Source organism: Salvelinus fontinalis, chromosome 6 (assembly GCF_029448725.1).
Source record: "Salvelinus fontinalis isolate EN_2023a chromosome 6, ASM2944872v1, whole genome shotgun sequence".
Classification (NCBI taxonomy): Eukaryota; Metazoa; Chordata; class Actinopteri; order Salmoniformes; family Salmonidae; genus Salvelinus; species Salvelinus fontinalis.
Genome location: NC_074670.1, coordinates 28822627 through 28964939, shown reverse-complemented (window position 1 = coordinate 28964939; position 142313 = coordinate 28822627). Strand labels below are relative to the sequence as shown.

The 142313-nt window shown below is 46.3% G+C and overlaps 8 protein-coding genes and 1 pseudogene across 14 annotated transcripts in view; 3 read left to right on the top strand and 6 right to left on the bottom strand.

The window, feature by feature from the left end:
* The window catches only part of LOC129857576 (nectin-2-like), a 76712-nt gene extending 42971 nt beyond the window's left edge, over nucleotides 1–33741 (bottom strand). The window contains exon 1 of one of the 2 annotated variants that reach the window (XM_055925982.1): nucleotides 33326–33741. In XM_055925982.1, the coding sequence (XP_055781957.1) occupies nucleotides 33326–33410 (85 nt within the window). In that variant the 5' untranslated portion in view covers nucleotides 33411–33741. The remainder of the gene's footprint in view (nucleotides 1–33325) is intronic. The other variant, XM_055925983.1, reaches the window with a different exon arrangement.
* A 4217-nt stretch (nucleotides 33742–37958) lies between these two features.
* LOC129857575 (uncharacterized) lies at nucleotides 37959–49632 on the top strand (annotated as a pseudogene).
* Nucleotides 49633–55633: 6001 nt separating this feature from the next.
* LOC129857574 (phosphatidylserine lipase ABHD16A-like) lies at nucleotides 55634–73096 on the top strand. The gene is made up of 19 exons (XM_055925981.1): nucleotides 55634–55786; nucleotides 56199–56261; nucleotides 56514–56580; nucleotides 56836–56922; nucleotides 57262–57347; nucleotides 57559–57632; nucleotides 57843–57953; nucleotides 60337–60451; nucleotides 64981–65082; nucleotides 65238–65301; nucleotides 65481–65530; nucleotides 65898–66021; nucleotides 66279–66383; nucleotides 66625–66688; nucleotides 69795–69851; nucleotides 69948–70010; nucleotides 70195–70370; nucleotides 71189–71235; nucleotides 71774–73096. Exons 1-19 carry the CDS (start codon nucleotides 55685–55687, stop codon nucleotides 71855–71857), a joined length of 1641 nt encoding a protein of 546 aa, XP_055781956.1. The 5' UTR covers nucleotides 55634–55684; the 3' UTR covers nucleotides 71858–73096.
* A 157-nt stretch (nucleotides 73097–73253) lies between these two features.
* LOC129857573 (valine--tRNA ligase-like) lies at nucleotides 73254–86739 on the bottom strand. 2 transcript variants are annotated; one of them, XM_055925979.1, is made up of 30 exons: nucleotides 86638–86739; nucleotides 85323–85672; nucleotides 84945–85097; nucleotides 84038–84236; nucleotides 83081–83208; nucleotides 82807–82882; nucleotides 82562–82662; nucleotides 82325–82452; nucleotides 81843–82007; nucleotides 81638–81719; nucleotides 81339–81458; nucleotides 81136–81244; nucleotides 80874–80962; nucleotides 80615–80705; nucleotides 80344–80468; nucleotides 80029–80132; nucleotides 79699–79857; nucleotides 79261–79351; nucleotides 79039–79144; nucleotides 78877–78947; nucleotides 77990–78115; nucleotides 77792–77896; nucleotides 75903–76050; nucleotides 75665–75792; nucleotides 75326–75481; nucleotides 74962–75186; nucleotides 74740–74851; nucleotides 74406–74581; nucleotides 74097–74246; nucleotides 73254–73966 (listed from the first exon to the last, which is right to left on the bottom strand). In XM_055925979.1, the coding sequence occupies exons 2-30, from the start codon at nucleotides 85668–85670 to the stop codon at nucleotides 73898–73900; spliced, it is 3840 nt and encodes a 1279-aa protein (XP_055781954.1). In that variant the 5' UTR covers nucleotides 85671–85672; nucleotides 86638–86739; the 3' UTR covers nucleotides 73254–73897. The 2 variants fall into 2 exon arrangements, with proteins under 2 accessions (XP_055781954.1, XP_055781955.1); XM_055925980.1 differs by having other exon boundaries at nucleotides 84945–85088.
* A 217-nt stretch (nucleotides 86740–86956) lies between these two features.
* On the bottom strand, nucleotides 86957–91927 carry LOC129857571 (endonuclease domain-containing 1 protein-like). Its single transcript, XM_055925974.1, has 3 exons — nucleotides 91304–91927; nucleotides 89924–90697; nucleotides 86957–88207 (listed from the first exon to the last, which is right to left on the bottom strand). Exons 1-3 carry the CDS (start codon nucleotides 91622–91624, stop codon nucleotides 87656–87658), a joined length of 1647 nt encoding a protein of 548 aa, XP_055781949.1. The 5' UTR covers nucleotides 91625–91927; the 3' UTR covers nucleotides 86957–87655.
* A 901-nt stretch (nucleotides 91928–92828) lies between these two features.
* ino80e (INO80 complex subunit E) lies at nucleotides 92829–95667 on the bottom strand. 3 transcript variants are annotated; one of them, XM_055925975.1, is made up of 8 exons: nucleotides 95558–95667; nucleotides 95212–95326; nucleotides 95023–95093; nucleotides 94782–94834; nucleotides 94543–94612; nucleotides 94318–94429; nucleotides 93866–93964; nucleotides 92829–93431 (listed from the first exon to the last, which is right to left on the bottom strand). In XM_055925975.1, the coding sequence occupies exons 2-8, from the start codon at nucleotides 95290–95292 to the stop codon at nucleotides 93225–93227; spliced, it is 693 nt and encodes a 230-aa protein (XP_055781950.1). In that variant the 5' UTR covers nucleotides 95293–95326; nucleotides 95558–95667; the 3' UTR covers nucleotides 92829–93224. The 3 variants fall into 3 exon arrangements, with proteins under 3 accessions (XP_055781950.1, XP_055781951.1, XP_055781953.1); XM_055925976.1 differs by having other exon boundaries at nucleotides 95212–95323; nucleotides 95558–95664; XM_055925978.1 differs by lacking the exon at nucleotides 93866–93964.
* A 7511-nt stretch (nucleotides 95668–103178) lies between these two features.
* LOC129857569 (zinc-binding protein A33-like) lies at nucleotides 103179–109246 on the top strand. Of its 2 annotated transcripts, XM_055925973.1 has the most exons (7): nucleotides 103179–103771; nucleotides 104104–104210; nucleotides 104569–104664; nucleotides 105030–105263; nucleotides 107564–107586; nucleotides 107991–108106; nucleotides 108340–109246. In XM_055925973.1, the coding sequence occupies exons 1-7, from the start codon at nucleotides 103714–103716 to the stop codon at nucleotides 108906–108908; spliced, it is 1203 nt and encodes a 400-aa protein (XP_055781948.1). In that variant the 5' UTR covers nucleotides 103179–103713; the 3' UTR covers nucleotides 108909–109246. The 2 variants fall into 2 exon arrangements, with proteins under 2 accessions (XP_055781948.1, XP_055781947.1); XM_055925972.1 differs by lacking the exon at nucleotides 103179–103771 and having other exon boundaries at nucleotides 103785–104210.
* A 964-nt stretch (nucleotides 109247–110210) lies between these two features.
* On the bottom strand, nucleotides 110211–130497 carry LOC129857568 (uncharacterized). The gene is made up of 11 exons (XM_055925971.1): nucleotides 130310–130497; nucleotides 123509–123577; nucleotides 122515–122535; nucleotides 122126–122404; nucleotides 119887–120007; nucleotides 119423–119598; nucleotides 118632–118771; nucleotides 118216–118363; nucleotides 117591–117772; nucleotides 117398–117487; nucleotides 110211–117253 (listed from the first exon to the last, which is right to left on the bottom strand). Exons 2-11 carry the CDS (start codon nucleotides 123561–123563, stop codon nucleotides 116291–116293), a joined length of 2175 nt encoding a protein of 724 aa, XP_055781946.1. The 5' UTR covers nucleotides 123564–123577; nucleotides 130310–130497; the 3' UTR covers nucleotides 110211–116290.
* Nucleotides 130498–130938: 441 nt separating this feature from the next.
* On the bottom strand, nucleotides 130939–141979 carry LOC129857566 (mediator of DNA damage checkpoint protein 1-like). Of its 2 annotated transcripts, XM_055925968.1 has the most exons (10): nucleotides 141903–141979; nucleotides 141155–141293; nucleotides 140031–140672; nucleotides 139780–139858; nucleotides 138201–139612; nucleotides 134499–137836; nucleotides 133892–134053; nucleotides 133537–133719; nucleotides 133154–133279; nucleotides 130939–132293 (listed from the first exon to the last, which is right to left on the bottom strand). In XM_055925968.1, exons 2-10 carry the CDS (start codon nucleotides 141279–141281, stop codon nucleotides 131970–131972), a joined length of 6393 nt encoding a protein of 2130 aa, XP_055781943.1. In that variant the 5' UTR covers nucleotides 141282–141293; nucleotides 141903–141979; the 3' UTR covers nucleotides 130939–131969. The 2 variants fall into 2 exon arrangements, with proteins under 2 accessions (XP_055781943.1, XP_055781944.1); XM_055925969.1 differs by lacking the exon at nucleotides 141903–141979 and having other exon boundaries at nucleotides 140926–141247.
* Nucleotides 141980–142313: the final 334 nt, after the last annotated feature.

The window sequence follows — 142313 nt, the reverse complement described above, 5'->3', positions numbered from 1 at the left end:
CACCTCAGTTCACACCTCGTCGACAACACAAACAGCGGTGTTGCCGCACTCCCTTGTTGCCATCGGTTACGTTCAACTTTAATTCACCTTGGGACGTTTCCCAGCTGCTCTTTCTGCTTTTGTTAGAGCTGTCACTCAAACCTAATTACACACGCCCATTGGTCGCCGTCGTGGCTTGAAAGGCTCCGTCCCCCAATCAAAGACACGGGAGACCAATCCAATTACTGATACTTTTAGAGGATTCAAAGAGTGTACATCAGGAGGTAGACAACCCTGGTCCTGGAAGACAACCCTGGTCCTGGAAGACAACCCTGGTCCTGGAAGACAACCCTGGTCCTGGAAGACAACCCTGGTCTGGAAGACATAGGCACTTCATGTTTTTTAACTGACCTGGAAGACCAGGTGTCTTGAATTTAGGCAATCACTGAACAGATCAATTAGCTAAGTTGGTCAGGGCTGTGTTCAGTATAGAAAAACATAATAGAACGTTCTATTGAAGTGAAACAGTGCAGGACTGAACAACCAGTTAAACAGGGAGGAGTTGGGAGTTCAAAATGCACCGCTGCCCTTTAAATACGTCAGTCATTACTTCAAGACCCGACACACCTACCGAACGGAGAAAACCTCTGAGTCCATTCAAGAACATTTTGGGAAAACGTGTCGTTCAGTAGAAACCGTTCCACAACATAGCACATATTCTAGCTAACTACACGCACCCCTGGTGTAGTGCCTAGTTGGAACAAAATCCTGGAGTACCTGCAGAACACAAGGAACAGGGTTACCTACCCCTGGTGTATGTGATATGTATAGTGCATTAAACCACAATCTGTCTGATTGGATCAGGACTCATGCATCAAACCAATGCCTGACCATATGGCTGGCTAACAAAACGCTGACTGAGGGACAGGGTAGTGAACACTTGGTCAGATATTATCAGCTGATCGACTACATCAGAACAGCTGAGGACGACTCGGGCCTAAATTAGAAAGCTAGCCTGTTGGAATGAATCACTGCTGACAAGCAAGGGAGGCGGAAGAAGAGAAGGAGAGAGAGAGAGAGAGAGAGAGAGAGAGACAGACAATGTGAGACACACCAAGAGGCCAAGAGAGAGAGAGACGCACAAAGGGGTAGAAAGATTCTTTGTGAAGGAAGTAACAGAACAGTTCCATTGTCCTGCTGTTTCTCTCAGGTATGTTAGGACCAGCAGACAGATGGGTTCCCTCCTGCCATTGTTCCATTCTGAATAGGTGGCAGGTCACATGAAACCCAGCTAAAGTGAGAAGAAGAGAGGGATGGAGTAAGAGAGAACACAGCCTCTCTTCCTGTATGATCATAAACTGGGTTTAAATAGGAGCTTTAGTTTACATTGTAAGAGAGAATGGTGTGAACCAACCAACAGTCATGTCCTATAGCGCTTTCAAATCTAACACCTCTACAGCACAAATAGGGAGTTGGTATATTACCTACGTCACCATGGTGACTGGCGCTGTGAACACTGTGTCCATCGTGAGCTAGCGAGTTTAAACAGTGTTGTTACTAAAGTGCTCCAAACGTTACTACATCACTGAGGGTTTATTAAAGCAACAATCATTGAGTGGACATTTACCTGCCTCTCTTTGGGCTTTGCACACTGATCTAAGGCAATGGCAGCTCTCTGAAGATCACACAGGAACAATAGTGCACACGATTACACACAGTCACACACCATCAGGCAGGAACAGTCACCCATCTACCAGTCATTACAGTTGGGAGGGGCTGCCTTTGTTGACTTGTCTATTCTGTTAAGATTAGAGGGATGGATAGAGATGGGAGAGGAGAGATAGGATGGGGAAATAGGACACGGTCCCTAAATAGACCCTCTCTCATGGCCCTCCCAGTCCCAGTCATGCTCTGATGCCCTACTACCACAGGACCCATAGTCATCAGACTGTAATCAGTAACACACAGACAGAGGGACAGACAATTGAGGCTCTATTGTGTTGTAGCCTAATCCACCTTTCACTGTGTCATTTCTGTTCAAAAAATGCAAAGATGCTCCACCCCCAAACCAAGACCTGAAACTATTCATTCCGTTATCACAACGTGTTCTAATTTTGTTCACTAAAGGATGGGAACTCTTTTTAATTCTGACATTGGTATCAACGTTGAGTTCTGATTTGGGCCAGAGGACATCTTTATGAAAAGGAATGCGAGGGGATTTTTTATTTTTTTTTAATCATCACACAAACACACATTGTCATCTCAAGCTATAACATACAGAGTCCAGTAGAATGGGTGGGTTAGTTCCCATCTAGTGGACAACATTCCTTACTAAGCAACACACTGGTCTTTTAGGACAATTTCCTGTTTCAGTGTTAAGTTCAAATTTTAACAGACAAAGTGCAACTGCAGAAATTTAACACTGCCCCCAAACCATCAAACCAAAACTGTCGGTTGTGAAAGTGAAAGTTTGTGTCTTACTCAGTCAACAACGATCTCCTTATTTGTGTGGGTAAAAATTAACCACTGGTCTTTTAGGGGAAGTCCTGTTTCAGTGTTAAGTTCAAATTTTAACAGACAGACAAAGTGTAACTGCAGAAACTTAACCCTGCCCCCAAACCAAAACTGTCGGTCGTGAAAGTTTGTATTACTCAGTAAACATTGTACTCTATTTGTGTGGGTAAAAATGAACCACAGTAACAGTCAACATGGAAACTAACGATGTCTTCTAGTGTGGGAACTCTTATGACTGACAGGTTAATAGATCTTCCTCCCGTCTTCCTCCCCTCTCCAGGTGTGGGATGTTGGGAATGAAAGGACACCTGGGCTGCTACCTACCTGAGGACAGAGGGCAGTGCTGCTGTGCGCTAACACACACCAAGTGCCACTTCAAACGCTAGCTGGCTAATCACACACACTAGCTAATGAGTCAGATCCTCAAAGGAGAGCCAGGAATTGACTGATCCTTCCTTTGAATCTCCATCAGCCCAGGCAGGAATATTCAGATGAACAGCAGCTCTACAGAGAGAGGGAGAGGTTGAAGGTCATAGGAAACCTGGAACCAGCTTGTCTGGTGAAATTTGATCTAATAGTACGAAGGCAAAGTGGCGTTCCATATAACTGTGCTCCACATCAGCAAAGTAGCATACACACACACTCACAGACCCGCACACATGCAGGCGCACACACACACTCACAGACCCGCACACATGCAGGCGCACACACACACAGGAAGGGTATAAGCTTTATCTCTGTATCCTTTAAAATTAGACTGCTTGTTGCGTTTCCCATTAAGGGATTTGAGCGATGGTTAAATTCCAGCTCCGGTGATATTCCGGAGCAGTCATTACCACCTGGCGTTCCAGGGAGCAGCGTTGATTAGGAGCGGATCTGCCACACTGATCCCAGATTTCCACCCCAGATCAGAGCCCCATCCATCAGCATAGATGGAGGAGGTCAGAAGAACTAATTACACACGTTGCAGCTAGTCTCTCTCACACACACACAAGCCCGGGCAATGCCCCCAGTGCTCCAGACATCAGAATGACACGACCCCCCTCCTTTTCAGAGAGCAAGAGAAATACACATAACCTTCAATGAGTTTCTCAGGTACTGTAAGGAACCCAATACACATAACCTTCAATGAGTTTCTCAGGTACTGTAAGGAACCCAATAAACATAACCTTCAATGAGTTTCTCAGGTACTGTAAGGAACCCAATACACATAACCTTTAATGAGTTTCTCAGGTACTGTAAGGAACCCAATAAACATAACCTTCAATGAGTTTCTCAGGTACTGTAAGGAACCCAATACACATAACCTTTAATGAGTTTCTCAGGTACTGTAAGGAACCCAATACACACTCTACACACTTCCAGCTGACTACACTTGACGTGATGACATGTCTATCCGTGTCTAGTTCAGGCCAATACAAGCCCCTCAATACAGTATAGTCAACAGCAGTCAATACTACAGTATAGTCAACAGCAGTCATTCCTCCAACACCCTGCTCCATTCAGTCAGACTGGACATAGACTGGCCCCTTGTTCAGATCCCAACCCAGTTGTGCTTTCAACCTAGCCAACAGAATTAGAGGGGAATATATGAGTGAGTGAGTGAGTGAGTGAGTGAGTGAGTGAGTGAGTGAGTGAGTGAGTGAGTGAGTGAGTGAGTGAGTGAGTGAGTGAGTGAGTGAGTGAGTGAGTGAGTGAGTGAGTGAGTGAGTGAGTGAGTGAGTGAGTGAGTGAGTGAGTGAGTGAGAGAGTGAGAGAGTGAGAGAGAGTGAGAGAGTGAGAGAGTGAGAGAGAGAGAGAGAGAGAGAGAGAGAGAGAGAGAGAGAGAGAGAGAGAGAGAGAGAGAGAGAGAGAAAGGAGGGAAATAACATAGATGGAGATAAAGCCACAGCAACAACCAGCTACTCTGAAATGGTACAGGAACCTAGAAGCACATGTTCTCTTCCTGCCTCTGCCTTCCTCAGCCCTTCACATCCCCCTCTCCCTTCCTTCCTCCATCGCTCGCTTCGTCATGTGAGACTGACAGAACAACAGAGGCCTGTGAGTGTGGAGATGAAAGGCTGGGGGTGGGGCGTGTGTGTTCTCATGAATGAATGACCCCTCTTGTCGTTCCCCCCTCACACACTGCCCTATCCTCGAAACAATGGCTAAAAACATATACACCATGGGGCAGGAGGTCACACTGTGTTAGACAAGGGGGGAAATCTACAGAGTTACATATCAGGATATTATTTTTGACGTTATATCGTATTGACTGCAGTTGGCTGCACCAAGACTCCAGTATTTGTATAGCTTGTTCGCCATCTTGTTAAATAGGACGCCAAATTGTTTTCAGCATTTTTCATTTCCATGACTGATCCAAACTAATTTTCTCATGGCTCTCTCCAGCAGACATATGGTGAGAAATATGTTTGGAACATTGAATCAGCACCAAAGTATCGTGATCATATCTTATCGTGAGGTCCCTGCCAATTCCCAGCCCTACTGTGTGTGTCCTTACTGTCCCCCATCTCATGGGTGGTATTACCAAGTGAACCCCACGTGTCTTATCTCATCTTAGTGCAGGTGAAACTCATGGCCTCATCCCAGCTCCAGCAACAATACTGGGTGTACTGAGCTAGTGGCCATTACACCGTGAGGAACAGAACACAGTACTAGGAGAGGAACTCACTGTCCAGTCTTGACCGCATGCCAAATGGCACCCTATTCCTTTTATAGTGCACTTCTTTTGACCAGGGCCCCCCGTGTCTATGGCCACAGACTGACAGAGGGCAGCTCTGTAGCAGGGTGCTCTACATCACTTCATTTGGCAGCAAATGAAGGGAGAGAACAGAGTAGTTTATATTGATATCTCTCCATGGTCCCTGAGCAGAGCAGAGTAGTTTATATTGATATCTCTCCATGGTCCCTGAGCAGAGCAGAGTAGTTTATATTGATATCTCTCCATGGTCCCTGAGCAGAGCAGAGTAGTTTATATTGATATCTCTCCATGGTCCCTGAGCAGAGCAGAGTAGTTTATATTGATATCTCTCCATGGTCCCTGAGCAGAGCAGAGTAGTTTATGTTGATATCTCTCCATGGTCCCTGAGCAGAGCAGAGTAGTTTATGTTGATATCTCTCCATGGTCCCTGAGCAGAGCAGAGTAGTTTATATTGATATCTCTCCATGGTCCCTGAGCAGAGCAGAGTAGTTTATATTGATATCTCTCCATGGTCCCTGAGCAAAGCAGACTTTACGTTCTATAGTGGGGTAAACAATTGCACTCCTTTGAGCTCTCCTCCTCCCCTCTTCTCTCTCTCCCTCGTCTCCTCCGCCTCCTCGTTTCTCATCCGCCGCCACAAATAACAATCTACCCAACACAGCAGGCACCTCCAAAATATTTACTCAGTTCTGTTCTGAATACAAATGCCATTCTCCCACTGCCTCTGATGTCCCTCACACACACTCTTGCATTTGCTCTCCACTAGTGATGATGGGGGGGAATCGATGCGGTTATCTATCGAGATATAATTTGACGATATATCGTACTTTGTCGTATTGACAATATTACAATATTATTTTTGTGCTAGTTGTCTGTACCTGCACCAAATCTCCAGTATTTTTCCTCCATAGCTTGTTCTCCATCTTCTTTTTAAATTGGAAGCCAATTTGTTTTCAGCACCTTTATCTCCATGACTGATCAAAACTTGTTTTCTCATGGCTCTCTCTTGTCCCTCTGCAGCAGACATATGGTGAGCAATATATTTGGAACATCGAATTGCAATACATAAAGAATCTTGAGAATCGCAATACACATTGTATCGACACCTAAGTATCGTGATAATATTTTACCTTGAGGTCTCTGGCAATTCCCAGCCCTACGCTCCACACACACACACACGTTAGAATTCCTGCGTCTCTAGGCTCTCTCCTGCTGATCACCTCCGACTGTTCTACCACTCTGTTACTGCTCTCTAACGAGGACTGCAGGTACAGTACAGTAGGCCCCCTTGGCTTGTCGTGTGTGTTGCTCACACTCGCTATCCCACACGGACACTTCAAATTTCTCAGTGTTCACACCTCATTTGTACTCCATCTCTTCCTGTGCAGCTTGTGCCCTCCCTTTGTCTGTCTCTCATCATCCATCTTCACCTCCTCTCCATCTTTCTTTGCCCCTCTTCACTCACCTCCCTTCTCTTTTCCCTTCCTCTCTCACTCCCTCCCTCTCTTCCCTTCCTCCCCCGCTCCCCTTTCTCCCCCTCTGACAGTCTCGGTGGTTTCACAGGCAGCACCTGTGTCTCATTACCACCGCTGATGGTGTTGAAACGAGCTTCCCTTTCTCCTCTCTTCCCTATCCCTCTCTCCTCTCGTCTCCCCCTTTAGCTACTGCTAAGGCACATTTATCTCTGTGTGCTGAACAATTATCTACTTCTCGCTTTCCCATCCCTCTCTTTCTCTCCATCTCCTGTCCGTTCAGCCATGGTAGACTGAGTTCAGATGGTTTCCTAGGTGCTCTGATGGTTGGGTTACCTAGGTGCTCTGATGGTTGGGTTAGCTAGGTGCTCTGATGGTTGGGTTAGCTAGGTGCTCTGATGGTTGGGTTAGCTAGGTGCTCTGATGGTTGGGTTAGCTAGGTGCTCTGATGGTTGGGTTAGCTAGGTGCTCTGATGGTTGGGTTAGCTAGGTGCTCTGATGGTTGGGTTAGCTAGGTGCTCTGATGGTTGGGTTAGCTAGGTGCTCTGATGGTTGGGTTAGCTAGGTGCTCTGATGGTTGGGTTAGCTAGGTGCTCTGATGGTTGGGTTAGCTAGGTGCTCTGATGGTTGGGTTAGCTAGGTGCTCTGATGGTTGGGTTAGCTAGGTGCTCTGATGGTTGGGTTAGCTAGGTGCTCTGATGGTTGGGTTAGCTAGGTGCTCTGATGGTTGGGTTAGCTAGGTGCTCTGATGGTTGGGTTAGCTAGGTGCTCTGATGGTTGGGTTAGCTAGGTGCTCTGATGGTTGGGTTAGCTAGGTGCTCTGATGGTTGGGTTAGCTAGGTGCTCTGATGGTTGGGTTAGCTAGGTGCTCTGATGGTTGGGTTAGCTAGGTGCTCTGATGGTTGGGTTAGCTAGGTGCTCTGATGGTTGGGTTAGCTAGGTGCTCTGATGGTTGGGTTAGCTAGGTGCTCTGATGGTTGGGTTAGCTAGGTGCTCTGATGGTTGGGTTAGCTAGGTGCTCTGATGGTTGGGTGCCTGAAGGAGGATGGAGCTCAAGCATCTCCATCGTTCAACACATCTCCTGGTCTGGTGGTGCATTCAGCTTCAATTATACAACAGGCCTTGTTGCTCCTCTCCCACAGACTGATTCAGATGGGATGGTACGGACAACAGAGAATGTGCAGTACATACTGAAATCTAGAGAATGGTAGATGTATCATTGTATGGTTTTTTTTTAAACTCCAGCTACATCTGCATGGTAGGACAATGCCACCCCCTTCCTCTAAACCACAACTCACACCATATACATCACATTAAGAACTCCTGCTTTCTCCATGACAGACTGACCAGGTGAAAGATTTAATGTCACTTGTTAAATCCACTTCAAATCAGTGTAGATGAAGGGGAGGAGACAGGTTAAAGAAGGATTTTAACCCTTGAGACAACTGAGACATGGATTGTGTATGTGTGCCATTCAGAGGGAGAGATGAGGACAAAATATTGAAGTGCCTTTGAACGGAGTATGCTAGTAGGTTGCAGGCGCACCGGTTTGAGTGTAAAGAACTGCAACGTTGCTGGATTTCACTCAACAGTGTGTATCAAGAATGGCCCACCACCCAAATGACATCTAGCCAACTTGGCACAACTGTGGGAAGCATTGGAGTCAACATGGGCCAGCATCTCTGTGGAACGCTTTCGACACCTTGTAGAGTCCATGCCCCGACGAATTGAGGCCGTGGGGGGTGCAACTCAATATGAATGTTTTGTAGTGTTAGTTCACCTTCCCACGCTGTGAATATTAATTTGTTCTCATTATGTCGCTAAGCTGCAGTTGTCACATTGGACACCGCATAATTATGTCATCAACAAGGGGACGAGACATGTACAGAAAGAGGGGAGAGGAGAGGTGGATGGGAATGCACGTTCTACAATAGAAGTGTGAATCTAAGTCTCATTATTATGCTTCAGTCTCTAGAATGAGCTCCAACTCTAGATCTCTGCCTTATAAAGGCCAGTTCATACTCTAGTTACATTTGGCACTAGTATGAAATCAGATTTAGTCCTAAGAGAGGACTTGAGAAAGTGTCAATCTTAGAATACTGAAATGGAACTGAACTAACTAACTGATGACATTGACAGAACACTAAAATGACTCAACAAACGCAGGAAGCCATTTGCCAAGTCATTAGCCATGTTTAGCTTGACAGAACTGTTCAGCGTCTGTTCACATCCTGCCAGCCACCAAACCCACTCCATCCATGCATCCCTCCATATAAACCTTCTTCCATCCATCACTCCCTGTGCATGTAAATAAATATAGGCAGAGTAGGGAACACACAGAGCGAGAGCTAGAAAGTAGGCCAGAAATGGAGAGAAATAAGAGAAGAAGAGGGGAAGACAGATAGCGAGAGGAAAGAAGAGTTGAGCTGGGAACAGGAAGGAAGATGACAGTAGTTGAGGGGAGAGATGGAGTCAGCTGGAAGGAATGAGGGGGGAGAGAGAGAGAGGAAGAGAGGTAGCGAGGGAGGGAGCGTGGAAGGGACCTGACTGGTGCAGGGAAGAAAGCCAAAGGATTGAGGAAAAGGGAGAATGGCAGATAGGAGGGTTATAGCTAGGGAGGACATCAATAATCTATGGCGGATAAAGCTATTCCGTGTTGGGAGGAGAGAAAGAACGAGAAAATGAGAGCAATACAAAAGTTGGTAGGTGGGGCCTTGGGGACATCTATTTAAAAGAAGAGAAATTAAAAGACGCTTGTGTTCGTTTAGAGAGCAGCCCCCCCCCCCCAACATTCCCTAGGCAATGTCTATTTAAATGTGGGTTTAAAAATCAGAGTGTTACAGCTCTAATCACGGCTGGCGTCACAGCACATTCCCTCTCTCTTTCTCCATCTCTCGCTCTACCGTTCTCCCACGCCCAAAGCCCTCACCCGTCGCAAACATGAACACACACACCAAGCACGACAGAGCTGAATTCATGAAATCACTGATGGACGGAATCAACTGAGAGTGAGTGAACGTAGGGAGGAGAGGAGGAGTAGTGAGAAAGGAGAGGGAGGATTGTTTCCTATAAAAAGACACTGAAAGTTAAGGAGAAATCAGGAAATTGCCCCTAGCTGCCTACAAGGCCAGAACACCCAGGAGGGTTCCCAGTGACATGCCTGGCTCTGTACCCCCCCGTGTGTACTGAAGAGCCCATAAGTAGCTAAGAAAGCCAGTCGACTAGCACGAAGGAGATACACAACACCAACAGGAACTAAACATACACCACACACACAAACCAAAGTAGTTCTACCACCAACTAGCCACTTTCTACACATGTTCCTCCATCTTCCGCTCTCATCCAGAAGGCGAGGTCTTATGATTTATGTGTATTAGGTATTTGTTGTGAAATTGTTAGATATTACTTGTTAGATATTGCTGCACTGTCAGAACTAGAAGCACAAGCATTTCACTACACCCGCAATAACATCTGCTAAACACGTTTATGTGGCCAATAAAATTTGATTTGAGAGAGAGGTTGACTATTGTTTGGAGCTCTGCCTTTGGAGCTGGGTAGTCAGACAGCTCTGTCCATTCACACAGACACACAGGTGAGCTGGAAGGAAGGAAGGGGAGGAGGGGAGGAGCTGGCCCGGCAGAGGAGGAGGGGAGGAGCTGGCCCGGTAGAGGAGATGGGGAGGAGCTGGCCCGGTAGAGGAGGAGGGGAGGAGCTGGCCCGGTAGAGGAGGAGGGGAGGAGCTGGCCCGGTAGAGGAGGAGGGGAGGAGCTGGCCCGGTAGAGGAGGAGGGGAGGAGCTGGCCCGGTAGAGGAGGAGGGGAGGAGCTGGCCCGGTAGAGGAGGGGAGGAGCTTGCCCGGCAAGGGGGGGGGGGACTGGCAAGGTAGCGAAGGAGGGGAGGGAGGAGGTTCTAAGGTACAGGCTGCTCTGTGACCCTCTAGTGGCCCTGGGGGAGAGAGGGAGAAGGGGAAACCAGGGAAATTAAGGAAAGAGGAACTGGGAACTTCACTAGGAACACAATGGCAGGCCTGTTTCAATAACAACAGTGTATAATTTACCCACCAATGGCTGGCTGGCCCACAGTACAACAGTAACTTGATATGAATGGAAGTATCTCACATCAAGGCAAGACATGATGCTGTTCTTCAATTCCCCAAATCCAACTTGCTGTAGAACCCAAGCATGGTACATTAGGGGAAATGACCTGGCTATACTTCACATCTGTGTAATGTGCTCTATAGTCCTTGTAACAGCAAAGCAGTGTCCCGAGAGTGTAATAGGAGTTCTCAGAGGATTGAGTGTGGCCACAGCATCTCTGTGGGACAGGTTAGTCCTGATAAAACCATACATCTGTTTCCCTTTCCTCTCCCTCACACAACCTCCCTCCTTCTCTAGTCAATCTGTGATTCAGCCCACCATTGAGCTTGAGGTTCTGTGAATACTTTTTTTTTTTAAGTGTGTGTGTGTGTTGGAGGGACAGCTGAGTGCCATTCTGCAGCCAGGGTGAGGGAGGGAGGAGGAGGGAGAGGGCTTGAGAAGATTGTTGGGAAACGTTGCACTGTCGCAGCAACTTAACCTTCAAAAACTGCCTTCTGGGACAAGAGCCGGGGAGGGAGGGAGGGAGAAAAGGGAACATTGTTAGGAGGCAGAGAGAGACTGCAATAGAGGCAGCAATACACCATGTTGATAGGAAAGGCACCATTACAAAACAGTGAGGGAAAATAAGCAACAAGGAGAGTAGTTTGTACTGGCAGACTTAAAGAGAAACTTCAAGGTTGATGTAGGTGAAAGAGAGGGAATAGGACAGAGGGGGGAGAGAGAGAGACGGAGAGAGAAAGAGAGGGAATAGGACAGAGGGGGGAGAGAGAGAGACGGAGAGAGAGAGAGAGCAGAGAAAGAAGGGAACCAAAGACATTCAAATTACAACAGGAGAAACGAGGCAGTGATGACTCAAGAAAGAGAAGGAGAAAAGAGGGATGAGGGGAAGGAGGGACGGAAGGAGAGGGGGACACGGACTGTAAGACAGGAGCTTACTGAACAGACGGATCAATTACGAGGACCAAATTACAGAGATGAGGAAGTTAAAAAGCTACTCAGAGGAAATCAACAGACAGAGATGGAGGGAGGGGGAGAGATGGGGGAGACAGAGAGAAAGAGAGAGAAGGGAAGATAGTGAGACAGAGTAGGAGGAAGGAAGATAAGTAGAAGGCATGGAGGGAGAGTGAGACATGGAGTAGGAGGAAGGAAGATAAGTAGGAGGCATGGAGGGAGAGTGAGACATGAAGTAGGAGGAAGGAAGATAAGTAGGAGGCATGGAGGGAGAGTGAGACATGGAGTAGGAGGAAGGAAGATAAGTAGGAGGCATGGAGGGAGAGTGAGACATGGAGTAGGAGGAAGGAAGATAAGTAGGAGGCATGGAGGGAGAGTGAGACATGAAGTAGGAGGAAGGAAGATAAGTAGAAGGCATGGAGGGAGAGTGAGACATGGAGTAGGAGGAAGGAAGATAAGTAGGAGGCATGGAGGGAGAGTGAGACATGAAGAAAAGCAGAAAGAAAGAAAGAGGGAGGGATAGAGCTACAGGAGGTAGATTGGATTCATTAGTTAGAGGGCTGGCAGAGGGCAGAAGAATAGAGCAATAGGAGTCAGAGACCCCACTGTGGCTGTGTGAGAAGGATGGGATCAGCTATAGTGTGTGTGTGTGTGTGTGGGGGGGGGGGGGGGGCTCATTCAACACAAAATTCTATTTAGATGAAGTGCCAAGACTATCTGTAGTAAACAAACAATTTGGCATGCCCTGTTGACAAAACCCAGTGAGAGGAAAAGGCCAACCTGTCACTCCAGTCTCCTTTCTACCAGTCCTGGTGGCTACAATGAATCTCAATGGGGATCATTCAGATAGGCTAGTCTTCTGTAGAAATTCAGGTTGAAAATGGTCATCATGAGGTTTGCTTTGAGTGGCAGTTGCATAACTACACTATAATTGACAGAGGTAACATCTGAAATGGCACCTTATTCCCTATATTGTGCACACTTGACTAGGACCCATAAGGCTCTGGTTAAAATGAGTGCACTATATATGGAGCCTTTTGGGATGCACCCAGAACAAGCCAAACAGAGCTGGTAAGGTTAATAGCTGTGGGCATCAGTGTGTTGTGACTAATCAGAAATGCAGTCTGCCAACAGCCATCTTCACTTTAATGTTTCTGAGATTCAAAAGAACATCAGGAAATAGAAGACTGAGCACACTAATATTTCTGTTTTATCTTGAACAATTTAAACATAACTGAATGTTCTGTTCCAGCTCCACTCTTATCTCTGATAAAATGTCCCACACTAAATAAACTCCCACTTCACTGCCTAAATGTCTTCCCTGGCTGTAGCCCAGTAATACGGCACGTCCTCTCTCCTGCTCTAAAGAACTACTTCCCACAAATCTAAAAGCGTTGGATTGGTGGAAGCATGGACTAATGGGAGTTTACACCATATTTCTTATACCAGTCATTTCCAATCAGGGAAGGGAACAAGTGCACACTTGGGGAAGAAGGAGCGATAACAGGGACATTCAATTCTTCACCATCAACAGCCCAGAGTAGAATGTGATAATGTGGTTGGGTCTTGGGAGTGTCACTGTAAACAAGGTCCTGTCACAACTAAGTAAATATCCTCCCTCAGCCCTGTCTCTGTCTGTCCAGACAGGCTGGTAAGTGTGATCTTGACATGACCTTCAAAGTGAGCTGAACTGAGATGCAGAGAATAAGGCAACTGGGTGTGTAGAAGTGGAAGAGACAGGTTGTGACATCACGGATAACATACAACACACTATGAAAAAACAAAGATGTGAAAAAAAGTGAGAGAGAATGGGTGAGCAAAAGTGGTGGTAACTGTCAAACTGACTTGGACACACACACACAGACCGAGAGAGAGCGAGAAAGCGAGAGAGGGGTTTGACGGAGCCGTCAGCGCGAGACCTAAATGTTTTCAATAAAACATATGGATACTGCATCATTCCCTGATCGATACAGGATCAATAACACAAACCACACTCTCCATCTGGACACATTAAGGTGACTGCTAATGACAACGGAAATGCGTGTCCGTCAAAGTGTGTAGCTAGGACAATGTCAAGACCTCTGTGTTTAGTGCCATACAGATCTGCTGAGTGCACCACAGAGGATTTTACAAATCGAGAGGGAGGAAGGTGAGAGGGAAAGACGAGAAAAGTGTGAGATTTGTTAAAAAGAGAGAAAGGTTAGAGATAATTGGCCCAACTCCATCAGTGATAGCTGGATGTCACTGTTAAATGGTCAGAGAGAGGATGATGCTAAATTACAAATGAGCAGATCCTGCCTCCCTATCCCTCTCCTCCAAATCCCCTTATATCCCTGTGCCAAGTTGCCACTGTGAGGAATTTAAAAGTATGATGTCATCCCCCACTAAACCTGCCCCCTTCATTCCAACTGTACCCACCCCTCTAGGCCCTACTACCCCCCACCCCCTCTCAGACCCCTTAACCAGCAGCATAGTCCTAGTGCTTTGGTTGGTGGATGGGGTCCAGTGGTGTAAAGTACTTAAGTAGTACTTTAAAGTAGTTTTTCTTAAGTAGTTTTTTGGGATATCTGTACTTTATATTTTTGACTACTTTTACTTCCCTACATTCCTTATGAAAATATTGTGCTTTTTACTCCATACTTTTGGGTGTCAGGGAAAATGTATGTTACATTTTGAATGTTTAGCAGAACAGGAAAATGGTATAATTCACACACTTATCAAGACAACATCCCCGGTCATCCCTACTGTCTCTGATCTGGCATAAATAAGGAATTTGAAATTATTTTAACTTTAGATAATTAAAACCAAATACTTTTAGACTTACTCAAGTAGGATTTTACTGTGTGACTTTCACTTTTGTCATTTTCTATTAAGGTATCTTTACTTTTACTCAAATATGACAGTTGGGTACTTTTCCACCACTGTTTGGGTCACAGTTTCATTGGCCACAGCAGGAGTCTTGGTAACTGGTACTGTGAAACCGTTGCTGCAGTGTCATGCCATGTCTTATTCAAGGGGCTGTTACCAGACTCAGTCTCTCTCGATGGGGGTTTGACCAGTGTAGCTGGGTAATCATCTGGGACTGTGTCAAAGAGAATCTCCTACACCAAACATGGACAGCTAAACACTGCTTCTCTAAGATACTGTGTTGAGTGTACAGAGGCAGGCAGGGCGACAGAAACTGGTGTGTGTGCAAATGTGTTGCTGTGACTAAGACATTTTTGATAGAGGGATGGATGATAAGGAGCACTATCAGCATTTCAGCTGATTGATACCACATCCAGCCTTGATAACATCTACAGACGGGTGTGTGTGTGTGTGTGTGTGTGTGTGTGTGTGTGTGTGTGTTGCTCTAGTTGCAATCCAACCTGATCCCCAATGACCTCAGCAGAGCTATGTTTTTGTAAACCCTTCCACTCCCATTCATCGTAACGGCATTTGGCATTCCTTAAAAAGGGTGGGATTTCTAATTCTTCTCCCTTTGATTGGATGGGATGGCCTCCAATCTGGCAACCCTGCCAGGCAAACTCAAACACTCCCAGTGGGGATCTCTGTAAGACCTCATCGTGGGCCACAATGTTTGCTCCTAGCATGCAGCTACTCTCCCCATCCAACCTGATAGAGCTTGAGAGGATCTGCAGTAATGGGAAAAACTCCCCAAATATAGGTGTGCCAAGCTTGTAGTGTCATACCCAAGAAGACTCAAGGCTGTAATCACTGCCAAAGGTGCTTCAACAAAGTACTGAGTAAAGAGTCTGAATACTTATGTAAATGTGATATTTCAGTTTATTTTTTATACATTTGCAAAAATGTATAAAACCTGCTTTTGCTTTGTCATTATTGGGTATTGTGTGTAAACGATTTAATACATTTTAGAATAAGGCTATAACGTAACAAAATGTGGAAAAAGTCAATGGGTCTGAATACTTTCTGAATGCACTGTATATGTAGGCTACTGAGCTGATGCTTTAAGCACTACATTTAAAAATGAAGACACATTACTGCCTACTGCTCTTCGCAGATTCTACCATTAGGCTCCTAAAGTTCCCGGTAATAGGCGACACCAGTGGTCGGCATCCTTTTCCATTTGTAGTGCCAAGTTATCGTACCATTTCTATTGATCTGCGTGCCAGTTATGAATTCCATATAAACATTTTCATGGAACAGTTTCATGTCATTTATAATAAAGTCTACATATCTCAAAATCAATGTCAGGTAGAAAATATCCAGAAAAACTAATACCTTAAAAATTACTTTGAGAAGCTACACAGTGATGGTGAGTTAAGACAACAAGAAATAGTAGCCTATCAGATCCCCAAATGGTGACCTTTATAAGCCTATATTTGCATGCAGGCCAGGTAGCCTAGGCCTACTTCTATGCACAATCAGGTGGGTGTCCTTACTCAAGACTGACAGGGAAACTCCAAACAAAAGACACTGAATAAATTGATTACTCGTAACTGGAATTAAATAAACCAAAACTCTCAAGTGTAGCCTAGGTTGTACACAATGACAAGACTGTAGTAGTAATAATAATAATAAATTAACAGTAATTACCCTAACCAAACAAACATTGTAGATCAGAAATGATGGGAATTAACAGTAAATGTACTACTGGATGGCACACCAGTGTCACCCCGCAGCCTCCGCAATGGATTAGTCCACTGAGACAGCCGTGAATCAGACAGGTGTCTCGTGTGCCATACATTCTTTAACATATTTGCCACTGCTTGTCTGAAAAACCAAACCATCGTCCAGTCGACTAAATGGGGTCAGCCCTACACAGCATAGCCTCAGGTTACACGCCCTCATTTATCACTAGCTAGCGGTGTGTCAACTATTATCGCTCCTGCATCCCAATCCAATAGCAAAATGTACAATTCAATGACAAGAACTGTTGCTGATCTTTCTCTCACACACACTCGCAATCGCACACTTACTCACTCACTCTCGCACTCGCACTCGCAATCGCAATCGCAATCGCACTCACTCACTCACTCACTCTCGCAATCTCACTCACTCTCGCAATCGCAATCTCACTCACTCTCGCAATCGCAATCGCACTCACTCTCGCAATCGCACTCACTCTCGCACTCGCACTCACTCTCGCACTCGCACTCACTCTCGCACTCGCACTCACTCTCGCACTCGCACTCACTCTCGCACTCACTCTCGCACTCGCACTCACTCTCGCAATCGCACTCACTCTCGCAATCGCACTCACTCTCGCAATCGCACTCACTCTCGCAATCGCACTCACTCTCGCAATCGCACTCACTCACTTGCACTCACTCTCGCAATCGCACTCACTCTCGCACTCACTCTCGCAATCGCACTCACTCTCGCAATCGCACTCACTCTCGCAATCGCACTCACTCTCGCAATCGCACTCACTCTCGCAATCGCACTCACTCTCGCAATCGCACTCAATTGCACTCACTCTCGCAATCGCACTCACTCTCGCAATCGCACTCACTCTCGCAATCGCACTCACTCTCGCAATCGCACTCACTCTCGCAATCGCACTCACTCTCGCAATCGCACTCACTCTCGCAATCGCACTCACTCTCGCAATCGCACTCACTCTCGCAATCGCACTCACTCTCGCAATCGCACTCACTCTCGCAATCGCACTCACTCTCGCAATCGCACTCACTCTCGCAATCGCACTCACTCTCGCAATCGCACTCACTCGCACTCACTCTCGCAATCGCACTCACTCACGCACTCTCGCACTCACGCACTCTCTCACTCACTCACTCTCTCACTCACTCGCACTCACTCTCGCACTCACTCTCGCACTCACTCTCGCACTCACTCTCGCACTCACTCACTCTCGCAATCGCACTCACTCACTCTCGCAATCGCACTCACTCACTCTCGCAATCGCACTCACTCACTCTCGCAATCGCACTCACTCACTCTCGCAATCGCACTCACTCACTCACTCTCGCAATCGCACTCACTCACTCACTCTCGCAATCGCACGCACTCACACGCACTCACTTGCACTCACTCACTCTCGCAATCGCACTCACTCACTCACTCTCGCAATCGCACTCACTCACTCACTCTCGCAATCGCACTCACTCACGCAATCGCACTCACTCACTCTCGCAATCGCACTCACTCACTCTCGCAATCGCACTCACTCACTCACTCACGCAATCGCACTCACTCTCGCAATCGCACGCACTCACACGCATTCACTTGCACTCACTCACTCTCGCAATCGCACTCACTCTCGCAATCGCACTCACTCTCGCAATCGCACTCACTCTCGCAATCGCACTCACTCTCGCAATCGCACTCACTCTCGCAATCGCACTCGCAATCGCAATCGCACTCGCAATCGCACTCACTCTCGCAATCGCACTCACTCTCGCAATCGCACTCACTCTCGCAATCGCACTCACTCTCGCAATCGCACTCACTCTCGCAATCGCACTCACTCTCGCAATCGCACTCACTCTCGCAATCGCACTCACTCTCGCAATCGCACTCACTCTCGCAATCGCACTCACTCTCGCAATCGCACTCACTCTCGCAATCGCACTCACTCACACGCACTCACTTGCACTCACTCTCGCAATCGCACTCACTCTCGCAATCGCACTCACTCTCGCAATCGCACTCACTCTCGCAATCGCACTCACTCTCGCAATCGCACTCACTCTCGCAATCGCACTCACTCTCGCAATCGCACTCACTCTCGCAATCGCACTCACTCTCGCAATCGCACTCACTCTCGCAATCGCACTCACTCTCGCAATCGCACTCACTCACACGCACTCACTTGCACTCACTCTCGCAATCGCACTCACTCTCGCAATCGCACTCACTCTCGCAATCGCACTCACTCTCGCAATCGCACTCACTCTCGCAATCGCACTCACTCTCGCAATCGCACTCACTCTCGCAATCGCACTCACTCACACGCACTCACTCGCACTCACTCTCGCAATCGCACTCACTCTCGCAATCGCACTCACTCTCGCACTCACTCTCGCACTCACTCTCGCACTCACTCTCGCACTCACTCTCGCACTCACTCTCGCACTCACTCTCGCACTCACTCTCGCAATCGCACTCACTCACTCTCGCAATCGCACTCACTCACTCTCGCAATCGCACTCACTCACTCTCGCAATCGCACTCACTCACTCACTCTCGCAATCGCACTCACTCACTCACTCTCGCAATCGCACTCACTCACTCACTCTCGCAATCGCACTCACGCACTCACTCTCGCAATCGCACGCACTCACACGCACTCACTTGCACTCACTCACTCTCGCAATCGCACTCACTCACTCACTCACTCTCGCAATCGCACTCACTCACTCACTCTCGCAATCGCACTCACTCACTCTCGCAATCGCACTCACTTACTCACTCACGCAATCGCACTCACTCACTCACTCACGCAATCGCACTCACTCTCGCAATCGCACGCACTCACACGCATTCACTTGCACTCACTCACTCTCGCAATCGCACGCACTCACACGCATTCACTTGCACTCACTCACTCTCGCAATCGCACTCACTCACTCACTCTCGCAATCGCACTCACTCACTCACTCGCAATCGCACTCACTCACTCACTCTCGCAATCGCACTCACTCACTCACTCTCGCAATCGCACTCACTCACTCACTCACTCTCGCAATCGCACTCACTCACTCACTCACTCTCGCAATCGCACTCACTCACTCACTCACTCTCGCAATCGCACTCACTCACTCACTCTCGCAATCGCACTCACTCACTCTCGCAATCGCACTCACTCACTCTCGCAATCGCACTCACTCGCAATCGCACTCGCTCACTCTCGCACTCGCTCACTCACTCGCTCACTCTCGCACTCGCTCACTCTCGCAATCGCACTAGCTCACTCTCGCAATCGCACTAGCTCACTCTCGCAATCGCACTAGCTCACTCTCGCAATCGCACTAGCTCACTCTCGCAATCGCACTAGCTCACTCTCGCAATCGCACTAGCTCACTCTCGCAATCGCACTAGCTCACTCTCGCAATCGCACTAGCTCACTCTCGCAATCGCACTAGCTCACTCTCTCTCACTCACTCACTCGCACTCACTCTCGCACTCACTCTCGCACTCACTCACCCACTCACTCACCCACTCACTCACCCACTCACTCACCCACTCACTCACCCACTCACTCACCCACTCACTCACGCACTCACTCTCGCACTCACTCTCGCACTCACTCTCGCACTCACTCACCCACTCACTCACCCACTCTCGCACTCACTCACTCACCCACTCACTCTCGCACTCACTCACCCACTCTCGCACTCACTCACTCTCGCACTCAATCACTCTCGCACTCGCAATCGCACTCAATCACTCTCGCACTCACTCACTCACCCACTCACTCTCGCACTCACTCACCCACTCTCGCACTCACTCACTCTCGCACTCAATCACTCTCGCACTCGCAATCGCACTCAATCACTCTCGCACTCGCAATCGCACTCACTCTCGCAATCGCACTCACTCTCGCAATCGCACTCACTCTCGCAATCGCACTCACTCTCGCAATCGCACTCACTCACTCACACTCACTCACTCTCGCAATCGCACTCACTCACTCTCGCAATCGCACTCACTCACTCACTCTCGCACTCACTCACTCTCGCAATCGCACGCACTCACTCTCGCAATCGCACGCACTCACTCACTCACTCTCGCAATCGCACTCACTCACTCTCGCAATCGCACTCACTCACTCTCGCAATCGCACTCACTCACTCTCGCAATCGCACTCACTCACTCTCGCAATCGCACTCACTCACTCACTCTCGCACTCGCACTCACTCACTCACTCTCGCACTCACTCACTCACTCTCGCACTCACTCACTCACTCTCGCACTCACTCACGCAATCGCACTCACTCACTCACTCACTCAATCGCACTCACTCACGCAATCGCACTCACTCACCCACGCAATCGCACCCACGCAATCGCACTCACCCTCGCAATCGCACTCACTCACTCACTCACTCAATCGCACTCACTCACGCAATCGCACTCACTCACCCTCGCAATCGCACTCACTCACTCACTCTCGCACTCACTCACTCTCGCACTCACTCACTCTCGCACTCACTCACTCTCGCACTCACTCACTCTCGCACTCACTCACTCTCGCACTCACTCACTCTCTCACTCACTCACTCTCGCACTCACTCACTCTCGCACTCACTCACTCTCGCACTCACTCACTCACTCACTCTCGCACTCACTCACTCTCGCACTCGCTCTCGCAATCGCACTCGCACTCACTCTCGCACTCACTCTCGCACTCACTCTCGCACTCACTCTCGCACTCACTCTCGCACTCACTCTCGCAATCGCACGCACTCACACGCACTCACACGCACTCACTTGCACTCACTCTCGCAATCGCACTCACTCACTCACTCACTCTCGCAATCGCACTCACTCACTCACTCTCGCAATCGCACTCACTCACTCACTCTCGCAATCGCACTCACTCACTCACTCACGCAATCGCACTCACTCTCGCAATCGCACGCACTCACACGCATTCACTTGCACTCACTCACTCACTCGCAATCGCACTCACTCACTCTCGCAATCGCACTCACTCACTCTCGCAATCGCACTCACTCACTCTCGCAATCGCACTCACTCACTCACTCGCACTCACTCACGCACTCACTCACTCTCGCAATCGCACTCACTCACTCACTCTCGCAATCGCACTCACTCACTCGCACTCACTCTCGCACTCACTCGCACTCACTCTCGCAATCGCACTCACTCTCGCAATCGCACTCACTCTCGCAATCGCACTCACTCTCGCAATCGCACTCACACTCGCTCACTCTCGCAATCGCACTAGCTCACTCTCGCAATCGCACTAGCTCACTCTCGCAATCGCACTAGCTCACTCTCGCAATCGCACTCACTCACTCTCGCAATCGCACTCACTCACTCTCTCTCACTCACTCACTCACTCACTCTCGCACTCACTCACTCACTCACTCACTCACTCACTCACTCACTCACTCACTCACCCACTCACTCACCCACTCACTCACCCACTCACTCACCCACTCACTCACCCACTCACTCACCCACTCACTCACCCACTCTCGCACTCACTCACCCACTCTCGCACTCACTCACCCACTCTCGCACTCACTCACCCACTCTCGCACTCACTCACCCACTCTCGCACTCACTCACCCACTCTCGCACTCACTCACCCACTCTCGCACTCACTCACCCACTCTCGCACTCACTCACCCACTCTCGCACTCACTCACCCACTCTCGCACTCACTCTCGCACTCGCAATCGCACTCACTCTCGCAATCGCACTCACTCTCGCAATCGCACTCACTCTCGCAATCGCACTCACTCTCGCAATCGCACTCACTCTCGCAATCGCACTCACTCTCGCAATCGCACTCACTCTCGCAATCGCACTCACTCTCGCAATCGCACTCACTCACTCACACTCACTCACTCTCGCAATCGCACTCACTCACTCTCGCAATCGCACTCACTCACTCTCTCTCACTCACTCACTCACTCTCACTCTCGCACTCACTCTCGCACTCACTCTCGCACTCTCGCACTCACTCTCGCACTCTCGCACTCACTCACCCACTCACTCACCCACTCACTCACCCACTCACTCACCCACTCACTCACCCACTCACTCACCCACTCACGCACTCACTCACCCACTCACTCACCCACTCTCGCACTCACTCACCCACTCTCGCACTCACTCACCCACTCTCGCACTCACTCACCCACTCTCGCACTCACTCACCCACTCTCGCACTCACTCACCCACTCTCGCACTCACTCACCCACTCTCGCACTCACTCTCGCACTCAATCACTCTCGCACTCGCAATCACTCTCGCAATCGCACTCACTCTCGCAATCGCACTCACTCACTCACACTCACTCACTCTCGCAATCGCACTCACTCACTCTCGCAATCGCACTCACTCACTCACTCTCGCAATCGCACTCACTCACTCACTCTCGCAATCGCACGCACTCACTCACTCTCGCAATCGCACGCACTCACTCTCGCAATCGCACGCACTCACTCACTCTCGCAATCGCACTCACTCACTCTCGCAATCGCACTCACTCACTCTCGCAATCGCACTCACTCACTCTCGCAATCGCACTCACTCACTCTCGCACTCACTCACGCAATCACTCACTCACTCACTCACTCAATCGCACTCACTCAATCAATCGCACTCACTCACTCGCAATCGCAATCGCACTCACCCTCGCAATCGCACTCACTCACCCTCGCAATCGCACTCACTCACCCTCGCAATCGCACTCGCTCACCCTCGCAATCGCAATCGCACTCGCTCACCCTCGCAATCGCACTCGCTCACCCTCGCAATCGCACTCGCTCACCCTCGCAATCGCAATCGCAATCGCAATCGCAATCGCAATCGCAATCGCAATCGCAATCGCACTCGCAATCGCACTCGCAATCGCACTCGCACTCAATCGCAATCGCAATCGCACGCACTCGCAATCGCAATCGCACTCGCAATCGCACTTGCACTCGCAATCGCAATCGCAATCGCACTCGCAATCGCACTCGCTCTCGCACTCGCTCTCGCACTCGCTCACTCTCGCAATCGCACTAGCTCACTCTCGCAATCGCACTAGCTCACTCTCGCAATCGCACTAGCTCACTCTCGCAATCGCACTAGCTCACTCTCGCAATCGCACTCGCTCACTCTCGCAATCGCACTCGCTCACTCTCGCAATCGCACTCACTCACACTCACTCACTCACTCACTCACTCACTCACTCACTCACTCACTCTCGCACTCACTCTCGCACTCACTCTCGCACTCTCGCACTCACTCACCCACTCACTCACCCACTCACTCACCCACTCACTCACCCACTCTCGCACTCACTCACCCACTCTCGCACTCACTCACCCACTCTCGCACTCACTCTCGCACTCAATCACTCTCGCACTCGCAATCGCACTCACTCTCGCAATCGCACTCACTCTCGCAATCGCACTCACTCTCGCAATCGCACTCACTCTCGCAATCGCACTCACTCACTCACACTCACTCACTCTCGCAATCGCACTCACTCACTCTCGCAATCGCACTCACTCACTCACTCTCGCAATCGCACTCACTCACTCACTCTCGCAATCGCACGCACTCACTCACTCACTCTCGCAATCGCACGCACTCACTCACTCTCGCAATCGCACGCACTCACTCACTCTCGCAATCGCACTCACTCACTCTCGCAATCGCACTCACTCACTCTCGCAATCGCACTCACTCACTCTCGCAATCGCACTCACTCACTCTCGCACTCACTCACGCAATCACTCACTCACTCACTCACTCAATCGCACTCACTCAATCAATCGCACTCACTCACTCGCAATCGCACCCACGCAATCGCACTCACCCTCGCAATCGCACTCACTCACCCTCGCAATCGCAATCGCACTCACTCACCCTCGCAATCGCAATCGCAATCGCAATCGCAATCGCACTCGCAATCGCAATCGCAATCGCACTCGCAATCGCAATCGCAATCGCAATCGCAATCGCAATCGCAATCGCACTCGCAATCGCAATCGCACTCGCAATCGCAATCGCACTCGCAATCGCAATCGCACTCGCAATCGCACTCGCACTCGCAATCGCAATCGCAATCGCAATCGCACTCGCAATCGCAATCGCAATCGCACTCGCAATCGCAATCGCACTCAATCGCAATCGCACTCGCAATCGCAATCGCACTCAATCGCAATCGCACTCGCAATCGCAATCGCACGCACTCGCAATCGCACTCGCACTCGCAATCGCACTCGCACTCGCAATCGCAATCGCACTCGCAATCGCACTCGCACTCGCAATCGCACTCGCACTCGCAATCGCACCTTAGCACTCACTCGCACCTTAGCACTCACTCGCACCTTAGCACTCACTCGCACCTTAGCACTCACTCGCACCTTAGCACTCACTCGCACCTTAGCACTCACTCGCACCTTAGCACTCACTCGCACCTTAGCACTCACTCGCACCTTAGCACTCACTCGCACCTTAGCACTCACTCGCACCTTAGCACTCACTCGCACCTTAGCACTCACTCGCACCTTAGCACTCACTCGCACCTTAGCACTCACTCGCACCTTAGCACTCACTCGCACCTTAGCACTCACTCGCACCTTAGCACTCACTCGCACCTTAGCACTCACTCGCACCTTAGCACTCACTCGCACCTTAGCACTCACTCGCACCTTAGCACTCACTCGCACCTTAGCACTCACTCGCACCTTAGCACTCACTCGCACCTTAGCACTCACTCGCACCTTAGCACTCACTCGCACCTTAGCACTCACTCGCACCTTAGCACTCACTCGCACCTTAGCACTCACTCGCACCTTAGCACTCACTCGCACCTTAGCACTCACTCGCACCTTAGCACTCACTCGCACCTTAGCACTCACTCGCACCTTAGCACTCACTCGCACCTTAGCACTCACTCGCACCTTAGCACTCACTCGCACCTTAGCACTCACTCGCACCTTAGCACTCACTCGCACCTTAGCACTCACTCGCACCTTAGCACTCACTCGCACCTTAGCACTCACTCGCACCTTAGCACTCACTCGCACCTTAGCACTCACTCGCACCTTAGCACTCACTCGCACCTTAGCACTCACTCGCACCTTAGCACTCACTCGCACCTTAGCACTCACTCGCACCTTAGCACTCACTCGCACCTTAGCACTCACTCGCACCTTAGCACTCACTCGCACCTTAGCACTCACTCGCACCTTAGCACTCACTCGCACCTTAGCACTCACTCGCACCTTAGCACTCACTCGCACCTTAGCACTCACTCGCACCTTAGCACTCACTCGCACCTTAGCACTCACTCGCACCTTAGCACTCACTCGCACCTTAGCACTCACTCGCACCTTAGCACTCACTCGCACCTTAGCACTCACTCGCACCTTAGCACTCACTCGCACCTTAGCACTCACTCGCACCTTAGCACTCACTCGCACCTTAGCACTCACTCGCACCTTAGCACTCACTCGCACCTTAGCACTCACTCGCACCTTAGCACTCACTCGCACCTTAGCACTCACTCGCACCTTAGCACTCACTCGCACCTTAGCACTCACTCGCACCTTAGCACTCACTCGCACCTTAGCACTCACTCGCACCTTAGCACTCACTCGCACCTTAGCACTCACTCGCACCTTAGCACTCACTCGCACCTTAGCACTCACTCGCACCTTAGCACTCACTCGCACCTTAGCACTCACTCGCACCTTAGCACTCACTCGCACCTTAGCACTCACTCGCACCTTAGCACTCACTCGCACCTTAGCACTCACTCGCACCTTAGCACTCACTCGCACCTTAGCACTCACTCGCACCTTAGCACTCACTCGCACCTTAGCACTCACTCGCACCTTAGCACTCACTCGCACCTTAGCACTCACTCGCACCTTAGCACTCACTCGCACCTTAGCACTCACTCGCACCTTAGCACTCACTCGCACCTTAGCACTCACTCGCACCTTAGCACTCACTCGCACCTTAGCACTCACTCGCACCTTAGCACTCACTCGCACCTTAGCACTCACTCGCACCTTAGCACTCACTCGCACCTTAGCACTCACTCGCACCTTAGCACTCACTCGCACCTTAGCACTCACTCGCACCTTAGCACTCACTCGCACCTTAGCACTCACTCGCACCTTAGCACTCACTCGCACCTTAGCACTCACTCGCACCTTAGCACTCACTCGCACCTTAGCACTCACTCGCACCTTAGCACTCACTCGCACCTTAGCACTCACTCGCACCTTAGCACTCACTCGCACCTTAGCACTCACTCGCACCTTAGCACTCACTCGCACCTTAGCACTCACTCGCACCTTAGCACTCACTCGCACCTTAGCACTCACTCGCACCTTAGCACTCACTCGCACCTTAGCACTCACTCGCACCTTAGCACTCACTCGCACCTTAGCACTCACTCGCACCTTAGCACTCACTCGCACCTTAGCACTCACTCGCACCTTAGCACTCACTCGCACCTTAGCACTCACTCGCACCTTAGCACTCACTCGCACCTTAGCACTCACTCGCACCTTAGCACTCACTCGCACCTTAGCACTCACTCGCACCTTAGCACTCACTCGCACCTTAGCACTCACTCGCACCTTAGCACTCACTCGCACCTTAGCACTCACTCGCACCTTAGCACTCACTCGCACCTTAGCACTCACTCGCACCTTAGCACTCACTCGCACCTTAGCACTCACTCGCACCTTAGCACTCACTCGCACCTTAGCACTCACTCGCACCTTAGCACTCACTCGCACCTTAGCACTCACTCGCACCTTAGCACTCACTCGCACCTTAGCACTCACTCGCACCTTAGCACTCACTCGCACCTTAGCACTCACTCGCACCTTAGCACTCACTCGCACCTTAGCACTCACTCGCACCTTAGCACTCACTCGCACCTTAGCACTCACTCGCACCTTAGCACTCACTCGCACCTTAGCACTCACTCGCACCTTAGCACTCACTCGCACCTTAGCACTCACTCGCACCTTAGCACTCACTCGCACCTTAGCACTCACTCGCACCTTAGCACTCACTCGCACCTTAGCACTCACTCGCACCTTAGCACTCACTCGCACCTTAGCACTCACTCGCACCTTAGCACTCACTCGCACCTTAGCACTCACTCGCACCTTAGCACTCACTCGCACCTTAGCACTCACTCGCACCTTAGCACTCACTCGCACCTTAGCACTCACTCGCACCTTAGCACTCACTCGCACCTTAGCACTCACTCGCACCTTAGCACTCACTCGCACCTTAGCACTCACTCGCACCTTAGCACTCACTCGCACCTTAGCACTCACTCGCACCTTAGCACTCACTCGCACCTTAGCACTCACTCGCACCTTAGCACTCACTCGCACCTTAGCACTCACTCGCACCTTAGCACTCACTCGCACCTTAGCACTCACTCGCACCTTAGCACTCACTCGCACCTTAGCACTCACTCGCACCTTAGCACTCACTCGCACCTTAGCACTCACTCGCACCTTAGCACTCACTCGCACCTTAGCACTCACTCGCACCTTAGCACTCACTCGCACCTTAGCACTCACTCGCACCTTAGCACTCACTCGCACCTTAGCACTCACTCGCACCTTAGCACTCACTCGCACCTTAGCACTCACTCGCACCTTAGCACTCACTCGCACCTTAGCACTCACTCGCACCTTAGCACTCACTCGCACCTTAGCACTCACTCGCACCTTAGCACTCACTCGCACCTTAGCACTCACTCGCACCTTAGCACTCACTCGCACCTTAGCACTCACTCGCACCTTAGCACTCACTCGCACCTTAGCACTCACTCGCACCTTAGCACTCACTCGCACCTTAGCACTCACTCGCACCTTAGCACTCACTCGCACCTTAGCACTCACTCGCACCTTAGCACTCACTCGCACCTTAGCACTCACTCGCACCTTAGCACTCACTCGCACCTTAGCACTCACTCGCACCTTAGCACTCACTCGCACCTTAGCACTCACTCGCACCTTAGCACTCACTCGCACCTTAGCACTCACTCGCACCTTAGCACTCACTCGCACTTTAGCACTCACTCGCACACTCTGGAACTATCCATCTTGTCTAATGATGTTTGTTAAATCAACAACAACCTAGACTGGTCTTTGATTTAAAGAAAATATGTTCACAGAGAAAATAACTTTGTCTCTCCACATGCATGGATTATAGACACACACACAATCAATAAGCTCTATGACTTGACTTACTGCAGTAGGTCTTTTCATTCTATGTGGAATGTAGTTCATTGACGGACTGTTATAGACTGCCATAAAATGAGGATTGAATTAGAATTCCATGGAGGCAGCAGAGTCAGGGCCACAGGTGTTGGGCATCATCCACGCACACACACTTAAGTGCTGACCAGACCGGACACGTCGCAAAATAAATTTAGAAACCCATGTTATTCAATTATTGCACCCACACTGCTTGCACGCGCCAACGAGCGTCTGCGACACCAAGGGCTAAAATAGATGTCGTTCCTATTTCTGACGCAGATCGCGCTGTAAGTCCTGCCTCTCCCATCTCCTCATTGGTTTATAGAAGCAGGTATACACGTGCCATCTCCTCATTGGTTTATAGAAGCAGGTACCCACGTGCCATATCCTCATTGGTTATACCCATGTGGGTGACAGAAAGATGAAAACTGTTTTGCCGGTAGTCGTGGTAATACAATGAAAGTTTAGATGCGATCACCATATAATTTAAACGATGAAAAAGCCTGGAAGGAGGAGAGATGACTAGAAACGATTCGGTTGGCCGTTTTATATGTGGATTAATTGTCGGAGTAGAGATCCTTGTCCATTTCAGGTAAAATAACAACTCAATGTTTATATCCCAGGACAAATTTGCTAGCAACAGCAAGCTAGCTAAATAGGACAAATGAACGTTAGCTAGCAAGTGCAAGCTAACTAGCTAAAATACCATACATGTTTAATGCTTTTCGACCTGTCCCCAAATTAATGTCATTGGTTCAGAGTTTGTTTTGATATTTTAACCTGCGTGTTGTGATCGCGTTTGGTGTGTGTGTGGGGGGGGGGGGGGGGGGGGGGGGGGGGGGGTAGCGCACGCGCGCTAGCGCACGCGCGCAGCTGGTTTGGGCAAGGTGTTAGTATTACTTTCACGACTCCATTTGGCTGTAAATTAAAAACACACATTTATGTCTGAATCAACTGAGGTTTACTGGTGATGAGGGCAACTATTAATCTACACTAAACAGGCCCTGCAGTGAGTGAGAGTGAGAGAGACAGGGCCAGTGATGAATCCATACTAAAAGCAGACAAAGCAAGGCTAACGAACACACACCTGACCTTTTCCCAATCCCCATGGCATTTGCAGCTCTATAGCGGAGGGGCAAGGACACCTCATTAACATAACACCTGGAACATAACAGACATTCATTGACAAGTTCACACACTCAAAAAAAGGTTGCTTTTCCAATTTGAAATAAGACTAGTCTATTTCTGCAGCGTTGTTTTGCTGTGTTTGTCTGGGAAGAAACATTGATTTAGATAGGAATGTTTCAATTATATTCTCCCATCTCATTATTTTATCCGTGGAATATCACATCTTTCTCTCTTCCTCCCCCAGCGTGGCCTTGAGGACAGAGCGAGGGGGAGAGGACAGAGCAAGGGGGAGAGGGAGTGTGTTTGAATAAACCAATAACTAACGTCGCTCAAACAAAAACGCTGGACAGGAACATGAATGACAAGAGAACAAGGCCCCCTGTATGTACTGGGTCTGGCAGGCGGGGGAGGGAGCTCAAGTGGTGGTGGGGACGGGGGGACAATCAGTTGTTCATTCAGTCCTATAAACCAACTGATCTACCAACCAATGGACTGACTCTGAAACACAATCCTCAGCCTGCACTGTCTCTGCATCATTCTAAAGAATCCACCTGTTCCCAAATGGCTGAAGAGACCCATCAGGAGGATCTCAAGTGTCTTCACTGCTGGTCACTGCACAAAGTCAATTTGGCCTAATGTCACATTTCTCTCTTCTTCCAACAGCGTGTGACTGTAGGCTGCTCTCTTCCCTGACCCTGCCAGCCCACCAGTCGCTCTCACACGCACACCAACGCGGTTTACTCAGCTGTAAAGACGACTTAACCGCTCACAGCTGACCCCATAGCCCTATTTCAATATAAAACATCACTATGGCAATGGGGTTCAAGCCCTCCTGACCCACATAGGATCTGCACCTCGGTAGGGGGTATTACAGTGTCGTTTTTGGGCTCAAAGTGGAATCCCATTCATTCTCTCTTCATTTTCTACTACATGTCTTTTATTGATTGTTTTCATACTATAGAAACCTACCTTAATTAAAAACAAATTTAACTCACTGTTATTACACTGTAAGCTGGGTTATGAGACTATATTAAATTGAAATTGATGAGAACTGAACTAAGCCTACCGTCCTCTACTAAGCTACTGAAACTCTGTCTGGTCATATCCTTAAAAACAAGATTTTCTTGGCTTAGCAGAGAACAGAAAACATTTTCCAAACAACCATTCTCCCGCAAAAAAAACACACAAACAAGTCCCGAACATTGTCGTGTAAGAGGCTCTTTCAGTAAAATCAGTGAAGTGAAGAGGGAGCTGTTTACACTTGAACTGGTTAAACAAGCATTTTCCCTGATAAATATGCAGAAACCTTTTGTTTTGTTTGCAACAATTTTCCTTCCCCTTAATTGCACTAGATCTTCTGTAAAATGGATTTGGGCTGATAAAGGTCCACACCATAAATAAATCAGAAAATACAATTTCTGGTCCGGATGATATTATTATTATTATTATGTTATGAACAACAATGCTCCTGAGTGACGCAGCGGTCTAAGGAACCGCATCACTACAGACCCTGGGTTGATCCCGGGCTGTATCACAACCAGCCGTTATTGGGAGTCCCATAGTGCGGCGCACAGATGGACCAGCGTCGTACGGGTTAGGGTTTGGCTGGGGTAGGCCGCCATTGTAAAATAAGAATTTGTTCTTAACTGACTTGCATAGTTATATAAAGGTTATATAAAAAATATTAAGAATGAAACCAACTACAGCAGGCCTCGGCTAGGTCACTACCCTCTCTTTCTGTGGCACTAAAGTTTGCATAGACAGTGTTTACTTTTTTGTCCATGGGAAAGGAAAAAATATAGAGGTCTGAGTTAAACTGCCACTACAAATAAATTAATATAGAGATTTACATTTGTTTGGGCTAACTTGCCTGATCACTCTGCAAGTATAGGGAGAGAATCTACACATCTGAGCTCGAAGCCTACCACACCTGAATAAATTAACCTTCTGAATACAGCAAATACATTACCAACATCTTTTGATCTTCATATGCAAGTGTGATGCCAAAAGATGGCACAGTTGAAAAGTTAAATATAGCCTAATATAGCCTATTTCTTATCACCTGGGAACATGAACAGCAGTGTGCGGTGTCTTCCTTCTTATTAGCCATGTTAGCTCCCCACTGACATTACATGGGGCATTTTTTTTTTAAAGACTATTAAACCGAATGTCTAGAATGAGTATTATGATGCATTTACATGACACTACAAACATTCTATGGCAGCCACGTTAGCTCAAAATTCGCTCAAACTCTAATTTAGCTTTTTTTTCTTCCATTAGTCCACTGCTGATGCAGTACCAAAATGTGTTGCAAGTCAGAGGTAAAGTAGTCAAAATATTGGACTTTCAAGAAGCACAGTGTCACCGGCCACATCATCATGGTTTTGTGGCTGGTGACACGATGTCCAATATCTTAAACTTGACTGCTGACATGAAAAACACTTAGGAAAAAAATACCAAAAGATAGTTTGAGTGGATTTTCCCTTTAACATTATTTGGTGAATATTTAAACAATACTATGCAACTGAATGTCTAGAATTAGAACAATATTCTCAGTTGGTCCAACTAATTATAAACTGGGTGGTTCGAGCCCTGAATGCTGATTGGCTGAAAGCCGTGGTATATCATGCTGTATACCAAGGGTATGACAAACATGTATTTTTACTGCTCTAATTATGTTGGTAACCAGTATATAATAGCAATAAACCACCTTAGGGGTTTGTGATGTATGGCCAATATACCACGGCTGCGTGCGATTGCGGTCTAGTTAGCTTATAAGGGCTGTATCCAGGCACTCCGCGTTGCGTCGTGTTAATAACAGCCCTTAGCCGTGGTATATTGGTCATATACCACATCCCTCGGGTCTTATATGGATCTGGGCACAGGTGTTTATTTAAAATACACAGGCCACAAGGACGCTATCAAGTGCGATTCTGCAGCCTCAATCACTTTATGGCGTTGGTGGCAACTAGGCTACACCCTGTTGCTGCACTGTTTACATTAAAAGCTATTTCTAACCCAATGTATGTGTTGTGAACTGGAACTAATCGAGGATGATGTGTCGGACAGAGGAAAGAAAAGGCGCAGGGGGACGTAAGGAATTGAAGGAGAAGCGTGGTCCTGGGGAAAGAGGATCAAGGACACGCAACAGCGCTAGGGTTGTATTTGGAAAAGAACAAGTGCACCTGCTGGCATCAGGAAGAAAAATATACTTCAATTGCCAACTGAACCACACCTTAGCAAAAACAACGCGTAGTCTACTTTACGCCGAAACGCATGTTACCGAGTGAGAGTGTCACTGTCAGAAAATAGTCTCGTCAAATTAGTTTAGGGACAAGTAGACTTTGTTTATTAATAATTTTTCACAACCGTAAGAAGCAAAATGTTATCGTGAAAAAACATTTGAAGACCTAGTGTACACCTGAACGTTGATTGGATCGTAACTGAAACCTCTCCGGCAGGTAACGCAACCAAACGAACCGTGGTAAAAGTAGAAGATAACATTTAGCTTAGGCTGCTGGTGAATTTCCATGGTGGTTTTTGAAATATGTTCTTCTTACCTTGAAAAGTCAGCAACGTGACCACGCTGAACAGTCCGATGATTTTTGTGAAGTCATGCCTATTCCGAGCGTCCTCTCTCGACATGCTGTCTGTGCTGATTAAACTTAATCTAATATCGTTGGTAAAACAAAATCTCTATCCGTGTCTTTTCCCGGTTTGAACTTAATCCTGAACTAATCAGAAGTCAATAATTCAAACCGTCAGTTTTCAAACGTCCTTCACTGGCTGCGCTTCTGTCGGAGCCTGTTAAAATTAATAAAAATCCTATCCAATTGGTCCAAGCGATGCGGACAAGAAACTCACAAATGTATATTGCTCTGGTAGCTAAAAAGGTGGATTGGACTGCGTGCGCTCTACCAACTATTTCCACACTGCGGAGAGATCGCTATTGTGTGACTGATTGTGATGTCATAGACTATCCCTAGGCAACGTCACAGTTCCTTGAAATCAAACGATATGTGACGAAGTTTGGAAACTCCCTAAAGTATGACAATCTTTAGGAATTATTATTTTTAAAAGATTGTGTTATCCAAAACGGAAACCTTGTTGATTTCCAGCACTGACTGGACAACACAGTTAATAGGGCGCACACCTACATTTGTTGAGCCTCAAGGCGAGCACATTACTCGAGCTGTCTTGCCTGTATTTTACAAAAAATTAACTAGACAAATTCGTCAATGTACCCTCCAGTTTTCTACAGTATTTTTATTGGAAATTTAAAAAATCAGATGGAGGATGCTACAAACTTCAAGTTTTGATTTAGAACAAAAATAATCTACCCGTAATGTGTTGGATAATTTATGGGAAAGTACACCCTCTCCAATATTTTACATTGATTAGGTCAATTGTAATACATGTACCATTCAATTACCTAATTCTAGGCACATTAGCCCAGCAGTGGTGGATATGAGGCAAAGGGATGATTATTGCGCCCTCTGCTGTTTGGCTCTAACGTCACACAATCATGACACAGCCTACTAAAGTTTCACAATAAAATAAACATTGGAACAAACGTTACAATCCAATAACCACTAACATTGGTGTCACAATCAACATATTTGACGCAGATGTCACAGTCAAATAACCACTAACGAAGACCAGAGATCACAATGAGATCACAATCAAATGACCACCCTCAGGTGTGATTCTAAAGACCTTGATTAGCTCAATCAGGTGTGTTAAAACAGGGCTGGAACTAAAGCTTGCAGACCCAGATCAGATCTCAGGGTTAGTCACCCCTGCACCCACTAATCAAAAAACAACATTTTCTTATTGTCCACCAAAGTAACATAGGAAAGCCATATTATCCTGCAGCTTTAAGGCTAATCTGTACGTCCATGTGTTTTACAGGCGTGCAGAGGACATTGATTCATTGTTATTGTCCTTATTGTCATTGTCCTTCTCATCCCATATTTCACTCTTTGCCCCTAACCTCTCATTGCTCATTTCCTCTCCTCTCCTCTGTCAGTCCACAATTGTCACCTCTAAATTCTCCCAATCTCTTTTCACGTTCAATACTCTGAGCCCTTCTCCTAGCCATGTAGGGAACTAATTTTTCCCCTCCCCTCATCCCTCACTCCTCTGGCCAATGTTACATCTGGATTTGGTCACTCTTCCCTCTCCTCGTAGTGTCCCTCACTTTCTTTGTCCCGGCCTTGTCTTTCACTCCTCTCTCTTCTTTTTCCTCTCCACTCCCGTCACCCTGTCCTGGGGTTGCCTGTGGGTCTGTGACTAGGATAGTGGAGTTCATAGTTGTCGGGTATTAGCTCATTGACAGCACTCATTAAACTGAGCCAGGGCTTAGAGTGATTATTTATCCATGAGGGGGGGATCAGTACTACCATGCTCTCTCTCTCTCTCAATTCAATTCAAGGGCTTTATTGGCATGGGAAACATATGTTAACATTGTCAAAGCAAGTGAAGTAGATAATAAAAAATAAAAATGAACAGTAACATTACACTCACAGAAGTTCCAAAATTATAAAGACATTTCAAAATCTATCTATCTATCTATTCAATTCAATTCAAGGGGCTTTATTGGCATGGGAAACATGTGTTAACATTGCCAAAGCAAGTGAGGTAGATAATATACAAAAGTGAAATAAACAATAAAAATTAACAGTAAACATTAAACTCACAGAAGTCTCAAAACAATAAAGACATTACAAATGTCATGTTTAGTATATATACAGTGTTGTAACAATGTACAAATGGTTAAAGTACACAAGGGAAAATAAATAAGCATAAATATGGGTTGTATTTACAATGGGGTTTGTTCTTCACTGGTTGCCTTTTTCATGTGGCAACAGGTCACAAATCTTGCTGCTGTGATGGCACGCTGTGGAATTTCACCCAGTAGATTTTATCAAAATTGGGGTTGTTTTTGAATTCTTTGTGGATCTGTGTAATCTGAGGGAAATATGTGTCTCTAATATGGTCATACATTGGGCAGGAGGTTAGGAAGTGCAGCTCAGTTTCCACCTCATTTTGTGGGCAGTGTGCACATAGCCTGTCTTATCTTGAGAGCCATGTCTGCCTACGGCGGCCTTTCTCAATAGCAAGGCTATGCTCACTGAGTCTGTACATAGTCAAAGCTTTCCTTAAGTTTGTGTCAGTCACAGTGGTTAGGTATTCTCCCACTGTTTACTCTCTGTTTAGGGCCAAATAGCATTCTAGTTTGCTCTGTTTTTTTGTTAATTCTTTCCAATGTGTCAAGTAATTATCTTTTTGTTTTCTCATGATTTGCTTGAGTCTAATTGTGCTGCTGTCCTGGGGCTCTTTGGTGTGTGTTTGTGTTTGTGAACAGAGCCCCAGGACCAGCTTGCTTAGGGGACTCTTCTCCAGGTTCATCTCTTTGTAGGTGATGGCTTTGTTATGGAAGGTTTGGGAATCGCTTCCTTTTAGGTGGTTGTAGAATTTAACGGCTCTTTTCTGGATTTTGATCATTAGTAGGTATCGGCCTAATTCTGCTCTGCGTGCATTATTTGGTGTTCTACGTTGTACACAGAGGATATTTTTGCAGAATTCTGCATGCAGAGTCTCAATTTGGTATTTGTCCCATTTTGTGAAATCTTGGTTGGAGAGCGGACCCCAGACCTCACAACCATAAAGGGCAATGGGTTCTATGACTGATTCAAGTATTTTTAGCCAGATCCTAATTGGTATGTTGAATTTTATGTTCCTTTTGATGGCATAGAATGCCCTTCTTGCCTTGTCTCTCAGATCGTTCACAGCTTTGTGGAAGTTACCTGTGGCGCTGATGTTTAGGCCAAGGTATGTATCGTTTTTTGTGTGCTCTAGGGCAATGGTGTCTAGATGGAATTTGTATTTGTGGTCCTGGCGACTGGACCTTTTTTGGAACACCATTACTTACTGAGTGTAACGATTCTCGTCTGGTGAAGGAGAAGAGGACCAAAGTGCAGCGTGGTAAGTGTTCGTCATAATTTAATTGAAAACTGAACACTACACAAAATAACAACGAGGAGAAAACGAAACAGTTCTGCAAGGTGAACAGACACTACACAGAAAATAAACACCCACAACCAAAATGGGGAAAACAGGCTACCTAAGTATGATTCTCAATCAGAGACAACGATCGACAGCTGCCTCTGATTGAGAACCATACCAGGCCAAACACAGAAATATAACAACATAGAAAAAAGAACATAGACTACCCACCCCAACTCACGCCCTCACGCCCTGACAGCAGATGGATAGATATCTATCTATCTATGTATCTATCTATCTATCTGTATCTCTGGTTTCTCTCACTCACCCAGTCACCACTTCTCTTTCTGATGCTACTTTCTCTTTTTTCCTGTATTTTCCAATTTCTCACACTGCCATACATCTCTCTCTTTTCCTCATTTATCTACCCCCTCTTTCTCTCCATTGTCCCGTCTTTCTCTTTCTCCCACACCCTTCCCCTCTTCCCTCTCTCCCATGTCTCTCTCTTTCTCTCTCTCCCCTCTCTCTCCCCTCCTCTCCCCTCTCTCCCCGTCAGCTCAGTGGTAATTAGGAGTGTATCTGGTAATGGAGTAATGGAGCTCAGAGGAGCTGATAGCACCGTTAGCTTAATTAAACACATTTATGGGATGTAAAGACATTTAGCCCAGGGGTTTCACTGCTCCCACTATAACCCAAACTCTTTATCTCTCTAACTTCCTCGTTACCTCTCTCTGTCTTTCTCACTCACTTTCATTCTGTCCATCTCTTCCTCTCGGTCTCTCCCCCTTTATTGGTATTTTTCCCTTTCGCACTGTGACATATACTGTCCGTGTTTGTTCCTTTTGTCGTTCGCCAACCCCAGGTTTGAGGTCATCGTATGGATTTTAACCCAAGTGAAGTTCTTCCCTCTCTGTTCAAGAACATACACAGTACAGTGACTGAGCTGCAGCATGAGTTTACATCATCATGTAGCCTGGTGTGTGTGTGTGTGTGTGTGTGTGTGTGTGTGTGTGTGTGTGTGTGTGTGTGTGTGTGTGTGTGTGTGTGTGTGTGTGTGCGTGTGCGTGTGCGTGTGCGTGTGTGTGAGCGTGTTGCCTGTTTGTGTTTGTGTTTCTGTGCTCGCCTTTTTCCCCTGTGCCAGTCCTATAAGTGTTTATCAGTCACCAACAGACTACCAGTCAGTGGACACAGTGACACTCTCTTCCGGAACACTATCAAGGTTTTGGACGAGTCGTATCCTGTTCAAACCAAAGACACAGTTTGGCCCCAAATTGCACCATATCCCCTATATAGTGCACTACTTTTGACCAGTCCTATTGGCCCTGGTCAAAAGTAGTGCATTAAATAGGGTATAGGATGCCAACCACATTCCCTGTTAATGACAATTATAGAATACAGAAATGTTGCTAGTAAACTGGAGATGAGAAGGGTGCTGTTGTTTGTAGTGGTGGTGGGTGCTAGTGGAGAGTATGTTTGGGTCTGTGTGTGAGTTGACTTTATACCTGCTCGGCTGCCTCCTCTTGGACCATGGAGTTTAGCTGTCTCCTCTTTGTTCTTATTTCTTCTTCGGTGGTGCTCATCACTCAATCTGACATGACCACTAAAGGTATGGTGAAATTTGAACCATTGATAGATGACATCGAACAAATTGCCTTCACTTGCAAGTATTCTCCCATACAACTGTTGTGACTGGGTTACTCACTCGTTTTGAAGCTGAAAACGAATGTGAGATTCTTCTGTCGGTGTTCAGTGGATCTTTTATAAGAAAGTATATGGAAAACATAACATTCAAAATAATCAAAGTAGTCTTTTATAGCCTTTTTTTATAGCCTCATAGCCTGGTTCCTCTCTAGGTTTCTTCCTAAGTTCTGGCCTTTCTAGGAAGTTTTTCCTAGCCACTGTGCGTCTACACCTGCATTGCTTTCTGTTTGGGCTTTTAGGCTGGGTTTCTGTACAGCACTTTGAGATATCAGCTGATGTAAGAAGGGCTCTATAAATACATTTGATATTTCATGAATAAGGTAGTGTTTCAGTAGAGGTTTACAAATATTCCTGTCGTTTGAAGGTCAAACCAGGGATACACATCTCTAATCTGTCCAGTCTGGCTGGCTCAACTCTCCTTGGTGTTTAATTGGTCCATTAATGCCATTGATTGAGCTTAAAGAGTCCACAACACACTGGTTCTTCCTGATCTAAATCAGTTACTGATTAAAAAGGAAGGATAAAAACCTGGGTTGCGTTCCAACTGGCTCTCTATTACCTATATAGTGCACTACTTTGGACCAGGGCTCTAAGAAATAGGGTGCCATTTGAGAGTCCTCTAGAAGCAGAGCTGAGCGTCTCTGGGTTAAGTCTGAGTGTTGATTGTGGCTCCAGCACTAGTCACCTCTTATCTCCTCAGGTCGATTCTATCAGTAGTGAGGCCAGAGCCTGATCCAACTGCAACCCCTTCTACTAGCACCTTTTAGTTTTTACAGAACACATAGAGCTGGATAGGTGTGAGCAGCCATGGCAGAAGTTTCCCTGTAAGCCCATTGGAAGGTTAGACCTATCACTATTTCACTCACTTGTTTTTTTGTGTGTTTTTTGGCATCATCAGACCCTGACTGGAGTGATGTCGTTGTGACAATGGTTGGCAGGGAAGTTACCTTACCCTGTGTTGATTGGCCTCTCACGGGTTCTGTGAGCATTAATTGGAAGATGAAGTCTGAAAACCACTGGAAACTGGTCCTCTCGGCCAATGAGAGGCAGCAGTTCTCGGGCGCAGCCTCAAAGGCTTCCATGCGATTGGTTGACTCAAACTTTCAGGAAACTGGGGACTTTTCTCTGCTGTTCGTCCCCAAAATGGAGGACATGGGTCGCTACTCCTGTCTGATTATACAGCAACAGAAGAAACTGAGAGAGAAGATCATACTATTAGCCGTCCTCACAGGTATAGAACTGTGGTCCTACACACAAAACTACCGTTACAGGCTACCGTTACCGTATGTCCATATACATGTAATATACAGTTGTGATGGTATTGATACAAATATTATGTATAAATAATTCCCCATGCCCACTTTATTTGACACAATCAGGTCAGACTGTAGTAGCAATATCCCACATGTTTTTTATCTCTTCTATTGTTTCTCCTATTTCCTACCCCCTACATCGGTCCCAGTCTCTATCTTTCCTTCAGCCACTCTCCCTCAGTACAGCACACTGCGTCTGATGGCAGAAGTGTCCCCCGCCTTCACCGTTTCTGAGGTAACCTGGCTGTCCCCTGGCGGGACGCCCCTACGATTGGCAAGGAGGTCAGGGGGGGGGGGTTGCCAAGCTGCCCCAGATACGCCCCACTGACCGGGGGGTATACATCTGCCAGGTGTACCCAAGGGGTAACAGCAGCACCCCTATGTTCCCCTTCACTGTGGACCTCCGCGTGGATGGTGAGATATGACGGGGGGGTGGAGAGAGGGAGGAAAGGGTGTAGTGCCATAATTGGATCGGCATTGTATTGGCATTGTTATATAATTGACTAGTGTTTATATGTGCTCCCACTATATCCACTGCTCCCACACTAACCCAAATATTTTGTTTCTGTCCCTTTATTACTCTCACTCCCTTGTTCCCTCTCTGTCATTCTTCCTCTCTCTCCCTCTCCCTCTCTCTCTCTCTCTCTTTCTAGGTATGAATGTGGCCTCGTTCACCAATATAAGCCATAGTGAGTGACGTCACCGTGTACAGTAGACTCTAGTCTAGCTAAAACACAGAGTCAGCAACCTTTGGATCAAGCAACACAATACAAACTGACCTTACTGAGGGACCAGCTATCTCTCAGAAACATAACGACATAATCCCTGTTGCTGCTGTGCACCTCTCTCTATCTCTCTTTCTTTTCCTCTGTCTGTTCTGTTCCTCTCTCCACTGCCACTTCTGTCACTCATCCTCCTCTCTATATCTCTCAACCCCACCATCTTCCCTACATATTTCTCTCACTGTTCCCCCACCACTCTCTCGCTTTCTTCCTATGTCTCATGTTCTCTCTCTCACTTACATACCTCTCATTCTCTTCCTCTCCCCCATTCCCCCCTTTCTCTCTCTCCCTCCCCTCCCTCTCCTCTCCCCCTCCCTAGGTAGTCAGATCTTTATGGCCAGTCTCACCCAGACCCCTCTCACCCTCGCCTGCCCTCCGAAGCAGGGTGACTATGTCCTGCTCTATTGGAAGCCACCAGACAGCAGAAACATCAACACCACAACCCTGGTCTACGGGTACGACCGCTGGAGGGACCGCACAGAGCAAAGCAAGGTACACCCAGAAGAGGATGTGTGTGTATGTGTTCATGCTTGCGTGCGTATGAACTGAGTTCCTCTACAGGTTTCTTCCTTCAATGGGGTTTTCCTAGCTACTGTGCTTCTGTTTCTGCCTGCTCCACAGGGTTCAGGCCTGGTTACTGTAAAAGTACCTTAATGACAACTGCTGATGTAAAAAGAGCCTTTATAAATGAATGTGATTGATTGAATGTGATTGAATGAATTTGATTGATCTAGACTCATGCCCAGCTGAGCCTGGATGGGCCATTGTCTTCCCCAAAAGAGGGTTTTTTCTCCTTCCTGCTGAGCCCGGGGTTGAATGATGGAGGCCTCTACATGTGTGAGGTCTTCCTCAATGACAACGTGTTCAGCCAGAGGACCCTGCTTAGCATCCTCCAAGGTACAGAGGGGAAGAGGGAGGAGAGAGGGAGGAGTGAAGAGAGAAGAGTTATGTATTTATGTCTGATATAGAGATATCGGTATGAATAAAAACAAAGACTAAAAATACTGTCCAACTCCCACACATGCAGAAACACACACACATACTCACACACTCGTCTGTCCATTTCTGCGGGCTTGGAAGGCCTTAATAATCACTGTCCCTCTGGCAGCCATTACAGCTGCCCAGACATGACCAAGCAATCTGTCACTATCACCCTGCTCCACACATCTGTCACACACAATTATACACACACACATACAGCCCCACGGACCCATATATTTTTAACCTGCCTCATTATGGGTGTAATTGTGTATGATTATACCAGCCGCTCTCCCACCAGGGCTGTGGGAGGCACACATTAAACACTGTAATCACGGACAGAGACGCGTGTGTGTCTGTAGGGCTTGATTAAACCCAGATTGATCCTCATTGGGGTTCGATGAGACATGGGGCATCAGTCACCGTCAGGCGACACATTAGAAGCAGTTCTGTGTAATGAATATATATTATTTTGGCCCATCTCTGATTCGCATTCGCCCCCCCCCCCCCCCCCCCCCCCCAACACCTTCTATCTCTCCTTGCCCCCCTTCTCTTTTTGTCCCCCGACTACCCCTTATTGGTACTTCCTTCACTCTCTCCTTATCCCTACCTCACATTGTCTTTCTCTTTCATACTCCCTTGCCTTCCACTCTCTCCCCTCTCCTTCCCCCTTTCTCACTATCCCTCCATCCCAGTGAAAGCCAGACATTCTCCATCAGCCCTGGTCCTGACATGTCAGTATACAGAGCGCTCCCAGGTAGGTAACCATCCCCTGACTGGCAACATTCATCCCTCATCTCTTCACTGTCATAGTTAGCTGATGTGTGGTGAGCTTTCAGGCACAAAATGGCTCCTTGAGCACCTGGGCTGAGTTCATTAGGCACAAAATGGAAAACTGACTGAAACAGGGAAGGACAACCTGGACTTTTCCAATTAGAAACACACATTTAATTTTTTCTGTTGTAAGTTTTCTATTGCGTAGTCCCCTAATGAACACGGCCCTGGTGGATAAAGAACACGCTGTATAAACCCAATCCATCATCCTCCATCCACCAGGTGAAGCGGGTGGTGTGGAGCCACCAGAACCAGAGTCGCACGCTGAAGTGGAGCTCCTCTGGCCCGGGTCACCTCAGCACCGTGGTCCCCCTGTCCTCCACCCAGGACACGGCTGGGAACTACACCTGCACCATGCTACTGCGGAACGGACAGGCGGTCAAGGCTGTTTACACCGTCAAACTGCCCCCGAAAGGTGGAGAGAACCAAACGGTCCAACTTGGGTCTTTAGATATAGATCTAAGATCAGCTTACCCTCTCCTAATGCTAACCATAATCAGTAATGCTAAAAATGCTCAACTTTTCTCAGGTCAGTGTCAACTAACTGTACCTAGCAGGACTAACAGTAGATATATAGGCCTACATGTTTGTCCAAATAGGTCCCTTTACAATGCTTCCTTTCCTTCTTGCTATCATCTTATCCTTTCTTCCTCACACCTACCCAGTCAGTTCCAGGGGCGGTCCGGGCCAATGTGTTAGAAATGTCAGGACCGATTTCTGGACCCAGTCCGCCCCTGGTCAGTTCCCATCAGTGATACTCATCAGTTATTAACAGAAGGGGGAAATATATTTAAACCACTCAGATGGAACCATTCAAACAGAGAAGTTGTAAAACCAGGAAGTTATGTAACTCATCTGTTTGTGTGTTGCCATTTGAGAGCTTTAAATATACTCTGCTCTTTAACACCATTATAGCCAACACCACTGTAATCATTATGAACAAATAGGCACTCATCCAAGTTCATGTTTACTGAACATGAACCTCCTCTATCAGTGGCCCCCAACACACGGACAAACATACCTGATTCAACTCTTTGAGGGCCTTATGATTAGTTGCCAGGTTGAATCAGGTGTGATTGTCTGCGGCTACAAATAAAAAGGTGTACTGTTGGGGGTACTAGAGGACCGGAGGTGGGAAACACTGCTCTAGATCAGTGGTTCCCAACCTTTTTCGGTTACTGTACCACCAACTGAATTCTGCTCTGCCCGGAGTACCCCTGAAGTACCCCCTCATGTGCATTTTACCAGTAAGCCTATGGTCTTAAAAGTCTTCTCAAGTACCCCCTGTTGATAGACCAAGTACCCCCAGGGGTCCTAGTACCCCTGGTTGGGAACCACTGCTCTAAATCCTAAACACACAAGACATCCCTTCCCAATAGAGAGAAGTGAACAGCAGGCTAGCTCAGCTGCTAATCCGTTAGCTATGTAAACACACCTGCCTGTGTTTATCCCTCTCTCCTTTCGCTCAAGTCCTTCAGTGCTGGATATGTGCCCACTCCATCCTCATCTCGTTATCTCCAGGGCCCTGTTGTGAGCTAACCAATCAGCCCAGAAATTGAATAGGCAGGATGAATTCTAAATTCCAATTCTAAATTCCACATAAACTTTAAATGTTCCACGATATGGTAGTGAGAATATCAAGAATTGTACACATATAGAAGACAAAGAAAGACACTGAATTCTGCGTGAGGATGTGCTAAGTATTGACTGAAGAAAACGTCCACATGACACCCAATATGGTCCCATGTCTGATCCAGCCACACACCACAGAGCATTGCTTTGAATGGGAGTCTAATTGTCTGCTTCACCTATTCTATTCTACTCCATTCTATCCTATTCTACATCCTTAACCCATTGTTCTGTTGCTTATCACAGCCAGACAGGTTGACCTGAAGTTGCTCTACAACCACTATAAAATGCTTCACAGAGCACTGACCTTGCCTGCCTGCCTGCCTGCCTGCCTGCCTGCCAGTGTCCCTGCCTGGCTGAGTGACAGACTGTTTCTGCATTCAGCAGTGCTACACTGTTGCCTTGGCAAGATGAGGAGAAGTTAGCTAGAGCAGAAATAGACTAGAACCATGGCCACTAACCATGTATTTCTGTCTGCTACACTATACGTCTGTGTCCTAAATGGCACACTACTGTTCCTAGTCTAAATTAGTGCACTATATAGGGAATAAGGCCTCTGTCTGACTTAGAGTGTTTTGGTTTACAACAGATCTCAAAAAGAGAATACAACCCCCAACACACTGATCGGTATTTTTCAAACCATTCCTCTCTCTCTCTCTCTCTCTCTCTCTCTCTCTCTCTCTCTCTCTCTCTCACTCTCTCGCTCTCTCGCTCTCTCGCTCTCTCTCTCTCTCTCTCTCTCCACCACATACAACTTTGACAAGGATAAGAAATATGGCTTCTTTCCCAACGGAGGTAATGGGTCACTGTCATCACCACCAGACCCGCCTGGGTTCAAATAGTATTTGTTTGTCTGTCTGTCTGTGTCTTTCTCTCTCTACCTCGCTTCACACCCCCACACTTCTTCAGATGATAAGTGTAAATGGTGAGGGAGGACACCAGGACAGCTCTCTGGAATGTATTCACATTCATTGTATCTGAGGAAGCACACACAGCCACAGAATGATCTGATAGTTGAATGAATCTCCTTATGGAGATGAGCTCACTATCAATACCCCCATACATCACTGATACAGAGGAGCCATGATGATGACACACAACAAAGCAATGCTTTAACAAGAGTTATGGATATGCAAAGGGAACTGTTGCATATCCATTTAGAATGAGCTCTTGTTTGTGAGGGCTGATTGAACGTTGTATTGTGGTTTGTTGTCCCATTTACTCTCTTATTGGGATGTGGGAGAGAAGAGAGGAGGAGGGAGGTAGGGAAGGGAGAGAGCGAGATGGGAAGAAAGAATAGAGGAACAGAGGGGAGCAAAGAGGGAAAGATGGATGATAGACCCACATTAAAAAAATATATAGTATACTATGGTATAAATACTGTTGTATTACTATATGTATATACTGTAGTATTCACTGTAGTGTTTTTGCAGCCTTTATTGTAGTATTCACTGTAGGGTTTTTTAAGACATGACTGTAGTATTTACAGTTTACTATAGTATAAATACTGTAGTATTACTATATTTCAAAAACTATAGTATATACTAAAGTAATTACTGTAGTGTTTTTGCAGACATTACTGTAGTATTTACTAAGTGTTTTTGTTTATTATCTTTGATTGTAATATGAATGGATAATTCAACGCTTCTGCTCTTTTCTATAACCTTTAGGGAACACAATATATAGTCTATACTTGGCATGTAGGTTTCGAATACTGTAGTATTACCATAGTAAAAAGAACGGTAGTGTTTTTGTGGATAAAATTGTAGGATTCTACACGGTATTATATAGTAAGTACTACACCTGATCGAGTGATACTACAGTGTGTAGTATATTATTTGACAGTATACTACAGTTTACTTCAGAATGTTATACTAAGCACTACATGATTGAGTGGATACTACAGTGTGTCATATAATATTCTATAGTATACCACAAAATTCTATAGTAAGCACTACAACGTGTAGTATAGTATTCTACAGTATACTACAATATTATAATGTAAGAAATACACGATCGAGGGATACTACAGTGTGTAGTATAGTATTCTATAGTATACTACACATTTCTATAGTAGGTACTACACATGGTCAAAAGATACTACAGTGTGGAGTACAGTATACTACAATATTCTATAGTAAGAAGACACGGTCGAGGGATACTACCGTGTGTAGCATAGTATTCTACAGTATACTACAAAATTCTATAGAAAGCACTACAGCGTGTAGTATAGTATTCTACAGTATACTACAATATTATAATGTAAGAAATACACATTCAAGGGATACAACAGTGTGTAGTATAGTATTATATAGTATACTGCAAATTTATATTGTAAGTACTACACATGATCAATGGATACTACAGTGTGGAGTATAGTATTCTACAGTATACTACAAAATTCTATAGTAAGAAGTACACGATCGAGGGATACTACAGTGTGGAGTATAGTATTCTTCAGTGTATTACATTTTACTACAGCATTCTATAGTAAGGACAATAGTATTTTATAGTAAACTGTAGTAGTCTGTCATGTGGGGAAGTGTGTAGGGAAAGGAAATTAGAGGAGAGCAGAGAGGAAGGAAGGGAGGCAAGGTGCACCCAGGCCATTGAGGAGTGATGGAATTTATGCCTCACCTCGCTGCACCCAATTACCATAATTCATGCAGTGTTAAAGAAGCTGGCATTGAGAACAGAGCAGGTCAACCTGGCCTGGGGGTCAACTCCCTGCCACCACACTATTCCATTAGGGACCCCAACACACACACACACACACACAAACACACACACACCAACACCACCCCCACCAATCAATTACACAGCAAGTCATGATTGATTCATTTGGAGCACCATGTATAAGTCATGACAGCAGGGCAAGGTGAAGGCCTGTAGAGGAAACTTCTACGAAACAAACTTATGGACGTTTTTTGGAATTTGTAACTTGATGATGTAGTACAAATGAAACATGCGTGCTATCAAATTTAGTTTTTTTTATCCAGAAAGACATGCAACCTCACAATAGAATCATCATAAATTAGCAATATATAAGTAACAGTAACATGTTAGTAATGGTCACATCGCTGATATACAAATTAAGAGATATATATATAAATGAAGATATACACTGGTGACATCAAAGTCTCTCTTATATTCTGGATGCTTGTGAGCAGGTAGTTGTCACTGTGGTAACTGACACCTCCCAAACAGCTCCCATGTCTCCCTGTGGCTGTTTGCATGAATGATGTCACCTCACCTCACCATGCAAACACACCAGACTACTGTAATCATATCGCGTGTGGCGCTTTGTCAGTCTACAAATGGCTAATTTGAATACCATGAGCTAATCACATGGTTATGTCATGTAATAATTCCGTGTCTCCCCTCCCAACCTTCTCTTTCATCGTTCTGTTTCATCCAGAGTACTGTATGCAGTGTGACACAGGATTTAAACTGAGTGTCTTGCCATGATAAGGAGTTAGACATATAGCAATTAGCTTCAGTGATCTTGGAGGAATTTTAACATACTCACATTGACTCACCCTCCCATCTTGTCTCTCGCTATTTCGATAGGACCTCTCTGGAGCTAAACCAGGGATCAGGCCTGCCCCCTGCTGGGAATGAGACCATACGGTTCACTAATCATTAATGTACAAGTGTTCAATTGTGTTCAAGTGTTCATACAACCCTCATTAACTTATTTTCTTTCTCTCCTCTTCTCTCAGACAACACAGAGAGCACTACTTCGATCTCTCCTCCTCACCCAGAGAGCAACAATGCCTCGATGCTTCCCTCCCTCCTCTCTGCTTTATTACTCCTGGTGCCCCTGGTTGCCGCGGTTGCTGGTGTGTTGCTATGGAGACAGAAAGACATTTCTCGCCGCGGTGAGTCTTCCGGCGTTTTCTTTTTCGACATCCCTACCTTCTTGTGTTCTCTCCATCTCTGGACTTATCAACTCCAGTGAGTGATCTGGGGCATGACATATTATGAGGTCGATGCAATGAATCTGGAAGTCTGCCTCTCACTGTGTGTGTGTGTGTGTGTGTGTGTGTGTGTGTGTGTGTGTGTGTGTGTGTGTGTGTGTGTGTGTGTGTGTGTGTGTGTGTGCGTGTGCGTGTGCGTGTGTCTGTTTCTCCACAGGTATTGAACAGTCTCTCTCCCACTACTCCGGGGAAGTGGAGAATATCTATGAGAGTCCTGAGGATGTCAGACAGGTGATGGATTCATGCCTTCTCTGTATCTCAATACTCTGATGAATCTCTGTTCTCTTCTCCCTCTCTCTCTCTCCTCCTTCTGTCTCCCAATTTCCTGTCTCTGGCCCTCTGTTTCTGTCTCTCTTCTTCTATCTTCGTTTTCCTTTGTTTTCACGCTTCTTCTTCTTTACCCCTCATCTAACTCCCTGCCTCTGCCTTTCTCTATGTTTCTCTACCCCTTTCTCTATTCCTTTCTCTCTCTCTCTGTCTCTCTCTCTCTCTCTGTCTGTCTGTCTGTGCGGTTATTGAACACTGTTTTCTCTCCTCTCTCCCTATAGACTTCTCCCCAGGGTTCAGTGTACATGGTGAGTTATTGTGTTCTGTTCTCAGCATCACAGACACAGACGCGTTCCCCTGAGTCTGTGTGTGTGTGGGGAGGTTAGCTTGTAGTGGCCTCCCTTGCTAGTCTGTCCTCAGTGTGTGTGTGTATTTCTCCCTCTTCTGTCAGCAGATATGACCCCCCCCCCCCCCTCCCCCTCCCCATCAGTCCTGTGGTTTAGAAAAACCTGTCAGTTCTTAACTGTCAGCCTTACATAAGTGATATTAACAAATCAATCGCATCACACCCAGGAGGATGCCTTTAAATGTGCTCTCCTCTCCCTCCCTCTTGTCTCTCTCTACCTTCCAACCCTTCATCCCCTTCTCCCCCTCTCTCTTCTCTCTCATTCTACAATGCCTCTATGTCTTTCTCTTCTTCTCCTCCCCTCCTATCTCTTGCTGTACTATGCCCTCCCTCCCTCCCTCCACTTCTCTCTCTCTCTCCTCTTCTTCTCCTCTTCTTCTCAGGACCTGAAGCCCAGAGTGGAGGATGATGTCTATGAGGAATTGGATCGGTAAGAATTAAATAGCCCTGGGTATGGTGTGGTGTGTGTGTGTGTGTGCGTTTCTGTCACAATTTCCCATCTGCCCTTCACAGGTCCTTTCACCCCCATCAACTCTGAACATCACTATGACACTGTCAACCTGGCGCTGCACGTCGGTAACATAATGTCACATAATGCACTGACAGTGAAGGGTGTGTGTGTGGTTTTGGGTGCGACATGCAGCACGTCATGCATGGGTGTATACGTTTGTGTGTGTGTACCTGTATGTGTCTGTGTGGTTTAAGAGTGTGTTCTCCTTTCAGATACAAATCATGCAGCCTTCTGGAGACCTCCACATCTCAGGAGTTATCAGCAAAAGCTTGAAGCAATATTATCTCACCTCTGTTCAGTATATGGACATTTACAGTGCCTTGACTTTTTTCACATTTTGTTGTTTTACAGCCTAAATGGATTATGTTGAGATTTTATGTCACTAGCCAACACACAATACCCGATAATGTCAAAGTGGAATTATGTTTTTTGACATTTTTACAAATTAATAAAAAATGTAAAGCTGAAATGTCTTAAGTCAATAAGTATTCAACCTCTTTCTTATGACAAGCCTAAATAAGTTCAGGAGTAAAAATTTGCTTAACAAGTCACATCATAAATTGCATGGACTCACTCTGTGTGCAATAATCGTGTTTAACATGATTTTTTAATTACTAACTCATCTCTGTACCCCACACATACAACTACTATATCTGTAAGGTCCCTCAGTCGAGCAATGAATTTCAAACACAGATTCAACCACAAAGACCAGGGATGTTTTCCTATGCCTCGCAAAGAAGAGCGCCTTTGCCTCGCAAAGAAGAGCAGGCATTGAATATCCATTTGAGGATGGTGAAGTTATTAATTACACTTTGGATGGTGTATCAATACACCCAGTCAGCTCAAAGATACAGGCGTCCTTCCTAACTCAGTTGCCGGAGAGGAAGGAAACCGCTCAGGGATTTCACTATGAGTCTAATGGTGACTTCAAAACAGTTAAATAGTTTAATGGCCGTGATAGGAGAAAACTGAGGACGGATCAACACCATTGAAGTTACTCCACAATACTAGCCTAAATGACAGAGTGAAAAGAAGGAAGCCTGTACAGAATAAAAATATTCCAAAACATGCATCCTGTTTGCAATAAGGCACTAAAATAAAACTGAAAAAAATGTGGCAATAGAAATGAGCTTTAAGTCCTGAATACAAAGCGCTATGTTTGGGGGAAACACAACACATCACTGTGTACCACTCTTCACGGTGAGTATGCTTGTCATCGGCAAGGACTACGGAGTAAAAAAAAAAAAAAAAAGATCTAATAGCCTCCCGAGTGGCGCAGCGGTCTAAGGCACTACATCGCAGTGCTAGAGGTGTCACTACAGATCCGGGTTGGGTCCCAGGCTGTATCGCAGCCGGCTGTGACCGGGCGACCCATGAGGCGGCGCACAATTAGCCCAGCGTCGTCCGGGTTATGGGAGGGTTTGGCCGGCCGGGATGTCCTTGTCCCATCGTGCTCTAGCGACTCCTGTGGCGTGCCGGGTGCATGCACTGTCTCCAGTTGGACGGTGTTTCCTCCAACACATTGGTGCGGCTGGCTTTCGGGTTAAGTGAGCAGTATGTCAAGTAGGAGTACGGCTTGGCAGGGTCGTGTTTCTGATGACGCATGGCTCTCGACCTTCGCCTCTCCCAATCTGTACGGGAGTTGCAGCAATGGGACAAGACTGTAACTACTAATTGGATATCACAAAATTGTGGAGAAAAGGGGTAAAAAGTACAAAAAAGTATAATATATATAAGTCGTAAGTTTACATACATTTCAACCACTCCACAAATTTCTTAACAAACTGAAGGTGTACCTGTGGATGTATTTCAAGGCCTACCTTCAAACTCAGTGCCTCTTTGCTTGACATCATGGGAAAAGCAAAAGAAATCAGCCAAGACCTCAGAAAAAAATTGTAGACCTCCACAAGTCTGGTTCATCCTTGGGAGCTATTTTTAAATGCCTGAAGGTACAACGTTCATCTGTACAAACAATAGCGCGCAAGTATAAACACCATGGGACCACGCAGCCGTCATACCGCTCAGGAAGGAGACGCGTTCTGTCTCCTGGAGATTAACGTACTTTTGTGCGAAAAGTGCAAATCAATCACAGAACAACAGGAAAAGACCTTGTGAAGATGCTGGAGGAAACCGGTATAAAAGTATCTATATCCACAGTAAAACAAGTCCTATATTGACATAACCTGAAAGGTTGCTCAGCAAGGAAGAAGCCACTGCTCCAAAATAAAAAAGCCAGACTATGGTTTGCAACTGCACATGGGGACAAAGATTGTACTTTTTGGAGAAATGTCCTCTGGTCTGATGAAACAAAAATAGAACTGTTTGGCCATAATGACCATCGTTATGTTTGGAGGAAAAAGGGGGAGTCTTGCAATCCCGAAGAACACCATCCCAACCGTGAAGCACGAGGGTGACAGCATCATGTTGTGGAGGTAATTTGCTGCAGGAGGGACTGGTGCACTTCGCAAAATATATGGCATCATGAGGAGGAACATTATGTGGATATATTGACGCAACATCTCAGGACATCAGTCAGGAAGTTAAATCTTGGTCGCAAAGGGGTCTTCCAAATGGACAATGACCCCAAGCATACTTCCAAAGTTGTGGCAAAATGGCTCAAGGACAACAAAGTCAAGGTATTGGAGTTGTCACGACTTCTGCCGAAGTCGGCCTCTCTCCTTGTTCGGGCGGCGTTCGGCGGTCGACGTCACCAGCCTTCTAGCCATCGCCGATCCACTTTTCATTTTTCATTTGTTTTGTCTTTGTTCTACACACCTGGTTTCAAGTCCCCAATTACATGTTCATTATTTAACCCTCTGTTTTCCCCATTGGTTTTGTGCGTGTTTGTTTATTGTATTTCGGTCCTTTTGTGTGGGCTTGGTATAATACATGTATTTTGGTATTTTGAGTAAAGTTACTTCTATTCCCGTGGTGCTGGGCTTACCCTGGTTGGCCTGTCATGATCCCGCTATGATCCTGCTATTTTGTGGCAACAGAGGGCTCGAAAGTGCTCGGAGAGGTGTTTAGGGGTTTCCGTCAGTGCTACTACGGTGGAAAGTCCAGACCAGGTCTCCACCGTGCGCATTCCCTCTGAATATGCTGATTTGGCTCTCGCTTTCTGTAAGAAGCGAGAGCCAAAAAAAAAAGCGACTCAATTACCACCTCATCGACGGGGGGATTGTGCGATAGATCTCCTGGTAGACGCAGCACTTCCCAGGAGTCACGTGTATCCCCTGTCACAGGAGGAGACGGCGGCTATGGAAACATATGTCTCCGAATCCCTGGAGCAGGGGTACATTCGGCCCTCCACTTCACCTGCCTCCTCGATTATCTTTTTTGTGAAGAAGAAGGATGGAGGTCTGCGCCCGTGCATTGCCCATCGAGGTATCAACCAAATCCCTGTGAGGTACAACTACCCGCTGCCTCTCATAGCCAGTACAATAGAGTCAATAGCGCACTTCTTCACAAAATTGGATCTCAGAAGCGCTTACAACCTGGTGCGTATCCGGGAAGGGGACGAGTGGAAGATGACATTTAGTACCACCTCAGGGCACTATGAGTACCTCGTCATGCCGTACGGGTTGATGAATGCTCCGTCAGTCTTCCAGGCATTTGTAGCCAAGATTTTCCAGGACCTGCACGGGCAGGGTGTAGTGGTGTATATCGACGACATTCTGATATACTCCGCTACACGCGCCGAGCATGTGTCCCTGGTGCGCAGGGTGCTTGGTCGACTGTTGGAGCATGACCTGTACGTCAAGGCTGAGAAATGTCTGTTCTTCCAATAGTCCGTCTCTTTCCTGGGGTACCGCATTTCCACTTCAGGGGTAGAGATGGAGAGTGACCGCATTTCAGCCGTGCGTAATTGGCCGACTCCCACCACAGTAAAGGAAGTGCAGTGGTTTCTAGGGTTTGCCAACTACTACCGGAGGTTTATCCGGGGCTTTGGTCAGGTAGCGGCTCCCATTACCTCACTGCTGAAGGGGGGACCGGTGCGACTGCAGTGGTCGGCTGAGGCGGACAGGGCTTTTGGTCACCTGAAGGCTCTGTTTACCTCGGCTCTCGTGCTGGCTCATCCGGATCCCCCTTTGGCGTTCATAGTGGAGGTGGACGTGTCCGAGGCTGGGATAGGAGCCGTGCACTGTCAGCACTCGGGTACGCCACTAAAGCTCCGCCCCTGTGCTTTCTTTTCGAAGAAGCTCAGCCTGGCGGAGCGAAACTATGATGTGGGGGACCGGGAGCTGTTGGCTGTTGTCAAGGCCGTTCAAGGCCCTGAAGGCGTGGAGACGTTGGCTTGAGGGGGCTAAACACCATTTTCTCATCTGGACTGTATGGCTCGAACAGCATACGCCGGGGCGTCCTCGATGTCCAGAGGGGGCGGAGGAACCTCCCGCACCTCAGACTCCTGGAGTGGACCAGCCACCACCGGCCATCGCCGATCCACTTTTCATTTTCCATTTGTTTTGTCTTTGTTTTACACACCTGGTTTCAAGTCCCCAATTACATGATCATTATTTAACTCTCTGTTTTCCAAGAGTGTGCAAAGCTGTCATCAAAGCAACGGGTGGCTACTTTTGAAGAATCTCATATACAAAATATATTTTGATTTGTTTAATACTTTTTTGGTTTCTACATGATTCCGTATGTGTTATTTCATAGTTTTGATGAATTCGCTATTATTCTACAATGTCGAAAATAGTATAAATAAATAAAAACTTTGAAATTAGTAGGTGTGTCCAAACTTTTGACTGGTACTGTATATATAAAATGGAATAGAGCTAAGCACAGGCAAAATCCTAGAGGAAAACATGTTTTCACTTCTTTCATTATGGGTTGTGTTAGATGGGTGAGAAAATGTTGGAATTCAGACTGTAACGGAAAAATTTAGAATAAGTCAAGAGGTATGAAGTTTATGGTGATATTGATCACTGGCCATAAGGATAGATCTGGGCTGGGGGGAAATGGAAACCTTTACCATGGACTTTTGGTCTGTCTGTTTCAATAAACATCACCAAATAAACGGGTCAAAGGAATCTTTATTGTCTGTTATCAAACCCAATGTCATTGTCACAATTGTGTTATTGCAGCATTTATTACGACAGTAAAATTAATAATTATTTATCCTAAAACTCATGCATGGAAAGTGACAAGTTTTCCGAGAAAGGGTTGAGATGGCGGAATTGGAAGTGTTGTTTGAAGATGAAAGCGCGTCGAGTACAGCTAGTGAGAAAGATGAGTGGACAACAGTGAAGCCCACGAATAGTACATAAACGGCTAAAATTATTGTGGAAAATTAGTCGTTGCTTGTTGGAGTACGTTTTTTAGATAAGTATGTTCACTTGGGAAACCCTTTTGAAGTCAAGAGGATTGTGAAGAAGGCGTTGGGAAAAGTGAATGCAGTCAAAGTAACCAGGAGTGGTATGGTGTTAACCACGTTGTGACATCTGCTGATGTAAAAAATACTTTATAAATACATTTTATTTGATATCGTGTGTATCTAAAGAGCAAAAGGAGCGTGCATTGTTGCTTGCGAAATTATCGATGCATGAAGTGGACAGCTTTGATTTTTGGAGCAGGGCACCGGTAAAAGGTGTTATCTCTTGCGTCCCATTGGACAGTGATAATCAATATCTTCGGCAAAAAAAATCCAGGAGTAGTTAATGCATGTCGCTTGACACGTATGGAGAATTGGGAAAAAGGAGCAAAGTTTATCTGTATTATTGATGTTTGATGAAGAGTTTCTACCTCCCTATGTAAAACTGGAATATATAAGATACCCCATAAGAGCGTTCGTGCAAAACCCGATGCAATGCAAGACATTTAGAAAGTTGTAGTTTGGCCACGTGTCAAGTGTTAGCAGACGCAACGAATATGCTATAGAAGGGTCTGTGAATGTAAAGTGTTGCAACTGTGGTGGAGGTCATATTTAAGAATTCCCAAAGTGCCCTGTGAGGGTGAAAAATGTTGAGGTGTCAAGGATCAGTGCTGTACAGAAAATATCTTATATGGAGGCGGTGAAGAGAGTTGAAGGGGCAACAGCCCACAGTTCTGAAGAAGATATGGCGGTGGATGCACCGCAAATGTTAAACATCAAAGTGATCTGGATACACTTACTGTGAAGAAGGTGGATTGTGTAGCATTTATATCCACATTATTAATTGTTGTCACAAGTGTCCAAGAAGCTGGAAATCATTAGATCTGTACAGCTGAGAAGACTTCATGGCAGAAGCCCTGCAAGGTCTACTCTCGCCAGAAAATATGCCACCCTCACAACGTAACTGATTAGAACAGAAAAGCAGGCTGATTTAGTTTAATTCAAAATGTGTTTTTGAAAGTTTGTATGGATTTATTTGTATCCCGCATTATTTCCTTTTTGGGATATTTATTATCCACCTGTACAGTAGGTGGCGGAATGCACATAAAATGGTTGAGAAGGCTATTATACCAAAGAAGAAAACGCTTGGACTGTATGTTTGGAATTTACGTCCTGTGTCGTCTACCGGAGGAAGAATGGCCGGCTGGATGTGGTTTCGCTGCTTTTTGGGGCCTCATCTCCAGAGAGTGCACCGTTCACAGGAGGAGTCCCGACCCGAAGGAAGAGCAGGCAGGAGGGTAGGCTCACGGTAGATACCGTGCTTTTGACCGACCAGGAAGAGCTAGGAATGTAACTTTGTTCGACGCTAGCACTAGCTCTCCCTCCGGCCAGGACGTGTTAGTACGTGTTATTGAAACTGCTGTCCATCACTGACAGGGGTGACAATGTGAAAAATTAGGCATAGTTAACACATTTGGGAATGTTAAGCTAGATTCCAAGGAGAATCAAGTATAATGGCTATCTTTGCGTTGTTGCAGGTGATTATGCTAGCAAGCACGTAACCTAAGCCGCTGTTAGCAATGCTAGGTAGCTAACGTTAGCTGTACTAGTTAGGCAGGTAATCATTGCAGTTATCCAGTTAGCTGGCTTGGCTAGTCACCACTCATTTAGCAACTAGCTATTAGCTAACTACTTCCCCTTCTCTTACAGCCCCATGGATGGACTTATCAACCCAGGAGTCTGGAGAAACACACTGACAGCATCCTCGGATGGGTCAGTATATAACTAGCAAGTTACCACACGTATCTAATTGTTGATCATTAATCTGTTTTGATTAGCTAGAGAACAAACTCTATTTTACTATTACATGCAGTGGCCTGCACTGTGATACACGAGCTTTGTTTTTCCATAAATTGAAGCCACAGGTAAAGACAAGTAGCACACTTGCATAGCTATACAGGTAGTCTATACATTCTCATACTTTGTGTTGAGATGTAACTGTTGTCTTGTGTGTTCTCCCTCCAGGCGTCAGCTTTGTGGTCTCTGTCATACTACAGCTCCCCTCTCCTCCTCTGCTACCTTTACAGAAAAGGTAATGTGTGTGTGTTCGGTCATGTGATATGAAAGGTAATAAAAATGACTCATGCAGTGATGCTCTTATTGGGTTTAACTATTAATACCTCCCAGCTGAAGTGTAGTAGGTAAGTATTGGTACTGGCTAGTGGTGTTATAGTTTGACGTAGGACATGTGTGCATGCTTTAGTGCAAGAAAGAGGAAGCAAATGGCTATTACGAGCCTAATTGTTTGTGTAGTGTTCGTAGCCCTAACCGTTGCTGTGTGTTTCAGGGTACATCTGCAGTAGTAAGCTGGTCCCAGTCAGTCAGTATGTGGGAACAGTAATGGTTTGTCTGCTGGGAGTTGCCTGTCTGAGAGGTGAGAATTTTACCACTCTTTTTACTGAACTTGTATTGCTCTTCCTGGATTGGTCTGGTTTGAGAAATCCTCTGTGTTCAATGCTTCCCCACCCACCCCAATAAAATATTATAGCATCTCAAACCTAATTGTAGAGAATGTAGTGTCTGGTGTTCTTCATCTACTAAACAGACATTGGATTCTGTGTGACTGGGCTACAGGTAACTATGATTGCATTCCTGTGGGGGTTACGATTTCACACACTGACTCCCTCACAAGGTGTGGGTCTATCAGGTACACTAAGTACACCCCTGAGACTCGCTGGCACTCACTGCTTCTCTCCCTTTCCCTCCCTCTCAGGTTGGGGACGGTGGAGGAACTCTGAGTATCAACAGTTCATCTCCATTCTGGAGGAAACCAGGAAGAACCACACGCCTAGCAACAAGGTAACACTGCTATGGCAACAGCTTGTCAATAGTTGGGCTGCGTCTCAAATGACACCTTACTCCTCATATGGTGTGTTATGTCTAACCAGTACCCTATATGTCATTTGATATTATTCTCAGGCCTGTTTTGCTAGTGGTTGTCAATCTTGAATTCAAGAAACAAGCCACAGCTATTCTTTCTGAGCACTAATTTTGAATGTACTGTCTGTAGAAAAGGCTGGCCTGCTATGATTTTGACTTCTCTCACTGGCCGGCAGACTTCAGCTGGGAAGAAGTTAGCAATCCGTGAGTTGTGTGTAATTTGCGTACTGATGTGAACCTTTTACACGTGTTATTTTTACACTGTGATTGTAGTTTTTTTTGTATGAAATACACCAGGTGATACAGTAAATGTTAACAGGAGGACTGTGTCTGGGTTATCATTTGAGCGTAAGGCTCTATTTTCACTATATAACTTGATTTGTTAAATATCCCTTCTAACATCCTGTGTGGCAGGAAGCTGCTGTCCAAGGCAGGAGTGTCTCTACTGAAGCCAGAGCCCAAACTGAGAGGGGCAGCAGACAGCGTGCTCAACTCTTTACGCACTCTACCATGCCACATCGTCAGGTATAGACAGACTACAATATCCACAATACACTGTACTCTACAAGGGCTTGACATTACCATTTTTAGCCACTTGTCCTTTGGACAAGTAGGACAGGGTTATTTATTAAAATGGTTAACTTGTGTGACCTTTTTGGAGGGAAGGGTGACAAGTATGTAACACCATGGGCCAAAAAGGTGACAAATTGTTGTATGATATAAAATATCCTTCATTACTATACATTATCTTCTGCCATTGTGGCCTTGAGCAAGACACTTAACCCCCCACAAGTAAAAAACTGCACTGATAGACTACTGTTTAAAACGCATGTGGTCCGTCAACCCTCCATCTGGAGAGCTACCGGGTGTGCAGGCTTTGGATCCAACCCTGCACAAATACACCAGTCAGCTTATCAAGGTCCTGTTGAGCATTTGATTATTTTTTGAGGGAGCGGAAGCCTGCACACCCAGTAGCTCTCCTGGAGGATGGTTTGTCCAGTCTTTATACAATGATTCCCTCGTTAAATGAACCAGGGATCAAATGGCTAAGGTTGGTGAGGTAGCTAACTAAGATGTTTTATCTATTTGTAAGGTTAAAATATTCAGTGTTCAGGGAAGATCTTGACAACATTGTTACTTGTCAATTGGGCTATTCTAAGAATATATATTTATATCTTTGTCAGAATTACATGGCCAGAATTGAATAGATGAGAATACTAGCTAATTTTGAGGGCTTGAGACTGTTTTACAATGTGAGTATGCCGCATTTGGTTTCATCAACTGCACCTGTATCAACTGTCTCCCATTTGCGGTTATACACAAGTGCCAGTGGAAAGTTATTTTAGGACATCGGACATGACAATGACATTAATACATGCTAAGTAGTTAACAAGATAACTAGCTAAACTACACTGTTTTGAATTGGCTATCTAGTTAGTCTGTTGTATATCATTTATTTTACCTGCTGCGCAAGTCTCCTCTGGCAACGACCCGCTGGCACACACTCCATTCACATGGAGTTGATCAGGCTGTTGATTGTGGCCTCTGGGATGTTGTCCCGCTCCTCTTCAATGGCTGTGCGAAGTTGCTTTATATTAGTGGGAACGGTTGTACGCGTCGATCCAGAGCATCCCAAACATGCTCAATGGGTGAGATGTCTGTTGAGTATGCGGGCCATGAAAGAACTGGGACATTTTCAGCTTCCAGGAATTGTGTACAGATCCTTGCAACATGAGGCCGTGCATTATCATGCTGAAACATGAGGTGATAGCGGTGGATGAATGGCACAATAATGGGCCTTATCTTATGCCTGGCCATACCATAACCCAGCGTTTCCCAAACTCGGTCCTCGTGACCCCAATGGGTGCATGTTTTTTTTTTTCTTCCCTAACACTACACAGCTGATTCAAATAATCAAAGCTTGATGATTATTTGAATCAGCTGTGTAGTGCTAAGGCAAAAATCAAAACGTGCACCCCTTTGGGTCCCGAAGACCGATTTTGGGAAACTCTGCCATAACCCCAGCAACACCATGGGGCACTCTGTTGACATCAGCTTACCCACGCTTACCCATACAACGCCGTACACATGGTCTGTGGTTGTGAGGCCGGTTGGACGTACTGACAAATTCTCTCAAACAATGTTTGTGGTGGCTTTTGGTAAATAAATTAACATTCTCTGGCAACCACTCTGGTGGAAGTCCCTGTAGTTGGCATGCCAATTGCACGTTCCCTCAACTTGACATCTGTGGCATTGTGTTGTGTGTCCTTTTTATTCTCCCCAGCTAAAGGTGCACCTGTGTAATGATCATGCTGTTTAATCAGCTTCTTGATATGCCATACCTGTTAGGTGGATGGATTATCTTGGCAAAGGAGAAATGCTCACGAACAGGGATGTAAACAAATTTGTGCACAAAATTAGAGAGATATAAGCTTTTTGTGAGTGTGGACATTTCTGGGATCTTTTATTTCAGCTCATGAAACATGGGACCAACACCTTACATGTTACGTTTATATTTTTGTTCAGTGTACATACATTATATTCTACCACATCGTCAGGTACTTAACTAAATGCACTATATTCTACCACACCACATCGTCAGGTACTAAACTAAATGCACTATATTCTACCACACCACATCGGCAGGTACTAAACTAAATGCACTATGTTCTACCATACCACATCATCAGGTATAAACACTCAATAGACTACAATATACCACACTACCATGCAACATAATCAGATATCGTACTACACAGTTCATAATGTAACCAAATACTGTTTCTGTCCGTTTCTCTCTGCGTCACACTTACAGCAGGCAGGCTTGGTATATTTGATTGATATTACATTACTGCCTGCTAGCCCACTGATGCTACCTTTTCTTTCCCCTCCCTCTTTCTCCCTCTAGTTTTCTGATTGCCCACTCATTTGGGAGGAGAATTCTGTACCCTGGATCTGTATACCTACTGCAAAGAGCAATGAGACCCATGCTACAACAGGGCCAGGCTAGACTTATAGAAGAGGTGAGTCATCTCACACACACACACACCACAGTAGGTTCAAGTTACATTAATTTACAATAGTTAAATATGTATTCATATACAGTGCATTCAGAAAGTATTCAGACCCTCTGACTTTTTCCACATTTTGTTATGTTAGCCTTATTAAATACGTTTTTCCTCATCAATCTACACACAATACCCCATAATGACAAAGCGAAAACAGGTTTTTAGAAATAGCTTATTTACATAAGTATTCAGACCCTTTGCTATGAGACTCGAAATTGAGCTCAGGTGCATCCTGTTTCCATTGATCATCCTTGATGTTTCTACAACTTGATTGGAGTCCATCTGTGGTAAATTCAATTAATTGAACATGATTTGGAAAGGCTATATAAGGTCCCACAGTTGACAGTGCATGTCAGAGCAAAAACCAAGCAATGAGATCGAAGGAATTGTCTGTAGAGCTCCGAGACAGGATTGTGTCGGCACAGATCTGGGAAAGGGTACCAAATAATTTCTGCAGCATTGAAGGTTCTCAAGAACACACTGGCCTCTATCGTTCTTAAATGGACGAAGTTTAGAACCCCAGGAGAAGGGCCTTGGTCAGGGAGGTGACCAAGAAACCGATGGTCACTCTGACAGGGCTCCAGAGTTCCTTTGTGGAGATGGGAGAACCTTCCAGAAGTACAACAATCTATGCAGCACTCCACCAATCAGGCATTTGTGGTAGAGTGGCCAGACGAAAGCCACTCCTCAGTAAAAGGCACATGACAGCCCATTTGGAGTTTGCCAAAAGTCACCTAAAGGACTCAGACCATGAGAAACAAGATTGAACTCTTTGGTCTGAATGCCAAGCATCATGTCTGGAGGAGACCTGGTACCATCCCAACGGTGAAGCATGGTGGTGGCATTATCATGCTGTGGGGATGCTTTTCAGTGGCAGGGACTGGGAGACTAATCAGGATCGAGGGAAAGATGAAAGGAGAAAAGTACAGAGATCCTTGATGAAAACCTGCCCCAGAGCACTCAGGACCTCAGACTGGGATGATGGTTCACCTTCCAACAGGACAATGACCTTAAGCACACAGCCAAGACAACGCAGGAGTGGCTTCGGGAAGTCTCTGAATGTCCTTGAGTGGCCCAGCCAGATCCTGGACTTTATCCTGATCTAACATCTCTGGAGAGACCTGAAAATAGCTATGCAGCACCGCTCCCCATCCAACCTGATAGAGCTTGAGAGGATCTGCAGGGAAAAATGGGAGAAACTCTCCAAATACAGGTGTGCCAAGCTTGTAGTGTCATACCCAAGAAGACTCAAGGCTGTTATTGCTGCCAAAGGTGCCACAACAAAGTACTGAGTAAAGAGTCTGAATACATTTACATTACATTTAAGTCATTTAGCAGACGCTCTTATCCAGAGCGACTTACAAATTGGTGCATTCACCTTATGATATCCAGTGGAACAACCACTTTACAATAGTGCATCTAACTCTTAAGGGGGGGGGGGGGGGTTAGAAAGGATTACTTTATCCTATCCTAGGTATTCCTTAAAGAGGTGGGGTTTCAGGTGTCTCCGGAAGGTGGTGGTTGACTCCGCTGACCTGGCGTCGTAAGGGAGTTTGTTCCACCATTGGGGTGCCAGAGCAGCGAACAGTTTTGACTGGGCTGAGCGGGAACTGTACTTCCTCAGAGGTAGGGAGGCGAGCAGGCCAGAGGTGGATGAACGCAGTGCCCTTGTTTGGGTGTAGGGCCTGATCAGAGCCTGAAGGTACGGAGGTGCCGTTCCCCTCACAGCTCCGTAGGCAAGCACCATGGTCTTGTAGCGGATGCGAGCTTCAACTGGAAGCCAGTGGAGAGAGCGGAGGAGCGGGGTGACGTGAGAGAACTTGGGAAAGTTGAACACCAGACGGGCTGCGGCGTTCTGGATGAGTTGTAAGGGTTTAATGGCACAGGCAGGGAGCCCAGCCAACAGCGAGTTGCAGTAATCCAGACGGGAGATGACAAGTGCCTGGATTAGGACCTGCGCCGCTTCCTGCGTGAGGCAGGGTCGTACTCTGCGAATGTTGTAGAGCATGAACCTACAGGAACGGGTCACCGCCTTGATGTTAGTTGAGAACGACAGGGTGTTGTCCAGGATCACGCCAAGTTTCTTAGCACTCTGGGAGGAGGACACAATGGAGTTGTCAACCGTGATGGCGAGATCATGGAACGGGCAGTCCTTCCCCGGGAGGAAGAGCAGCTCCGTCTTGCCGAGGTTCAGCTTGAGGTGGTGATCCATCATCCACACTGATATGTCTGCCAGACATGCAGAGATGCGATTCACCACCTGGTTATCAGAGGGGGGAAAGGAGAAGATTAATTGTGTGTCGTCTGCATAGCAATGATAGGAGAGACCATGTGAGGATATGACAGAGCCAAGTGACTTGGTGTATAGCGAGAATAGGAGAGGGCCTAGAACAGAGCCCTGGGGGACACCAGTGGTGAGAGCACGTGGTGCGGAGACAGATTCTCGCCACGCCACCTGGTAGGAGCGACCTGTCAGGTAGGACGCAATCCAAGCGTGGGCCGCGCCGGAGATGCCCAGCTCGGAGAGGGTGGAGAGGAGGATCTGATGGTTCACAGTATCAAAGGCAGCCGATAGGTCTAGAAGGATGAGAGCAGAGGAGAGAGAGTTAGCTTTAGCAGTGCGGAGCGCCTCCGTGACACAGAGAAGAGCAGTCTCAGTTGAATGACTAGTCTTGAAACCTGACTGATTTGGATCAAGAAGGTCATTCTGAGAGAGATAGCAGGAGAGCTGGCCAAGGACGGCACGTTCAAGAGTTTTGGAGAGAAAAGAAAGAAGGGATACTGGTCTGTAGTTGTTGACATCGGAGGGATCGAGTGTAGGTTTTTTCAGAAGGGGTGCAACTCTCGCTCTCTTGAAGACGGAAGGGACGTAGCCAGCGGTCAAGGATGAGTTGATGAGCGAGGTGAGGTAAGGGAGAAGGTCTCCGGAAATGGTCTGGAGAAGAGAGGAGGGGATAGGGTCAAGCGGGCAGGTTGTTGGGCGGCCGGCCGTCACAAGACGCGAGATTTCATCTGGAGAGAGAGGCGAGAAAGAGGTCAAAGCACAGGGTAGGGCAGTGTGAGCAGAACCAGCGGTGTCGTTTGACTTAGCAAACGAGGATCGGATGTCGTCGACCTTTTCAAAATGGTTGACGAAGTCATCAGCAGAGAGGGAGGAGGGGGGAGGAGGGGGAGGAGGATTCAGGAGGGAGGAGAAGGTGGCAAAGAGCTTCCTAGGGTTAGAGGCAGATGCTTGGAATTTAGAGTGGTAGAAATTGGCTTTAGCAGCAGAGACAGAAGAGGAGAATGTAGAGAGGAGGGAGTGAAAGGATGCCAGGTCCGCAGGGAGGCGAGTTTTCCTCCATTTCCGCACGGCTGCCCGGAGCCCTGTTCTGTGAGCTCGCAATGAGTCGTCGAGCCACGGAGCAGGAGGGGAAGACCGAGCCGGCCTGGAGGATAGGGGACATAGAGAGTCAAAGGATGCAGAAAGGGAGGAGAGGAGGGTTGAGGAGGCAGAATCAGGAGATAGGTTGGAGAAGGTTTGAGCAGAGGGAAGAGATGATAGGATGGAAGAGGAGAGAGTAGCGGGGGAGAGAGAGCGAAGGTTGGGACGGCGCGATACCATCCGAGTAGGGGCAGTGTGGGAAGTGTTGGATGAGAGCGAGAGGGAAAAGGATACAAGGTAGTGGTCGGAGACTTGGATGGGAGTTGCAATGAGATTAGTGGAAGAACAGCATCTAGTAAAGATGAGGTCAAGCGTATTGCCTGCCTTGTGAGTAGGTGGGGAAGGTGAGAGGGTGAGGTCAAAAGAGGAGAGGAGTGGAAAGAAGGAGGCAGAGAGGAATGAGTCAAAGGTAGACGTGGGGAGGTTAAAGTCACCCAGAACTGTGAGAGGTGAGCCATCCTCAGGAAAGGAACTTATCAGGGCGTCAAGCTCATTGATGAACTCTCCAAGGGATCCTGGAGGGCGATAAATGATAAGGATGTTAAGCTTGAAAGGGCTGGTAACTGTGACAGCATGGAATTCAAAGGAGGCGATAGACAGATGGGTCAGGGGAGAAAGAGAGAATGTCCACTTGGGAGAGATGAGGATCCCAGTGCCACCACCCCGCTGACCAGAAGCTCTCGGGGTGTGCGAGAACACGTGGGCAGACGAGGAGAGAGCAGTAGGAGTAGCAGTGTTATCAGTGGTAATCCATGTTTCCGTCAGTGCCAAGAAGTCGAGGGACTGGAGAGAATACTTATGTAAATGTGATATTTCAGTTTATTTTTTATACATTTGCAAAAATTTATAAAACCTGCTTTTGCTTTGTCATTATTGGGTATTATGTGTAGATGGAGAGGGAAAAAACAATTGAATCCATTTTAGAATAAGGCTGTAACGTAACAAAATGTGGGGAAAGTCAATGGGTCTGAATACTTTACGAATGCACTGCACGCAAACTTTAGCTTATAGAACTGCGTAACTTGAAGTTTCTGTACCTCCCTCCCTCTTCTGTGTGCAGTGTGAGGGCCAGAGGAACAAACTGGTGGCGTGTGATGGGAATGAGATTGATACCATGTTTGTGGACCGCAGGAGAGAAGAAGGACCGCACGGACAGACTCTGGTAAGGACCTGCACTAGGCTCTATGAACCATCTGAACTACATTACCCATGATTCCACTAAGGAACTGGACTACAGTAGCCTCTATGAACCATCAGAACTACATTACCCATGGTTCCCTGTGAGGTCTATAGTGATTTCTGTATGTCCTGTTGTAGGTGATCTGCTGTGAGGGGAACGCAGGCTTCTATGAGGTGGGCTGTATGAACACTCCATTGGAAGGTAAGGAACCTCTGTCTGACACTTACACATCAAATACTTCTTTCCTACTTCCTTCCATCCTACTTACCATCCTTCCTTCCTTCGTTGTAAAGATCACTGTTCATACATGGTTGTTAACATATTCCATAACCTGTTAAATTTAAACTAGAGCAATATAAAACTGTTTCTGTCTGTTGCAGGTGGATACTCAGTGCTTGGCTGGAACCACCCTGGCTTTGCAGGAAGCACGGTAAGCCTTAGTGTCCCTCGCTCTTCCCCATCACGCTTTTGTGTGAACTTACCAGCATGTTTCAACGGCATTATTAGGCAAGTTTGTCTTGTGTGGAAAGTATGGTTTGTCTACATCTGTCATTCATAGAGAAGGTTGGAAGACATACAGGGTTCTGGGTTCAATTCCCACAGGGGACCAGCAAGTAAAAGTATGAAAATGTATCAACTCACTCTGGATAAGAGCGTCCGCTAAATTACTAAAATCTTAAATGTCTGTGTTAGCAGCAGATTTGTTTCTGTCTGAAAATGTGCATTGACATGAAAGTAAATGTAAAAACAATGACTATTTCATTCCCCTATCCACTCCTTTATTTCTCTCCTCGCAGGGCGTACCGTTCCCCCAGAACGAGGCCAATGCCATGGATGTAGTGATCCAGTTTGCAGTGCACAAGCTGGGCTTCCAGCTCAGTGACATAGTGGTGTATGCCTGGTCCATAGGGGGATTCACAGGTAGGGACCCTACTGGTATATGCAGTTTGTGTCTGGCTCAAGTCTGTTGTGGGAATGAGTTGACCAATTTCACCAACATATTGCAAGTACCACTTCTTTATTTCTCCCCCCTTCTCTTCATTTTCTCTCCGTCTCACTCTTCTCGCTCACCCTCTCTCCGCACTCCTCCCTTCTCTCTCCTCTCATACTTCCTTCTCTCTCCCATCTCATACTTCCTTCTCTCTTTCTCTGTCTATATATTTCTCTCTGTCTCTCAGCCAGTTGGGCTGTGATGTCCTATCCAGAGATCCAAGCGCTGGTATTGGACGCCTCCTTTGATGACCTGCTGCCGCTGGCCCTCAAGGTCATGCCCGACAGCTGGAGTGAGTCTCTCGCAGGGGTCATAGGTCAAGGCGTGGAAAAGACCAGTGATGTCATATAAGCAGAAATGTATTATGTCTTTGGATAACACTTTTCCTATTATGAGATATATTCTATAAGAATATATATTAAGAAGTGAATACAGTCACTCTGGATGAGAGCATCTCCTAAAGGCGTGAGGTGTGTGTATTTGTAAGGGCTGTGTTTGGTTCAGGATCTGACAATGAAAATGGTGTGTTTCAGGGCCTCTGGTGACACACACAGTCAGGCAGTACATGAACCTCAACAGCGCAGAACAGCTCTGCAAGTAAGTGCAACACTCTTCACTCAAACAAACACTTTACACGTGTGTGTGTGTGACACGAACATATCATACATGGAAAAAATTGGGTACATTTATTTGAATTTAATCACTTTTTGACCGCATCCCAATTGGCTCATTCATCCCCCTCCTCTCCCCTGTAACTATTCCCCAGGTCGTTGCTTCAAATGAGAACGTGTTCTCAGTCAACTTACCTGGTAAAATAACGGTAAAATAAAATAAAAGACACAGCGTGCAGTTATATCAAATAAGCTAATTCTGTGTCATCTGTAGCCCCACGAAATCAGCCAAAACAAGCTCAACTCAATGAATGCACACACTCCTATTGAATATGCATACACCTGTATTGTGTACAAAACATTAGGAACACATATACTTTCCATGACAGATTGACCAGGTGAATCCAGGTGAAAGCTATGATCCCTTATTGATGTTACTTGTTAAATCCACTTCAATCAGTGTAGACCAGTGGTTCCCAAACTGGGGTATGCGCAATGCCGTCGGGGATAAACCAAATTAAAAAAGTGATTCGCATTTAAAAAAAAATGTTACATTTTTCTTTTCCTTCAGATTTTCAAATAGTCTATTTATATTTTCCAACAGGGCTATACATTTGGGTGAGTTTTTTTTTTTCTTTTCTCGCCTGAGTAGCCTCGTTTCACTGCCAAAAATCAAATTAAACCATCTGGTGTTCAGCGAAATAACAACACAATGTCAAATAATTAACATCCAATCACATTACCTGTTACTCTCTCGCGGGAATTCCACTAACGGTCCGTATGTAACCAAACGTAGCTGCTGCTCATGTTGGTATCTGTACTGATGGCGCAAAAGCCATGACCGGGAGACATAGGTGTGCAAGCAGTTGCTCACGACACCACTTGGGTACACCGCAGCATCCGAAAAGGGAATGCCTGACAGATTGAAAGACGTTTTGGACACTACAGTGAAAATGGTTACGTTTGTTAAAGCAAGGCCCCTGAACTCTCGTGTTTTCTGCATTATGCAATGATATGGGCAGCGACCATGTAACGATTTTGCAACATCTGCTGGTTATCAAGGGGCAAAGAATTTACATGTTTTTTTTAAATTGAGAGATGAGCTTAAAGTTTTCTTTACTGACCATTTCCCCTTGTTTGACCGCTTGCATGATGACGAGTTTCTCACACGACTGGCCTATCTGGGTGATGTTTTTTCTCGCCTGAATGATCTGAATCTAGGATTACAGGGACTCTCATACAACTAACGTGCGGGACAAAATTGGGGCTATGATTAAGAAGTTGGAGCTCTTTTCCTGTCTGCATTAACAAGGACAACACACAGGTCTTTCCATCATTGTATGATTTTTTTGTTTTAAATGAACTCAAGCTTACGGACAATGTCAAATGTGATATAGCGAAGCACCTGAGCGAGCTGGGTGCGCAATTATGCAGGTACTTTCCCAAAACGGACGACACAAACAACTGTATTCGTTATCCCTTTCATGCCCTGCCTCCAGTCCACTTATCGATATCTGAACAAGAGAGCCCCATCAAAATTGCAACAAGCGGTTCTGTGAAGATTTTATCAGAAGTCACTGCCAGATTTCTGGATTGGGCTGCTCTCAGAGTATCCTGCCTTGGTAAATCTCGCTATTAAGACACTGATGCCCTTTGCAACCCCGTACCTCTGTGAGAGTGGTTTCTCCGCCCTCACTAGCGTGAAAACGAAATACAGGCACAGACTGTGTGTGGAAAATGATTTAAGACTGAGAATCTCTCCAAAAACCAAACATTGCAGAGTTATGTGCATCCTTTCAAGCACACCCTTCTCATTAACCTGTGGTGAGTTATTCACATTTTTTGACGAACACATTTTTATATTTATAGGTTTTATATGTAGGATGTCTAAATAAAGAGCAAAATTATTGATTATTTGTGCCCTGGTCCTTTAAGAGCTCTTTGTCACAACCCGGCTCGTGGGAAGTGACGACACTCATTCTTATGTTTAGTAAATGTATTGTATAGTGTGTGTGTAGCAGGCTTACAATGATGGCAAAAAACATTTTGAGTGCGCTGACCCTGGTGCTAGAGGGGGTATGCAGCTGGAGGTTGAATGTTCGAAGGGGTTTGGGAACCACTGGTGTAGATGAAGACTTGAGACATGGAGTGTGTATGTGTGCCATTCAGAGGGTGGATAGGAAAGACAAAAGATTATACTGCCTTTTCCACGCTCAACAGTTTCCCGTGTGTTTCAAGAATGGTCCACCACCCAAAGGACATCCAGCCAACTTGAATCAAGACGGGCCACATCCCTGTGGAACGATTTCGACACCTTAGAGTCCATGCCCTGACGAATTGAGGCTGTTCTGAGGGGGGGGGGACTCAATATTAGGAAGGTGTTCTCAATGTTTTGTACACTGTGTATAGACCTAAGCTACAACTTGATTTACCCAGTTCATCAATCATTCAAATAAATTACCGTTATGTGAATAGATTAGTAAAATGTATTCTATAATTGATTAATTCATCCATACATAGCCGTTTCTGAAAAATTTTACCGTAAAAACTTTCAAATCTAATGATATTGAATTTTAAAAGATGCTCAACGATTGAACAGAGCAGTCAGTAGCTGAGTTTGTGCCATTCTGTGACTGGCTAATATTCATTTTTTGGTGTTGACAGTATTTGTATTGAAGTCAATTCTGGTATCGTGACCAACTGTATTCAAGACCATGTCTCAACCGAGGGCGGGCACAACACAACATCAGATGTAGGGTATACGCTACAACGTATACAAATATGAAGAACAAAAGTTTTCCAAGTATAAAATAGTTTGGATTTTTTTTTTTTTTTTGCTTTTAAATATCAATTACAACTATCTTTTCCACTGATGAAGACAAGGATGTGTCATTAGTATGGTGGGATATGCAAAATAGGTCAAATTTGAGCACCTTTACTCTCCTGAATGTTTTGGGTTTCAGGTCCAAAAGGACACTTTCTGAGCACTTTTACAATGGGCAAATATGTATGGGAGGTTAAAAGGGGTGATGATTACCCTGTGGGAGGTTTTGTGTATTTTGTGACCCTTACACTCATGAGTTCTTCCTTAGGTACCAGGGACCAGTGCTTCTGATCAGAAGAACCAAAGATGAGATCATTACCACCATGTGAGTCACTATGAAGGCATGAATAACGAAAAGGGCCCATTCAGATTACCTCGATTTACCAGTGCATAGCTATAGTGACTGGTTCTTGTGTTTCAGGGGTCCAGAAGACATCATGTCCAACAGAGGAAACAACCTCCTGCTCAAACTTCTGCAGTTCAGGTCGGTTCTCGGTCTCCAAGACCTCACATAGGCTGTCTATGTCTACGTACACATTGTACACTACAGACCTGATTATCCACAACCTCACACAGACATCTAAGGTGTTGCTTTGTACCATATATACATACAGTAGGAACAGTGTGCGCTGTGTTTCTGTTTAAACCCTTTCTGATGTCATCTTCAGGTACCCCAAGGTGATGACGGACGATGGAGTCAGGGCCATCAGAGCATGGCTGGCAGCCTCCAACCACGTAGAAGAGGCAGCGGTGTACAGTAGCTATGAGGTGGATGATGACTGGTGTGTGTCTGTACTGCAGTCGTATAAGACGGAGAGAGACGTTTTCTTCCCCTGGAGCGTTGGTAAGACTGCTCCTCAAATGACAACACCATTACAGCTGTTTGACTTCGATTAGAATCTCCCTAGATAAACTACCTGATGATGTTATTTATTTTGGTCTTCGTCCTTTTGTCAAAAGGGTTTGTTTACGGCCCGGCCCCTTACACTCCTTTCTGCCAGAGTTGGAAAAAGTACTCATACTTGAGTAAAAATAAAGATACCTTAATATAAAATGACCCATTAAAAGTCTAAAAGTATCGGATTTTAAATAGTACTAAATTGTCATACTTGATTAAAAGTACAAAGTAAATGCTATACATCAAATTCCTTATATTCATCAAACCAGACGGCACAATTTACTTTTTTTGACAGCCAGGGGCAGCTCCAACACTCAGACATCATTTACATTTAGTGAGTCCGCCAGATTGGAGGCAGTAGGGATGACCAGGGACGTTCTCTTGATAAGTGTGTGAATTGGACCTTTTTCCTGTACTGCTAAGCATTCAAATTGTAACTAGTACTTTTGTGTCTCCGGGAAAATGTATGGAGTAAAAAGTACATAATTTTCTTTAGGAATGTAGTGAAGTACAGAGACTCCAAAAACATACTTAAGTAGTACTTTACACCACTGCTCTCAGATTGTCTATCCATATATATTTTTTAACTAGGCAAGTCAGTTAAGAACAAATTCTTATTTACAATGACAGCCTACCAAAAGGCCTCCTGTGGGGACGGGGGTTGAGATTAGAACACAGACGCGACAACACTGCATAAAGAGATCTAAAACAACCTATATAAACACACACGTGTGGTTTTAAGCCTTTCCTGTTTGTTTTGTCAGGTGAGGACATGACACTGGAGGGGAGACGGCAGCTGGCGCTCTTCCTGGTGAGAAACCACTTCTTTCATCTTCCATTGTTCCCCCTCTCTACAACATGACTTGTGTTCTACCCCCCCCCATCAGTGCCTTTCTTGTCTCCTTCACCCCATCCTTTACTTACCTGTCCTCCCTCTTTCCCTAATTGTATTTAAGGGTAATTACCATGCTGAAGAAGACTTGTGGTTTCCATAGTAACTAGGTCACCTGTTCTCTCCTTGTGACTGGTGTAATATATTTCTATTGACTCTGTGGTTATTGAAGTAATTTACTACAGCATGATAGAAGCGTAATCAATTACTGCTAATGCTGCTACAGCGGACTAATGCCTGTTAAGTACATCTGATTCCCTCTATATGGAAATGGTGGTGAGTGGGCTTTCGTTGACATAAGACAAAACTAAATCTACAGATTTCCATTTATTGGGAATATTCCCCCCCATCTCCGTTTCATCACTTGTCCCCGTCCCCCCCCCCCAATCGCCGTTTCATCACTTGTCTCCCCCCCCCCCCATCGCCGTTTCATCACTTGTTCCCTCCCTCTTCTCAGGCACGGAAGTACATGCGGAACTTCGACTCAACTCACTGCACTCCTCTCCCCTACTCGGAATTCGCTGCCCCTTGGGGACTGTAAGAGTGTTGATGGATATAAAAACGAGAAGAAAAGATGCAGGCGAGACCGACCAACCAATCAGGAGAGGTATACAGAGCATGGATTGAATCTATGGGAGGTGTTCAAGGCAGCTACACCCAGACGGTTTTAGAACGTTGCGACCCTGCACACCTGTGGGGAAAACAACCTGTGGTTACCCCATTGGCTCACAGCAAAAACTTTGTATTTTGTCTACTTGTTTTAATCAATTACAAAACTATATTTAAGAAAAGTAGATGTCTAAAGATTACTACATAGAAAAACATAATTTTGCCTCATGCCCCTCATGACAATGCTAGCGGCCGACCGACCGGAACATCAAGCTTGTCAAGACCAACGCTAAACAAACTGTACTAAACAATGCTTTCCACACGCACAGCCTACTTAGATTCTGCGTCCCCACTCCAAATAGCCTGAAGCCACAGGGCTCTATTTCCCTACGTTGGGAGCATTGCGAACAGTCGGTCGTGATTTTTGACCTGGCTACATGTACATTGAACAACACAGCAGCTTTTTGTTATTTCTGTAGAACATTTTAAAAAGTTGGTTATTTTCCAATTTGTGGGTGTGGTCTAGGGGAATTCCTTATTGCGTTAATATCAGATGACTGTTTTTGTTACTGTCAGCACTAATTTATGAACTGAGTGGTTCCAGACTGTATACCACGGGTATGACATTTCTTTTTACTGCTCTAAATACATTAGTAACCAGTTTCTAATAGCAAAAAGGAACCCCGGGGGGTCGTGGTATATGGCCAACGGCTGTGTCCAGGAACTCCGCGTTGAGCTTAACAGCCCTTAGCCGTGGTATATTGGCCATATACCACACCCCCTCGGGCCTTATTGCTTAAATATAGTCTGCCGTCCTCGAACTAGATATTTAAATGCTCCCTTCCATAAAGTAAGCACTGATCTGTAGGTAATTGGATAAAAGGCTCCATTCTATTGCCCGACTACATTACTACAAGGAATAAGGAGCTTGTCTCTCCCTCCTTTCCTCCCTCTGGCTGCATTAAAAATAAATAAAAAGCATACACTTATTCTAACTACTATAAACAAATTGGCTTTGATAGCCTTAGATTAAGCCCAGACAAAGATCTACTTTTTACAGATACAGCCAGGCCATCCTCACGTTCTAAAGGTTGACTTTTTTTGTACTATTATTTTCTTGTGGGCACTGTCATTTTGAACAAAGCTGTTAAATAAAGTGTTGGCAAAATAAGTTTTGTATTTCTTATGAAACTGCAATCTTGCATGTATAATGTTTCTGACCATAACTATCACAGTTCCAGGCCCTAATTCTAGACAACTAGGGCCTTGAGGTTTTCCAGTTCAGGATAAACTCCTGGACCTAATAAGCAGAATGCACAGAGATCCCAGCCTGTCTAATATAAGGTCTTTATTCACTCACTTTCCTGCAGAGAATCCTTTATGGAAAGTGGCATAGTACTGACATGAGAAATACAGTGAGCTCAATGTATTGGGACAGTGAAATAGTTTTGGCTCTGTACTCCAGCACTTTGGGTTAAAGGGCAGACTGTCAGCTTTAACTTCAGGGGATTTCCATTCAGATCGGGTGAAATGTTTACAAATGACTAAGTAGTCTTTCCAGAATTTGCTGGTTTCAGAATTTTGTGCCTATTAGAAATGAACAGCCTCATTTGAGTCACTTATTGTAAATAAGAATAGAATGTTTAAACATTTCTATATTACCATGATTGCGGATAATTGTGAAAGTTAGAGGCACAACTCCCCCATGTCTTGGGTGTATGAATGATATTTGTGCGTCCGTACATTTCTCATTCAGGATTATTCGTAATTGCATCCACATTCATGTAGAAATGTTCCCCCGATATGCATGAAAATGCCCCAAAATGAAATCTAAGTCTGCACTTTAACCTCAGTCATTGTATCATTTCAAATCCAATGTGCTGGAGTACAGAGCCAAAACAAGTCACGGTGACAACACTTTGAACTCACTATGATAAGAACCATATTGTAAAAGGGGACGGAGAGAGGAGCGTTACACCATTCTCTTGAAGTTGTCTATGGCTTCCATTGCTTTCTCCAGCTCCGTCTGGCTCTGACGCAGCTGGAAGAGGGTTAGAGAGCAGGATCACAGGTCACTTCACAAGCAGAGCGTCTTTACTGTGGGAATGCCACACGTTCCAAAACTAAAACCTGAGTAATAACATTCCACCACATCCCGCCCCATTCCTTACCTTCTCAGTGTCCAGCTCCTGTACTTTAACAGGCACCTTCTCTTTGTAGTCACTCTTATCCATCTTTTCTCTCAGTTTATCCATCTGTTTCTCCAGCTCTCCCTTCTTCACAGTCAGCTTGGCCACCTCCTTCTCCAAGTCTATCAGACCCTGGGAGAGAGATTAACAAAGAGAAAAGGAAACGTAGTTGTAAAAACAGAAAAGTGTAACAATTTCACTAGGGAATAAACAGATGACTGTAGTATACACTGTTAGCCAATCACAACACAGAATAATGTGCGGTTGAAGCCCGTAAAATTGCCCTCTTACTTTGAGCATGAGGTGGACGGTGCACCTGTCGGAGGCAATGGCCACAGCACAGCCCTCTGGGACGGCCCCGGTGGCTGGGACGGGCTGGATGGTCTGGGAAAGAGACAGGGTCTGGATCTGCAGACTGTACTGCTCCACCAGAGACATCGTCTCACTGTCTATACACTGGAGGTAGCCTGGGGAGGGAGGGGGTTAGGACTATAGTAAAACAACGCTATGAGAAGTGTTCTAGTCAACAAAGTAGATGATCATGCCAATTTTGACTAAATCATACACCCTTGCTATAACTAATTAGTAAATATAGTACACTGCTTGTGGTCATGTATGAACTCACAATCGGCACGTGTCTTGGTCAGGTTGTAGTCGGCCCTGAGTGAACGGATGGTCCGGACCACGGTCATCACAAACTCCATCTTACGGTCAACATCCTCACTGTGCCAGCAAAACTAGAGACCACAGAGACGACAACCACCTCAAACCACAGTCAACAAAACACATGCCCTGTGGTTTATTATACAGTGTACTCAGTGTATCAATATAAAGTTCTCTCCCTCACCTCTTCAGTCTCAGGGTAGGGCATGACATGGATACTAGGGTGGCCATCCTGGGGTCGTCGCCGTGGCAACCTCTGGTAGAGCTCCTCGCCCACGAAGGGCATGATGGGAGCTAGGAGGCGCAGGCCGGTCTCCAGGCAGGTGAACAGAGTCTGTCTGCAGACTACAGCCTGGCTCTGAGACCCACTGTCTTCTTCCGCCCTGGAGAACACTGGCTTCACACTCTCCTAGAGGGGTGGGGGAGGGAGGTAGAGAAGGGATGAGGATGGAGTTTGGGAGCAGGAAGTTAAGGAGTGGTAATATATTAATCCCACACACACACACACCACTCACAGGCAGACAGAGACAAGGCAAACAGACTCTCACCAGATAGACGTCACAGAGCTCGTAGAGCCAGAAGTTGTAGATGGCTGTGGTGATAGCTGGGAAGTCGTAGGCCTGGAACCCTGCATTACACAGACCCACAGCAGTACACAGACGGGACAGAATCCACCGGTCTGACACACTCTCCTCCCCACACAGCTAACAGGAGGAGAATTGGACATTTTACAGAGATATAAACCTAAATACCATATCATACAAAGACCTGTTTTCACTCTAACAAATTAAGAGCATTTTCTCAAAGCAACTTTATTTTCCTTAATTTACATGGGCATGACACTGCAGTACACACACACAATGAATAGACCTAGGTAGAGATGTCACCTGGGCTTTCTCTGAAGGAACAAAGTTGTCTCCCAGCGTCCTCATGGCAAACTTCACAGCATTCCACAGCTTGTTACAGAAGTGACGGTAACCAAGGATACGATTCACATCCATGTTAATGTCCCTGCCTGAGAGAGTTAGGGGGAGAGAGGAAAAAGGGTTGTGTTGGTGTGTACATGGCATGCCAGCCATAACATGACACAGCCACATCACCAGATGGCAGTAGTGAGTGATGTACCTTGGCTGGTGTAGGCACACAGGGCGAAGCGGAGGGCATCTGTGCCACACTCTGGGATACCAGTGGGGTAGTCAGACTTCTGTCCCTGCTTGGCCTTCTCAACCTCTACTGGGTCCAGATTACTGTCCTGCAGCTGGGCATACAGACCCTGCACACACACAGTCAGCAGAGACATCTATCTATGTCCTGGTGCTTCGTTCTAGGCCCTTAACCACACTTGCAGTGCTGCATGACAACATAAATGCATGACACTTGATTCAAAGCAGCAAGAGACACTGTTGGTTCCTCAATTCACCTGATATAGTAAGAGTATGTACTGCCAGAGCCCTGTATAGCAGTGGTCACCAACCGGTCGAGCACCAAACATTTCTGTAGAAAAGATAAAGGCTTGCGCTCCTTTAAAAAGAATGGTGTTGCGCTGCTGGCGGTAGGTGCACTTGATTCAGAAGCACTGCGCACCGGGTAGGCAAAGTATTCCCATTTTGAACCATTTCATTTGTCTGAAAAGACACACTCCGCCTACCCGGCAGACCGGGAGCGTGCCTACTGCGCTGTCCATTCGGATAGCTCAAATCACCATGCCTACAGCTTCCACGACCCCAGCTACAGCAAAGTTTGATCCTAAACTACATGAGATTTTATCACTTTTAAAACCATGACCACAGAGAGACTGTCACAATACAGCAAAGGGCTGCTGTTTTTATGAGTGAGTTCATGTCTAAGTTTTTATTCAGTACTGTCAACGCTGTTTTTATTCAACACTATTACAAAACATAAAAACACACTTCTCCCTACTTCCACCCGTGCTGTAATTAATTAGTAGCCAAGTGTCTCGATAGCCCTGCATTTTGTATTTTTATTAGCAGCTCATCATGTCTATTTTAATATGGAGGAATAGAGCAGGGACGTGAGAGGCGGACCCTCTGCTGCTCTCTCCCTCCTCTGAGACTAATGTAGTGTTCAAAACAACAGGGAACTCGGAAGAAAAGGAGATCCGACTGGGGAAAATCGTTTCTAGATCACTGACATCATGATTTGACCTCTTCTTTTCTCTTCTTCAGTTGTCTTGAAAGCACCATGACCATCAGATTGATGCAGGTACCAGTCCAGTAAAAATAAAAAGTGAATTATTTGCAAATTCTCAATTTATGCTCAGTTCTGCCTCGCAAGTACTGCACAAACTGATCTATTTTGTTATCAAAGCGTGAGTTTTTGTATAATATGGTCTGAGAAGAACTGGCAAGCCAGGCATATAGCCAATATGCTGTGATAATGTTTTAGGCCTACTGCACAAACCTCATTCCTACAGAATTGTTTTTAGGTAAAATGTTTTTAAAAATGTTGAAAGAAATTATTAAAAAATAGCTTTTTGACTCCGAAAGTGACCTTGACTCAGAAAATGTTGGTGGCCACTGCTCTAGAGGGCTGACTCAGCTCTAGACTTGAGCGATATACCGTTTATACTGTATACCGGGGTATTTCAGCTGGGGGGTGTGTGCTTCGTCACTGCTTTTGACTAGAAGTTGAGTATATAAGAAACCTAAGATGTGTCAAATCAATTATATCCAGCTCAGGGCTCCAGCTATGCATTTGGTTTGCTAACTTGCTAGCTAAGTGGCTAGATCAAGCTTCTTGGTTACATTCAATCCGTTCCTGGATCAAGATCCATGTTGCCTAAATTGTTTTGTGCCCCTTGTGTGCATTTCCGGTAATACTGTATACCCCTGTATGGTACAGAAACGGTATGACGATAAGAAAATGTGGATACCTCCAAACCCTACTCAGCTCAGTTTGAGGGAGCAACAAATAAATGGCCTCAATAAAGCCTGGAATAGCTGCTTAATAAAGCAGACAGTACAACACCCCCCCATGGGAACATGGTGTGTTACCTCCAGAGAGATTCCTGTGATGACATCCAGAGGGTCGATGACGTTACCCAGAGATTTGCTCATCTTCCTCCCGTGGGCGTCTCTCACCACCGCATGGAGGTACACCTAGTATCAAACACAGCCATTACCATTACTATACAGGCTGTCCCCACTATAATTAATGACATGCTAAACCGGTCAGAGGCAGCAGGTGATTACCTCTTTGAAGGGCAGCTTGCCAGTGAGTTTGAGGCCCATCATCACCATGCGGGCCACCCAGAAGAACAGGATGTCATGACCTGTCTCCAGCAGGCTGCCTGGATAGAACACACTCAGGTCCTGGGTCTGAACAGAGAGAGGAAAACCTGTATTACACACCCAGGTCCTGGGTCTGAACAGAGAGAGGAAAACCTGTATTACACACTCAGGTCCTGGGTCTGAACAGAGAGAGGAAAACCTGTATTACACACTCAGGTCCTGGGTCTGAACAGAGAGAGGAAAACCTGTATTACACACTCAGGTCCTGGGTCTGAACAGAGAGAGGAAAACCTGTATTACACACTCAGGTCCTGGGTCTGAACAGAGAGGAAAACCTGTATTACACACCCAGGTCCTGGGTCTGAACAGAGAGAGGAAAACCTGTATTACACACTCAGGTCCTGGGTCTGAACAGAGAGAGGAAAACCTGTATTACACACCCAGGTCCTGGGTCTGAACAGAGAGAGGAAAACCTGTATTACACACTCAGGTCCTGGGTCTGAACAGAGGGAGGAAAACCTGTATTACACACCCAGGTCCTGGGTCTGAACAGAGAGAGGAAAACCTGTATTACACACTCAGGTCCTGGGTCTGAACAGAGAGGAAAACCTGTATTACACACCCAGGTCCTGGGTCTGAACAGAGAGGAAAACATGTATTACACACAGAGGGTATCACACACTCAGCTCTAGACACACCTTACCCACACATTCAATATCATCAATCCAGGAACTATGGAAAGCATATTTTAACAACTTTAATACACTCACACTTACCACAGACCACACACACACACACACACGCAGCCTCAGACAGACAAACACGCACACACACCCCCACAGCCTCACCTCATTGGGCCAGCCGAAGATGGAGAAGGGGAAAATACCAGAGGAGAACCATGTATCCAGTACATCCTCATCTGTAACACAGGAAGTGAACAAAAATCACTGGGCAATGGGCAGAATACTCCATTTCACTGTAAATTATCATCATTTGAGAGAAGATCTTACCCTGTCTGAGGGTGATCTTGTCAGTGGAGACATTGAAGCGCTTGGCAGCTTTATCTCTGGCCTCCTCCTCTGTCCTCCCACTCACCCAGTAATGACCATCCATGTCCTGGAGGACGGGAGGGAGGAAGAAGGGAGAAGGGAGCCAGAGAGATGGGACGTTTGGACAGGTGTGACTTAAATGACACAGAGAAAATCAGAGAGAAAGGAAGAAACGGATATCACCTCTCCTGGTGTGACTGAAGGGTCGGTCACGGTGACAAAGTAGGCTGGGATCCTGTGACCCCACCACAGCTGACGAGAGATACACCAGTCCCTGGGAGGAAGGGAGAATGAGAGGGATGAGTTCAAGTGAATATGTGAGGAAAGAGAGAATGAGGAAACCTGAGCACAACTGGTGACAGATGAAACACTAAAGAAGAAAAGGGGTTTGGTGCTGGAGTAGAGGTGCTCACTGTTTTTAACTAGAGATCTAACCAGGATCTGTAATACACTTGATTTCTATAATGGAGAGTGTGGCGTGTCACCTTCTAATACGTAGAGAGATGGAGCACATTAAAGAGTAGAACGGGAAGGACAGCGAAGAATGAGAATGACTGACAGAATGACAAAAGAGAGGTATAGAGGCAAGAGGAAAACAGAGCGGAGATGGAGGTGACCTACCTGATGTTGTCCAACCAGTTGAACCAGGTCTTATGGTGGTGGTCTGGGATGATTTTGAGTCTTCCCTCCCGGACCGAGTCAGCTGCCTGCTTGCCCATGTCAGCACAGTCCACATACCACTGAGGCTTCAGCAGGGGCTCCACTATGTCCTTAGAACGACTGGGGAGGAGAAACACACTCACATTCAATACTAACACACTCACACATCCAATCCAGAATGTTCTCACTAACATGTTCACACAGACGTGACCACATTTCGCACACTGATGCACGCGAAACTGAAACAAATATGTCCTTCTGTGCTCGTAATGTGGACTGATCGTAACGCACCTGCAGACAGGCACCACCATGGGGTTGTCTTTGGTCTCCTTGAAATGGCCTCTGTCCTTCAGAGCCTGCAGCACAGCCTTCCTCGCTTCGAAACGTTTCATACCCTGAGAGAGAGCGAGAGATGAGAGAGAGGAGGTAGGCAGAGAAAAACAGAGGAAGTTCCCAAACAGTTACCACACAGAACAACAAGGAGGAAAGGGAAGAAGAAGAGTGACAACACACCACAACTACTAGACAGCATGATGACAAGATCCAGGTGAAGAAGTCGTGCGTGTGTACTGTACCAGGTAAAGAAGTAGTCCGTGTGTACTGTACCAGGAATGGAGCCGGCACGTTGATGAGCAGGCCGTTCTCATCCAGGATGTTGATGAAGGCCAGTTTGTGTCTGTTTCCAACCTCATAATCATTATGGTCATGGGCTGGGGTGATCTTCACAGCACCTGGCGGAGAGAGAAAGAAGGGGGAGAGAGAGACAAGGTTCCGTACAGCTCAACAATACAAACTAACAGTATCCCACTATTCCTTAGACCACCAGATTACTACAGGACAGCCACATGGCCACACAGCCACACAGCATGGTTAGTACCCGTTCCAAAGTTGACGTCCACAAACTCATCAAACACGATGGGCATCTTCCTGTCACAGAAGGGATGAAGCACCCTCTTCCCTTTAAGGTGCTGAGACACACAGATAAACCAAAGCCTGTTAGTTCTCAATTAGAATGCCACAAACATTCATCAAAACAACATTTAAATGTCAAGAAAGTATAACCTTTCATGGATTTTCCCAAAGAATGTCTGTATTGGAAGGTTGGCAGGGTGTGTGTGTGTGTGTGTTGTAGAGACCTGGTATCTGGGGTCGGCAGGGTGAACGGCCACAGCAGAATCTCCCAGCATGGTCTCTATACGAGTGGTCGCCACAATCACCTCCTCATCTAACAGTGAGACAGAGGGAGACATTTAATAAGAGAAGACAGAAATAGAGGGAGGGAGAAAAAAATGGAAGGGAGAGATCAATTAACATAATTAACAGAAACACTCAAGATAAAGCCGTGTCCCTGTACCTCCCCAGCCCAAAACGACTCTCCCCTTTCTCTCCATGTCTTACCTGATCCCTCTATCTTGTAGGAGAAGGAGACCAGTACTCCAAACTCCACCTTGTCCTTGTAGCCAGGCACGGGCAGCAGAGTCCTGCCAGTCAGCTCCTTCTTATCCACCTGGACAACACAGCATCATGGGAGTGTTCATTATGGTATGCAACAGAATGGACATTTCAAAAACGGTTTAAAACATTTCACAACAGAATAATACCTCAATATCCGAGATGGCAGAGTTGAGGGTGCAGGACCAGTTGACCAGCCTCTTGCTCCTGTAGATCACGCCGTCCTCATGCAGACGAATGAACGCCTCCTGGACTGCATAGGACAGTTTCTAGAGAGGGCGTCACAATAGTTTAGTGTTGGGAACATTACAACGTTAGTAAATGCTCAGTCTAGACATAGTACTTTATGTATTAGACTAATAAAGCTCTCATGAGTTGTCCATGAATACACAGTAAAAGGTGACAGGTAATGTAAAGTGTAATGTAATGCAAATGATAGTAAACTCACAGGGTCCATGGTGAAGCAGGCTCTGTCCCAGTCCAGAGAGGAACCCAGCTTCTTCAGCTGGTGGTAAATACGGTCTCCCTTCCTACAACACAGCGCAGGGAGGAAGAAAGAGGGTGAGGGAGGAACTCTAGATCTTACTTTCACTTCTATTGTTGTTCTTTCTTTTGAAACCCTCTCTCCTTCTCCTTCCTCTCCCTCTACTCACTCGTTCTTCCACTTCCAGACCTCCTGGATGAACTGATCTCTCCCCAGGTCGTGACGGCTCATGCCCCTCTCCCGCATCAGTTTTTTCTCCACCACCACCTGGGTGGCGATACCCGCGTGGTCACAGCCTGGGTTCCACAGGGTCGTCTCGCCACGCATACGGTGCCTGGGGAGAGGGAGGAAACAGGAAATGCACCATCATACTGCGATAAGGACAGAACTAGATTACAGCACTACAGAATGTTGAGAATGGGACAAGACATGAATGTTGAGACAGGTGAAGAGGAAAGTGGGGCACGTAGAGTCATAACAGGAACATAGAAAGCAAGACAGAGATGGCTAGAGAGAGAATGAGAGAGAAAGTGTGAGAGGTTGGTAGAAAGAAGAAAGATAATAGAGAGTGAGATTGGTGAAAGGATGTAAAAATAAACCGCTAGAAAGGGAGAGAGCAGATTGGTGTAATCAGATAGAGAATCCCATTACCATCTGGTCAGACAGTCCTGGATGGCGTTGGTTAGGGCATGGCCTAAGTGAAGAGATCCCGTCACATTGGGCGGAGGGATACACATCATGAACACTCCACGGGGATTCGGCTCACTGATACTCTTCCGCTGAAGAATATAAGAACACCATAATAGCTTGATTATGACCTCAACCATGGGCTGGTTAAACGTCACATTTCATAAACTATGAAATACATAAAGAGAGTGACAGTCTCACCCCGTACTCAGGCTTGAAGTATCCCTGCTTCTCCCACCAGGAGTACCAGGCTGCCTCCACGTACTGAGGACTGTACGAGTCTGGCAGGGGGCTCAGGACATCTGACACAGGGAGAGATAGGAGTTTAATACGCACACGCACACACACACACACGAGTATAATAGAGAGAGTGGTGGATTATACATGGTTAATAACAGAGATCCTATTCAATTATTCAAATTCCTAATTCAATGGTTAATAAGCACCTTTTTTCTCTCCAGGAGGGGTGGGGACGTCGTATGAGATCACTCCCAGGTCCTTCTTCTCTGGTTTGGCCTTTTTCTGGAGAGAGACCAGAATGAGACTGATGAGACCTATTGGCAAGACACCTACTGAATGACCTTATCTAGGCTGTAAAAACTGTAAAGGGAGTATACTTTAAGGATCATCATCTTGTTGGGCCCCAGTTGATCCACACAGCAATGGTCTTTGCAACAGGGAACATGAGAAATGAAACCAGCCACCTGTCCATCTTCATACCTCTGTCGGGGGTGCCAGTTTCTTTTCTTGCTTTTTCTTCTCCTCCATCTCCTTCTTCTTTTGGAACTTCTCCAGCTTCTCTCTGTTTTTAGCCTCTTTCTTCAGCTGAGCTTCTGTCTTTGGTTTGCCTGAGAGAGAGAACACACTTCTGAGAATAACATACACACTCAAACAAATTCAAGCGGACACAAACACACAAAGGAGTCAACTCATGATGCTATGTATCCAGAAAATATTCCTCCGATGTAACTAACTGATAAGATGTCAAATGTAGTGAAAACAAACGGATTTGCCATTCAGCTTGACAAGAAGACACCGTTGGTCTTCAGGATAATAAAGCTATTCTTCAATCTAAAGCTGATCTCACACAAAGACACTTGAGCAGAATTTCTGTTGCATTTGCAGGTTGCAAATGTCATCATCTCAAGCAACTTTGCAGATATACGAGTCAACTCACAATTATTATAATTGTTTTATTGTATGCAATATACAATCAAATTGAAGGTACTTGTCATTTTATTGATTGCATATTTTTTGCAAATTCTTAAAAGCTGCAACGTAACTTTTTGGGCGACCCAACCAAATTTACATAGAAATGTGTGTTATAGATCTGCCATTCTCATCGAAAGCATGTCTAAGAAGCAGCAGATCTGTTCTACTTTCAATATTTCTATGCTTCCCGTTATCAAGTTTAGTTTTTGCGTCTTTTATACACCAGATTCAAACAGCTGAAAATACAATATTTTTGGTCATGGAAAATATATGTTTAACAGTGGTTTAGATGGTACAGTGATTCTCTACACTATATTTGCTTGTTATGTTGTATAAACTGAAATTAGGCGCACTATTAGAATTTTAGTAACCAGGAAATGGGGGAGCAATTTCTGCATAGTGCATCTTTAACACATACTACCAGACGAGTTACTCACAGTCAAAGACATGGCCTAAGCCTCTTACCATTGGCAGCGTTGGCATCAGCAGTTGGATTAGCGTTAGCAGCAGGAACAGGAGCAGCGCTGGGTTTGGGTGTGACGGGCACCATCTTCTCACACAGAGAGATCTGTCCCAGGACCTTGACAAACTGAGGCTGGTTGACACAGGTCAGAAACCACCTGGTCACGTTCGTCAGGGCTTTCCTGTTGGATGGCTCCAAGGCCTAGTATGACATAATAATAATAAGAATGTTATTGGAGTTCAAACAATGTGAAACAGGAAGATCTTACATTGGATGTTGCATGCAATTTCAGTCGAGTTGCTTTGTGTATCAGCAAAGTTGCTTGAGATGTCACTTGCAATCTGCAACATAAATTGCATACGGATTGCTTCGTGTGACATCAGCATTACAGTACAACTGGGGTGTATTCATTATGCCGATTCTGTTGCTAAATGTTTTGCAAAGAAAACTGTTTACTCCAAATGGAAAATGTTTTATCAACAAAAACAATAGTTTTTATAGGACAAATGCGGGTAGGCCCCCCGTTTTGTTCTGCGTGCTCCATTTAGTTCTTAAACAGGTTCTGTTGCAATTTGTTCCTTTAACTAGGCAAGTCAGTTAAGAACAAATTCCTATTTACAATGATGGCCTACCGGGGAACAGTGCCCTGTCCTGTTCAGGGACAGAACGACAGATGTTTACCATGTCAGCTCAGGGATTTGATCCAGCAACCTTTCAGTTACTGGCACAACGCTCTAACCACTAGGCTACCTGCCACCCCTCCCTAATGAATACACCCCAGCACTCACTTACCAGACAGTCTGTTGACAGAAGACAAATACTTTCACTTCTTCCTAACGTTAAAGAATAAGGAAGAGTAAACACAAATAAGATAAAAAGATAAATGTTAATATAAAGACTTGGGCTCACGTATTTGAAGGGCAGGAGTGCTGCGGTTGCCACAGCGATGTCGGCCAGAGTGAGGCTGTCTCCCACCAGGAATGTTCTAGGCTCCAGGTTCTTATCTAGAACGTTTAGCACGCGCATCATCTCAGCATGAGAACTCTGCTGAAGCTGCATGGACTCATCAGAATCAGAAAAAAACAGTTGGTAATCAACATCGTTAACACAGGAATTTGTCTTGGGCTATGTTATATTCCAGATTAGTGTTCCCTCCCCTTGCTCTGTCATTGGTCAATCACTCCCATAGTCCAATTCATTTGAAATTACGCTAATATACACCATTATACTCCTATTTGTGTTTGTGACTGCATGGGTTGCTGCCAGTAGTGAGACCCTCTCCCTCACCTTCTTATCCACTCCCATCACCCCCAGCAGTGGGAACACCACAGCACAGGACACAGGAGTCAGCTCATTGTCTGCAAAGCTGAGCCACTGCCACACCTGGCTCTCCTGTTTAGCATTCGACCCTATCCTCTTCCCCTGAGAGGCTAGGTACCATGCAACGGCACTGGCCCCAGAGAGCACCTCACCTCCCCCAGAGCCCAGCACCAGGCTGGGGCGAGAGCACAGGGCCATGGAGGCAGGAGGGTCCTCTATGAGTGTGCAGGGCCGAGAGGGGCAGAACTCTGCAGCAACCAGGGCCATGAGGCTCCTGAAGTCGTCAGGGTGGGGGGAGACGTAGAGCGAAGCCATCCCTAGGAGAGGGGGGAGAATGACTGAGATTGGCGTATCATATAACGCTTCCATGGTTTCATTAAATAGTACAGATATGTATTTGGATGCAAACCACTTCACAAGTCATCCAATCTCAGCTAAAACTAGCTTGCTAGCAGGTTAGCTACATAACAGTAGGCAGTACCGTTACTGTTTTGGGCATGTTTGTTTATGCTAACTTAAGTTATGCTACACTAAGGTGACATCTCTTAAGTAGCAAACGCTAAAGTTAGCTACAAATCTGGGAAATAAACAGAGACAGCTCCACAAACAGAGACGTGCACAGATAGCTATGCAACGATTCATGCGCTATTTTCTAGTGCAACTAATCTGACAAACTGAAAAGACATGCTAACCATTAGCGGACTAAACTCCACTCCATGGTGAGTTTAGTCGGCTAGCTAATCATCAGCTTTGGCAAGCTGTAACTTAAAAAAGGGACAATATGTAGTTGCTATATCCATTGTAAATAAATTATATATACCCATTCATTCTTGAAAAAATATAACATAGCTAAATGCCTTATAAGCTTCGTTCAATGGTCGTACACCATCATAACCCAAAATATAAACTTGTTTTACTCCAATGTTTGTAAACAAAATAACGTTAGCTAAGTGTAAACAACCACTGTGTTGTCTCAAAAAATAGTTTAAACTATCAGGTTGATATCATGAACGGTCAGTCCTTGCATCGGGGGCGGCTGGTAGCCTGCTGGTTAGAGCGTTGGGACAGTAACCGAAAGGTTGCTGGATCGAATCCCTGAGCCGACAAAGGTACAAATCTATCGTTCTGAACTGACTTGCCTAGTTACATTTAAAACATCCATAGCTCCATCTATGAATTTGAGAGTTACATTTCACCTGCCTTACACCATGAATTATGTACACAAACCTTTGATATAATACATCATTTTAAACTAAATGGCACTTGAAAAAGTTATCCATACCGTTGAATGAAAAAGAAAGGGACGTCAACTCATGAGTTCCGGATAAGCAGCGTATTACAGTAGTCGGCCGTCTGATGCAATGTGGCGCACATGTTTGGTTCGAAGGACCTTTGAACAGATTCATTTCCGCCACATCAAGGCGGCCTGTAAGAATGCCTTTTCCAAATTGACCATGACATTTGTCCAGACTCTCACTCAGATCAATTATTGCAGTGTTATTTATGAATGTGCAAATTAAAATGATTCAGCTTCAAGGCAAAATATATTGGTAGACAAATGAATGAATCACAAATAAATAAATTGCACTAGTCTGAGTGGATGAGATCAATCAATTATCCGTTTTAATCAAGCAAGCATATAGTTCATAAAGTAACATCAATTCTAACACCTATTACCATATGAACTCACACAGTAAAAGCACGTTTCCCCAAAATAATACCATATTGTAATTGATCAAATGGCCATGGGGCTACCCTGCTTCACTTTCTGACACATATACATTTTACATTTTAGTCATTTAGCAGACGCTCTTATCCCGAGCGACTTACAGTAGAGTGCATACAATATATTACATTTTACATACTGAGACAAGGATATCCCTACCTGCCAAACCCTCCCTAACCCGGACGATGCTATGCCAATTGTGCGTCGCCCCACGGACCTCCCGGTTGCGACAGAGCCTGGGCATGAACCCAGAGACTCTGGTAGCGCAGCTAGCACTGCGATGCAGTGCCCTAGACCACTGCGCCACCCGGGAGACTGGAGTCCCAGCTTTAGTCTTTTGGAATCCTGCTTCTTTACAACTAAGAAGTAGTAGAAGTAGAAGTCATCTACTTTAGGGAGCAAAAAAATATGAAAATGCATTGTGTGCCTAACTATGGGTTTATGTTAGACAGCTTAGCTAGAGGCATTGGCATTGCGGTGTACCCATCAATTCTCTCTTGCTATCTGGTGCATATTTACATACTTTTTAAGAACAAGATATACAATTTTCAAGGTTTGCAAAAAATCTGCAATGTTATTGATGAACATTCTCTGTAGACCTAAACCATCCACCGTTCTGGTCCTGCCCAAAGGCCTCCATCACATTCTCCACAACCGTTTCCGCACTCCCTACTACCAGCCCTCCTGCCAAACTCACTATGTTCCCCACCCCATTCCCACACCTCCACGCCAGCTTCCCCATTCCCCCACCCACTGCCTTCACCTGCCCTCCCATCTCAGACACCACCGACCCCACATACCCCCCACCCTGCTCCCACGCCTGGTCCCCAACCACCCTGGACACCCACCAGGCGTTGTCAAAGATCCTCCCGAATATGCCCACCCCATCCCAGGCCAGGGTGCCCACCCCTGTGACCCCGTCCTGGCAGCTGGTGAACAGGGAGCCAACGAGAGGGGCTGTAATGCAGTACAGAGTGGACAAGCACATCTCCCCCACTCCAAGTATCAGGCCTGTGACTGAGCCGACTCCAGACACCAGGTCAGACGCCATGTTGTAGAACACAGAGAGGATGTCGCCTGGCAGGGCAGACAGGACCCCCAGGTCCTCCTGTAGGACAAAGGCCACCTAGACGAGGAGAGGAGATATATTCTGTTACAAGATATTGTCTGTCATAACAGAAACTTATTTTTGTGATCAGAAATATAAAAGGATATACACTGCTCAAAAAAATAAAGGGAACACTAAAATAACACATCCTAGATCTGAATGAATGAAATATTCTTATTAAATACTTTTTTCTTTACATAGTTGAATGTGCTGACAACAAAATCACACAAAAATTATCAATGGAAATCAAATTTATCAACCCATGGAGGTCTGGATTTGGAGTCACACTCAAAATTAAAGTGGAAAACCACACTACAGGCTGATCCAACTTTGATGTAATGTCCTTAAAACAAGTCAAAATGAGGCTCAGTAGTGTGTGTGGCCTCCACGTGCCTGTATGACCTCCCTACAACGCCTGGGCATGCTCCTGATGAGGTGGCGGATGGTCTCCTGAGGGATCTCCTCCCAGACCTGGACTAAAGCATCCGCCAACTCCTGGACAGTCTGTGGTGCAACGTGGCGTTGGTGGATGGAGCGAGACATGATGTCCCAGATGTGCTCAATTGGATTCAGGTCTGGGGAACGGGCAGGCCAGTCCATAGCACCAATGCCTTCCTCTTGCAGGAACTGCTGACACACTCCAGCCACATGAGGTCTAGCATTGTCTTGCATTAGGAGGAACCCAGGGCCAACCGCACCAGCATATGGTCTCACAAGGGGTCTGAGGATCTCATCTCGGTACCTAATGGCAGTCAGGCTACCTCTGGCGAGCACATGGAGGGCTGTGCGGCCCCACAAAGAAATGCCACCCCACACCATGACTGACCCACCGCCAAACCGGTCATGCTGGAGGATGTTGCAGGCAGCAGACCATTCTCCACGGCGTCTCCAGACTCTGTCACGTCTGTCACGTGCTCATGTGCTCAGTGTGAACCTGCTTTCATCTGTGAAGAGCACAGGGCGCCAGTGGCGAATTTGCCAATCTTGGTGTTCTCTGGCAAATGCCAAACATCCTGCACGGTGTTGGGCTGTAAGCACAACCCCTACCTGTGGACGTCGGACCCTCATACCACCCTCATGGAGTCTGTTTCTGACCGTTTGAGCAGACACATGCACATTTGTGGCCTGCTGGAGGTCATTTTGCAGGGCTCTGGCAGTGCTCCTCCTTGCACAAAGGCGGAGGTAGCGGTCCTGCTGCTGGGTTGTTGCCCTCCTACGGCCTCCTCCACATCTCCTGATGTACCACCCTGTCTCCTGGTAGCGCCTCCAAGCTCTGGACACTACGCTGACAGACACAGCAAACCTTCTTGCCACAGCTCGCATTGATGTGCCATCCTGGATGAGCTGCACTACCTGAGCCACTTGTGTGGGTTGTAGACTCCGTCTCATGCTACCACTAGAGTGAAAGCACCGCCAGCATTCAAAAGTGACCAAAACATCAGCCAGGAAGCATAGGAACTGAGAAGTGGTCTGTGGTCACCACCTGCAGAACCACTCCTTTATTGGGGGTGTCTTGCTAATTGCCTATAATTTCCACCTTTTGTCTATTCCATTTGCACAACAGCATGTGAAATGTATTGTCAATCAGTGTTGCTTCCTAAGTGGACAGTTTGATTTCACAGAAGTGTGATTGACTTGGAGTTACATTGTGTTGTTTAAGTGTTCCCTTTATTTTTTTGAGCAGTGTATATAGGATATGGAACCATCACAGTATTGTATTCCATCAGTAATCACCTGTCCAGGGATCTCAATGAGGGTGGAGACTACAGGGCGTAGAGGGGCCATGAGCAGGGAGACAGAGGAGGTGATGATATACACCAGAGGGTTGCCGGGCGACTCTGTGTCCGACTCAGAGGCCAGTGTCTCGTTGTCCTCTGAGGGAGGGATGAGAGGTTCTGTGTCAGCAGGTAGTGCCTCTAGGCTTCGATCAGTAGTCTCATCTAGTGTTTCCTCAATGGCGTCTGGCCTTGCGACTGCTTTCTGCTTTTCTACGACTCCAACCATCGCATCACTGAGCAGTATCCCTATGTCTCCCTCCGTGTCCCCATCTGCTTCCCCGCAACCCTCTGAAAATAGATCTGTCACTCCAATCATGTGTTCCAGCTCCTTAACACTCACCACCCTCTCCACTCCACCTGTCTCTCTCACTACCCCCACACTGAACCCACTCTGTCCCTCTGGGCCAGCACAGCACACTGCAGACCACTGCACCCCAGCCTCACACCCCTCATTCCCACCCTCCTCCATCCCGGGCCCCAGCCTGAGCCCTGTGGCCCCTGTCAGGACGTAGAGCTGGCCCCCTGTGGAGCCACACTGGGGCAGAACGCTGCTCTGGATCAGCTCTGTGACCAGGGAGTCCCACTGGTGAAGGGGAGAGTCAGAGTGAGCTTGGGGTTTACCCCCCGCCACATCCCCTCGGAGCAGGGCTGGGGTCATCACCAGGGGAGGACTCTGGGACCCTTCGTCCTCTTTCTCCTCCCCTCTGGCATCCTCTTCCTCCTTCTCTGTCTAGGAGATAGGTTTGGAATCATGAGTCAAAGTCCACATATTGAATCACGATTGCAATTAGTATCAACATCATGATAAATGAATGCTAGGCCTTTATTTGGGTAAAGCCTACTGTACATTACAGTACATTTAGTATCAATGCAGTTTGTAAATAGAGTAGGATTGACGAGGTCGTCTTTTACTCAGGTGTCATGGCATAAATAATATGCCATGCAGACCATTCCAGTCTTGTGAGCGTTAGGGAGCTTGTCTACTGACAGACATCTGAGTCAAATATCAAACTGTTGTTCACATTCATCTTTCAGTTCACTCTGACTTGTTTTAACAAGTTCAGGTTTGCATGGAATGTTGATATCAAGAGTAAGTTGACTGCCTCTACAGGACAAGAGTTTCGTTTCACTTGAACAAGTTTCATATCGGAAAAACATTCTTGTAAAACAACTGGAGGAAAAGAGTGGTATACAGTTGGTTTGATCATGTCCGCTGTAACTTGTGTGATTGTGTTGAGAATGTACACTAAACTGTACAAGGTAGTGCTTACGCAGTCCATGCATGACAATGATTCCACTGTTACCACATAATAAAAATAAAAGAATCCTCCCTTACCCTCTCCTCCTTTCCTCCTCTCTCCCCCCATCCTTGGCTGAGATGAAAGGCAGAGTAAACAGCTGCGTCACAGGTCGGGTGGTAGAGCGTGGCGAACGACTGTCCCCCTGGCAGCCTGTGACAGATGGGGGTCAGGAGGGCCCCCCCGCCCAGAGGGGGGGTCTGTCTGTAGAAGCTCTGTCTGCAGAGGGAGAAGCCTGGGTCTGGTTCTGATAGTGCCGTGACTGGTAGAGACAGCTCCAGAGTCAGAGTCAGCCCCAGCAAGATCCAGCCTGCAGTACTGACACTGACACCAGCAGGACACCACCGCAGTAGCAGCATGGTGAGCTCAGCAAACCCACACACTCACAGAGAGAGAGAGGCTGGTAAATAATCCAGAGGTTTGTGCTGTATCTACGCAGATGGGAAAGGATAATGGCCGATAGCTAGGGTTGACAGCCAGGGAATCTCTGGTATGTCGTTCTTTTATCCCTTTCTCAATCTTTCCCTTCTTTTTTCTCTTCTACCCCATCAGCGTCTCCACCCATGCCTTTCTCCTTGGACTGTGTGTGCTGTGCTGTCTGTGTCTGGGCACAGTCTTGCTTACACTCTGCTTCTCCCTCCCTCACTGACAAGCTCACTCTTCCTCCCTCCCTCACACATTCTCCCTCTAGCTACACCGCTACCTGGCTTTCCCTCCCTCCTTACTTCCTTTCATAGCTTTTTTTGGTTACACCTTTACCTCACATTACTGTTAGGTACACACACACCAGACCCACACCTAGTAACCGGTTCGTATTACCTGTAAGTCTGCATTCCCAAACAATGTTTCCACAAGGTTTGGCTGTCTGATTGACAGCTCAATGGTTCATTTTCTCTGTTACAACACACACCTCTCAGAAAGTGCTGACTCCTCTGTGTATGTAGCCGAGTGCTTAAGCATGCACTATTAGGGTGCACAGTGAAACCGCAGCAGAATATCTTACAGCAGTGGCCTAGAGTTGAATATTACACAGTAGATCTATCCACCATCAAGGTTCCAAAATAGATCTTATTGACTGAATTACAGTTTCTCTGCTATAAAGACAAAATTATTTTGGATTTTGTGTTTCAGCCGCCACTTGGTTTGGTAAAGCTGAGGGAAATTGGGAAATGTATCCACTCTCAAATTCATAGAGGGAGTCCTCCAATCCGATCCATCGCAACCTCTGTGAGATGACAAGAGAGGAAAGACGAGAGCATAATAATTAAGCTCTTCACATGTGACCTTTGTCAGCGAGAAGTCAGAGCTCAGGGATGACATACGAGTTTCCCACTAGTTATTACGAGTTTACGGGGGCATTTAAGTGGATTTTTCCCAGTCGTAAGTGGTAAATACCACCTTCCCACTTGGTTATGAATGCAGCATGAAATGCTTTTGTCTCCAGGCACAGCCAATAGAAACAGTTGTTTTGAGTAAAGGCACAGTACTGCATGTCTGTGCAGCACATACTGTACACTATACTACCAGTCCATTAGGCTTTCAACAACAACTACCACAGTCATCTGAAATGTTACCACTTTAATGCAATTTAATTTTGAAAAGTCATTGGTAGAAAACATAACATCTCCATTATCTCCAACAAAAAATGTATTATTTGACAGTTTCCTATAAAAAGGTAGGTGCTACATGTATGCAGTCCTGTAGCTGTCCATGCCTTCAATACCATTTCTTCCATGACTTGTATAACAGTAGAAGGCAGTAAAATTACATTAAAGGAGTCAATTAGTAACATTATTATGACAGGTCACATTGTTTAGAGAGAGATATTGTTACAGTAACCTGAAGGTCCACTGGGGGGAGCTTGGCTAAGCATTTGACAGTGGGAGGGGTTGAATCCACACACACTCATTGTGCTTTTACACACTCTTTCTAACAATCCTTTACACACACACACACACTTCACTCGTTGGGGATATCGATGACAAGGTCAGCCTCTTCTCCTTCCCCCCTGTCGTCGTCTCCTCTGTCTGAGTCTCCGTCACTCTCTCCCTCCTCCTCCGCCGCGTCTCCACTCAGCATCTGCCTGGGCACCCAGTTGAACGAGGCGCTGGATGTGGGAGGGGCAGTCGGGCCCGCTGGGTAGTTGGCTGCTAGAGGGGCCACCACCTAAGGGGAAGGAGGTAAAAGGAATAAGGTAGATGGAATGAGAGATGCAATGGAGAAAGAGAGGAGTAGATGACTTGGACTGCATCCCAAATGGCACCCTATTTCCTTTATAGTGCACTACTTTTGACCAGAGCCCTCTGGGGTAGGAATAGGGTTCCATCTGGGATGTAGTTAGTCTACTGAGGAAAAACAACCCTTTAAATGAATGGTCAGGAATTGAAAATGAAGAGTCCATGATATTATGGCAGTATGTGACTTCATTGACGATGTCCAAATGTTATGGACCTTCCTATAGCCTACTGTAGGCCTGCACCTAACCTGCTATATGTAGTGCAGTTATACTGTAGAAACACCCTCTGCTAGACCCTAACTCAATACCCTACATGCCACATGTCTGTTCCCTCATCTGTGATCTCCTCCTCCTCCCCTCTCACCTTCCCCGATGTCTCTTTCTTGTGTTTGGGCGCCTTTGTCTTTCTCTCTTTCTTCATTCTCTCAGCTGGTGGAGCCAAATACTCTGGTGGGAAGGGCAACTGCCCGCCACACACACACACAGGCCCCATGTGTCAATTTAACACACGCATACAAACAAACAAAAATGCAAACACATATACGAACAGAAAACACACACACACACACACACACATACCGTGACAATTTCCAAAACAAACATACACACACATTGTAGGTACAAATACAGCCCCAAAAAATAAAACATGATAGACAACAAAAGATAAACGGAAAACATATAATAAACAATATTAATAATGCCCCAAATCAAAACAGTGATTATCTTCGGCAATGAGAAAACGATAATGGCAACAATCAATGATGTTATAGTTATTGATTGTATAGATTCAGTGAGGGGAAGGCGATTATAACTCACTGTGTTGAGGTAGGGGGTACTGCCGGACGACTGGAGAGAGTTCACTCCAGAACGAGAGAGGAGAGAGAGATGGGAGGATGAAGGAAGGCCTACGCCAGGGCTACTTCTTCTCCTAAGAGAGTTCACAAGAGTTGAATAAATAGTGAGACAGTGAGAGAGAACGGCAAAGATGGAAAGAGTGCAATTTGAAATATTGTCTGTGTTGCTGGCATGCCGCATCCTCACTTCTTTCCTCCGTCTCTCTCCCTGGTGCCATCTCCTTCACTGTTCTCAGAAGAGGCTGTGGCATCAGAATCTGAAACACAGCATGACAATCAGACACTGTACATCAGCATACTGACATGATCCATACTAAAAATACTCTACAGCAAGGCAGGTAAATGCATGATCAGTATTGGGTGAGCTATGGATAAGAACAGATATTGTGGAGAATGAAACATTGAGACTTGGTGCTTTAGTCCTACCTGAGGAGTCCTCGTCCACCCGCTCGTATTGTAACAGTCGGTCCAACAGAAAACTGCAAGAGAAGAGAAGCCAAGGAACGACCAGTTTTAACTTTGAACATGCTTGTACAGTATGTGTACACATTCAACAGGGGTGTATTTCTTAGTAGCACATCGTAGTAAAAGGTTTTGATACAGTGTGACAAAAAAAATACACCCCATCTGTCCAAACTAAACAAACTTTGTAGATTCACCCAACCACCTTTTATCTCTGGACACTTTGAGCAACTTCCTCTGGGATCTTCTGAGCTCTTCCTGAAAACACTCCTGCTCCTAGACGGAGACAAGTAACGAAATACAACAGTTTTACTCTGTAAATTACAGTTCCTTGGCTAATAGGTGTTATAATAATAACAAGTCATTGACAATTGGATGAAAAATTAAGACTCACATAAACCAGGAATTTCAATTTGCGTTTGAGATTTTTGTATTTCTGCTTGTAGTCCACCTCCATATCGGCTTGACCGTTCATTTCTGACGCTGTTGTTGAATCGTCAGTGGACCTGCTATACAGGTAGGGTATTTGTTAGTGTCGTGGTTATGTTAACTTTAGTTAACAGCGGCTTGTTGGCTAGCTCACTGCTAGCCTTTCCAGTACATTATCGTAGTTTTTTTAAGCATTTAGCTGGAAGCAGAAGAATAGCAATGGAAAACGCTTGAAAGTAGGATAATAAGGAGACGAAACCATGTAATTATAAAGTTAAATAGCTTGAATTAATATGAAAAATCCTTCATACCTCTCGTTTGAATGAATATGTGCGACGTGTTCTTTGTTTACGTCTGTTATTCTTCTTCTTTAGGATTTGGTTGTCAGTTCGCATATACCGCCACCTACTGTACTGGCGTGTGAGGCCATTCACGGCCTACCTACATTACATTCTTGAGTCTACTTCCGTGTGTGTGTGTGTGTGTGTGTGTGTGTGTGTGTGTGTGTGTGCGTGCGCCATTCTTCTTCTTTAAATTTGTATTGGCGGATCGCAACCAACTGAAAAGTGCATACACTGCCACCTACCGTACTGGATTGTGATTCTGGTCAAATCAAATTGTATTAGTCACATGCGCCGAATACAACAGGTGTAGACTTTACAGTGAAATGCTTACTTACGAGCCCCTAACCAACAATGCAGTTAAAAAAAATACGGATAAGAAATAAGAGTAACAAGTAATTAAAGAGCAGCAGTAAAATAACAATTGCGAGACTATATACAGGGGGGTACCAATACAGAGTCAATGTGTGTGGCACCGGTTAGTTGAGGTAATATGTACATGTAGGTAGAGTTATTAAAGTGACTATGCATAGATGACAACAGAGAGTAGAAGTGGTGTAAGGGCGGGGGGGGGGGCACTGCAAATAGTCTGGGTAGCCATTTGACTAGATGTTCAGGAGTCTTATGGCTTGTGGGTAGAAGCTGTTTAGAAGCCTCTTGGACCTAGACTTGGCGCTCCAGTACCACTTGCCGTGAGGTAGCAGAGAGGAAAGTCTATGACTAGTGTGGTTGGAGTCTTTGACAATTTGTCACAACCTCCCTATTCATGGATTTGTCTTTTCAACCCTTGTATTTCCGCCTACTGGAGTGTGAATTCATTACACTTTGTGATGTAAAAGGGAAGAGAAAAGGACAGGGAAAAGGGAAGAAACCCTACCAACTAACCCTACAGTGGCACCCATTAAAACCTCACCTCACCACTAGTTGGTTGTCATTTTCAAGCTCCTGAAAGTGACATTTAAAACAGTGGGCGGGGCCAGACATAGAGCCAGAATGAAGGAAAATAATCTAACCCCTGCAGCGGTCACATAAATCAAATACATAAACGAGGGATCTAGGCTATTTTATGGAGTGTGAGACCTATTCATACCCATGAACAATAGGCCTTATCAACTAATGATTATGACCCAAACAAGATGACCTTGAATACAGAAATATATGGGATACAAAAGCAGCCGCATTTCCTATAGAGAATTGTTCTGTTGCATATTACAACAAGTGAATCATGTTCAGTGTGTGCACCTCTGCATGTGAGTAATATTCATAATAATGCATTGTGCTAGTTTTCTGTATTCTGTCCACCCACAGTACTGGAGTAGACTACAGTGGTTTGGTTTATGGCGCTGAAGGTGCAGCTTGCTCACTTCAGCAGAGCACACAGCAGTCACATCGTCAGGACCCAGGACAATGAATTATAGATGAGGAACATTCCAGAGATGAGTAATGCTACCTCTGCACACACACAGCCAACCAGCCAGGCTGTGTGTGTGTGCATGTGTGCATGCGTGTGTGTGTATTAGAATGGGAGAGAGGTAGAGGGAGAGAGGAAGGCAAGGAGAAAGGGTGTGTGTGTGGGGGGGGGGCAGTGTGTGTGTTTGTCTCTGAGGGGGAGAATATTGCGAGAGAAAATGCTGACTGCTTGCTTTTATACCAGTGCTCCCCCACTCTTCTTTAAATGTTTTAATTTCACCTTTATTTAACCATGTAGGTCAGTTGAGAACAAGTTCTCATTTACAACTGCGACCTGGCCAAGATAAAGCAAAGCAGTGTGACACAAACAACAACACAGAGTTACACACGGAATAAACAAATGTACAGTCAATAACACAATAGGAAAAGAAATCTACATACAGTGTGTGCAAATGACGTAAGATTAGGGAGGTAAGGCAATAAATAGGCCGTAGTGTCGAAGTAATTACAATTTAGCAATTGATGAATGTGCAAGTAGAGATACTGGGGTGCAAAGGAGCAAAAAAATAAATAAATAACAATATGGGATGAGGTAGTTGGATGGGATATTTACAAATGGGCTATGTACAGATGCAGTGATCTGTGAGCTGCTCTGACAGCTGATGCTTAAAGTTAGTGAGGGAGATACGAGTCTCTAGCTTCAGTGATTTTTGCAATTCGTTCCAGTCATTGGCAGCAGAAAACTGGAAGGTAAGGCGGCCAAATGAGGAATAGGCTTTGGGGGTGACCAGTGAAATAAACCTGCTGGAGCGAGCGGGTTGGTGCTACTATGGTGACCAGTGAGCTGAGATAAGGCAGAGATTTACCTAGCAAAGAATTATAGATGACCTGGAGCCAGTGGGTTTGGCGGCGAATATGAAGCGAGGGCCAGCCAACGAGAGCATACAGGTCGCAGTGGTGGGTAGTATATGGGGCTTTGGTGACAAAACAGATGGCACTGTGATAGACTGCAGCCAATTTACTGAGTAGAGTGTTGGAGGCTATTTTATAAATGACATCGCCAAAATCAAGGATCGTAGGATAGTCAGTTTTACGAGGGTATGTTTGGCAGCATGAGTGAAGGATGCTTTGTTGTCACGCCCTGGCCTTTGTATTCTTTGTTTTATTTATTATTTTAGTTAGGTCAGGGTGTGACATGGGGAATGTTTGTGTTTTGTCGGTTTTGGGTGATTATATGGTAAAGGGGGTGTTGGGTGTATTGTATGGGTTTGTGTGTAGTGCATGTGTCTAGCGTTGTCTATGTTGGTTTAGTTGTTTAGGAGAGTCTATGGTTGCCTGAATGAGTTCCCAATTAGAGACAGCTGATTTCTGTTGTCTCTGATTGGGAGCCATATTTAGGGTAGCCATAGGCTTTCATGTGATGTGGGTAATTGTCTATGTTATACGTTTGTAGCCTGTGTGTGCACTACGTTTGATTAGCTTCACGATTGTTTTGTTTAGTGTGTAAGTGTTTTTGTTTCGTTTTGCATTCGTCATCAATAAAAGAGATGGCGTATTTTCCAAATGCTGCGTTTTGGTCCGTCAATCCTCCACACGATCGTGACAGAATTACCCACCAATACAGGACCAAGCAGCATGTAAAGCGGCAACAGGACCCACCTACACAGGATTCTTGGACATGGGAGGAGATACTGGATGGTAAGGGGCCGTGGGCACAACCGGGAGAATATCGCCTTCCTCGTGAAGAGCTGGAGGCAGCGAAAGCCGAGAGGAGGCGATATGAGGAGGCAGCACGGAAGCAAGGCTGGAGACCCGTGAGTAATACCCAAAAATTTCTTGGGGAGGGGCTCATGGGGAGTGTGGCGAGTCCAGATGGGAGAACTGCGTCAACTTCCCGTGCTACCCGTGAGGACTCTAAGAGGGAACCTGAGCCAGTCGGGCTGATATTGGAGGTGAGCAATGGGAATGATGCAGAGACTGTTAAGGATTTATTGGGGAGGTTGGAAGAGAGTGAAATGAGGGAGCTGCTGTGTTGGTGCGTGAGGCACAACATCCACCCGACAGAGCGTGTGCGGGATGTGAGGTTACCTGAGTCAGCTCTCCATGCTCGTCCTGATGTGTGTGCTAACCGTCTGGGAATGACAGTCCCACGAACCAGGCCTCCTGTACGCCTCCCTAGTCCTGCACCTCCTATATTAGCCCCATGTACTAACTCTCCTGTGACAGTCCCCAGCCCAGTACAACCAGTGCCTCCTCCACGCACTAGCCCTATGGTGCGTGTCTCCAGCCCTTTACCACCAGTGCCTAAATCACGCACCAAGCCTCCTGTGTGTACCCAGAGTCCTGTGCGTCCTGTTGCTGCTCCCCGCACTAGCCCTGAGATGCGTGTCCCCAGCCCGGTACCACCAGTTCCGGCACCACGCACTAGGCCTAATGTGCGCTCCCAGGGTCCAGTATGCCCTGTTCCTGCTCCCCGCACTAGCCCTGAGATGCGTGTCCCCAGCCCGGTACCACCAGTTCCGGCACCACGCACCAGGCCTACAGTGCGCCTCAGCCGGCAAGAGTCTGTCGTCTGCACAGCGATGCCTGAACTGCCCGTCTGCCAAGCGCCATCTGAGCCATCCGTCTACCCAGCGCCATCTGAGCCATCCGTCTACCCAGCGCCATCTGAGCCATCCGTCTACCCAGCGCCATTAGAGCCGCCCGTCTGCCCCGAGCCATTAGAGCCGCCCGTCTGCCCCGAGCCATTAGAGCCGCCCGTCTGCCCCGAGCCATTAGAGCCGCCCGTCTGTCCCGAGCCGTCAGAGCCGTTCGTCAGTCAGGAGCCGCTAGAGCCGTTCGTCAGTCAGGAGCCGCTAGAGCCGCCAACCAGACAGGATCTGCCAGAGCCGCCAACCAGACAGGATCTGCCAGAGCCGCCAACCAGACAGGATCTGCCAGAGCCGCCAACCAGACAGGATCTGCCAGAGCCGCCAACCAGACAGGATCTGCCAGAGCCGCCAACCAGACAGGATCTGCCAGAGCCGCCAACCAGACAGGATCTGCCAGAGCCGCCAACCAGACAGGATCTGCCAGAGCCGCCAACCAGACAGGATCTGCCAGAGCCGCCAACCAGACAGGATCTGCCAGAGCCGCCAACCAGACAGGATCTGCCAGAGCCGCCAACCAGACAGGATCTGCCAGAGCCGCCAACCAGACAGGATCTGCCAGAGCCGCCAACCAGACAGGATCTGCCAGAGCCGCCAGCTAGCCATGAGCAGCCAGATCCGTCAGCCAGCCATGAGCAGCCAGATCCGTCAGCCAGCCATGAGCAGCCAGATCCGTCAGCCAGCCATGAGCAGCCAGATCCGTCAGCCAGCCATGAGCAGCCAGATCCGTCAGCCAGCCATGAGCAGCCAGATCCGTCAGCCAGCCATGAGCAGCCAGATCCGTCAGCCAGCCATGAGCAGCCAGATCCGTCAGCCAGCCATGAGCAGCCAGATCCGTCAGCCAGCCATGAGCAGCCAGATCCGTCAGCCAGCCATGAGCAGCCAGATCTGTCAGCCAGCCATGGGCCGTCCCTCAGTCCGGAGCTGCCGTCCCTCAGTCCGGAGCTGCCGTCCCTCAGTCCGGAGCTGCCGTCCCCCAGTCCGGAGCTGCCGTCCCCCAGTCCGGAGCTGCCGTCCCTCAGTCCGGAGCTGCCGTCCCTCAGTCCGGAGCTGCCGTCCCTCAGTCCGGAGCTGCCGTCCCTCAGTCCGGAGCTGCCGTCCCTCAGTCCGGAGCTGCCGTCCCTCAGTCCGGAGCTGCCGTTCCTCAGTCCGGAGCTGCCGTTCCTCAGTCCGGAGCTGCCGTTCCTCAGTCCGGAGCTGCCGTTCCTCAGTCCGGAGCGGCCCCTTATCCTGGTGCTGCCCCTTATCCTGGTGCTCTCCCTTATCCTGGTGCTGCCCCTTACCCTGGTGCTGCCCCTTACCCTGGTACTGCCCCTTACCCTGGTACTGCCCCTTACCCTGGTACTGCCCCTTACCCTGGTACTGCCTCTTAGTCCGAAGCTGCCTCTTAGTCCGGAGCTGCCCCTTAATTCAGTGGGGTTAATGTGGAGGGGGGTCATTTGGAGGAAGCTAAGGAGGCGGTTAGTGACTGTGGTGGGGTGGGGACCACGACCAGTGCCGGAGCCGCCACCGTGGAAGGAAGCCCACCCAGACCCTCCCCTAGACTGTGTGCTGGTGCGCCCGGAGTTCGCACCTTAAGGGGGGGGTTATGTCACGCCCTGGCCTTTGTATTCTTTGTTTTATTTATTATTTTAGTTAGGTCAGGGTGTGACATGGGGAATGTTTGTGTTTTGTCGGTTTTGGGTGATTATATGGTAAAGGGGGTGTTGGGTGTATTGTATGGGTTTGTGTGTAGTGCATGTGTCTAGCGTTGTCTATGTTGGTTTAGTTGTTTAGGAGAGTCTATGGTTGCCTGAATGAGTTCCCAATTAGAGACAGCTGATTTCTGTTGTCTCTGATTGGGAGCCATATTTAGGGTAGCCATAGGCTTTCATGTGATGTGGGTAATTGTCTATGTTATACGTTTGTAGCCTGTGTGTGCACTACGTTTGATTAGCTTCACGATCGTTTATTGTTTTGTTTAGTGTGTAAGTGTTTTTGTTTCGTTTTGCATTCGTCATCAATAAAAGAGATGGCGTATTTTCCAAATGCTGCGTTTTGGTCCGTCAATCCTCCACACGATCGTGACAGAATTACCCACCAATACAGGACCAAGCAGCATGTAAAGCGGCAACAGGACCCACCTACACAGGATTCTTGGACATGGGAGGAGATACTGGATGGTAAGGGGCCGTGGGCACAACCGGGAGAATATCGCCTTCCTCGTGAAGAGCTGGAGGCAGCGAAAGCCGAGAGGAGGCGATATGAGGAGGCAGCACGGAAGCAAGGCTGGAGACCCGTGAGTAATACCCAAAAATTTCTTGGGGAGGGGCTCATGGGGAGTGTGGCGAGTCCAGATGGGAGAACTGCGTCAACTTCCCGTGCTACCCGTGAGGACTCTAAGAGGGAACCTGAGCCAGTCGGGCTGATATTGGAGGTGAGCAATGGGAATGATGCAGAGACTGTTAAGGATTTATTGGGGAGGTTGGAAGAGAGTGAAATGAGGGAGCTGCTGTGTTGGTGCGTGAGGCACAACATCCACCCGACAGAGCGTGTGCGGGATGTGAGGTTACCTGAGTCAGCTCTCCATGCTCGTCCTGATGTGTGTGCTAACCGTCTGGGAATGACAGTCCCACGAACCAGGCCTCCTGTACGCCTCCCTAGTCCTGCACCTCCTATATTAGCCCCATGTACTAACTCTCCTGTGACAGTCCCCAGCCCAGTACAACCAGTGCCTCCTCCACGCACTAGCCCTATGGTGCGTGTCTCCAGCCCTTTACCACCAGTGCCTAAATCACGCACCAAGCCTCCTGTGTGTACCCAGAGTCCTGTGCGTCCTGTTGCTGCTCCCCGCACTAGCCCTGAGATGCGTGTCCCCAGCCCGGTACCACCAGTTCCGGCACCACGCACTAGGCCTAATGTGCGCTCCCAGGGTCCAGTATGCCCTGTTCCTGCTCCCCGCACTAGCCCTGAGATGCGTGTCCCCAGCCCGGTACCACCAGTTCCGGCACCACGCACCAGGCCTACAGTGCGCCTCAGCCGGCAAGAGTCTGTCGTCTGCACAGCGATGCCTGAACTGCCCGTCTGCCAAGCGCCATCTGAGCCATCCGTCTACCCAGCGCCATCTGAGCCATCCGTCTACCCAGCGCCATCTGAGCCATCCGTCTACCCAGCGCCATTAGAGCCGCCCGTCTGCCCCGAGCCATTAGAGCCGCCCGTCTGCCCCGAGCCATTAGAGCCGCCCGTCTGCCCCGAGCCATTAGAGCCGCCCGTCTGTCCCGAGCCGTCAGAGCCGTTCGTCAGTCAGGAGCCGCTAGAGCCGTTCGTCAGTCAGGAGCCGCTAGAGCCGCCAACCAGACAGGATCTGCCAGAGCCGCCAACCAGACAGGATCTGCCAGAGCCGCCAACCAGACAGGATCTGCCAGAGCCGCCAACCAGACAGGATCTGCCAGAGCCGCCAACCAGACAGGATCTGCCAGAGCCGCCAACCAGACAGGATCTGCCAGAGCCGCCAACCAGACGATTGTTTTGTTTAGTGTGTAAGTGTTTTTGTTTCGTTTTGCATTCGTCATCAATAAAAGAGATGGCGTATTTTCCAAATGCTGCGTTTTGGTCCGTCAATCCTCCACACGATCGTGACATTTGTTGCGAAATAGTCATAATCTTTATGTCAGGAAGAGAAGGAAGAACAGATGGAAACTGACCCCAGTTTGCCCTAGATCTACCAATATTTATGTTCAGTTTTAACACCAACATTTTATTGTTTAGTTGTCATACTGCCCTCTCCAGACGCCCTAGTGACGATAGTACTAAACCAACATCGGCCTACCAAAATAAATACACAGCCTCTCTCTCCTATCCCTTCCAGGCAAACCCCTCCCTATGAAAAACGATATCCCCCTACATCCCGACCCACTGCCTGATTCTATCCCCTGACAGATTCCCTCTTTTGTTTCCAGAACAGCAGACAGAAATAGAATCTTCTCCACCGTGCAATGCCATAAATCGCTGCTGCCTGCCTGCTTGCCTGTCCATCCTGGCCAGCAGCTGTGGCTCCTGCCCCCCTCCCTCTGTTTCTCCTCAGTGTTAATGGACCCTAGTCTTCAGCCAAGCTGCGTGTGGAGAGAGAGGGAGAAGGCTGCTGTTGGTTGGTATTTGATGGTGACCCTTGTCTCTTTAATTGTTTCTAGATAAATCTCCATCTGACTGGTTGGATGTATGTATGACACTCATTCTCTCTTCATGCTAATTGTTTTGATGACCTCAGAGAGGGTATCTCTTCCTATTGGTTTCTCTCTCCATATCTGCTCTCTGTCTATCTGTCTCTCTCTGTGTCTCTGTCGATCTGTGTCTCTCTCTGTGTATCTCTCTGTCTATCTCTCTCTAATTTATAATTTTCTCTTTCCATGTCCTTCAATTCTCTGTCACTGTCCCTCCCTCTTTCATCTTTACTCTCTCCCTCTCTTTTATTACACCAAGAGTACCTCGTTTGCTTTCCAGTCTCATCAGGAGAAATTGGAATGTACAAAAATCACATAAAAGACACCAACAACAATTGCAATAAAAGCCTTCTCCTTGACCATAAGGTAAGCTGCACAGTTTATAATTTCACCCTTGGGTTTATGTCTAAAGGGAAGTCAGCCAAAAGAAAGTTAAATTAATTATGAAAGAGATTATGTTTGGGAAAGGCTCTCCCATAAAATCTAATAGGCTATATCGATGGGACATTTTTAAAGTACATTTTCAATGGCACAACAATATCATGTTCAATAAATAAATGACTTCTAAACTCATAGGAAAAACTATTATCTAAATGCATGCATGCTGAACGTACTCTTTTGTTAAATAACTTAAGTCACTATTCTGTCACTATTTAACATTGTTTCTCTGTCTGTTTTTCCATTCTCTCCTCTCCCCTCATGTTTGTCTATGTGCGTGTTACAGGAGAAGCTGATCCAGGCTATTAAAAGAATAAAGCATGAGGTAGACGAGTGCTGGGAGGCAGAGAGAGAGACGTACATATGGTCTGTTGGTGTAGAGGTACGGTACTGGCTGCCAATGCATCATTTACCACTGTCATTTACTTTTCATTATTTATTAATTTGATTATTTCATTCAATCCTGAATATGATCATCTGTGAATGTATTAGTGTGTCAGTAATATTACAAGCATTTTGACTGATAGTGGTGAGAAATGTGTATCTAAAAACATTATAAGTATTTTGTAGTATTTACATATTTAGCATTAAAATGAACATACTGTAATTGATGCGTGTTGGCTAAAGCTGAAAAATCTGTCTCTCCCAACCAGGATAGTATCCTTCTACTACCCACTATATAGTAATAAAATATAGTAAAACCTACTACACAAAATAGTCAAGTCTGTCTCTCTGTCTATCTCTCAGAGATGTTTTGATAATCTGGAACGGGAGGTCCGAGCTGAGTTCCAGAACCTCCATCGCTTCCTGGACGAAGAGGAGACCATGGACATGGAGCGACTGAAGAAGGAGAAAGAGAAGAGGGTGAAGCTGCTTAGGGAGAGAGAGAAGAAGATCGCCATGCAGGGAAGAGATCTAGAGAGAGGCATTGCCACGCTGAACAACAAACTGGCCGAGGAGGATAGTCCCAAACTGCTCAAAGTGAGTGAGTTTGGGTGTTCAGGCTAATGTTCTAGCACTGCACCTCTACACTGTAAAAAGAGGGATGGCACTGCTGTTTATCTGTATTGCTTTTTCTAAATGGTATGATCCAAAATTAAGCTTTGGTTCTGTCACGTTCATCTTACAAGGAAGACCAAGGTGCAGCGTGGTATATGTACATTCCTCTTTAATTAAAGAATGAACACTGAACAAACTAACCAAACAACAAAACAAACCGTGAAGCTAATATGAATAGTGCAGACAGGCAACTAAACATAGAACAAGAACCCACAAACACCAAAGGGAAATGGCTACCTAAATATGTTCCCCAATCAGAGACAACGATAAACAGCTGCCTCTGATTGGGAACCATATCAGGCTACCATGAACATACAAATACCTAGACCTACAAAACCCCTAGACAATACAAAACCCCTAGACAATACAAAACCCCTAGACAATACAAAACCTCTAGACACTACAAAAACTAGCGTATCCACCCTAGTCACACCCTGACCTAACCAAAATATAAAGAAAACAGAGATATCTCAGGTCAGGGCGTGACAGGTTCGTTCAACATGTTCTATTCAATTTGCCTGAAATCAAATAACACATTTGACAGATCAATGTGATTTTTAAAAATTGAATGAAAGCTTCTAAATTGCTTTCAACACCCCATGCGCATCAATGTTGCATAGTGGTGGGAGCAATGTAGCAGTGGCAGCCTATCAGAATTGTTGGAGGCATGGCCTGTTGGGGGCGTGGCATTCTGTTTGTTATTGTTGGCCACCCGTGAGAGTGAGGTAATTCCAGGTAATGTGTTCTGTTTTTTTAATGATTATATATTTGCTGCCAGCACTGAAACTTAAATGATATCTGTTAAGAACTGTGATACTAAAGTGCATGGAAAGGCTTTTATTGATGAGATGGTCACCATTTGGTTACAATATCGTAACCAGTTAATGTGGAAATATTATGTAAAGAAAGTATTTGGAGTCATTATTTCATGTTATAGAACCAATTTAATATCTTGATTAACAGGAAATGTATTTAATTAGCTTATAACCCAATCGAAGAAATTTGGATAGGTAATTCCAGAGTGAAAAATCTACAACATGAAAAAATGTGTTCTACTGTATATACACTGAGTGTACAAAACATTAAGAACACCATGTCCATGTCTCAGTTTTCTCAAGGCTTAAAAATCTCTTCTCCCCTTCATCTACACTGATTGAAGTAGATTTAACATGTGACATAAATAAGGGATCGTAGCTTTCAGCTGGTCAGTCTATGTCATGGAAATAGTAGATGTTCTCAATGTTTTGTATATTAGTTTGCATTTATGTTATTTTTAGGTTTAACCAAAGGTTTATTCCCACAGCGCCCCCCTTGCAACTCCTCCTCACACCTCTTTCACCCCCAAATAATAGCTTTTTGGGAACTAACAGTTGACTTTCGCTCTTACTAGCTCTGACTGCTGATAGCTACTTTAATGAGGACAAATGTACTTACTATGACTGTGATATGTAGTTGTCCCACCTAGCTATCTTTAGATGAATGCACTAACTATAAGTCACTCTGGATAACAGCGTCTGCTAAATTACTAAAATGTTCATGTAAAGCTAGTGCAGGGCTGGAACTAAAGCCTGCACACTGCAGTAGCTCTCCATGAGGAGAGTTGCCACCGTCAATGATCATAAGATGAAACAAACTGTCATAATATTTTATGACATCTCTTATGTCATTATTACGACACCGTCATCCAGGTCTTATGATGAAAGGTCGGAGAGCAAAGTGTTACAGAGAATGTGATGAATGGCAGGAGGGAGGGATTTGGGGAGGGTCAGGGGAATAAGAAGCTTGGAGTACCTCCACAGAATCAGCTTCCACAACAGCTAGCCTACGCTGACATTGCAGTCCTCAAGGACCACCGTGTCAGCTTATTGCCTTCTCTTCTGGCACTAATTTGATCAATCATTGACTAAAGAGTCTACTTGCCTTCTGTCGCAGGTCTAAATCAATTTCCCATTAAAAGGCTGGTGGTCAAAAAGCAACACACAGTGCAGTCTTGGAGGACTAGCTGAGGTTCGGCACCAAACAACGACTGAGAGAGAATATCAACTGTCTATTGAGTACACGAGGGCACAATTGTGATTTGTTTTATGATGGAAAACAAATTGAATATTCATTTTTATTGGGCACCTTTATCAGTGGAACAAATACACTGTTATGTGTATTGTTGTCTTGAGTGCTTTAAGTCTTTCACTACTGTAATGACCACTCCCTTTTTCTCTCTGAAGGAGATTCAAGACCTCTTGAAAAGGCAAGTGTTTATATTTAATTATTTAACTGATTATGACTCCATCTATCTCTCGTGTCACAAATCACTCCCTTCTCCTGATCGGCCATAATCTCTCATCTTACATGTTTGGCATCCCGTTCTCTCTCTCTCTCTTTCCCTCTCTCTCTTTCTCGCTTTCTCTCTCTCTCTCTCTCTCTCTCTCTCTGTATCCTCTCTTTGGCAACCCCCTTTTTCTTCTGTCCACTCGCTCTATCCTCTCGTTCTCTCTGGCATCCCACTTTCTTTCTTCACTCTCTCTACCTTCTCTCTCTTTCTCACTCATTTCCCAATCCTTTCCTTTCACATTCTTTTCAATCCCTTTCTCATCCATCTTTGCACTCCTCTTCCCCTGCACCTCTCCCTCTCTCATCCCCCTCTCCCTGCAGGTCCCAGGTGGCTTTCATACCCCCTCCGCAGGTGGATGTGGAGGTGCGATCAGCACACTTTGTGGGGCCCATCCAGTACAGGATATGGAAACACATGAAGAGCTGCCTGTACCCAAGTAATGCACATCGTATCATTCTGTGACATCAGTATTGTTATAGTATTGTTTGTTATACAATGTGTATAATGCTGAATTAAAGAGATGACGTCTGCTAGTGACATAGTGCTAATGTGCTGGTATATCTGTATTTTACATTCCTACTTAAAGGGATCCCCTTACACATATACCATTAGACAATTCTAGATTACAACAATGCAACTCACCTGAGAACCCCCCCCCCCCCCCCCCAGATATCACCGAAGTGACCTTTGACCCAGAGACAGCCCACCCCCTCCTCACACTCTCCCCCAGCTGCACTTCTGTGTGGTTCGAGGAGGACAAAGTTATCCCCAAGGCCTCGGAGGAGGAGCAGCCACCCAACCCCCGCTGCTTCCACTACTACTATAGTGTCATGGGCCGAGAAGGCTTCATCACCGGACGCCATTACTGGGAGGTGGAGGTGGGCTGCAAGACAGCGTGGCGGCTGGGTGTGGCCAGGGAAGACGTCCACCGGGGGGAGATGGACTCCAGCGGGACCAGTAACGGTCTCTGGACCCTATCCCTGAAGGGAGGGGCCATCTTGGCCTGTACAGACCCCAAACCCATCAAGGTCCTGGTGTCCATCAAGCCCGTCCGGATCGGAGTGTTCTTAGACTGTGAGAAGGAGGAAGTAGCATTCTATAACGCTGTTACCATGACGCCACTGTACACATTCTCCATGGAAACGGTGTTCGTTCCGCTGATCCCCTTCTATAACCCGTGTGACACGGACGATGGGAGGAACCTGGGTCCCCTAAATCTCTTCAGCCCCTCTATATGAGAGTACAGAGAACCAAGGAGAACCAAGGTTGTACTGGAGTATATTTCGTTTGGGGATGTGGTGGAGTGATAGATAGAATTTGGAAATGGTTTGTTTTATACAGTGTGTGTTTCAGGAATAATTTCGTAGCTGGCATGATGTAAATTGTATCTGTTAAAAAAATCCAATGAGTTTATGATATGCATTTACCAGGGGAGGCTGGTGTGAGGAGCTATAGGAGGACGGGCTAATTGGAATGGAATCAATGGAAAGGAGTCAACGAGGTTTCCATATGTTTGATGTGTTTGATACTGTTCAAATTATTCCATTCCACCCAATAAAATGACCATGTCGTCCCACTAGCCTCGACTGACATGTTCCTACCCAGTTCTATGGTATAGCACTGTCAATTCATGTTTATGCCATTGCGTTCAGTTGTTTGCGTTGTGGTTTGAATATTGACATTTTATTGGCATTATACACAAATAAATAGATAAACAAATAAACACAACCTTGGTCTGTGCTTATAACATTAGAATGTGATATTTTTGTCATATTGTCACATAGGTTATGAATGTAGAAAAACAAGACTAACGTATCTAAAACAAGTGTCAGTATCCTAGTGGGGGTAGATACCCCGGGGCTTCAGGACTTAACAGGAGGGGTTAACTGCACAATGATGTTACCTTTGGCCCATCTATAAATACTGTGGTCATGCATCCACAGCTGTGACACTTTGTCTGCAGTCCAAATGTCACCCTATTCCCTATATAGTGCACTACTTCTGACCAGGGCCCATGGGCCCTAGTAAAAAAGTAGTGCACTATGTAGGGAATAAGGTGCTATTTGGGATATTGTGGCATGCGTATGGGAGCAATGGAGGGGAGTGGGGGGAGGAGGACACACAGGGTGACACTGGAGAGTGTGACACTGTAGGAGAACAAATAAATGTGTGTGACATTGAGTGAGATGACTGACATGGAGGTGGGCCGCAAGATAGCATGGCGGGTGGGTGTGGCCAGGGAGGACGTCCACAGGGGGTAGACTCTAACGGGACCAGTAACGGTCTCTGGACCCTATCCCTGAAGGGAGGGGCCATCTTGGCCTGTACACCGTTACATTTACAGAGACCAAGGCTTCCTCAGTGAGCATGGCCATTAGTATGATGCGTTACACTATACACGACTAGGAGAAAAGTGCTCCATGAAATGAGATCGTAAAATCTAAGTGCACACACGTTATGGCCTGCCTACCCTAATAACATTATGACAAATTCAAAGCTTTGGAAAAGTACAGAATCAATGACAAGGAAAGGACACTAGATTTTTTTCTCATAATCTTTAGTTTATTCTTCGTATATTTTTTTAGACATGAAATAAAGAAAATAACACCTTTCCTTTACAAAACGCCTGTGTGTCGTGAAAAAAGGGAGGAGATCAACAGACTGCAGAACGCTACACACGCCATGTCAGCAGAAGGAGTAAACAGACAGAACCAGGGCAGAGAGAGATCACTCACATAGTGCAAGGAACGCCAATGAGAACACTGGAGTGAATTTGGGGGTGGGGTCAGTCCCAGCCAGGGGGGAATTGAACCCACAACCTTCTGGTCCCAAGACCCAGACACTAACCAACCATCCCAAATAGAGTTGACTCACTAGGAGGTGCTGGTAATGTGGTTACCAAGGGTAGGTTTGTTACATTACCCCCTCTTTTGGGAAGCGCTATAATACAGTAGTGGTATAAAACATGTCAAATTCATCCACATGCACATCTCAGTTCCACTTCAGTAGGGCTAGGTCTCAAATACTGTTTGAGGCTTTGGCATCCATTTTGAATTCAACCTGCTGTTTACATACAAACAGTGCCACTGAATTCCCAAGATGTACAACAGTTACTGTCTCACCAAGTTACACAATACACTTCAATATGATGTTATTCATCTCATGCTAATGCACATTCAAATAAACCCTGACAACCAAATACCAAGCAACTAGGTAATTTATCACTCTTCCAATCATGACTGAGTGTCGAAGTGCATTATAGTAAACACTTCCTGTCCTGACTACAATATTCAGTATCTCCTGACTATGTTGTGTCTCTATATACAGTACGGTAGACCTATAAGGTGCAAAGGTCTGCATATAGTACTTTACCGCTGTTTAGTCTGACACCACCCTACATCATATAAACCAAACGGTGCCTCGGAGTGTATTTATAGAATATAGGCTGACTAGCCATTGAATATTTGATTTCATATTTGAGGCACTAAATCAAAGATGAGAGTCATCCCGTGTAGAGCACCTCAGAGGTGCAGGTTTGTGTGATGTTAACCACATACTGAGTCTGGACAAACACAGATAGTTTTCTAAACAAATGTTAGATGATAAGCAGATCATTGAGGACAATCATTTCTAAGCATGTGTGACGTCGACATACAGCTGAAATTGTGATTTTCTTTTCTCATTGCACACACATAGGCTAGAGTCTTATACCTAGACACAGATACAAAATGATGTGTCACACGCACGCATGCATGCACACAACACAGGCACGCACAACACACACACACACACAGGTATGATTACACGCACGCACGCACACACACACACACACACACGCACACGCACACGCACACGCAAACACACACACACACACACGTTAGGATGAAGATAACACTACGACTGATCAATCCTCCACACACACACAGACGGCTTTAATAAAAGCAGAAAAATATGAATAACAATAATACTGTCTTTGAGGAGATCATGTGGACATGCTGCAATAAACCTCTTTATCTTTAAAGTGACATAGATAATTCTGTATTTTTTATATATATATATATATAAGTTATGTAAGGGTGTTATACTGTGAGTGTTATCATCATAGGGTTGAAATAGTACTAATAAAAGTTAATCCAATCAAAATATTTTAGAGATCTATTCGAAGATCTGTGACACGGAAAAATATGCACTTATTCAGTTGTGTTTACCCTTTTCAGTTGTTCAAGTTAGTATTTTCTAAGTTAGTGAAGATTAGTTTGTGTGTATACAGTATATTCAATAATCAGCATGTAGGCTTTGCACAGGTGAGAAATTAGATTAGCTTTTTTATATCATCAAGTACAATACAACGACCATTCTATACACTAAACACATTCAACCTTTGAGAGGAGACTTTTTAAACCTTACACATGCAATATTTACAATGCTGAACCTCGTCAGCAGGGTCATAAGGGAGTGTTTGTGTGTGTGTGTGTGTGTGTGTGCGTGCGTGTGTGTGTGTGTGTGTGTGTGTGTGTGTGTGTGTGTGTGTGTGTGTGTGTGTGTGTGTGTGTGTGTGTGTGTGTGTGTGTGTGTGTGTGTGTGTGTGTGTGTGTGTGTGTGTGTGTGTGTGTAGAAACAGCTAAACACTGCTTTTAGTATTGCCTAAATAGGTGTTACGGCTCCACACAACAGACTTTGACGAGCAATGCGATCGAGATTGAGATTGAGAGTGGGGCCAAATCTCTTCAGTGGTAGAATTTTACATAATCATTGACCTCAGTTGAATGACAATATAGCAAAGAATTTAGGCACCTCAATCACTAAAGTATTCATACTGTATTCATCATGATTCATATACTGTACTATTCATATCAACATCTATATCACTATCTTACCATATGGCTTTTAACTAATTCATTTTAGCATTAAAAAACGTCTTAGAATTGTGGAAGTGTTCAGAAAGAGAAAGGCCATCGTTTGAAGTTGAAGATGGATGTACTTTCTATGTGTTCCAACAACTGTTTGATGTGTTGGTGAACTTAACACGACTCCTATTTGTGCTTCTCTTAAAAATCCTAAATGCTTTTAGATGTAGTCCACTGAACTCAATGTACCATTCATGGTGTCTGTCACAACGGTCAGTTAAAACACTGAGGTAGAGATATGTCTTTTGTCAAGCAAAATGTATCTGCACACCTCCTCCTGTAACACATAGCGGCTACAGGAGTTTTAACCACCAGCAAAGTCTTATTGCACTGTAAATCTAGGCTAGAGCAACATCGCTTCAAGCAACTAAAGACAGATGGCATCATGGCACAGTCCTGGAGATGGTGGTACAGTGAGTTAATAGTTAACGTAAACTCACCCCATTCCGTACAAATGTGCGCAACCGCAACATTCAAACAAGGCTGCAAAGAAAACTAATGGGACTGTAGCGACGGTGTTGACTTCAAAATCTGGGGTGTGAACTACGTTTCTATTCAAGTGGTGATCAACATGGTAATGGCTCTATAGCATTGGAGAAAAGTAGAAAAAACTGACCCTCCGTTACATCGTGACGTGTCATGCCGTAACGTACTGCACGCATAAAGCTACTATTTCTGTCTTACGATCTCTCTCCACCAGGTGTAGCACTTCTCTCATCCTTTAAAAACAAGAAATGGACAGTGACGGGTGTAAGGGGGATACCTATGTCACGTTCCTGACCTATTTCTGTTAGTTTGTTGTATGTGTTAGTTGGTCAGGACGTGAGTTTGGGTGGGCATTCTATGTTTTCTGTTTCTATGTTGGTTTAGGGTTGCCTGGTATGGCTCTTAATTAGAGGCAGGTGTTTGGCGTTCCTCTAATTGAGAGTCATATTTAGGTAGGTTGTTTCACAGTGTTCGTTGTGGGTGGTTGTCGCCTGTGTCAGTGTTTGTCGCACCATACGGGACTGTTCGGTTTGTTTTTGTACATCGTCATTTTGTGTAGTCTATTTTCCCTGTTCGTGCGTTCTTCGTGTTTTATGTAAGTTCCATGTCCAGGTCTGTCTATTCCGTTTTGTTATTTTGTTAATCATTCAAGTGTATTTCGTTTCGTGTTTTTTCCGTCTTGTTAATTAAAATTATGTATTCACCACCCGCTGTGCCTTGGTCGAATCACTACTTCTCCTTTTCGGTTGAAGAGGAGGAGGACTACCGTTACAACCTAGTAATTTTTGCGTCATCACTGCAAGCGATCATCATTCTCAAAGCCGCTATTGACTTCTGAAGATCACTTTAGCACTGCCCTAAAAACCCGATTCAAATTCGACACAAACCTTCAAATAGGTATGTAATGACACATTATATAAACTCTTTATAGTGTTTTATTTACATTTTAGAGGCGATAAGGTGATAGGTTGGACAGATCGAGTGAAAAAAAGCAATTTTCCCATACATCTCTCCTTCTCACTATCACGCATTAGTTTTGCTTCCCCACCCGTAATTTTTAAAAAGACCCGACGGGGCTCATTGCCTTCTTGAATTGTGCAGAAACGGGCAGCGTGGAGGTCATGTAATTGATTCTGTTGGAAAGGGGAGAAATTGTGCTTTACAATGGTATTGACATTACAGTTGATCTGGAAGTATTACGTTTTTGGGGTGCTAAAATAAGGTCAATTGTACGGACCAAGGCGATGTACAAAATGAGTGAGTTTACGTTAGTGAAGTTCTCGCAGGACCTTTTTAGGGCAGTCAGAGAGATTAATGGCAATAGGGTAGGCTATTAGAACACATCAACCCATACCTTGACATCATATCCAGTACTGTGCATGGATGCTAGTGGGTTAACCCTATTTGTGAAGTGGCTGTTTTAGGCTGGAGCAAATAACCAGAACTACATGTATACTGTACTGTGAGATCCCCATACTAGGCATCAGAGCCGTGGAGCACATCTACAGTTGGCTCAAGGCCTCCAGTATGAAGCTCATAGACGACTAACGCATGTAGATGTGTGTAGGCAAGGAATAGTCTGACATGGATCTGTTCTATTATCTCAGGGAAGACTATACTTTCATACTGTACTTTTATAAGTCATCATGGGGTATAAAGGCTGACACATAATCTAAAAATGAGAAGTCAAGAGGGCAGGACCTACAGTAAAACTACATCTATCGGCCAGATGAAACCATCCCATAATACTGTACTTCACTACCTGCTGCAAGCAAGAGAGGAAGGAAAAGAGGGAGTACAGAAGGAAGGAAGGAAGGACAGAAGGAAGGACAGAAGTAAAGAAGGACATAGAGGAGCGAGGATTCCTTTTTTAAATGTTAGGACTAAGCCAATGGCATCACTCACCAGACCCCTCCTCTTCTCCCTCTCCCACTCTCATAGTTGTAGTCAGCACAATAACAATCAGCACTACATTTCCAAAGATTCACTGGGGATTGCTTAAAGTGCTGAGGTGTGTCCTTGGGGTCTTCAGGTGCTGGGGTGAGGTCAAGGATCAAAACAAGCTCTTACTCTTGGATTAAACTGATTCTAGAGGTCCCCTGGGACAGTCAGTCAGAGTTGGCCAATACCTTATAACCAATACAGTCTCTCACGTAGTTGGGAGCGCAATCACATGAGACATCCATTTTAAACAAAAGTTAAGACATCCATTTTAAACAAAAGTTAGACTTAGTTTAGCGGAAGGTATTGATGTTAGAGTTCAGCATTCAGGTGTTGGTGTTGCTGGGATAATGCCATGCTCCTTTGTATCAGGATGTTTCATCATTCAAGCATTCCAGATGTTTCTATAGGATGGCAAAGGACCAGCAGGAAAATTCCAGATTCCCAGGTTTCAGGAAAACTTATAGAGAATGTCACAAGGAAATTGAAGGAATCCAGTCCAGTTTGATAGAAAGTTGATTTAAATTCATCCAGTTTGACGAGAACGTTATGTCATAGTCACTTTTATAAGTCCTTGGGGGGGCTAAATCATGTCATTGGTTTCATCATAAGAGATAAAAAAAATGTCCGTTGCAAATTTACGAGCTGTTCGTGCTTCCGTTTTGGTCTGTTGTTTCACATGCTGAGATTAGAGCAGGCATCATCAAAGGTTTTATCATTCCACAAATGGAGTAGGTGGTCATAGATGTAGTTGAATTAGATTGAGTCATGTTCACTTGCCATTCTATTGTTCCTATATCTATGTAAAAGGGTGTGGAACCATTCTGCACACCTCTGAATGAAAAAGATATCTAAAGTAGCTAGGTTTAACATTTTACTTGTAAACTCTGCAACTGATTTTGTTGGCAGACCGGCAGTCATGCTCTAGTTTACACACTAAAAAAGAGTATGCGGCATAGAAATGTAAAAAAGAAAAAACAATAGCTAAAACGTCTGACAAAATGGAACTCGCTTGCTTATATTTCCTATCTTGTGAAAAGTATACTGTGAATTGAAAAAAGTATCTCAAAGATAATGTTAGCGTTAGGTACAGGTGAGTTAGCTATCATAACAACCTACAGCATGTTCGAGCATTACAAGTGTTACATCTAAGTCCCAGCCTCGATAGTAGCAGTGATTTCTTCCTTATTTGGTAAGGGGGGTGTTCGATTGTCTGTCTACAGTGGTGGAGGAGGATAGGATAATGGATCTGTGGGGTTTCCCTTGGAGGAGTACAGGGACTGTTCTCAGGTTGCGGTGGTGGCGGTGTTGTCCTCAGCTGGGGCGTCCATTTTGGCCTCAAGGGCTGGACTACTTGGGGCGGTCACCTCCACCTCAGGGGTTTTAGGAGGGGTTGCCTTGGCGACAGGACTTTCGATCAGACCCACTGGGGCCAGAGCAGTGTTAGGTTTGGATTCAGGTGCTGGTGGTTCGGGTGTGCCATTGGTGGTCGGAGCAGGTTCAGGGCTCAGCATTGGGGTTGGGGTCGGAGTCTGGATTGGTGTCACAGGCTTTTGGGATTCCGGGGTTGGTGTCACAGGCTTGGAGGATTCTGGGGTTGGTGTCACCGACTTGGGGAGTTCGGGGGCTGGTGTCACCAGCTTGGCGGGTTCGGGGGTTGATAGTTGGGGTACAGTTGGTTTGGAGACAGGGGTCAGGGGTGGGGTTGGCTTCGGGGACACCGGGCTTGGAGACACAGGAATAGGTGTTTTGGCTGGTTCAGGTGTTTTCAATTCAGGTGTTTTCAGATCAGGAGTTTTCAAATCAGGAGTTTTCAAATCAGGAGTTTTGGTTGGTTCCGGTGTTTTCAATTCAGGTATTTTCGGTTCAGGAGTTTTAAAATCAGGAGTTTTGGCTGGTTCAGGTGTTTTGGCAATGGGGCTTGGAGCCTGCTTGGAGACCGGACTTGGGATTGGGCTGAGTTTGGTCTCAACGGGTTTGGTTATGGTCAACTTTGGTTCAGGAGCTGGTTCAGGGATTTTGTTGATCTTGGGAACCGGGCTAGGTTTGGTAACCGGGGTAACCGGGGGTGGGCTTGGCTTGGTTTCTGGGACGAAGGCAACACTCTCAGTCTCAGCCTCTGATTCTAGAATCTGGTCGGGGACGTCAGTGTCAGTGTCCAATGGGAGGCCAGTGGTGTTAAACTCCACCCCTGAGTCACTGGTCTCCAGGTTACCACATGCCACCTCCTTGGACGACACCTCCAGACCCTGCGGTCAACACACAGAGGTCAGAGGGTCGAGGTCAGGGTGAAGACAGGAGAGAAGGTGAGGATGAGCAAGGAGATTTTAACAGCTATTTTGACAATATTCCCTCAACTCGACAGAAATAACCACTGTGTCACTAATACTTACTTTAATGTCCACCTCAGTGCTCTGAGACTTCTCTGTGATGTCGATGGACTGGGCTATAGACTCCTCAAACTGAGTAATGTTCTTCACAACCTGGAAACCACACATACATGTTATGTCAAGTACTGAGCATTATATAGGGAACAGGGTGCCATTTGAGACATCACCAATGTCTCTGTCTCTGTCTGTGTGGTACCTGTCTGAAGGCATCTCCCTCGTCCTCCTTGCCTGCGTTTTGGGCAATCTTCTCGATGGCTCTGGCCTTGGCAGCCCTCTTCTTCTGCTTGACCAGGCAGGACAGCAGACACACCAACAGCAGGAGAACCAGGAAGCCCACCAGTGCTATGATTGCCACGTAGAGGGAGGGCAGCTTGTAGGCTGGAGGAGAGAGGGTAGGGGAAGGGAGAGTAGGCAGAAGGGAGAAAGAGGGGAGGGAGAGAATATAGAGGGGGGGTGTGGTGAAGGGGAGAGTGGAGAGACAGAGGAGAAGAGGAGAAGAGAGAGATACACAGAGAAGAGAGAGAGATAAAGGGAGGGGAGATATAGGTGGGAGAGAGGAGAGGGGGCAAGGAGGAGACAGGCAAGAGGAGAAAGAGGTGAAGGGAGGAAAGGAGAGATCATGTTAATACATTATTCCCGGGTTTTATCAGTACATCATTAACATTCCAACCCCTGACCCTCCCATCTCCTCACCCTCCACCGCCTGATAGACGTAAGACTAACTGGCCAACTCCACCCATCCATCCCCCTCTCCATCTCCTTCATCCTCCCATCCCTCTCTCCTCCCTACTCCTCTCCTCCCTTCATCTCCCTCTCCTCACCATCCACTTCCAGGTAGACGTTGGACACAGGAAACCCCAGTATGTCTGTGACCTTGAACTGTCCGACGTCGCTGGCCTTGACCTGGTCCAGAATAACCACAGATGAATCCAGAGAGATCCGCCCCACCAGATCCAGGTCCGCTGGCACCTATCATCAACCAAGAGCCATGGTAGGTTCAAAAGTTCAATCACTTGACTTCAACATTGTAAGACCATTTTTATTATTGGCAAATAAAAGTAAATCACTTGGATATAAATGTCTGGTAAGACTTCACTTCAAGCCAACAGGTATAATGCATTATAAGACTTCTCATAAGCATATATAAGTGATGATGTATTATTACCACCCCACAGTGCGCTATAGGGAGTAGGATTAGGGTAGTATTTGAGTGATTTTAAATCAGCCGTTCCAGTACCGTTAACTGTCCTCCGTCCAGGATCTGTCTGGTTTTGAAGTCGTAGTCGGGCGTGTAGAACAGACGCACCATGGACGCATTCAGAATCAGGTTGATCTTCAGGGTGCCAGCGTACGGCAGCTTCACAAAGTTCTGGTGTTCTGGGAGACAGAGACAGAGACAGAGAGAGAGAGACAGAGACAGAGACAGAGAGAGAGAGAGAGAGAGAGAGAGAGAGAGAGAGAGAGAGAGAGAGAGAGAGAGAGAGAGAGAGAGAGAGAGAGAGAGAGAGAGAGAGAGAGAGAGAGAGAGAGAGAGAGAGAGAGAGAGAGACGGGAAGAGAAGAAGATCCAGAGGGAGGGGGGAAAAGCGAGAGGGGGCATTTAACAAACAAAACATTTAGGAACACAATACGCAAAATAGATAACTCACTTCATAAAATAACATAAATTTAAAGCTGGAATTCTTAATGGTTAAACTGCCACGTCTGTTCACAAAGAAGAATTTACTGCAAACAGCAAACACAGTTTTTCCCCTCTGACATTATTGCACGCGCGATAGAAGAGCAGAATGTGTACTGCAATTGTTTTACCAGGTTGTGCGGCGCTCCTCACCTCTGCTTCGCCAAACAAAACAAATACAATAACAACAGCGGTGGGGCGGACAGTGGTGCTGATCCCCTACTACGGATTCCACCTTTAAACCCATTGATGACTAACATTACAGCGAACTTGCAGCAGGTTGGGAAAAAGATAGAAAAGCCAAGGTAAAGGTTGGCCACAAAGGTAGAGGGAGGATGAAGACAAAGGTACCTTTGACATTTAGGCAGACCTTCCTCATGATCTTCAGGTTAGTGTCGCTGACGGTGTAGCTTCCCTCATCGGCGCCTGTCACGGCGTTGAGGGTGACCCGGCGCTCGTTGACACTCAGGCGCCCCTGGTACCCATCTCTGGAGAGCCCTTCTCGGGTCATCAGCAGCAGGGGCGGCCTGGAGGGTTAATGGAGAACCATAATAGAACTTGCTATCAAAACAGTCATGATACTGATCAGAATAACAGAATGATATAATGATGGTGTAACGATAATTATCATATTGATAATGTTATCGCGATAACCATGCTACTATCATGACAGCCACAATAGTATCACAATATCACGATACCGTGATATTATCGCAATAACCACTACATCGTGATAATCAATGTTGATGGGAGACAGTAAATCCTCCTTTGCGGAAATCAGAGAAGTTTACATTTTGACAGAGAAACAACTGTACCTGGAGGTCAGGTTGGCCTCCACAGCACTGGGCCTATACTCCAGGGTGATGGGAGCCTCCACCCCCGCCAGCTGGATGTGGTAGTTCTCCCCATACTTAATGTTCTGCTCGTTTGAACAGTCTAAAAGACAGAGAAAGGTTTGGGAGAGGCAGGGACAGTTAGATACAGAGAGCAAGAGAAAGAAATGAAGGAATAAAAGGGGAGGACAATGGGAAAGAGAGGGAGACAAGAGATCAGGAAACAGAGAGAGAGAAACAGAAAGGGAAGACAAAGGAATGAGAGAGAGGAGAAGAACAAGAGAGAGAAAAGGAGGATAAAGATAGAAGAAAAACAGCAGGGATGGACGGATGGGAGGGATGAACGGACGGATGGGGTGGTTAAATAGCTGCATAATTACTGCCTGGTGTATGCAACATGCTGTTAACTACACACACCTCCTCTCCACACACTGTTAACTCCATATGACGCTGTCAAGGCTCCACACAGCTAGCCAGCTCCACACAACTAGCCAGCTCCACACAGTTAACTGCATCATTTGATATCAGGCAACTGCATAAACTGATATAGCATTCTGATGCATGACTGCAAAGTCAATGACGTGGCATAAAACCATTGGTTGTTGCGTGCAGTGTGACTGCAATATAGACAGCCTGGAACGCCAATCCATGCAGAGCAAAGCTCAGTCTTCACAGCATCACCGAGTCATCATTCCTCTCTGACTGTGTATCTGTGTCCCAAACGGCACACTATTCCCTATACCTTTTTATTTTATTTAACTAGGCAAGTCATTTAAGAACAAATTCTTATTTACAATGACGGCCTACCCCGGCCAAACCCGGACGACGCTGGACCGCCCTATGGGACTCCAAATCACGGCCGGATGTGATGCAGCCTGGATTCAAACCAGGGACTACAGTGACGACTCTTGCACTGAGATGCATTGCCTTAGACCGCAACGCCACTTGGTAGCCCCTATATGGGTCCTGGTCAAAAGTAGTGCACTGTATAGGTAATAGGGTGCCATTTGGGATGCAGGCATACTGTGCTTTTTACATTGAGTTTTGGAGTCTTGGCTCAGTCTAAATCATTTGGAATAAATTGATACTGGTGCTCTCTCTCAAACATGCTGCCCTGCTACCGTGGCTGTGTGCACTTCAAACCATCTGTCCGTCACAGTCTAGACACAGCTTGTTTCCGCTCATTTCGGGATTTAATCATGCTCTCACTTCGGTCAACAGGCCAAGCCTTTTACAGCTACACATGAGCACTGCTGTATTAGTGTAGTACAGCCCTATTGGCTAGCGCAGCAGCAATGTTCTGAACAGCACTAAGTATCTGACTGTAATGGGATGAGGAAGACCCAGTTTGTGTCCCAAATGGCACCCTAATCCCTATTTAGTACTTTTAGCCAGGGCCCATGGGGATGCAAACTATGGTGTCTGACGATGAAGATCTTCCAACTGTCCAACCTTCCTCCCAGAGAGCAACTTTTCTACTTCCAACCTTCCTCCCAGAGAGCAACTTTCCTACTTCCAACCTTCCTCCCAGAGAGCAACTTTCTTTCTTCCAGCCTTCCTCCCAGAGAGCAACTTTCCTACTTTCAACCTTCCTCCCAGAGAGCAACTTTCCTTCTTCCAACCTTCCTCCCAGAGAGCAACTTTCCTACTTCCAACCTTCCTCCCAGAAAGCAACTTTCCTACTTCCAACCTTCCTCCCAGAGAGCAACTTTCCTACTTCCAACCTTCCTCCCAGAGAGCAACTTTCCTACTTCCAACCTTCCTCCCAGAGAGCAACTTTCCTTCTGCCAACCTTCCTCCCAGAGAGCAACTTTCCTACTTCCAACCTTCCTCCCAAAGAGCAACTTTCCTACTTCCAACCTTCCTCCCAGAGAGTAACTTTCCTACTTCCAACCTTCCTCCCAGAGAGCAACTTTCCTACTTCCAACCTTCCTCCCAGAGAGCAACTTTCCTTCTTCCAACCTTCCTCCCAGAGAGCAACTTTCCTACTTCCAACCTTCCTCCCAGAGAGTAACTTTCCTACTTCCAACCTTCCTCCCAGAGAGCAACTTTCCTACTTCCAACCTTCCTCCCAGAGAGCAACTTTCCTACTTCCAACCTTCCTCCCAAAGAGCAACTTTCCTACTTCCAACCTTCCTCCCAGAGAGCAACTTTCCTACTTCCAACCTTCCTCCCAGAGAGCAACATTCCTACTTCCAACACACACACTCAGACCCCATACCTCTGACGATGAGGGTGATGCGTCGGACCTCTTCCGGCTGTTCGTTGTTCTTCACCGAGTACGTCCCCTCGTCCCCCTCGCCCACGTTCGCTAGGATCAGGTGACTGAGCTGACTGTTGAGCTTGGCACGGTTACCGACCACGGACCCACCCCGCATCAGGACCACCTCAGCCCCCGCCTTGGCATTACTGGGCTGGAACAAAACCTCTGCAGCCAGGGAGGGCAGCTGCAGATGGAAGTCCTCCCCAAAGAACATGGTCTGCTGGGAGTCTTCTTTGCCTGGGAGGTGGTGGGAGGGTATGTTTAACATTTTCACAGAAATGCATCACAAAACTTAGTACTATATCATAACTAATGATGCATTGATAACAGATGGCAGGGATGCTTACCTTTCAAAGGGGCCGACAGAGCTACGGACAAAGAGAAAAGAGGTTGGTGTTATTTCATAATTATGCATAGAAATGTAATTCACACACACACACACACACACACACACACACACACACACACACACACACACAAACACACACACACTACTCTGGACACACACACTACTCTGGACACATACACACTACTCTGGACACACACACTACTCTGGACACACACACACTGTTCTGGACACACACACTGTTCTGGACACACACACTACTCTGGACACACACACTACTCTGGACACACACACTACTCTGGACACACACACTGTTCTGGACACACACACTGATCTGAACACACACACTACTCTGGACACACACACTGTTCTGGACACACACACTGATCTGAACACACACACTGATCTGAACACACACACTGTTCTGGACACACACACTGTTCTGGACACACACACTACTCTGGACACACACACTGTTCTGGACACACACTGTTCTGGACACACACACTACTCTGGACACACACACTACTCTGGACACACACACTGTTCTGGACACACACACTGTTCTGGACACACACTGTTCTGGACACATTACTACTCTGGACACACACACTTATCTGGACACACACACTACTCTGGACACACACACACTTATCTGGACACACACACTACTCTGGAAACACACACTACTCTGGACACACACACTACTCCGGACACACACACTTATCTGGACACACACACTACTCTGGAAACACACACTACTCTGGACACACACACTACTCCGGACACACACACTACTCTGGACACACACACTGTTCTGGACACACACTGTTCTGGACACATTACTACTCTGGACACACACACTTATCTGGACACACACACACTACTCTGGACACACACACACTTATCTGGACACACACACTACTCTGGACACACACACTTATCTGTACACACAGTACTCTGGACACACCCACACTGCTCTGGACACGACGTACCTGAGCAGAGCAGCAAGCTCAGCACCACCACCACACTGACTGTCTTCATCTTCATCAGATCTCCTGGCTCTGGAAAGAAGGAGAGATGAAGGGAAGATAAGATAAAGGAAAGATAGAGTATAAACAAAAATGGTGTTTGATAAGTGGCACATTAGAATAGAATGCCACTCCATCTATCTCTCTCTCTCTGTCCCTCTATCACCTCTACATCCTCTTCTCCTCCCTCAGTTGTTCTTTCTGTGTCTCCATCTGATTGTGTTTGGCTGGGTGTGGGTGAGAGTGTGGGTGAGGGAGGTGCTCTCTTAGCTAATTCATAGATAATGATAGAATGTTGTGGTGGTGACATCATCTCATGGTGACATCATCGCATGAAGTGGAGCCGAGAGGATGTCCTTTGGATCACTTAGGTTGTCTGACTTCACCAGAGGAGTGAATGCAGTGTGTGTGTGTGTGTGTGTGTGTGTGTGTGTGTGTGTGTGTGTGTGTGTGTGTGTGTGTGTGTGTGTGTGTGTGTGTGTGTGTGTGTGTGTGTGTGTGTGTGTGTGTGTGTGTGTGTGTGCGTGCGTGCGTGCGTGCGTGCGTGCGTGCGTGCGTGCGTGTGTGCGTGTGTGTTCCTCTGATATCTTTGAAAAAATACATCTTTCCCCCCTTCCATCATGAAAGCAATCCACCAAATCAGCAAATAGTTCCCAATTCAATTCAATAGTTGATTTACACTACCATGCTGCAAGCAAGTGGGGCTTTAAGATTGAAATATACATGAACTTATTGCAACAACAAAAACAACAACAATAACCTATTCTTTTTCTTAATCCCTATCTTTTAAAGGCACATTGGAGCTTGTTTGAGTTTTTAAACTAGGGGTGTATTCATTAGTGCTCACCATAGCAAACCGTAGCAAAATGTTTTGCAACAGAAAAGTTTAGCAAAGAAAAGGAGTGTTTCTTATTGGACAAGTTCAGGTTAGTCCTTCCCGTTTTGGCCTGTTTGTGTCTGTTTGGTTCCTGGATAATACACCCAAGGACGCCATAGGCTCCCACTGGATCCCAGACAGGGATTGGTATATTGATTAGGTGTCAGTGAACATGCCTGAATTAAAACAGCCTGCGAATAATGAATGGTAATTGGGACTGGGGGGGGGGGGGGTCTGGGTAATTGCTTGGCTGGGTTTCAAACAGAGATCCACCCTTTCCTTCCTCAGGACCTTGAGAAGAGGGAAGTGTGTGTGTGTGTGTATTTGTCTGTGTGTGTGTGTGTGTGTGTGTGTGTGTGTGTGTGCGTGTGCGTGTGTGTGTGTGTAAATGTGCTGAGTGGGAGAATTCTGGTGAATTGGAGCATTGAGAGGGTTATGATGATCTGAGCAGCCTCCGGGTGAGGTGCGACTACAGATGAGAGACATCAAGGGAAGTACTAGTCAGGGCTTTTCTGTTCTGTCCTCTTCATTGGTAGAGACTAAAGGGTTTGACAGACAAGAGAATTTAAAACCTGAATATATAGATGCATGATCTTAATTTCAGCCAGTTTTCTAGAGCTGGAAAATAATCCTGCAGCAACATGAAATGTGAATTATTTTGTGGATTATAATTAATGGACATTTTTTGTAGGGGTTGATACATTTTTCGAAAGTGAAAATCAAGTCTGAAATTTCAAAGTGGAAATTACAAACTTCAGAATCCCTTTTAAACCTCAAATATACTACACATTTTAAATGTCTTGCATAGAAGGAAAGTTATCATGCAACAGGGTGATCAAATGAAGATCCTACATCTGTAGCGGCAGATTTACCTAGTTCCCCTGAGTGCAGGCCTGTAGCTGTATTTATTGATAGTCCTGCGTTTAGGATGTAAGTTTTGCAGTGCTTTGCAACACTTTCTGGACAGCTGCTCTTTCCACTCTGTAGGGCCATTGAGGTGCTGAGATTAAGCAGCAAACGTTCACCCTCTCAGCAACCATTCTACAACAGGATGCTTCATCGGGAGTGTAAGACACTGCGATCCTGAACGCTAGAAATGAAAGGAGATAGCAGGCCTGAACTGTTGGTAGTGTGTGTGTGTGTGTGTGTGTGTGTGTGTGTGTGTGTGTGTGTGTGTGTGTGTGTGTGTGTGTGTGTGTGTGTGTGTGTGTGTGTGTGTGTGTGTGTGTGTGTGTGTGTGTGTGTGTGTGTGTGTGTGAAAGAGAGAGAGAGAGAGAGAGAATGTGTGTACAAAGCAGGAAGCATTAAGCCATCTGCAGAGACCCGATCTGTTGGCAGGAGCAGAAAACCTGCTGCTCTCATTTGTTAATGAGGACAATTAGCATGTGATAATGTCATAATTCCACCACCACCATCTCTCTCTGCTACAAGACACTCTTATCCAATCTTCTCCTCTCTCTGTTTCTCTCTCATTCTCCCAGCCTCTTACACCCTGCACTGGGCAGAGAGCTGAGCCACTATCATAGCCTGAAAGCACAGTCATTTGATTCCATCTGAAACAAAAGACAGGACACAGTGGAGCCCCAGAGGAGAGGGTCCCTCAGACAACACCAGCAACAACCACACATCAGTTATGACCCCTTGATACAGCCATGTTCTGTCTGTATAGGTTGATTCTGCCGGGACATGATGTTGGGAACACCTTGCTGTGTTCTTATTACTGAAGAATTACATGGTAATAAGAACATGTATTTTCTTAAAACTGTATTGTTGGTTAAGGGCTTGTATTCAGCATTTCACTGTAAGGTCTACACCTGTTGTATTCGGCGCATGTGACTAATAACATTGGATTTGATTTGATGTGATGTTATATCGTAATGTGTGAACACAGGCGTGTGAAACATGTTCATCTTTGTGTTACTACAGCACATAAGGGGAATATATCTGCGCTGTTGTTTTTAGAGGACCTGTGAAGCAGATAATCCAAGATCTTCTACTCCATTTAAGGCGGAAAAAATCGTTTTTTGAATCGTTCGGGGCCAGAAACCTTACATAAAAATTAAAAAAAATCACATGTGAAAGGAACACGTGATAAAACACGTGGTTTATGGACACGTGTGAACACGGGTATAAACGAATCACGTGAAAGGTGTCACATGTAAAATAAAAACATTCGCATAGTTTTCAAACACATGTGACATTTCACATACATTTTTTACATGTGAACAAATCAAAACGCAGACATGCGAGTCAGACGTGGTTTTAGGACAAATCTGACATGTTTTTTGTAAAGGAAACAACACCCTTGTGCTCGACCTCACTGGGTTTACACTGACACACACACACACACACACACACACACACACACACACACACACACACACACACACACACACACACACACACACACACACACACACACACACACACACACAAACATGCCTCCTCTCCTTTGGGCTTTTAACCATGGGCTGCCGGACTGGGCCATCTGCTATCCTTTACTCCCTCCCTCCCTCTTTTCCTCTCTTCCTCTTTCTGTATCTCTCTCTCTTTCTGTCACCTATTCACCTAGACTGCTCTACCTGTCACTCTCTCTTCATTCCTCAGTCCCTCTCTATCTGTCACTCTCTCTTCCTTCCTCAGTCCCTCTCTATCTGTCACTCTCTCTTTCTTCCCCAGTCCCTCTCTATCAGTCCCTCTCTATCTGTCATGTATTTCACTCTCTTTTTACTGCCACACTCTCTTTATTTTATTTTCCTGCCTCCCTTTTTCTCTCTGTTTCTTCCCACATCTCTTATCCTCTTTCCTTCCCTGCATCATCTTCTCATCTATCTTCCAATTTTTCCCTTTCTCTCTTTTTTTCTGTCTGACTCAGCTGTTACTTTCTCTCCTCTCCGGCTTTCTGTCCTTCTATCTTTTCTCATTCTATTTCCTGTTCTGCCTCATGCCACTCTCTCTATCCCTCTCTTCTCTCTCTGCCTTCTCTCTCTTTATTTCCCATTCCATTTCTGCTATGCCTCCTCTGTCCTTCCCTCTCTTTCTTCTTTTCTCCCCTTCTCTCCCTCCCTGTCTTTCTCTTCCTCTCTCTTTCTCTTTTTCCTCTCATGCCCCCTTTCACCCTCTCCTCCTTCTTATCTTATATAATCTCAGCTCCAGCAGCATCCCACTCTGAACTCAAAGACTGTGTCTGTCTTCATCTGAGATGTGGGATCTGTTCCAAATGGCACCCTATTCACTATGTAGTCCACTACTTTTGACCAGGGTCCATACGGGTCTGATCAAAAGCAGGGCACTATATAGGGAATAGGATGCCATTTGGGACGCACCCTCTGAGTCTCTGGTCATTGAGAAGGGAGAGGAGGAGGTACAGACAGGCCTTTGTTGAGCTCCTTTAAAGAGGCGGAAAAGCTTTCAATGACTGCAGATGCATGAACCCCACAAAGATGTCTCTGTCTGTCTGTCCTTCATTCCCTCACCTTCACATCGTTTCCTTCATTCTCCTTGGCTTACATAACCCCAGCGGTCGGTGCATCTATCCCCTAATACTTCTGTCACTGTAGTGAAGGCAAAGTATCCAGTCAGGCTGCAAGGAAATGCACACCCCAAACACACACACACACACATGAGATACAATACAAGACACACACACACGCTTGTCCATAAATCCCGTAGGCACAAACACACATGACCAATATTCACTTCCTCTCTCCCTCTTTCCCTCCTCTCCTCCCTCACCAGAAAATACAATCTTAAATCATTAAGTGTCAGAAAAGCAAAAGGTATCACTGCGCCAACAGACCAGTACACAGGCTGAATGTTTACTTCAGGTGTTTTACTGGAGGTCATGGGTTTCTGGTTAGTTAAAATGACAATGGGTGCATCTCAATAGTCTTAAGAGGCTTCCACTCCTTGTCTCCTTTCCTTCATCTGCTCTGATAAGTGTAAAACTACTTGATAGGTGAAAGCAGATTCCCAACAATACCCATCAACCATATTGCTTGTATCCATCCTGTGGCAAGGAGACGGATAAAAGAAAGAAGACAAGGGGAAGAAGCCACTTTAGACTGTTGGGATGCAGCCCTGGGCTGCCTGCCTGGAAGTGTTGTGTAAATCAAAATGGATGATGGAGGAGGTCTCATATCACACAGACATAGACTGACACTTCATTTATCCACCGCCTTCCCTTCTTTAAGTACTCTAAAAGATATTATCTCTATCTCTCTCTCTGTCTAGGTCCATGTCGCTATCTCCCTCTATTTCTCTTTCTCCCCCTCTCTCTCTGTGTATTTCTCTCTATCGCTCTTTCTCTCAATCACTCTCCGTCAGTCTCTCTCTCTCTCTCTTATATATGACAGGAGTGGACAGGTTTCCACCATATTGCATTCACCTGTCAGATCTTGTCAGATCAGAGGTCATGAGGGGGAAGAGTGCTACGGTAAATGTCCTCATCCTCAACTCATCATTGTCTTTCAAGTGAGGACATAGAAAGACAACTCACAGATGACATGTAGCTTCATAATTTCCTAATTGTGACAGTTGAAAATAGGCCACTACAGGCGCAAGCAATACATCAATCAGCATCACTTCCAGTTTACAGTCTTCCAATAAAAATATTTATGTGCCAAATTAGAGACAGAGAGGGAAAACAAAATAGGTGTGTAATGTGTTTCTATCTTAACCAGAACATCCCAACAGTAACAAGACATGTGAATATTCCCACATCTTTTGATTAAAGTGTCTTGTGTACAAGACAAACACGTGTTCATAAAATCCCAACAGATAAACCTCAGAGCATACAAAGGCTTGAATAGCAGTAACATACAGGCCAAGGCTATCCTTGAACAGGGATCGGGTGATGACTGATGACCAGCTGCGCACACTGTACTGTACTATACTGCCATGTACCTGAACTGTTGGCAAATGTAACATGCAGGCAGCGCAGACTCAGGCCACCATATGTCATCAACATATAAGCGGCGGGGGCGACACTGCACAGCACCGGAGTCCGCAGCGCGCCGGTACAGGCTGCAGGAGCACATCGTTCAATTTATAATGGATGGATGCTTTAAAATTAAAGGATTCAGTATAGGCTAAACAATTTTATTAAAAAAAAATAGTCCTACATATTAAGATATACTGATTAGAGCCAGGATCCGTAGTCTACTCATTTGCATTGATTAGATGTGGATTATGCATTAATAATCTTACAGGACCAAACTGAGTCATACAATTAATCTCTACATGAAGTAACAGGTACTGCGAATTAAGGCGACATATTGCATTCCATGATGGGATTATTCAGGGATATTTCAAATAACATAGCCTACTGCATAACCCTGTTAGGCAACATTGTTTCAGAGATGTTTTCTTATCATAGGCTATGGCTCAAATTCTGAAGCAATGTCTTACATTAGGCTATAGGCCTAATCTAAATGGTCATAAATGGGATAGGCAGTGGACCGGTACTAGCCTACCCAACCTGTGTAGCCTAATGATTAACCCCTTGTGTGTCATTCTGTAGAGCAGACTGTGAAATTAGCATGGTAATGCATTATTGAATGCGTGTCCCATCATACCACCATCCCGATGAAGCGCATAGTCTGTTTAATCGTTCCTCCCAATACACGTGAAAACCTAATCACAATTGTCTCACTTTTCATCTTCTCCGGAACAAGCACGTCCTGTTTTCATCAAATAAAGCCCTTATCGGATAATAATCGGCTATTAACATAACATCTCAATATGCAGGAAAGCCAACAGACACCCTCAAGAGCATCTCACCAAAAACTGCAGAATTTAACCCGTCACGCACCAGGCGGCGAATTTATTTGAAGAATCTCATCACATCCACCACACGTAAAAAATAATTATCCCCTTAGCTCACTCACCTTTAAATTCACACTATCTCCTCCGTATTAACAGAGTAGGCAACGTTATAACGGGATTGTTGGAGAAATATGTAGCCTAGCCTATTGATGCACGTATTTCTCTCCCTTCTTGGCGTCACCCTCCCGCTCAACCTCGCCCCCCAAGAGCAGCACTTGACGACTGGGGCTGAACATTTGAAGATGCTCAGAATATGTCGGCTTTTGCTCTCGGTCGGAGCCGCTCGACTATTGTCGGTAAACACCGGATTCGATTGCCCCAAGCAAGGCAATGATTGCTGGTTGTTTGTCTTTTTAACTGAAGGAATTTATCTTCCTTTAACAAAACGTTATAATAGCTGCATTGTGTAAAGGCTACTCAGCTGAGAGGTAGAAGTGAAGGCTGTGTCGAGGGATTTAGTTCAACCTCAATCGAGTATATCTATTATGTATTAAAGCATCCCAAAGCCCAGACTATGCCTAAATGAAGTGACAGAACACAGTAAACATCCGTCCATTGACTGCCATTAATTGGCCTAAAAACACTTAATGAAATGGCAGGTAGCCAAAATATTATAAAACATCTAAACATATGGCCTAAGAAATTCCCACCCCCCAAAAATACAAACACAATTTAACAAATCACTCAGAGGTTCAGTACAAAAGGTTTATTGGTCAGTAAATAAAGACACATTTAACTCCTAGACATACAAAGATGTAGATGGGTGAGGAGCATTAAAACAATCAGTTCAGTCCTTTCTCTAAGATTGAAGACATGTCCCTTCAGCAATCACAGCTAGTGTAGACAGATATCTGGTATATTCAACATTATCCTCGTAAAATAGGCACTAATATATATATATTTGTTATCTTTATACAAAGGCGAGTGGATGGCTATTAATCAGTATAGATAAAGGATCAGGAGAGGGAGGAAAGACAGGAAAAGAGGAAGAGACATAAAATAAATGACTGGGATAGGCAGTAAATTATCTTATTACTCCGTCTCTTCTCTCTATGTTAACTCATATTTATATATTTTTTTTATGAACACAAATCTATTCAGAGCATTTCTCATCATCTATTCTCTCTCTATCCTCATAAACATAGGAATATATTTCCATCTCTTGGGTTTGTTTGTCTTCTTATCTGCGTGAATACATTCTCAACTATGTGGTCTACAGGTGGATGTCTCCTCTCACCAGCCTTTTACGTCTGCGTCCCAAATAGCACTCTATTCCCTACATAGTGCAGGGCTCTTGTCAAAAGTAAGCAATAGGGTCCCATTTGGGATGCTACCACTGTCTCTTGTACAGCCAAATCCCCATTCTCTCCTCTCTCAGGTGTCTAATGGTCTCCAGCCCCTCCAGGGGAGTAGCACTGTAGTTACCACTCCTCTGTGGCCTGGACCTGCTACTGTTCTCTATACAGGTGGAGGTGGGTGCTGCATGCTATGCCATCACACACACACGGGTGCCATATGTCTGTGGTCTTCTCTGGAACTGTAATGCCTTCTCCCTGGCCCTGTAGACAGGGTCATATTCACCTAACGGTAGAAAACAGACTAAAACAGGGAGGGATTACCTGAACTTGTCCAATAAGAAACACTAGTGTTTGTTTTCTGTTGCATATGGTTTTGCTACAGTATGCACTAATGAATAACACCCAGGTGAGTTTGGTCTTTCTGTTACATTCTCTTCCTCCCCCTGGCCTGGCCTTTGGCTCCTGGCTGGGCCCTGGGTTTGGGGGCTGAGAGGACATGGGTTTCCAGGTCCACTCTCTGCTGTAATATACCAGTTAGCAGGAACTCAGCACTGAGGACGGGGAGAGAAGCAGAGAGAGCAGGAGCACAGAGAGACCAGTCCTCTCCACACGATATCACTAGGGTCCGGGCCTGGGCCTTCTGAGTGGAGGGCATCGTGGAGAGGAAGCGAGCTCTGCTACAGACGATGATGTCCTTCATCTGGGCTGGCTCTGGCAACACTGACCTGGTCACATGGACCTCATAACCCTGAGAGAGGAGAGGGCATGCTCTTATTTGGCGTTTCATTTTCCCCTTTAAATTTACAAATCAGTGTGTTCACTAAGGCTAAGAAGCCAGTTTTATAAACAGGAAGTAAAAAGGAGATAAGATAATAGCCTGCTTGCTGTTCAGTCAGAACTGAGTTCATGGGAGAGCTGCCCATTGAACACAACCACAACATTAATAGTTAATGCAGCTTGCCTGTGATAAGGTCAGTTTTTACAATTTTTAATACATTTGCAAAAATTTCTAAAAACCTGTTTTGTCATTATGGGGTATTGTGTGTAGACTGAAATGATCATTTAAAAAAAATCTATTTTAGAATAAGGCTTTAACATACCAAAATGTGGAATAGATCATGGACTGAATACTTTCAGAATGCACCGTATGTATAGATCTACCTCTTACCCCTGCACATCAACTAGGGAATGGTAGTCCTTGTACAGCCAAGTCGTGTGTTTTCAACAGTCTATGGTGTGTAGTCGTAGATAAAAGGAGGCCATTGGGAAGTGTGGATTGTTCACACACTGACAAACCCATCTAAATGATTCAGGAGAATGTATGTATGCAGAACAATTCCTGGGTTCCTGTGAGTAATTATTTGCCTAGCGCCTGCGCTCTCCTAAGGGTGTGTGTGTGTGTGTGTGTGTTGCCTATTTGAATAAACATGGATGGGAGGCACAGCGGGGAGCACACACACACACACACACACACACACACACACACACACACACACACACACACACACACACACACACACACACACAGACAGAGTTGGGACATTAACACACAAACATAAAGGGATGAATTGGACAGATGGAGGAGAGGAGGAGAGTGTGTGTGTGTACCTGTAGTAGAGGTTGGGTGCTGGCAGTCCTCAGTGATTCCTCCAGACAGAAGCTAAACTTGTTCTCCTGCTCTCTGTCCTTCACCAGGTACCTGTCAGTAGGTAGGAAACGACCCACCTTACCACACTGAGGGGGGGAGAGAGTGCAGAGAAAGAGGGGAAGGTTTTGAGGTTAAAACGAGGCTCTGACGCCAACCATGATCAGATAGTCATTATACTAAGAGAAAAATGTCTCAGAAGTTCTTGTACAAAATTGTCCCCAATTGTACAAAAGCACTTCCAGAAAGAACTCCAACCACCCCATTACACATAACAGTGATGTGCATTCTATTTTTACAATCTTCAGGTCCATCTTCACTTCCTGGTGGGGGGGTGGGGACTAACCTTATCCAGCCAATCGGTGGTGACGACGGGCACGCCGCGGGCCACAGCACACAGGAACTTGACGGTGCGTCGGACCCTGTCAGTCACCAGGTGGGTCATGTCAGCCACGCCCTTTGCCAGGCTGCCCCCCAGACGAGACACCACCTTCCCCCCCTCCTCATCCACCACTCCTGTAAACAACACCTGAGAGGAGGGGTCAAAGAGAGAATAACAGAAGGAGCGAGAGAAGGATAGAGAGTAAGAGGCAGAGAGAAAGGGAGGGCTTTCAAAACCCACATACACAACTGTGCATCAGAGAGATTTAATGCTCTAACACACAGACACTAAACACACACAGACATGTCCATTACCTTACCTTGTAGGACTGCGTGTCGGCCCTAACTGAGCCCAGTGTCCCAGAGGAGGAGAAGGAGGACAGGGGAGAGGCAGAGGAGGAGCGAGGGGTCCTGGCTAGCGGTGATGATTCCACAGGGGCCCTACGCTTACCTCTGCCCTTACCTGTAGGGGTCTGGGGCACCTGAAGCAGAGAGGGGTAGGGGGTGGAAGAAGAGAGGAGGAAGAGAGTGAGAGGGAGGAGAGAAAGAGAGGGGGAAGAGAGGAAGAAAGAGAGACAGAGAGAGAGAGAGAGAGAGAGTATCATTAGTCAGTAATACAGGGTGTATACAAATTGACAGTTACGTACATTGAACCACTTAATTAATTCCTAGGGCTGTTATGCAAATATGTCAGTGTACTCCTAATGGACAGAGAGATGCCAGTGTACTCCCATGGCTGAGGGAGAGAAAGAGAAAGAGAGAAAGAAATAGATGCCTTGGGAGTCACTGAATGATGTTAATTGAAATCCATTACTCTAGTAGGAGTCGGTGTATGAAGAGAGTGGAGCTGGATGTGGACAGAAATTGAGTGCATAGCTTTTCAAAGGCTTGTCTATCAGAAGGGAGCAGATGGAGAGAGAGCATTACCACAGAATTAGAGTCCAAAACAGATTCCTCTTCTTTCTTTATCTGAACCGTCGACTGCCTGCCTCGGACTTTCCTCTGCACAGTACCAGCCTCTTCCATCTTCTCACTCTGTCCCTCCATACTCTCCTCCTCTGCTATCTTTTTCACATGTGCAGTGGAGGCTCTGCCCCTCTTTGCTGGAGTGGATGCAGGATTCTCCTCTTTCTCTCCTTCCTCCTCTGCTGTCCTGCATCTCCCTCCCCTCTGAACCTTAGCTTTCCTCCGGGGAACCTTGAACCCACTGTTCTCCTGCTCCTCTTCCAGCCCCCTCTTCCTCCCTTTCCCTCTCCCACCAGTTTTAGACTCCACTCCCTCTTCACTTGGAGTGTCCCCTCCTGCTGTTGTAGTGGTGGATTCAGGTGTGTTGTCTCTCTGTCTGCCACGGCCCCGGCCTCTTCCATTCCCTCTAGGAGCGGGGGAGTCCTCTGTTACCTGGGCTGGAGTGGTTTCTTCATCTGCTACTACAGGGTCTGGCTCATTGGTTTTGGCTGTTTTCTTCTGCCCTCTAGTGGTACCACCAGCCTCCTGAGAATCAGCCTTCTCATTAATCTCAGGGTGTGGACCATCATCCTCTACTTTCTGGCTTCTCCTGCCTCTGGCTGTGGGCTTGGGGGCTGGAAGCTGCTCACTCTGCCTGTTACTGGGAGAGACAGACTCTGTTCCAGTCTTCCTCCTTCTGCCTCCTCCCCTCCCTTTGCTCTGAGAGCTCACACTAGCCACGATACAGGTGGAGACTGAGTTGGTGGAGCTGTGGGAGTTGGTGGAGCTGGAGCGAGAGCGGGTTCTCCTGGCAACAAACTGTTCGCTGGAGAGAATGTCCTGCACTGTGACCTCCACAGCAGCAGGGGGAGCCACAACCGCCCCGACCAACGTCCTTCTCCTGGTGCTGTTGCGGGTGGGGTTGTCTGGACCAGGGGCTGGCTCTGTGGTGCTGGTGGTCTTCCTCCCCCCTCTCCCTCTGCTCCCCAGGGTGCCTATGCTGGATCTCTCAGAGCTGACAGAGTTGGAAGAGTTGGAGCGAGACCTAGTTATACTAGCTGGGACTGGTTCTGGTTGGCTGGACAGAATATCAAGTTCAGGTTGTGGTTCCGTTGTGGGTGGAACCGTGACGGTTCTCCTGGTGGTTGCTCTGCGGCCTCTCGTGGATGTTTTTGGCTCATTTTCGTTGTCTTTCTTTGCTTGTTTTTCTCCTTGTTCCTTCGCTTGTCGTTCTTTTATCTCCTTTTCTTTCTCCTCGGCTTCCCTCTTTTCTCTTTCCTTCTTCTCCCTCTCCAGTTTCTCTTTCAGGTTTCTCTCCTTCGTTTCCCTGTCTAATCGCTCCTTCTCTTCCTTTTTCTTCTTCAATAGTTCTCTCTCCTGTTTTCTCTTCTCTTCTCTTTCCCTTTTTTCTTTCTCCAATATCTCTTTACGCTCTTTCTCCAATCTTTGCTTTTCTGCTTGTTCTCCCTCTATTCTCTCTTCCTCCACCCTTTCTCTCTCCAATCGCTCAAGCGCTTCCCTTTCCCTGCTTTCTCGCTCCAATCGTTCTTGCTTCTCTTTTTCCTCCCTCTCCTGTCTTTTCCTCTCTTCTATTTCTTTCCTCTCCCTCTCTATTCTTTCTTTTTCTTCCTCTAATCTCTCCTTCTCTTCTCTTTTTACCCTCTCGCACTCCAGTCTTTCTTGCTCTTCTCGTTCCTTCCTTTCCCTCTCAAGCCGCTCTCTTTCCTCCTGTTCCCTTTCCTCTCTCTCCATCCTTTCTGTTTCTTCTCTTTCCACACTCTCCCTCTCTAATCTCTCATCTTGTTCTTTAAGTTCCTGTTCCATCCTCTCTCGGTCCTGTTGTTCCTTCGTAACCCTTTCTGATTCTACTTTTTCCTTCTGCAACCGTTCCTTCTCAGCCTGTTCTTGTCTTTCCTTCTCTATTCCCTCTTTCTCCTCTCTCCGTTCCTCCTCAAGTCTTTCTTTTTCTCCCTCTTTCTGTTGTTTCACACTCTTTCTTCCTCTCCTCCCTTGCTCAACCACCTCTGCCTCTTCTTCTTTCTCACTCTCTTCCTCCTCAGGCAACACCTCTCTCCTCCCTCCCGCGGTGTTCACAGCCTTCCCCTTCCCTCTCATCTGCGTTTTCAGAGGCTCAGAGCTCTCCTCCTCTCCTCCTCTAGCTCCTCTTCTTCCTCTACTGCTGACACCACTTGTCCCAGCCTCCGACTCTTTCCCTCGCCCTCTCTGAGCCTGTCCTTTAGCTTTGGTGTCCTCCCCCTTCTCTTCCTCAGTGTCACAAGTACCCATAGGCTGAGTTTCAGCGGTGGAGATTTGGGAGCTGGTGAGGAACTCACTAGGTTGTGTCTCCTCCTCTTCTACTCTCCCTCTCCGGGACCTTCCCCTCCTTCTGGGTGATAGAGGTTTGAGTTCTTCCTCCTCATTATCATCATCCTCAGCAGCAGCAGCAGTAAACATGGGCTGGGTTTCAGCAGTGGAGAGGTAGGAGCCAACAGTCTGTGTCTCTTCCTCGTCTACTGTCTGTTTTTGGGGCCGTCTTCTGGGCGAGTCTGGTTTGGCTTCTTCCTCATCATCACTCTCCTGGACCATGTCCAGAGTTTGAGCTGTGGAGAGGTATTGGTTGGTCAGCACCTCACCAGTCTGGGTCTCCTGCTCCTCTTCCTCCCTCTCCCTCGCTCCTCCAGATCTCCCTCTCCTTACTGGGGTCAGGGGCTTGGCCCCAACCAAATCTTCGTCCTCCTCACTGTCCTCTTCCTCATAGGCAGACTTGGGCAGGGTTTCAGTCGTAGCAACATTAGACGGGGTGGGGAACTCCAAGGGCTGCGTCTCCTCTTCATCTTCCTCCTCTGTGTCACTGCGAGGCTGGGCAGCATAAGCCTGTGTTGCCTCCACGGCAAAGTCCACCTGCCTGTTCCTCCCGAACACCGCAGACCTCAGGCCAGGCTCCTCGCTCCCCCCTCCAGATCCATAGGTCTGGGTGGCCTCCAGGTCAGAATCCCCATCTGGGAAGCTGAATGCCTGGGTGCTCTCTGAGGCCTGGTCCCTGGCCTGGAGGTGGAGGTGACTGCTGTCTGACAGACCCAGATGGAAGGAGCCTCGGCTGGGCTGCTCCTCCCGGTCCTCCCCCAAGGAAGGCTCCAGACTGTAGGGCTGCGTGGCATCCAGGGTGGGTTCCACTGGAAGGCTGCTCTGGTGGCCCTGGTTCTGGGACTCCAACACAAATGACTGGGTCTCAGCCACCACAAAGTCATCGTCCTCCTGGCTGTCTGATGCAGAGCAGGACAATGCTGCTGTAGGCCTCGGCACAGGAGGGAGAGCTGGGTCTGAGGAGGAAAGGTAGAGAGACAGGTTACAAATGAACACAGCAGATTCACAGTTTCCACTGGAAATGTATAATCTCTTGTCAAAGTCCATGGCTGTGTCCCAAATGGCACCCTATTCCCTATATTTATTATTTCACCTTTATTTAACCAGGTAGGCCAGTTGAGAACAAGTTCTCATTTACAACTGCGACCTGGCCAAGATAAAGCAAAGCAGTGCAACAAAAACAACAACACAGAGTTACACATAAACAAAAGTATAGTCAATTTCCTTTGACCAGAGCCTTATGGACCCTGGTCAAAAGCAGTACATTGCATAGGAATCAGCGTGTGATTTAAGATGCAAACCATACAATCCATGACTTACGTCTGAAGGGGTCAGAGGGACTGAGGAAGGCCTGAGTCTCCATCTCCTCCTGTACTGACGATGCCAAAGGGGTGGAGCACTTCTGATGAGGGCCAGGGGAACCCCCCAGGGGGAGCAGCCCGGGGACAGCTGCCCCCTCTCTGAGGCGACCTCCAGTCTGTCCCTGGCCTGCCTCCCCTGGTCCATCCTCCTCCGTATCACTGTCCATCCTGAAGTCACTGGGCTCACTGAGGTCCGACTCCAGGACCATCCCTGCTGGGGGCCGACACCGCGGGGGTTTGGGCTCCAACCTCTCCTCCTCAGCATCTGTGTCAGCAGATGACCTGAGAGCGATTGTCTTGGTAACAGCACCGGTTGTCGTTGTTGTGGGTGATGGAAGCACAGCCTGTCGCGACGCTAACACCGCGTCCTCCGTTACCGTGGCGACATTAGGAGGAGGAAGGTTCATGGTCTGTGTGGCGTCTTCCTCTAAGTCTGTGTCGCTGTCAGACCTGATCTCCAGAGGAGCAGCAGCTGCAGGTCCTACACTGGTGGGTGGATTAAGGAGCTCCGCTGTTCTGCTGCTGGTCGGAGGGGCAAAAGGGTTGTCTTCTTCATCAGTATCACTGTCCAAAAGGATCTCCTGGTGACCAGCAATCCCTGTTCTGATCCCACTAGAATCTGATTCTGGAACTGTTTTGGAATGTGTGTCTGTGTCCTCCTCTTCCACATCTGTGTCAGTGTCTAGGTGGAATTCTGCGGGCGGCACTGCAGGGGCAGAACCGTCTGGTTTCTCAACCGGATCGGATACGAAGGAGGTAACATTGGTAGCACTGTCCGACACAACAACATCATCATCATCCACGTCTGTATCACTGTCGAAGTGTATCTCTGTTGGCTGCACCACTGGGACAGAATCTACTGGTTTCCTCTCCACATCGGCAGCAGTTAGCATTAACTTAGAGTCACCGTCCATAGTATCCCCTTCTTCCACATCGGTATCACTGTCCATGTGGATCTGGCCTGGGTCAGAGTCTGTAGTAGGAGGTTCTGTTGCGGCTGGTGGCTTAACAGCGTTTACAGGTGCAGACAGCCCCATCTCCTCCTCTCCCTCTACGTCTGTGTCACTGTCCATGTTAAACTTGTCCTCTGTAGACGCCATCGGTCCATCTCTCTCAGCTTGACTGACCTGGTTCACCACTGACACATCCTCCTTTCCTCTTGTCCTTTTGCCAGTTTCCTTCTCTCCTAGAGCCTCTTTCCCTTCATTCCCCTCCTCCTCTTCTTCGCTGTCGTCCACTATCATTCGGGGTCTTCTTCTCCTGGGCTGCTGTCTCGGTCCATCCATGTCGCTCTCCTCCTCACTAAAGCTCACTACTTTCTTGGGTCTGTTTTTAGCAGAGGAGGAGGGAGTGATGGGGCTCTCCTCCTCACTGTTAGACATACAAGAAAAGGTGACTTCACTTTGAATACAACGGAATACAAACACCCACTGTATTCTAATATATATTTATAGTTTAAAATATAATTCAATATTTAAGTTTTCAGTGATGATATCAGGTTACTGAAGTGTAAATGAATGGATGGATGGGAACTTTACCTCTCTGGAATGACTTTGTTTGTAGGACTGAGGAATGTAGAACAGGTGGGACTGGACATGTGGGAGTCAGAATCAGAGACTAACAGAGAAAGAGAGAGAACGAAAGAGAGAGAGGTGTAGAGAGAGAGGTAGAGAAAGAAAGGTAGAGAGACAAAGGAAAGAAATAGATATTTACAAAACACTGCAACAAAACTTGATCAGAGCACCATGTGTTGAGATTACAGCAAGTGAAATAATAAACATAATTTTACCAAAGTACTTTCCCCGTTTGTCTCTCCGTCCCTCTTGCTCTCCATCGGAGTCAGACTCAGGCACCAGTGTCCTCTCAGGCTGTGTGGGGGTTTGTTCAAACAACAGGGGTTTGGCCAGAGTTTTACCCTTTCCACCCAGCTCAGTCAACGACGGTGCCCCCATCTCTCCATTAACTCCTCTACCCTCAGTCGGTCTCTCAGTCTTCGGTGTGCCAGTCTCTCGTCCCAGAACTTGGCCGCTAGGGCTTCCTCTGAGCTGGGCCTTCCTGTCTGGCCCTGACCTCCTTCCCTTTCCAGAGTGTGCGTTTGTCGGGTTCTGCATGTGCCCCTGTCCCCCCCTCTGGTCCACAGAGACATACTGGCAGGGGATGTCAGCTATTACCACACACTCTCCCTCGGTCAGTGCGTAGCGGACGTGAGGGGTCAGTTTGGTCCGGCCCTTCCTTGTCCCGTTCATGCTGCCCAGGTCCCACACTAAAGCCTCTGTCTCCATGGCGGCAACGTTGCCGTGATGACGGTTGCCACGAAACATTGAGATGGAGATGACGGTGTGTTGCTTGGATACGGAGCTGGCCACGAGGGGCAGGGAGCAGGAGTCTGGGTTTCGACCCAACACATTCTCTCCCTGGTAGAGAGGCAACTCTGAGAGAGAGGGAGGGAGGGAGGGAGGGGGGAGTATCAATAAAATACTGCTTTTAGGAGCAAATATAAACATGTCATAAACTGACATCATTATTTCATTAAACACTTTGACAAACAAGTTTGTATATATTGTTTATTTATTTAACCTTTATTTAAATAGGCAAGTCAGTTAGGAACAAATTCTTCTTTACAGTGATGGCCTAGGAACAGTGGGTTAACTGCCTTGTTCAGAGGCAGAATGATAGATTTTTACCTTGCCAGCTCGGGGATTCGATCCAGCAACCTTTCAGTTACTGGCCCAACGCTCTAACCACTAGACTACCTGTTGAATATCTCAAATCTTGTGTTGATGAAACAAAGTAAGAGGGAAAGCAATGCATGCTACAAAATGCCAGCAATGCGAGATGTTGTACAAGTCTAGGCATATTTGTAAAGGCTAAAATATTATAGAAAGGATGGGGACATAACTGGGCTCTACTCACCAGTCTCTGTGATGTGTTTATTTTTTAACACCCTGAGTTTGGCCAGTGGCTCTCCTCGCTTCTCTCCATCATCCTCCTCCTCTGACTCTTCCAATATTGAGTCATCGATCAGCTGTGTTGCCTCCATTCACCCTTCAATCTAAAATCAGCCAAAGGGACAGAAAACATGGCAGCAAAACAGTAATTAGTTTGTCAGCTAAATTGTTTTATCGGGATGCACTGGCTAGCTATCGTTAGAATATAGTTAGTTAGCAAGCTAACTAGCTAAGTTAGCAGAACGCTTCTAAATGTGACTATCAATCACTTATTCAGTAAACAAGGCCACCAATTACCATAAAGAACACGTTTTACCTTCAAGCCAGCTAGGTGGGCAGATAACTTGCTAACGTTAGTGGATAAAGCAATTTGATCAGTAACATCAAAAAATAGTAATCGTGGTCATGGATTAACGTTTTGAATACAGCTCGAGACGTTAAAGTTCGTTACAAATTCAATCATTCAAAGGAACGTTCATGGTCTAACGTTAGCGAGTTAGCAATCTAGTCCACAGTCCAGTTTATGTCATGTCTCTGGACTGGAGTCTGGGACACGTCTGTACAAAATACAGGACAGCAAATGTAATTGCTAAAGCAATCATCAAATGCCAGTGTATTAAAAATAATCGCGCAATGTCTCAATCATGTGTGCAACTGTTAATAGAACACATATTTTATGGATATTCACTATTTCTTTAAAACAGCACACTTACCGTGCATGCCTTTAGAACGATGAAAAACAATGTGCATTTCCGGTAGAATATCTGCCCGCCTTCGGTGGGTGGGTCTATAATATCATTGATCGAAACGGCTGTCAGTTATGCTCTGATTTGTGATGATTGGGTAAAAGAACATCGATCATTATTATTAAGGACTTGAATGGACATGAAAGGTATGACTTGAGCATTTCTTGGCGCTAAGAGTGACTCGAGATTTCACGGAAGGACCAATGGAATGGTCTAAAATCTCCGCCTACCCTGGGCACCCGGCCATGCAATACGAATTCTACATTTTTTTTACCGCGCTGGATAGACAAAGGGGCGTGCATCTCCACTGAAGCGCCTTTTCCTCTTTCGGAGCGATCCAATGACATTTTACTTTTATTATAGGAATAGGAGTGAATC

Bases quoted from the DNA above. Each gene is read 5' to 3' on its own strand.
- LOC129857574 (XM_055925981.1), top strand. From the start codon at position 55,685: ATGGCCGGCTGGATGTGGTTTCGCTGCTTTTTGGGGCCTCATCTCCAG. The intron at 57,633-57,842 runs GTGAGTTGTGTG...CCTGTGTGGCAG, and splicing joins TGGGAAGAAGTTAGCAATCC to GAAGCTGCTGTCCAAGGCAG. The intron at 66,022-66,278 runs GTAGGGACCCTA...TCTGTCTCTCAG, and splicing joins GTCCATAGGGGGATTCACAG to CCAGTTGGGCTGTGATGTCC.
- LOC129857573 (XM_055925979.1), bottom strand. From the start codon at position 85,670: ATGGCTTCGCTCTACGTCTCCCCCCACCCTGACGACTTCAGGAGCCTC. The intron at 83,209-84,037 runs GTAAGAGGCTTA...TCTCTCTCTCAG, and splicing joins TGATGCCAACGCTGCCAATG to GCAAACCAAAGACAGAAGCT. The intron at 81,720-81,842 runs GTGAGTAGAGGG...GCTGTGTTGTAG, and splicing joins GTCTGGAAGTGGAAGAACGA to GAAGGGAGACCGTATTTACC.
- LOC129857571 (XM_055925974.1), bottom strand. From the start codon at position 91,624: ATGCTGCTACTGCGGTGGTGTCCTGCTGGTGTCAGTGTCAGTACTGCA. The intron at 90,698-91,303 runs GTAAGGGAGGAT...CCTATCTCCTAG, and splicing joins GAGGAGGAAAGGAGGAGAGG to ACAGAGAAGGAGGAAGAGGA. The intron at 88,208-89,923 runs GTGATTACTGAT...CTCCTCGTCTAG, and splicing joins TCATTGAGATCCCTGGACAG to GTGGCCTTTGTCCTACAGGA.
- ino80e (XM_055925975.1), bottom strand. From the start codon at position 95,292: ATGAACGGTCAAGCCGATATGGAGGTGGACTACAAGCAGAAATACAAA. The intron at 95,094-95,211 runs GTGAGTCTTAAT...GTCTCCGTCTAG, and splicing joins AATTGAAATTCCTGGTTTAT to GAGCAGGAGTGTTTTCAGGA. The intron at 93,432-93,865 runs GTGAGAGGGGAG...CCTTCCCCTTAG, and splicing joins AGAAAGAGACATCGGGGAAG to GTGGTGGCCCCTCTAGCAGC.
- LOC129857569 (XM_055925972.1), top strand. From the start codon at position 104,031: ATGTCCTTCAATTCTCTGTCACTGTCCCTCCCTCTTTCATCTTTACTC. The intron at 105,264-107,563 runs GTGAGTGAGTTT...TTCTCTCTGAAG, and splicing joins ATAGTCCCAAACTGCTCAAA to GAGATTCAAGACCTCTTGAA. The intron at 108,107-108,339 runs GTAATGCACATC...CCCCCCCCCCAG, and splicing joins GAAGAGCTGCCTGTACCCAA to ATATCACCGAAGTGACCTTT.
- LOC129857568 (XM_055925971.1), bottom strand. From the start codon at position 123,563: ATGAAGATGAAGACAGTCAGTGTGGTGGTGGTGCTGAGCTTGCTGCTC. The intron at 117,488-117,590 runs GTACCACACAGA...TGTGGTTTCCAG, and splicing joins AGGGAGATGCCTTCAGACAG to GTTGTGAAGAACATTACTCA. The intron at 117,254-117,397 runs GTAAGTATTAGT...TGTTGACCGCAG, and splicing joins GCACTGAGGTGGACATTAAA to GGTCTGGAGGTGTCGTCCAA.
- LOC129857566 (XM_055925968.1), bottom strand. From the start codon at position 141,281: ATGGAGGCAACACAGCTGATCGATGACTCAATATTGGAAGAGTCAGAG. The intron at 134,054-134,498 runs GTAATGCTCTCT...TCTCTGCTTCAG, and splicing joins TTTTGGACTCTAATTCTGTG to GTGCCCCAGACCCCTACAGG. The intron at 132,294-133,153 runs GTACACACACAC...CTCCTCTCTCAG, and splicing joins GCACCCAACCTCTACTACAG to GGTTATGAGGTCCATGTGAC.